Source organism: Hyla sarda, chromosome 3 (genome assembly GCF_029499605.1).
Source record: "Hyla sarda isolate aHylSar1 chromosome 3, aHylSar1.hap1, whole genome shotgun sequence".
Classification (NCBI taxonomy): Eukaryota; Metazoa; Chordata; class Amphibia; order Anura; family Hylidae; genus Hyla; species Hyla sarda.
The window spans coordinates 414,185,229-414,297,093 of record NC_079191.1 but is presented as its reverse complement, the minus strand read 5'-3'; the positions used below and the strand labels follow the sequence as shown (position 1 = coordinate 414,297,093).

At 45.8% G+C, this 111,865-nt stretch overlaps 1 protein-coding gene and 1 long non-coding RNA gene across 2 annotated transcripts in view; one reads left to right on the top strand and one right to left on the bottom strand.

Moving 5' to 3' along the window:
• The window catches only part of INTS7 (integrator complex subunit 7), a 63,202-nt gene extending 27,742 nt beyond the window's left edge, over positions 1-35,460 (top strand). Inside the window, exons 10-20 of the mRNA XM_056568255.1 lie at positions 2,104-2,201; positions 2,985-3,224; positions 4,487-4,624; positions 4,872-5,078; positions 8,852-9,046; positions 10,177-10,280; positions 11,920-11,988; positions 13,528-13,660; positions 20,742-20,840; positions 28,491-28,676; positions 34,669-35,460. Of these exons, the coding sequence (XP_056424230.1) occupies positions 2,104-2,201; positions 2,985-3,224; positions 4,487-4,624; positions 4,872-5,078; positions 8,852-9,046; positions 10,177-10,280; positions 11,920-11,988; positions 13,528-13,660; positions 20,742-20,840; positions 28,491-28,676; positions 34,669-34,959 (1,760 nt within the window). The 3' untranslated portion in view covers positions 34,960-35,460. The remainder of the gene's footprint in view (positions 1-2,103; positions 2,202-2,984; positions 3,225-4,486; positions 4,625-4,871; positions 5,079-8,851; positions 9,047-10,176; positions 10,281-11,919; positions 11,989-13,527; positions 13,661-20,741; positions 20,841-28,490; positions 28,677-34,668) is intronic.
• A 23,749-nt stretch (positions 35,461-59,209) lies between these two features.
• On the bottom strand, positions 59,210-105,099 carry LOC130363007 (uncharacterized). The gene is made up of 3 exons (XR_008891679.1): positions 105,010-105,099; positions 95,495-95,603; positions 59,210-61,193 (listed from the first exon to the last, which is right to left on the bottom strand). It is a non-coding gene; the product is annotated as an uncharacterized LOC130363007 (long non-coding RNA).
• Positions 105,100-111,865: the final 6,766 nt, after the last annotated feature.

The window sequence follows — 111,865 nt, the reverse complement described above, 5'->3', positions numbered from 1 at the left end:
AGCCGAAAACGCCACCCACCTTCTAGAATGTTCTTTCTGGAAAAACCTTATTTAAAAACAAGGCGAACATTGACAGACGTATACTTTTTTTTTAGGGTGAAAACGGATACAACCGGATTAAACCATACATCACGATTAAAACCGTATATGGTTTCAAACCGGATACAGGTTGATCTATGTGCACACCCTTTAATACGGTTGAGTCTGCTTTTTGCCTATCCGTTTTCTACAAAAAACCTGATACGGGAACTGGATAGCAAAAACGTGGTGTGCATGCACCCTTATTGGAAGGCGCCTTTTCCCAACAGCAATTTTAAGATTTCTCCACAGGTGTTCAATGGGATTTAGATCTGGACTCATTGCTGCCACTTCAGAACTCTCCAGTGTTTTGTTGCCATCCATTACTGGGGGCTTTTTGACATATGTTTGGGGTCATTGTCCTGCTGGAAGACCCAAGATCTCAGACACAAACCCAGCTTTCTCACACTGGGCTGTACAGTGCGACCCAAAATCAAAACAACCCCAAAACATCATTGACCTCCACCATATTTCACAGTAGGTGCTGTGTTCTTTTCTTTGTAGGCTTCATTCCGTTTTCGATAAACAGTAGAATGATGTGCTTTACCAAAAAGCTCTATCTTGGTCTCATCTGTCCACAAGACGTTTTCCCAGAAGGATTTTGGCTTACTCAAGTTAATTTTGGCAAAATGTAGTCTTGCTTTTTTATGTCTCTGTGTCAGCAGTGGGATCCTCCTGGGTCTCCTCCATATCGTTTCATTTCATATAAATGTCGACGGATAGTTCGCGCTGACATTGATGCTCCCTGAGCCTCCATGACAGCTTAAATATCTTCGGAACTTGTTTGGGGCTGCTTATCCACCTTTCATAAATTTTTCTCTTCCGTCTACGCCCAGGGAGATTAGCTACAGTGCCATGGGTTGCAAACTTCTTGATAATGTTGTGCACTGTGGACAAAGGCAAATCTAGATCTCTGAAGATGGACTTATAACCTTTAGATTGTTGATATTTTTCCACAATTTGTGTTCTCAAGTCCCCAGACAGTTCTCTTCTCCTCTTTCTGTTGTCCATGCTTAGTGTGGCACCCACAGACACACAATGCAAAGACTAAGTGAACTTCTCTCCTTTTTATCTGCTTTCAGGTGTGATTTTTATGTTGCCCACACCTGTTACTTGCCTCAGGTGAGTTTAAAGGAGCATCACATGCTTGAAACAATCTTATTTTTCCACAATTTTGAAAGGGTGCCAATAATTTTCTCCAGCCCATTTTTGGAGTTTGGTGACATTATGTCCAATTCGATTTTTCTCCTCCCTTTTTTGGGTTAGTTCCAATACACACAAAGGGAATAAACATGTGTATAGCAAAACGTGTTACTGCAATCCTTTTCTGTGAGAAATACTTCATTTTCTTGAAAAATTTCAGTGGTGCCAACATTTAGGGCCATGACTGTATTACAGATAGGTGGTCAGAGGTAATCTCAGAAACTATGGTATCCAAGGATTGAACCTCTTCCTTCAAGGAGCTTTGTTCTTGTTTCTAAGACAGTGTTTTCCAACCAGTGCGCCTCCTGCTGTTGCAAAACTACAACTCCCAGCATGCTCGGACAGCCAACGGCTATGGGGGTTTCCCAGCAATCGCCAAAACGCATATACAATGCTTCTGCATTTGCCAACATAGTTCCCTATCACAAAAACCTCTGTATACATTGATCATACTGATAGCGGACTGTTCCTTGTCACAGCAGGGGAGAGTCAGTACGATGGCGTGAGTGCAGGCGCGCACAGCAATGCATAAATTATAGGACCTCTGGCACAGGGATAAATCATGGGCAGGAAGGGGTTAAGAAGTGCCAATGCTGGCTGCCAACTGCATATGTATAAAATACCAATTGTAAAGGTCTCCCTAAGATAAGCATTTTATGTTGTCGTCTTCTGTTTAGTCTTAAAATCACCCGCGCTGGAGTCTTGGCACAACCCAGAAAACATAACAAATTATTTGCTATTTGACTTATTGATTTATGGAATTTGATTATAACGATCATACGTTTTCTAGACCACAATGCTCCTTTACAATTTGTCTTTCAGATCATTTGGCTCTGGAGAAGGATGCTATATTTGGCCTGGAATCTCTTCTCGTCCTGTGCAGTCAAGATAGCAGCACTGGTGCCCAGCAGGGTCTAAAGGTGTGATGATCTGGACAGGGGTTAAAGGGGTACTGCACTAAATGTTCTGAATGCTATTTTCCCGATGCAGGGGGTCGGCCGTGATTTCACAAGGGGTATGGCCGACCATCACATAAATAGCGTTCGGAACATTTCGTTCTGAACGCTGGCCAGTGGAGTACCCCTTTAAAGGGGTACTCCAGTGGAAATTTTGTTTTATTTTATTTTTTTAAATCAACTGCTGCCAGAAAGTTAAACAGATTTGTAAAATCTTTACCCTTCTAGTACTTAATAGCGGCTGTATGCTACAGAAGAAATTAATTTATTTTTGAATTTCTTTTTTGTCTTGTCCACAGTGCTCTCTGCTGACACCTGATGCCCGTATCAGGAACTGTCCAGAGCAGGAGAAAATCCCCATAGCAAACCTCTGCTGCTCTGGACAGTTCCTGACATGGACAGAGGTGTCAGCAGAGAGCACTGTGGACAAGACAAATAAGAAATTCAAAAAGAAAAGAATTTCCTCTGTAGCATACAGCTGCTAAAAAGTACTGGAATGGTAAAGATTTTTTAATAGAAGTAATTTACAAATCTGTTTGACTTTCTGGCACCCAGTTGATTTAAAAAAATGTTTTCCACCAGAGTACCCCTTTAAGGGGCATGAGAATAGAGCTTGGTATATTGTAGCAGCCTTAGAGTCCATCCGTTACTCTCTCGTGGTGGCAAAAAGGCTTCTGTGTGGAGGATTGTGCATACATTTATACTTTTTGTCAATATGACATTACATGTTTTTAATTTTCTTTTAAGACCGCTTTGTCCTGCATGGTGAAGCTGGCAAAGTGCCGCCCATATCTGAGCCAGTCGGTAGTGGAATCGCTTCTCCCTCAGATGCACAGCGCACAGGACTCTGCCAGGATATGTCTGTGTCATTGTCTGGCCTCTGTGGCCATGCAGCTGCCGGTGCTCGGGGATGGGATGTTAGGGGACCTGGTGGAACTGTACAAAGTCATTGGGCGATCGACCACAGACAAACAACAGGAGCTGTTGGTAAGTGACACAAAATACACTGTTTGTGATGGCCGTCACTTCTCTATGATCTATGATCACCAGGCAAAGCTCCTGCAGGCTACACATTTCCCCTGTAGGTATTATGCTGCATAACGTACTGGTCATTGAAATGAATAGCACACTGTGAGCCCCATGTCTCTTTATGAGACAACTTTAATGGGGTTATTCCAAGATATCCTTCTCCTCAAGATAGGTGATAACTAGCTGATTTGGTTTGACCGCAGTGACTCCTCATAATCACAATAATTGAGGTTAGTTGTGCAGCGACAGTGTGCATGCTGGGCCACTGCTCTATTCATTCTCCATGGAGCCTCTGAACATTCATGTGGCCGCTGCACTCAATCCGCTGATCGATTGGGGTCCTATTTGTCAGACCCCACTATTAAGTTAGTTGTTCCTCCCCTGGGGGTAGTCCAGCTCTTTTCTCCTTATTATTCCTTTGGATAGGGGATAAGTGTCTGATCACTGGGTGGTCTCACCAATGCAATCTCCTGCACGACACCCCCGACTCTCCTCGTGCACGGAACAGGGTCGACATGCCCGCTTCTCGGATCTCTATGGGAGAGTCTGAGATACACATGCACTGAACTCGCTTATCCCTGGATCTCTCAGAGATGCAAGAATGGGACGTTTAGACTGGGGCGCCCCACAGGAGATCTCAGGTTTTGTTGATTGGGGGGCAGGGATCCGTAGTGTCGGACATCCCTACAATCAGACACTTTTCTTCTATCCTTTTGGATAAGGTGATACAAATTAAAGAGCTGGGCAACCCCTTTAAAGGGGTACTCCGCTGCTCAGCGTTTGGAACAAACTGTTCCGAACGTTTGAGCCGGCGGTGGGAGCTCGTCACATCATAACCCCACCCCCTCATGACGTCACGCCCCGCCCCCTCAATGCAAGTCTATGGGAGGGGACGTGACGCCCCCGCCCATAGACTTGCATTGAGGGGGTGGGGTGTGACCTCATGAGGGGGCGGGGCCATGAGGTCACAAACTCCCGACTCCAGCATTCGGAACAGTTTGTTCCAAACGCTGAGCAGCGGAGTACCCCTTTAAGCGGACTTTTTTTTTAGGATTTTTGTTGTACTTGTGCAGTACATTTATTTTTACATTCAGTCCTATTGGCCTGAAGTTACAGAACCCAATCCCTATATAGCATTTATCTAACAGGTACTTCAGTTTCCTTTTTATTTACGGACCTACAGATTCCTAGTCTAGATCTGTTTTGTGTTTTTCTCTTAGGTTGCCCTTGCTACCGTTATTTTTGTGGCGAGCCAAAAGGCGCTGTCTCCCGAAGTGAAGACTGTAATAAAGCAACAGCTGGAGAACGTCTCTAATGGCTGGACTGTGTATAGAATAGCCAGACAAGCCTCTCGTATGGTGAGATCAATGATCATTGTTTTTTGTGGGCATCCTGTGTGCTGTAAAGATAGATATTGATTACTGCGTACAATGTGGCCGCGATAAGATCACACACTCCTGTATCTATACACGTATCACTTGTTTCCTCTCTCCCCTAAGTAAAGGTAAATAAAAGTTGAATTGGGGGTTCACCAGATTTGGATTGGTTCTGGTTTAAAAAAAATAATGGCTATAAAACAATAATTTGTCTTTTTTTGTATTTTAGGGGAACCATGACATGGCGCGGGAGCTGTACCAGAGTCTTCTCACACAGGTGGCTTCGGAACATTTTTTCTTTTGGCTGAATAGTTTGAAGGAGTTCTCTCTCGCTGAACAATGCCTGACGCAGCTGCAGGAAGACGACGTTGGCTTGGCCCTTTCAGCCATTGCTGATTCCCTGAAATCCTACCACAAAGGAATTGCCTCACTTACGGTCAGTGTATTTTCTTTAATAAAGCATTGGATTTTGTGCTTTATTCACCGTATGAATGGAATATAGATGCAGGACTAATATTTATCATGTACAGAGCAATGATGACCGTCAAACAAATGACCGTCAAAGAAAAAAGCACATACACTCAATTGAATGCAACAACTCTTCTTTCTTTTTATATATATATATATATATATATATATATATATATATGTGTGTGTGTGTATATGTATATATACACCCAAAGTGTGTCAGCAAAGTCCGCATGATGTTAAAAGGGAGACATAAATGGCTCTTCAAGTATTCATGTGCAGCCGCACTAGTATTCACTTATTAGGCCGTCTCCATTCACTGCAGGAAAGTTAGGAACGTCTGAAACGTTTAAGAGGCAACGCACTAGTATTGACTTATTCGTCCGTCTCCATTCACTGCAGGTAAGGTAGGAACGTCTGCAACGTTTCAGAGACGTTGCCTCTGAAACGTTGCAGACGTTCCTACTAGGGATGTCCCGATACCGATACTAGTATGGGCATCGAGGCCGATACCAGGTATTTGCATGGTATCAGGGACTCGTCTAATGTCCCAGATACCTAAGCCGATACCTGGTGGAGTGCACTCTTCCGCTCCGTTGCCCCGTTCTGCCGGCCGCATCATGGCGTCTTATGGCGGAGCATGTGACATACACGTCACTCCACTGCGCCCAGCGTAACGCTACGGAGGAAGCAGAGTGACGTGTATGTCACATGCTCCTCCATAGCACGCCATGATGCGGACGGCAGAACGGGACAGCGGCCTTTATGAGTATGGAGCTGTAGAGCGGCTACAGGTTCAAGTGAGAAACTACAAGGGGGTCCTGCTATCTACAAGGGGGGGGGGGGGTCCTGCTATCTACAAGGGGGGAGGGTCCTGCTATCTACAAGGGGGGGGGTGTCCTGCTATCTACAAGGGGGGTCCTGCTATCTACAAGGGGGATCCTGCTATCTACAAGAGGGGGTCCTGCTATCTATAAGGGGGGTCCGGCTATCTACAAGGGGGGGGGGCCCGGCTATCTACAAAGGGGGGGGGGGTCCGGCTATCTACAAGGAAGGGGGAGTCCTGCTATCTACAAGAGGGGTCCTGCTGGCTACAAGGGGGGGTCCTGCTGGCTACAAGGGGGAGGCCTGCTATCTACAAGGGGGTCCTGCTGGCTACAATGGGGGGGGGGCTTCGGTCTACAGGAGGGCTGCTACTAATGTCTGCACCTATCTATTCTCCCTACTATTAAAGGCAATCTTACAGCAGAGTCACCTGCACTAACTTTAATTCATAGGTAGATGGTGCAGGTGACCCGGTTTCTACCGCTGCTCACCATGTGAACATGGATCATAGGTCTCGCCACCAATGCAACTTCCTTGTTCTGCCCAATGGAGAAGAGAAATCTTGGCTCATACTACAGCAGCCGCCTCCATTGTACACAACAAAGAACCCCACATATCATACGGTAAGCTGCGCCAGAAACCGCATCATCCTGCTGTCAGATTCTCTTTAAAATAAAAGTACTCGTAATTGGTATCTGCGAGTACTAGAATGAAAGTATCGGTACTTGTACTCTGTCTTAAAAAAATGGTATCGGGACATCCCCAGTTCCTACCTTCCCTGCAGTGAATGGAGACGGCCGAATAAGTGAATACTAGTGCGGCTGCACCTGAATACTTGAAGAGCCGTTTATATCTCCCTTTTAACGCTGATTTTGCTGACACTCTTTGGGTGAATACTTTTAGAAATTTTGCACATTACTGAATTATATATAAAGAAAGAAGAGTTGTTGCATTCAATTGAGCGTATGTGCTTTTTTCTTTGATGGATATGATACTGGGCGTATAGAGCACCCAGCCACTACGCTCTCACCCAAATACCACGTGTCCCATATTGGTTTTTGTTAAACAAATAATGACTTAAAGGGGTACTGTACCTAAACAGTAGTCATAACTCACAGCTCTGGCCTAATGGAGCCGAAATAAAAAGGAGCGAGAACGGAGGAATCCTTCCCTGACTCCTACTGACTTGCATATTTATTTTTGCACTTTAACTGTATTTGTATAAAACCACAAAACCTCTTGTTTATGTTGGTGTCCCTGTCAATTAGAAAATGTATGACATGTGACAAAGTTATGTCAAAAGTTTTAATCGGTCAAGGTGCAGAGACCCTCACGATCATCAGAATGGGCCTCTTCCTGGCTCGCAGTGATCTTAGGCTCCATTCACACAGCAGAATTTCCGTGCAGAAATCCGCCGGAATATTCAGCTCTCAAATTTTGCAAAATGTACTGCACATTAATTTGAATTGGGAATTGGCTGTCCTATTCACTTGGCAGAATTTTTGCTGCGAAAATTCTGCTTTTAAGATTCTGCAAAAGACCTGTCTATAAAATTTTGCGGAATTCCGGTCAGAATCCCATTGAAATCTCTGGGCTTTGAATTTGGCTCAAATTCCACTGCAAGCTTTGCAGAACGGAATTTGAGCAGAATAGAAGACTTTCCACTGTGTGAACATAGCCTTAGTCTTCAGCTTCATTTGACCAATAAAGCTGAACGGAGATCACTGCACTGCACTGAGACCTTGACCGATCAAAACTTTTGGCATGTCAGCATTTATTTTTTATTTTTTTTAATGAAAGGGACACTTTAAAGTGTACCTGTTGCCTTAAAAGAAAAACTGTTGACATGTCCTTAAAGTGGTTATCCAGGAAAAAACTTATTTTTATTTATATATATATATATATATATCAACTGGCTCCAGAAAGTTAAACAGATTTGTAAATTACTTCTATTAAAAAATCTTAATCCTTTCAGTACTTATGAGCTTCTGAAATTAAGGTTGTTCTTTTCTGTCTCAGTGCTCTCTGATGACACCTGTCTCGGGAAACGCCCAGTTTAGAAGCAAATCCCCAAAGCAAACATCTTCTAAACTGGGCGTTTCCCGAGACACGTGTCATCAGAGAGAACTTGGACAGAAAAGAACAACCTTAACTTCAGAAGCTCATAAGTACTGAAAGGATTAAGATTTTTTAATAGAAGTAATTTACAAATCTGTTTAACTTTCTGGAGCCAGTTGAGATATATATATATATATATATATATATATATATATATTATATATATATAAAAATAAGTCTTTTCCTGGAATACCCCTTTAAGACACCACAAAAGTTTTGAACAGTCGGGGTCGGTGCTGGGAATTAAGACCATCTCAGGAGTCGGGAGAGAAGGCTCTTGGGTACGTTCCCACCTGGCGTATTTTGCTGCGTATTTGAAGTCAATGGGTAGGAAAATACGCAGCAGCAAATACGCAGCAAAATACGCCAGGTGGGAACGTACCCTTACCGTGCTCTGCTTCCTGCTCATTCTAGCGATCAGTCTGAGTCTAAGGGTATGTTCACACTCCGGAATTCCGCTAGTAGAATTTCGCGCAGTGAACATTACCATCAGTGTTAATGGGTCTTCCGCGGGACCCATTCACACTGAGGAATTCCGCCGCTGAAATTGTTCCGCACAAAAGAGAACATGTTCATTCTTTGTGCAGAATTCCGCGAGCACTGGTGCAATGGCGACAGCGCAGTGCCACGCGGTCCTGCCGCCTAAGTATTTTCAGCGGTGGCCGCCTGACGGAATCTCTGCTCGGGGAATGAGATTCTGCAGTGCGAACATACCCTTAACCTTCAGACTGATCAAAGCTTTAGACAACTAGTCACAGTAACAGCGCACATTTAAGTGATACCTTTCCCCCCTTTTAGGCGTCCAGCACACCTATGAATCCGTTGAGCTTCCAGTGTGAGTTTGTGAAGCTGAGGATCGATCTCCTTCAAGCTTTTTCCCAGCTCATCTGCACCTGTAACAGCCTAAAGACCAGCCCTCCTCCAGCCATCGCTGCAACCATTGCCATGACCTCTGGCAATGACCTCCAGCGCTGTGGCCGCATCTCCACCCAGGTGACTCCAGTATTTTATATATTCTTCTTTTTTTTTATTTTTATTTTTTTTAAGTTTTGTTTTAAATAAAGCAGATTTATGCTTGGAAAAAAAAAAATAATATATATATATATATATATATATATATATATATATATATATATATATATATAATGTATGTGTGTGTGTGTATATGGACTTATGCAGGAACTGAGAGATTACTTGAAGACCTTGGGCATGAAATGAACATTGCAGCCAGAACTTGCCTCAGTGTTTCCCAACCAGGGTGCCTTCTGCTGTTGCAAAACTACAACTCCCAGCATGAGTTGTAGTTTTGCAACAGCTGAAGGCACACTGGTTGGGAAATAGAGATGAGCGAACTTACAGTAAATTCGATTCGTCACGAACTTCTCGGCTCGGCAGTTGATGACTTATCCTGCGTAAATTAGTTCAGCTTTCAGGTGCTCCGGTGGGCTGGAAAAGGTGGATAAAGTCCTAGGAAAGAGTCTCCTAGGACTGTATCCACCTTTTCCAGCCCACGGGAGCACCTGAAAGCTGAACTAATTTATGCAGGAAAAGTCATCAACTGCCGAGCCGAGAAGTTTGTGACGAATCGAATTTACTCTAAGTTCTCTTATCTCTACAGAATATATATATATATATATATATATAGATAGATATATGTGTGTGTGTGTGTGTATATGGACTTATGCAGGAACTGAGAGATTACTTGAAGACCTTGGGCATGAAATGAACATTGCAGCCAGAACTTGCCTCAGTGTTTCCCAACCAGGGTGCCTCCTGCTGTTGCAAAACTACAACTCCCAGCATGCCCGGACAGCCAAAGGCTGTCCGGGCATGCTGAGAGTTGTAGTTTTGCAACAGCTGAAGGCACCCTAGTTGAGAAATAGTGACTTACCTTGTGTTGTACCTAGTGTAGAGACACAGAGTTATGTGTGATGGTGTTAGTAGATCTGTGTCATGCGCCAAACCAATTCGATCAGGCCCTGCACAGTTTATCAGTTTTCCTGGAAGGTTCCTATAATTTCCAAGAAATATGGCGTCCATCTGTAGTACTCATCCGGCAATATGCAACTCCTTAGAGCTTCATATGTCTTAAGTGATGTATCTTCTGTTTTGTTTTTTAACAGATGAAACAGTCTATGGAAGAGTTCAGGAATCTAGCCACGCGCTATGGGGATCTCTATCAGTCGTCTTTTGATGCTGATTCCGCAACACTCAAAAACATAGAACTGTATCCGGAACATTTTATTAAGAATTTTATTACATCTTATTACAAGCCCTGGTGGTCAGTAGAAATCACTGCTACTAGTCCACTCTAGAAACCCTCTTTGAAGCCTTCTCATAATCAGTCTATGTCTTCCCCTTTAGGGTCTCCCCTTTCACGTCCACAGCAGAACTGTCCAGAGCAGAAGAAAATCCCCATAACAAACCTCTCCTGCTCTGGACAGTTCCTGACATGGACAGAGGTGTCAGCAGAGAGCACTGTGGTCAGACAGAAAGGAAATAATAAAAGAAAAGAACTTCCTCTGGAGCGTACAGCAGCTGATAAGTACTGGAAGGATTATGATTTTTAAATAGAAGTCATTTTCAAATCTGTCGAACTTTCTGGCACCAATTGATTTAAATAAAAAAAAATTTAAAAAATTCCACCGGAGTACCCCTTTAAAAACCAAGCCAGAAATTTCTCTAGGAGAGAGTACCCATCTGCAGATAGCTGTTTCGAAGTGTTTCGCCCTGTTAGTACAGAGCACGGTGTACCGGCTTGGCTGGTGAGAGTCCAAAGAATTAAGGTTTCTTCTTGAGGAGATTTATAGGGCCATCCATGCTCCACTGGAACAGTACGTAAGGTTATTAATAGACTGGTATAAACATACTTCAGTCCTTATTAATAGTATGACCAATATAAATCAAAAACCTCTGACTGTCTCAACCTTTTGAAATATCCTTAAGAAAAGGTTTAAGGGGGAGATTTATCAAAACCTGTGCAGAGGAAAAGTTGCCCATAGCAACCAATCAGATCGCTGAAAGAAGCGATCTGATTGGTTGCTATGGGCAACTCAGCAACTTTTCCTCAGGGCGGGTTTTGATAAACCTCCCCCAAAAAGTATATCAGGTACCAGGGGTTACCCCATTATACCCATAGGAAGCCCATTTGTAGGTGATTTATTTAAAGGGGTATTCCAGGATTTTTTTTTTTTTTACTATGCGACAGGGGCTGTAAAGTTAGTGTAGTTCATAATATAGTGTCTGTACCTGTGTGTGACGGTTTTCTCACAATTCTTCTATGATTTTCACCCCAATATTTATTTTTACCAGCATACAAAATGACTGTTGTCTCAGATTTTTCCCAGGTTGCAATGCGGCTGAGACCTGACTCACTAGTCAGCTGATGACAGGGAGCCTGTCTGCTTCAATGGGGGGAGCGATCGCTTGGTGGGAGAGAGATCAACTGCAACTAATGCAACAGCTGTAGGCACCCTGATTGAAAACCACAGGTCTTTTGAATGGATGCAGCTCATTTATGTTTCAATGGGTGGGGTGGCTGATGTGTGGGAGGGAGGAAAATGGAATTATGGTATTTGTAGTCAAAAAAAGAAAAGTCAAAAAGGAAATACCAGTTCACAAAAAGCTAGCCACAGTGTTATGGTAATCTCACAACATAGCCATTTAGCCCCAAGACAAGTGCAGATCCTTCCTAACCATGTCCATTACTGCCTGCCAGGTACATACTAAAATCACCTTATGGTGGAGAACCCCTTTAACAGCTATGGACGTTGCGTGGCCACCCAGCAGTCACCAATAATATAACACTCTTTCTTGGTATCCATAAGTATTATCAGTTACTTACCTTAATTCTGAACCTCTACCAGACAACAGCAGAGCTGCCTTCTGATCTCTCACACCATTGAAGCTCTGATCTTGGATCCGGACTCATGCAGGTAAGAAAAATAAATGAATGGCACTTTCAACGCATGGTGGTGCAAAAGTAGGATCCCACCCCTTAGATTCATACAACAAAAAAAACGTATGAGTTTTATTTAGTCCGCAATCCAATACGAAGAGGTAACGTTTCGGTAAATCTTTGACCTTCCTTAGATCCAGATTGCTGTGGAGTAATGTAGAGGTACGGCCTCCCGGCGTGTGAAATGGCTATAATTGCGACCTGCGGTCGCAATTATAGCCATTTCACACGTCGTGAGGCCGTACCTCTACATTACTTTGCAGCAAACCGGATCTGGGTAAAAGTGTGGTCAATCTTCTCTATTGATGGATCCCCTTTAACCCCTAATGACACAGGACGTATATGTACGTCCTGGTGCCCTGGTACTTAACGCACCAGGACATACATTTACGTCCTGTAATGACCGGGAGCACAGGTCCCGGCTGTACATCAGCGATCGCGCTGATGTGCGCCATTAACCTCTCAGATGCCGTGATCAATACAGGTCACTGCGGCAGTGCGGTCGGTAAAATGGGTGATCGGCTCGCCCACTGCGCTGCCGCAGTGATCCAATCATCCATAATGGCGGTTGGAGGTCCCCTTACCTGCCTCCGTTTGTCTCCTTGGGTCTTCTGCTCTGGTCTGAGATAGAGCAGACCAGAACAGAAGATCGCCGATAACACTGATCAGTGCTATGATTTGCTATAAATAGTCCCCTATGGGGACTATTAAAGTGTAAAAAAAAAAATAATAATAATAATATGAAATGTTTTTTTTTTTTTTTTTTTTTAAATCCCCTCCCCCAGTAAAAATGTAAATAGTCCCTTTTTCCCATTTTACCCCGATAAAGTGTAAAAATGAATAAACATATTTGGTATTGCTGCGTGCTTAAATGACCGAACTATCAAAATATAATATTATTGATGGTGAACGGCGTTAACGTAAAAAAATAAAACTCCAAAATTGGTACATATTCCCAATTTTTTTTATTTTTTTTTAAAGTTACATATATGCAAATGTGGTATCAATAAAAAGTACAGATCACGGCGCAAAATATGAGCCCTCATACCGCAGCTTGTACGGAAAAAGTTATAGGTCGTCAAAATAGAGGGATAATTTGGTTAAAAAGTTTGAGATTTTTCTAAAGCGGTACCATAATAGAAAAGTATGTAATCATGGGTATCATTTTAATCGTATTGACCCACAGAATAAAGAAAAGGTGGTTTTAACCGTAAATTGTACAGCATGAAAACGAAACCTTCCAAAATTTGCAAAATTGCGGTTTTCTTTTCAATTTCCCCACACAAATAGCATTTCTATTTAATTTCGCCGTACATTTTATGGTAAATGAGTGATGTCATTACAAAGGACAACTGGTCGTGCAAAAATCAAGACCTCATACTAGTCTGTGGATGAAAATATAAAAGAGTTATCATTTTTAGAAGGTGACGAGAAAAAAACGAAAATGTAAAAATAAAATTGGCCTGGTCCTTACTTTCATATCCAAGTTTGTTTTTTATTTTCCTGCCGTTTCTAGTTTCCAGGAAAGCACTTTCAGCGGGTCTTTACAAGCTGACAGCGAGTACGAGCGCAGGATGATGTCTGTATTCAACCAGGTCCTGGAGGAGGTAGAACTCCTGAGCCGAAAGCATACACCCATCTCTCACCTGGTAAGAAGCGACTATGGGATTTCAGCACGGTACCAACCAAGTTTTAGTATTATTAACTAAGAAGTTGTTATCACCACCTATTAAATGGGCACTGCCACCATTAAAGGGTTACTCCAGTGGAAAACATTTATTTATTTATTTATTTATTTATTTTAATCAACTGGTGCCAGAAAGTTAACCCCTTAAGGATCAGGCCATTTTACCCCTTAGGACCAGAGCGTTTTTTGCACATCTGACCACCGTCACTTTAAGCGTTAATAACTCTAAGATGCTTTTACCGAATATTGTGATTCTGAGATTGCTTTTTTTCGTGACATATTCTACTTTATTTTGGTGGTAAATTTTTGGTATTACTTGCATCCTTTTTTTTGTGATAAATGCCAAAATTTCATGAAAATTTTGAAAATTTAGCATTTTTCTAACTTTGAAGCTCTCTGCTTGTAAGGAAAATGGATATTCCCAATACATTTTATTTTTCTTCACAAATACCATATGTCCACTTTATGTTGGCATCATAAAATGGACATATTTTTACCTTTTGAAAAAATTAGAGGGCTTCAAAGTAGAGCAGCAATATTCAAAAATGTCATGAAAATTGCTAAATCTGAAGGGACAGATGTTACAGAACTACAACTGCCTGGGCAGTCTAGGCATGCTGAGAGGTGTAGTTTGGCAACATCTGGAGGGCTACAGTTTGGGCACCACTGTAACAGTGGTCCCCAAACTGTGACCCTCCAGATGTTTCAATACTACAGCCTTTGGCTGTCTGGGCATGCTGGGAGTTGCAGTTCGGCCTTCCTAGTGGTTGCTACAGTAAAAATCACTTTACTTTCAGTTTCATTTCTCCCCCCCCCCCCCCCCCCCCCCACCATTGATTCCCTACCTGAGCCGGGATCTGCGATGATTGCCGGGCCCCACGAGTCTTCTCCTCCAGGTACCGGCCTCCATGTTCTCCCCCCGTTCTGCCTGACATCCAGGTGTGGGCAGAACGGGGGGTTTCCATGGCAACCCACCATCCTGCTCTGCCATTGGTCAGAATCAGTTCTGACCAATGGCAGGGGATGGGAGGAGATCGCAGCATTGCGATCTCACTCCTACCCTGCAAGATGCTGGGGCCTGTCACTGACAGGTCCGAGCATCCCTATTTTCCGGGTGATCGGGTCACCAGAGACCCGATCAGCCCGAAATAGGAGAAAATCGCATGTCAATTCATTTTCTGTGATCGCCGACATGCGGGGTTCCCGGGACCCCCCTAGGCATTTGCACGGCATGCCTGCTGAACACCATGACGTCCTGGGACATCATTGGTCCTTAAGGCCCAGGGTGCCTTGACGTCCCAGGACATCATTGGTCCTTAAGTGGTTAAACAGATTTATAAGAAAACATAAGAAGGACAGGAGTGCTTCTATGGGTAGGACCACCAAATCAAGGAGAGAAAAGAGAAGGTGAGTAGTACGCTCACCTTCTAGGGTTGTGCAGTAATGAGGCACAACGCTTGCAAGGCTTGTTAGGAATCGCACTGATTCCGGTGCTGGATGGCTGCTGCTGGTTTCCCACGCCGAACTGGCGTATAATGGATAATGGGTTCTCCCCAGAGGAGGCAACAGGATGCCTGATGAAAGGGCCATCCTGGCCCTGAAACGCGTTGCATGCTTCAATAAAGTTTGGATATATATACAGTTTTGGCTCCTACCTTATCCTCTGGGGAGAACCGGCAGCGCAGGATTATTTGCCAACCACCGCAGTGTGCTTGATCCATTATCCAAACAGATTTATAAATTACTTCTATTAAAAAATCTTTACCCTTCCAGTACTTTTTAGCAGCTGTATGCTACGGAGGAAATTCTTTTCTTTTTGAATTTCTTTTTTGTCTTGTCCACATTGCTCTCTGCTGACACCTCTGTCAGTGTCAGGAACTGTCCAGCGCAGCATAGGTTTGATATGGGGATTTTCTCTGCTCTGGTCAGTTCCTGATAAGTGCATCAGGTGTCAGCAGAGAGCACCGTGGACAAGACAAAAAATAAAAAAAATAAAATAAAAAAGAATTTCCTCTGTAGCATACAGCTGCTAACAGGTACTGGAAAGGTAAAGATTTTTTAATAGAAGTAATGTAGAAATCTGTTTAACTTTCTGGCACCAGTTGATTTAAAAAAAATATATATACAGTAGTCCCTCAAGGTACAATATTAATTGGTTCCAGGATAACCATTGTATGTTGAAATCATCGTATGTTGAGACCATAACTCTATGGAAACCTGACAATTGGTTCTGAAGCCACCAAAATGTCATCCAAAAATAGGAAAAAGTGAGGATTAAAGAAAAATAAGTAGATAACTAATATAGGTAAAGCAAATCCTTACATATAAAAGAAAGAAAGATCTGCTGGGAGCTGTAATCACTGTCTATTTCAGTGTTTCCCAAAGAGGGTGCCTCAAGCTGTTGCAAAACTACAACTCCCAGCATGCCCGGACAGCCTTCGGCTGTCCGGGCATGCTGGGAGTTGTAGTTTGGCAACAGCTGGAGGCACCCTCTTTGGGAAACACTGGTCTATGTAGAGGACAGGAGCTTCATCAGGGTCCTGTACAGTACACGCAATGTCCTAAAAAAAAGTAACATGGAGTCGCCCTCACCTGGTGTCCAAAGGAGAAGCTAACCCTGGGGCAGATAAAGAATGCAGAACATGTAATACCTCCCTGTACTGACTGGTGTCTGTACTACCAGACACCAGTCAGTGCATACACTTTAGGAATACAGGGGTTTTACCAGTGAAATATCCATTCTGATTGGTCGGTTCTTCCAGCCAATGACACGTTTTGCAGATTCCATAGTATTGTATGTTGAGTCTGGTTTCAAGTTACAATGGTCCAGAAAAGACCATTGTATGTTGAAACTATTGTATGTTGAGGCCATTGTAAGTTGAGGGATCACTGTGTGTGTGTGTGTATATATATATATATATATATATATATATATATATATATATATATAATGTGTGTGTGTGTGTGTTTTCCACCGGAGTACCCCTTTAACTACTTTTGAATTTTTTTAATAGATTATATAAAATTAGGCAATTAAATATTTTACCTTTTTTTTTTTTTTTTTTGAGGAAAAAGTTCTGACTACTGGGGGTCCCCATACCCCATGTACATTTCTGTTGTCCATTGTTTCTATCTCCTGACCAACTGTGGCAACCGTGCTGCACACATGAAGTGGGGGCTGACTTAGCACTGTTCACTATGCTCCTGGCCTGTCGATCACTGTGCAGACCACGGGATAGAGTGAGAGCAGCAGCCAATAACCAACTACAGAGACAGTAAACATCAGGCATACTGTATACTCCATTGTTTCCAAACTAGGGTGCCTCCAGCTGTTGCAAAACTACAACTCCCAGCATGCCCGGACAGCCTTTGGCTGTCCGGGCATGCTGGGATTTGCAGTTTTGCAACAGCTGGAGGCACCCATGTTGGAAAACACTGGTATACTCTATATAAGCACATACAGACAACCCTGCAGCCTCTCTTCATAACTGGTAAATACATGTTGGAGGTGGGGGAAGGCAGCCCCTGTTATTTTTCTCCATTCTTGTGACTGGTGGAGGTCTGAGCAGTATGCTTAGCAGATCATAATCTTTATTTCAATGGGAAGATGAATATAATCATCTGCAAAACTAAACAACACATACCTAATCCTGGTTTATGGGCAGGAGGCCCCTATACACAGATTGTCTGTATATAGAGTATACCAGTGTTTTCCAACATGGGTGCCTCCAGCTGTTGCAAAAACTGCAAATCCCAACTGCAAACTCCATGCTGGGAGTTGTAGTTTTGCAACAGCTGGAGGCACCCTTGTTGGGAAACAATGGAGTGTGTATACAGTATGCCTGATGTTTACTGTCTCTGTAGTTGGTTATTGTCATCACTTGGCCACTAGGTGGTGCAGTTCTCTTTTGGATTCTTTTTTTATTTTTTGCATAGTGGGATTTAATGACACCACGTAGAGCTGTTTGCAAAGGTTATCATTTTATTTAGCCCCAAATCCAAGACAGGAGGGGTGTAGTGAAAGAAATACATGGCACATTTAAAGGGGTTATCCACCATAAGGTGATTTTAGTACGTACCTAGCAGACAGTAATGGACATGCTTAGGAAGGATCTGCGCTTGTCTTGGGGATAAATGGCTATGTTGTGAGATTATCATAACACTGTGGCTAGCTTTTTGTGAACTGGTATTTCCTGTTTGAGTTTTCTTTTTTGCCTACAAATCCCAGAATTCCATCTCCCCTCCCCCTCCCACACATTGAAGCCACCCCACCCATTGAAACATAAATGAGCTGCATCCATTCAAAAGACCTGTGGTTTTCGATCAGGGTGCCTACAGCTGTTGCATTAGTTTCAGATTGATTGATCTCTCCTCCACCAACTACTCGCTCCACCCATTGAAGCAGACAGGCTCCCTGTCATCAGCTGACTAGTGATGTAATGTCTCGGCCGCATTGCAAGCTGGGAATAATCTGAGACAACAGTCATTTTGTATGCAGGTACAGGCACTATATTATGGACTACACTAACTTTACAGCCGCTGTAGCATAGTCAAATAAAAAAAAATCCTGGAATACCCCTTTTAATGGATGGGATTTAACCAGGTTAACAAATGGCTTTCATAATTCACATCAGATGATAGTGTTGCAAAGAGCTTATAGGTATAGAGGCACCACATAGTTGGGGGTGTAACTTCTGTCAACAGTGGGTAGCGACCACGTAGTCTCTCTTGGTCAGTCTGGTCGGGTGGAGTTGATCTGCAATATCAGACACAGCGAAGGGTTAAGAAGCAGCTCAGCTTGCAGTCCTGCGCTGTTTTCATAACTCTTTGTGAATTAGGGAAACAGCATTTTTTTTATGGGAAAAGGGGGGTGATTCAAACTTTTATTAGGGAAGGGGTTAAATGACCTTTATTAACACTTTTTTTTAAACTTTTTTTTTTGCAGTGTTATAGGTCCCATAGGGACCTATAACACTGCACACACTGATCTCCTATGCTGATCACTGGCATGTATTAACACGCCTGTGATCAGCATTATCGGCGCTTGACTGCTCCTGCCTGGATCTCAGGCACGGAGCAGTCATTCGTCGATCGGACACCGAGGAGGCAGGTAAGAGCCCTCCCAGTGTCCGATCAGCCCGACTGAGCAGCTGGGATACTTTCAGTTTCACTTTAGAAGCAGCGGTCAGCTTTGACCGCCGCTTCTAAAGGGTTAATACCGCACATTGCCGCGATCGGCGATGTGTGGTATTAGCCGCGGGTCCCGGCCGTTGATGAGCGCCGGGACCGAAGCGATATGATGCAGGATCGCGGCGCGATCCCGCTTCATATCGCGGGAGCCGGCGCAGGACGTAAATATACGTCCTGCGTCGTTAAGGGGTTAAGCAGGTGGAGCACAACCTATTCTTAGTGTGACCACTGGCATTTTGCTGCTGCCTTCACCAGACTTTTTAGTAGTTATTCTGAAAGCAATCCGGAGCGCCATTGCACATCAGACCATTTTCCTTCTTATACACACTTTTTATGCAATGAGAGATACTAAAACACACTGCCTCCCCAAAAAAATGCATGCACCCCAAACCCCTAGGACAGGGTTTCCAAACTAGGGTGCCTCCCAGCTGTTGCAAAACTACTACTCCCAGCATGCCCAGACAGTCTTTTTGGTTTCGCTTGAACACTTTTGGGTTTTGTCAAACAACAACAAAAAAATCAGATTGTCTCCTAACGTGATGTATTTAGCTCCTAAAATGAGGTTAAACAAACATTACTGCTTTCTTTCAGAAACAGCGCCACTTTTATTCACAGGCTGTGTTTGGTATTGCAGTTCAGCCCAAGTTAAAGGGGTACTCCACTTGAAAAAATTTTTGTTTTAAAGTTAAACAGATTTGTAAATTACTTCTATTAAAAAAAATCTTAAAGGGGTACTCCGCCCCTGGCATCTTAGATGTTAGATCGCTGCGGTCCCGCTGCTGGGGACCCCGGGGATCGCCGCTGCAGCACCCCACCATCATTACTGCACAGAGCGAGTTCGCTCTGTGCGTAATGACGGGCGATACAGGGGCCAGAGCAGTGTGACGTCATGGCTCCGCCCCTCGTGACATCACGGCCCGTCCCCTTAATGCAAGTCTATGGCAGGGGGCGTGACGACTGCCACGCCCCCTCCCATAGACTTGTATTGACAGGAGCGGGCCGTGACGTCACGAGGGGCGGAGCCATGACGTAACGATGCTCCGGCCCCTGTATCGCCCGTCATTACGCACAGAGCGAACTCGCTCTGTGCAGTAATGATGGTGGGGTGCTGCAGCAGCGGGACCGCGGCGATCTGACATCTTATCCCCTATCCTTTGGATAGGGGATAAGATGTCTAGGGGCAGAGCACCCCTTTAATCCTTTTGGTACTTATCAGCTGCTGTTATGATCCACAGGAAGTTCTTTTCTTTTTGAATTTCCTTTCTGTCTCTCTCTGCTGACACTTCTGTCCATTTTAGGAACTGTCCAGAGTAAGAGCAAATCCCCATAGAAAACCTCTCCTGCTCTCTGGACAGTTCCTAAAATGGACAGACAGAGGTGTCAGCAGAGAGCACTGTGGTCAGACAGAAAGGAAATTCAAAAAGAAAAGAACTTCCTGTGGATCATAACAGCAGCTGATAAGTACTGGAAGGATTAAGATTTTTTTTTTTTTATAGAAGTAATTTACAAATCTGTTTTAACTTTCTGGCACCAGTTAATAAAAAAAAATAAAAATAAAAAGTTTTCCAGTGGGGTACCCGTTTAAATAAATCAGACCAAGCATCTGTACCAGTGTTTTCCAACCGGGGTGTCTCCAGCTGTTGCAAAACTACAACTCCCAGCATGCCCGGACAGCCGAAGGCTGTCCGGGCATGCTGGGAGTTGTAGTTTTGCAACAGCTGGAGGCACCCTGGTTGGGAAACAGTGGTCATGTTTTTCTAACCTTTTTTTTTAAAGTTTACTCTCATTTGGATTACTTTGTATGTGAATGAGAACCTACATTTGTTTTTTCATGATTTCCTCTTGTTTTCCAGCACACCTCGTGCCTGTGTAACGCAGTCATCAGCCTCCTTAAAGTGCCTCTCTCCTTTCAGAGGTATTTCTTCCAGAAGCTGCAGTCTACAAGTATCAAGGTGAGCCCATTGCAGGTCCTCTGTATGCTGAGCGGTACCGCGGCAGGGAGGGGCCATCTCCCCCTTCTATATATATGTTAATGTCTCGTGGCGAGCTGCTTACACGTATTTTACATCGGCAATAACTACCTTATTCTTTATTTTGGAGAAGGAAAATGGTTCCTTTGATGAAAAGCCTTTTAAGCCTGGGCGCTTTATGTAAAAGGGGGGGGGGGGTCGCCTGAGATGATTAGATTTGTAGAACATTTGCCTGGTTTAGTTAATAGCCACCTTACATTAGTCAATGTGTTCTGTACAAGAGCAGGGGAGGGGGTGGGGGGGTGTCCGTACTGATTTCCCCGTGTCTGTCGGAGGAAGCCCCCACCACTTGGAGGAATATTTTAAGGACCGGGGAAGAATGAATGTGCATTAATAACCCACTTCTTACACTGTGTCAACCAGGTTCAATACAATTCAATAAAATGAGGTTTCCACCTTTTTTATTTATTACTTCATTAATAATAGCGCCACATATAAGGCTGTCATTTTGCTTTTTTATTCCCAACATGCTGCAGGTGAACACCTTATATTACAGCACTCTGACCCAAGCACCACTCAAAACTGTAGCCCCCACGTATTAAGAATGCCAGCTCTCCTGCCCAGAGGATGGAACCGATGTCACGAGCCAGGCACACACAAGTGCTGGGGCTGGTACCTAAGGGAAATTGCACATCGGCAAAGCAAAACTCCTCTGAAGGGCAAGGTTTTATCTGCCCTGAGGCGAGAGGAGTATCTCTCCTCAGGCAGAAGACTGCAGAGTCCCTGAGGGGCGGGATGTTCCATGGAGTGGTCATAGATCATACAGTTTAGCAATGTCTACACACCACTCCGTACTGTAATCCATGGCTCCATCCCCATGAGGCTGGGTTCACACTACATTTTTCAACTATGGTTCCCGCATACGTTTTCTATCAAAAACCGTATGGGGAAAAAAAAACGGATGGAACAGTATGGGAAGAAGTAAACCGTATGCGTTTGTAAACCGTATACTGTTTTTAAAAGTGCATACTGTTCCATCCGTTTTTATAGAAAAAAAACATACGTTTTTGAAAATGTTGTTCATTTTTAATGGGAGGGGTCTTGGGAGGGGACTTTAGGATTCAAATGCGCATGTGCAAACTAAAAATGTATACGTTTTTCCCGTATGGAACTGTATACATGTGCGTTTCCCATTGACGTCCATGTTAAAAAAATTAAAAAAACGTATGCGGTTGCAGTACGGTTTTTAACCGGAGACAGAATTGTGGTCAACCACGGTTTTGACTTTTGGGGTTTGGGGGGCTGGTTTAAAATGTTTGCTTCTAGTAGGGCTGGGCGGTATGGCCAAATATTATGTGTATCGCGGTATTTTTGTAACTTACGGCGGTTCCACGGTATATAACGGTATCCCCCCCCCCCCCTCAATTAATTATAAGCCCAGCGCTGTGCTGTCCCCATCGGGGTGCTGCTCTCCTCGTCCTCCTGTTTGTTGCGGCCGTCGGCGCTGACACTCTATACCAGTGGTCTTCAACCTCCAGATGTTTCAAAATTACAACTCCCAGCATGCAGCTGTCCGGGAATGCTGGGAGTTGTAGTTTTGCAACATCTGGAGGTCCGTAGGTTGAAGACCACTGCTCTATACTGTATCCCTATGCCCGGGCTGCAAAAGGTAAACAAAATAAACTTTAACTCACCTTCCTCGTCGGTCCGGACCTGCTTCTTGGAGACAGGAACGACGGACAGCCGTCAGCCTATCACCGGCCGCAATGACAGTGCGGGGACAGAGCAGCGCTGGGAGGATAATTAATTTGGGGGGGGGCAGAACAACGCTCGCGGGTCACATATGATTAGTTACCCGATGGGGACAGCGCAGCGCTGGGCTCATGATTCAGTCATTCCCGAGGGGGAGGGGCCAAACCGGTAGTATTGCGGTATGGGTTAAAATTCATATCGTGCAGCACAAAAATTTCGATATGAACCGCCCAAACCTAGCTCCTAGCTGTGAAAAAGCTAGAATTGACCCTGGAGGTAAGGTTTAGCTACTGGACTGAACTACCCTGGCCAGGGCCGATCGGCTTGTTGGCATCTGAGGCATAGCCCAAACTATGAATAACATGTTATCTTGCTCAATGCTGATATATTGGATGGCAGATTTTAGGGGGGGGTCTCCTCAGGGGTAACCTCTATTAGAATGTGGCCCTACCGAGGCAATGAGCTGACCACTTAGCGCCCCTGAGAAATGTACATTACATGGTGGCCATTCAGATAAATGACCATCTTTGTTATAGGAGGACAGCTTGAGTCAGCCTGAATGGGACCTGCCGTACAGAACTGCTGTTTCTTCTGGCTCTTAAAGAGGGCTATCCCCTGTTTGGTACCTAATTTAACAGTGTTTTCCAACCAGCGTACCTCCTGCTGTTGCAAAACTAGAACTTCCATCATGCCTGGACAGCCGTATTTATCTGCGTATAACACGCACTTTTAAATGGGCACTCTCATTAAAACTAATTTTTGCTATTGCACTCCTTATGGTAAATAAAAAATATTTCTAATATACTTTGTTTAAAAAAAAATGAAGTTTTCTATGTTTTATTTGTGCTTAAAAAAGCTCAAGAGCACATTTTCCCCCATCTCATACACAGACTTAGGACTGAGGTCCAAGTGCAGCCTGGAGTGCTGAGGGGGGTGTGTCCAACCAACAGCATATGGCAGTTAGGTGTGAGAGTAGCTATGATTGGATGAGGTTGGACACACCCCCCTCAGCACTCCAGGCTGAACTTCCTGTGTTTGGGCTTTGGTCCTAAGTCTGTGTATGAGATGGGGGAAAATGTGCTCTTGAGCTTTTTTAAGCACAAATAAAACATAGAAAACTTCTTTTTTTTTATTTTTAAACAAAGTATATTAGAAATATTTATTTACCATAAGGAGTGCAATAGCAAAAATGTATTTTAGAGAGTTACCCTTTAAAACTAAAATAGAAGACAAAACCCTACCGATAAATCTGCTGGTCACTGATCCAAAGTGGTCGCCAGCTGCTTGTTGAAGATCAGCAGCCCGGCCGCAGCTGCTGCAGGCCTGGACGCAATACCTGAATTGAGCAGTCCTTAGTTCAGGTGTTGCGTTTGGTCCCACAGCCGTCGCCGTTGGTCACTGTTCCTAAAGGGATACTCCGCTGCTCAGCTTAGAGCCGGCGCCAGGAGCTCGTGACGTTATAGCCCAGCCCCTCATGCCATCACTCCCCGCCCCCTCAATGCAAGTCTATGGGAAGGGGCGTGACAGACATCATGCCCCCTCCCATAGACTTGCATTGAGGGGGCGGGGCGTGAAATCATGAGGGGGCGGGGCTATAACGTCACGAGATCCCGATGCCGGCTCCAAGCATTCGGAACATTTTGTTCCAAATGCTGAGCAGCGGAGTATCCCTTTTAGCGTCCGGGCTGCTGATCTTCATACAAGCAGCCGGCACTGTGGCCATCAGCGGCTGCAGGGACTTACAAGTGATGTCCCTGACACCGCACAGAGGAGTCGGCAGAGGACACCATTCCTCAGGGCACTGAACCTGAGCCTGCGGAGTGCGCCTTCGGCTGTCTGGGCATGCTGGGAATTGTAGTTTTGCAACAGCTGGAGGCACACTGGTTGGAGAACACTGTTGTTTAACCTCCATGTACCCTATTAGAGCAGTATGGAATTCCTCTGTTTAGTTATAATTCATTGAGCAGTATACATAATGTCCATAGTCTGTACACACTGTACATACATGTGCTCTCCGTGTCTTTTAATATGCTATATGAAGGAAACAGAGACAAGGTTACTTTCCGGTCATTTCTTTACTGTAGCTGAATCCGCAGTGTTTGAAGTTAAAATATCCTGACTCTTCACAAACTTAGCCACCAGTGATGATCCCAGCAGGGGTTTGCCTTAGGGTAGCATGTCACATCATATACTGCAGACATTGGCTGCGGAGGGGGGGGCAGGGAACTGGAAAGACAAAACCTGACTCTCCTGGTGTAACCTGCCTAGTGCTCCATAGCAGGTGCTTGTCTCCACCGCTCACACAAGAGCATTCCACATTATGTCAGTAAGAAGGTTGTTTTAATTTTTTTTCATTTACATTTTTTTTAATAGTATTTACACACACACACAGACAGATAGATATATATATATATATATACCATATTTATCGGCATTTAACATGTACCCTCATTTTAACAGGGAAATTTGAGTTAAAAAAAATAAATGTAAAATAAAGAAATGACTTGATATCTTGATATCTCTGAGATTAATGCCTTATCATTCCCCCTTCCCCCCTCCCCTCAGTCTGATACCTCCACTCTGCCTCATCATTTCCCCCCTCTGATCCCCCCTGTGCCTTATCATTTCCCCCTGGGATCCCCCCTGTTCTGCATCATTTCCCCTCTGTTCCTCATCCTTTTCCCCCCTCTGATTCTCTCCCCCCCCCCCCCCCGTTTGCCTTATCATTTCCCTCCTCTGATCCCCCTGTGCCTCATCATTCCCCCCCTCTGTGCCTCATCATTCCCCCCCTCTGATCCCTCTGTGCCTCATCATCCCCCCCCCCTCTGATCCCTATGTGCCTCATCATTCCCCCCCCCCTCTGATCCCCCTGTTCCTCATCATTCCCCCCCCCCCCTCTGATCCCTCTGTGCCTCATCATTCCCCCCCCCTCTGATCCCCCTGTTCCTCATCATTCCCCCCCCCCTCTGATCCCCCTGTGCCTTATTTCCCCCTGGGATCCCCCCTGTTCTGCATCGTTTCCCCTCTGTGCCTTATCATTTCCCCCCTCTGATCCCCCTGTGCCTCATCATTTCCCCCCTCTGATCCCCCTGTGCCTCATCATTTCCCCCCTCTGATCCCCCTGTGCCTCATCATTTCTCCCCCCCCCCCCGATCCCCCTGGGATCCCCCCTGTTCTGCATCGTTTCCCCTCTGTGCCTCATCCTTTTACCCCCTCTGTTTCTCCCCCCCGCCCGTTTGCCTTATCATTTCCCCCCTCTGATCCCCTGTGCCTCATCATTTCCCCCCTCTGATCCCCCTGTGCCTCATCATTTCCCCTGTGTTCCCCTGCTCTGCCTGATCGTTTGCCCCTCTGTGCCTCATTATTACTCTCTGATCCCCCTTGTGCCTCATCATTTTCCTCTATCGCCCCCCCCCCCCCCCCTTAATGGCGTCCTCTGCCGGCTCCTCTGCGCAGCGTCAGGGTCATCACTTGTCAGTCCCTGCAGCCGCCATTGGTCACTGATTTAAAGTGGTTTCAGTGTCGGCTGCTTGTTCAATATCTGGACTGAGGACTGCTCAATGCAGGTATTGCCTCCGGGCCGGCAGAAACTGCAGCTGGCGACCACTTTAGATCAGTGACCAGTGGATCAGTGACACTAATTGGGGAAACACTGTTTGAGGGTATAAAGTATTATATATCTAACCATGGATATCACACCACATTCAGACGCACACCTTCAGTAAGCTGCTGGTGCATCTGCCAAATTGTCCACAGCCCTACGATTGAAAAAGGTGTCCACTTGGCCCCCACCCGGGGGATTTATATGTAAGTGTTCATTATATGCCAGTGCCTGACGTAGGCTACTGTACAACTATGCACTGGTCTAAGGCTACATGAGAAGTATATAATAATAAGGAAGTCAAGCAATACTCCTGATATGTATCTCTCCTGTATATAAGAAATACAGTGTGGACAGAGCCTTAAGGGGATATTCCGGGCAAAAAATTTTTTATCCTCTATCCAAAGGATAGGGGATAAGATGTCTGATCGCGGGGGTCCCGCTGCTGAGACCTCCCGCGATCTCCCTGCGAGTGCTGAATCTCCAGTTCCGCCCCCTCCCATAGACATAAATGGAGGGGGCGTGGCGTGACGTCACGTCCCCAGTCCCGGAAACCCGGAGGTTTCCGAAACTGGAGATTCAGCACCCGCAGGGAGATCGCGGGGGGTCTCAGCAGCAGGCCCCCCGCGATCAGACATCTTATCCCCTAAAATAAAATGTTTTTGCCTGGAATACCCCTTTAAAGAGGCTTAAAAAAAACTTTGCATAGATCAATAGTACAAGCAATTAAAGGAAATTTTGTAATATATCTTATTAAACAAAAATACTTCTATCTCCTGTTATCAATCCATCCCTGCTGCTCAAATCTTCTCTAAATATATCAGCTCAGCTCTGCAAGACAAGAAATACAATTCTATGTAGGGGGAGGAGTGAGCTCCAACCACCAGCTCTGGGAGAACTGCAAATTATAGATCAAGCCTGCAGAGCAGAAATCTGCTAATAAAATACCAAATACAAGTTATATAATGATCAGAAATAGTGCTGCTCCTCATGGTCACACAGGTCGGCTTATCCTAAAAGTCCTCTGAAATAATGGGTACGTTTGTGGATAGCAGAAGCTATGCATGAATTTATTTTACATATATTAGGGAATTGATCAATACAACTGTTGATGATAAATTCTCCGAAGTGTTTACAGGGAAACTGTCCCATTGATTATAAGCTCCAGTCTGCAGGCATAGTTACATAGTTCTTAATGTTGAAAAACAGACCAGAGTCCATAAAGTTCAACCTATATCCATTTTTTTGTCCCTACTGCGGTGATCCAGAATAAGTAAAAAAAAAAAATCCTATGAGATAAAATGTTCTAGATCAGTAAGGATGAGCAGATTGATATCTAGTTTTATCTATATTCAGTATAACATCATTTATTTTGCTTATTTTAGGCTTAGTAGTCATGTGGGCGGTCCTACTCATTGATTGACAACTATTTATTTAAAGGGGTTATCCAGGAAAAAAACCTTTTTTTTATATATCAACTGGCTCCAGAAAGTTAAACAGGTTTCTAAATTACTTCTATTAAAAAAATCTTAATCCTTTCAGTACTTATGAGCTTCTGAAGTTGAGGTGTTCTTTTCTGTCTAAGTGCTCTCTGATGACACGTGTCTCGGGAACCGCCCAGTTTAGAAGCAAATCCCCATAGCAAACCTCTTCTAAACTGTGCGGTTCCCGAGACACGTGTTATCAGAGAGCACTTAGACAGAAAAGAACAACCTTAACTTCAGAAGCTCATAAGTACTAAAAGGATTAAGATTTTTTAATAGAAGTAATTTACAAATCTGTTTATCTTTCTGGAGCCAGTATATATATATATATATATATATATATAAAATATATAAAATTTTTCCAGGATAACCCCTTTAAGTGTGCATATAGAGGGAGCAGTCAATCACTGAGTAGGACTGCCCACATGACTATTCAGCCCAGAATGATCTGAAATGACCTGGAAGTTATCCTGGAACTTTTCCCACAGTACTATATATCAGTGGTCTTTAACCTGCGGACCTCCAGATGTTACAAAACTACAACTCCCATCATGCCCGGACAGCCGTTGGCTGTCCGGGCATGATGGGAGTTGTAGTTTTGCAACATCGGGAGGTCCACAGGTTGAAGATCGCTGTTATATATGAATCTGCCCAGCTCCTCCTGATCTATGTCATGATGCCTGCAGATCGGGCTGCATTATCAATGTGACAGTTTCCCTTTAAATCCCTGTCATCTATGCAAAATACAAAACTGAGGGCATCTTTTTGTGTTTTTAATTTTTTTTTCTGAATTAGCTGGCACTGTCCCCATCACCGCGCAATCCTACAGAGCCTATAGCTGTACAGAGCAACCAGCAGATGGCACTAAAGGTGGAAGGGGTTGTTCAGCACGGCTCCAAACCGGGACTGTTCCGTAAGATCCAGTCTGTCTGCCTCAGCGTCTCCTCCACACTGCAGAGCAAACCAGGACAAGACTTTAAAGTAAGTTCTGACTATATTAGGTAAAGGGGGCTCCTTCATATTGCTGTCGGGCTTTCTTATACGTAGCTCCATCGCCAAGTCCATTGGAATGACCGGAGTTTAGTGGTGAAAAAAATTGTGCATGCACTTTTTTTTTTTTTTTTTCTCCGCTAAACTTTAGAAAATTACCAGACGCCAATTCAAGTCAATAGGATCTGTCGGAATCCGGTGGAGTTCATTTTTCTACCATTTGGAGCAAAAAAAGATCCGGACATGCCCTTAACGGGTGGGAGCACAACGGCAATGTGAACTTAGCCTAAAATGTTACATTTGGTGTTTTTTTTTTTTTATTCGTTTTATTGAAAAGTAAATAACGTTAGACCACAGACCCATTAAAGTGAACACGAAGCATATCTACGGTACATAGAAAAGGGTCATGAGACCATACATCAAGTTACAGAATGCAAGCGACAGGATACTCCAGGTTACATCACATGGTATACATCGAAGTCATAAAACACTACCTAACTGAGGTAGGTAAACTGAAAACAAAATAGAACAAGAAGGCGAACATTCGCCAAAATTAGCAATCGTATACCATCCCGCGAGGAGCACCAATACTATCACTAGTTAGTGGTACCATCAAATAACCCATGATAAATAACCCCGAAAGGCACCCACGCATCCGTTACATTTGGTGTTTCTTTGCTGTTTTTTTTTTTTTATTAAATTTTTTTGCCTTTGTGTTTAGTTAGTAGTTTTCAAGTCTAGGGAATTTAACTGGTCCAGGTCCAGGATATTTTAAAGGAGTAGTCCAGTGGTGACCCAGTGGTGAACAACTTATCCCCTATCCTAAGGATAGGGGATAAGTTGCAGATCGCGGGGGGTACGACCGCTGGGGCCCCCTGCGATCTCCTGTACGTAGACCCGACAGCCCGCGGGAAGGGGGCGTGTCGACCTCCGCACGAAGCGGCGGCCGACACGCCCCCTCAATACAACTCTATGGCAGAGCCGAAGCACTGCCTTCAGCAATCTCCGGCTCTGCCATAGAGATGTATTGAGGGGGCGTGTCAGCCGCCGCTTCATGCGGAGGTCGACGCCTGCTATCTGGCCGGAGAGCCTGGCCCCCGTACAGAGAGATCGCAGGGGGCCCCAGCGGTCGGACTCCCCGCGATCTCAAACTTATCCCCTATCCTTAGGATAGGGGATACGTTTTTCACCACTGGACTACCCCTTTAAAGAGTACCTGTCATCAAACCATATTTTCTAAACTAACTCCGATTATATTCCCTAACTAACACCCCTCCTACCTTCATCTGTCTGGGCAAGCTGGGAGTTGTAGTTTTTTGCAACAGCTGGAGAGCATCCTGTTTGGAGGAAAACTGCCCTGTCTATATGCCATCATTTTATGAGATGGAGATACCCCTTTACACTGTCATCATCAGTGTCACCTGCACTAACCTGTCAGTACAGACAAGTAGTGCAGGTGACACTGATGACAATGATACTTACCTGGTCCCGTTATGTCCAGCAATCTTCCGCTGTATCTTTCGTTCCGTCACCACTACTGTTTGCTAGCAGCAGGACCCAGCATAAAAGCAGCAGCGGTGACGTCACGAAGCTCTGCCCATGCTCCAAGTCGGCCCGTGAACGAAAGATACGGCAGGAGAACCAGAGCACGGAACGGGACCAGGTAAGTATGGTTGTCATCAGTGTCCCTGCAATACCTGCCTGTACCGATGGGTTAATGCAGCTGAAAATGATGACAGATTTCTTTTAAAGACACTCATCCCATGTCACTGCATGCGGAAAACCAATTGAATGACCGATGCAAGTAATACAGTATGTACATATGAGCTATGTCTAATCATACCCATAATCTGCAGTGTAGTAGATTTCTGTACACTATCGCTCTAGAACTATACAAAGGGCAAAGGTTTGAGTCAGATCAGAAATAATCAATAGAATCCAGCATAAAGCACACACACCTTATCTGTAATAGGTGTATAGATTTTCTTTTGACTATTACGTGTTTTACAATGTAAGTGCCCGTGTGTGAGAAATGTTATAAACTCTGAGCCTAGATGATGGACTGTACCTGGATTATATGTGATCAACATCATCAATCCCTGTATAATGTGTAACCTTAAAGGGGTACTCCAGTGGGGGAAAACATTTTTTTTAAATCAGCTAACACCAGAAAGTTATACAGATATGTAAATGATTTCTATTTAAAAATCTTAATCCTTTCAGTACTTATCAGCTGCTTTATACTACAGAGGAAGTTGTGTAGTTCTTTCCAGTCTGACCACAGTGTTCTCTGCTGACATCTTTCCGTGTCAGGAACTGTCTAGAGCCGGAGTAAATCCCCATAGCAAACCTCTCCTGCTAAATGTTGGCCAAATTTTGATGTAAAAACGACTGGGTCAGAGCATCTCCAGTACGGCTGTTCCTGGTGAAGGATGCCAAATGATCATTGATGTGTGTGGGGAGTTAAAGGGGTACTCCGACCCTGAGACATTTTATCCCCTATCCAAAGGCTAGGGGATAATATGTCTCACCACGGGGGTCCCGCCGCTGGGGACCACCGTAATCTTGTATTCGCCACCCACCTGTTTGAGCTGCATGCCGCGGTGCCAGCTCACAAACAGCCGGGTGGCGACCGTGGGATCGGAGAATCGTGACGTCACGACTCCGCCCCCGTGTGACGTTACCCCCCGCCCCGCTATGCAAATATATGGGAGGGGGCGTGACGGCCGTGATGTCACGATACTCCAGCCCCGTGGTCGCCACCCGGCTGTTTGTGAGCTGGCAACGCGGCGTGCAGCTCAAACAGGTGGGTGGTGAATACAAGATTGCGGGGGTCCCCAGCGGCGGGACCCCTGCAGTGAGACATCTTATCCCCTATCCTTTGGATAGGGGATAAGATGTCTCAGGGCCGGAGTACCCCTTTAAAGGAGTTCTGTAGTGAAACATAACTTATTTCCTATCTAAAGGATAGGGGATAAGTTATAGATTGCGGGGGGTGCGACCGCTGGGACCCCGCGATCTCCTGAACGGGGCCCCGGCAATTTGCTGGAAGGGGGCATGCTGACCCCCGCACGGAACGGCGGCCGACACACCCCCTCCATGTATCCCATAGAGATACATGGAGGGGCGGGGTCGGAACGGCCGCTTCCGGCAGACACTCGGGGCCCCGTTCAGGAGATTGTTGGGGTCCCAGCGGTCGGACCCCACAATCTATAACTTGGTTTTCTTTCCTTTGGATAGGGGATAAGTTATGTTTTACTGCAATTCTCCTTTAAAGGGGTACTCCCGTGGAAAACTTTTTTTTATTTTAAATAAACTGGTGCCAGAAAGTTAAACAGATTTGTAAATTACTTCTATTAAAAAAATCTTAATCCTTCCAGTACTTTTTAGGGGCTGTATACTACAGAGGAAATGCTTATCTTTTTAGATTTCTCTGATGTCATGACCACAGTGCTCTCTGCTGACCTCTGCTGTCCATTTTAGGAACTGTCCAGAGCAGGAGAAAATCCCCATAGCAAACATATGCTGCTCTGGACAGTTCCTAAAATGGACAGCAGAGGTCAGCAGAGAGCACTGTGGTCATGACATCAGAGAAATCTAAAAAGATAAGAATTTCCTCTGTAGTATACAGCCCCTAAAAAGTACTGGAAGGATTAAGATTTTTAATAAAAGTAATTTACAAATCTGTTTAACTTTCTGGCACCAGTTGATTTAAAATAAAAGTTTTCCACGGGAGTACCCCTTTAAGGCTAGCCCTTCTGGTCCGATTCTGCACAAATACATACACACGTTGAGTTATGTGTATATCTATCTATATAATATATAATTAATAATAATAATAATATTTATTATAACCTTTTTAATATTCAGAGTTGAACATATTCATATATTTATTTTTCCCCAGGCCTTCCCATCTCTAATTGCTAGTGTGCACTTCTCCTAATCTTCATCTAGCCGTAGCCAAGCCTATTGTATCTAAATCACATGTTACAAAAAAAAAAAAAAATCTAAAATAAATGTGGTCCAGATTTTTGTTACTTGCATAGTCTCTGTCCCCCCCCCCCCGCTGTGAAGAGTCATTTTGCATTCATGTATTTGGAAGGTCACAGATTACCGGCCTTTGTAGAAGCCTCGGAGAAAGACCTCACGAGGCAGCTTCATCCACCAAGCAGCACATTGCTGGCGGCCTCCCCGCACCCTGATGTCAAGTGACATGTCTGGGAGCGGTAGTAATTGGCAGGGCCTCGGTGCAGCCGTCACAGATTGTCAGCGCTGCCTCTAATTGATTCTTTCATAAAAACTGAACCTCGCCAGGATGGATGAAGGACTAGAAGAAGAAATGGAAAGATGTGATGATACTGGTTGGGCCCTGTTCACAGGCTATGGACATCCATTAAATATATTCCGTCCAGTGAAACATATCTTAGAGAAGACCACCCCCCTTACCCAGACCAGATTGTCAGTTTAGTATTTATTATGCATTCTTTGAGAAGACCACTGCCCTAGAAGACTTTTTTTTTAATTTATTTTTTTAGTGTAGTTTTGGTTGGTTGTCTCAGAGGTTTCCCAACCAGTGTGCCTCCAGCTGTTGCAATACTACAACTCCCAGCATGCAACTCTCAAGTTTATCTTCTATCCAGACCTTAGTGTCTCCATTGTTACAGACTACAAACATACCCTGTGTTGTCTGATCCTGAAGTCATGTGTTATTCCTTTCTATCTGTCCCTGAACATCAGTGTTTCCCAACCGGTGGGCCTCCAGCTGTTGCAAAACTACAACTCCCAGCATGAAACTCTCTGTTCATCTTCTATCCAGACCTTAGTGACTCCATGGTTACAGACTACAAACATACCCTGTGTAGTCTGATCCTGAAGTCATGTGTTGTTCTTTTCTATCTGTCCCTGAACATCAGTGTTTCCCAACCGGTGGGCCTCCAGCTGTTGCATAACTACAACACCCAGCATGCAACTCTCTGTAACCATGGAGACACACAGGTCTGCACAGAAGATGAACAGACTACAAACATACCCTGTGTAGTCTGATCCTGAAGTCATGTGTTATTCTTTTCTATCTGTCCCTGAACATCAGTGTTTCCCAACCGGGGTGCCTCCAGCTGTTGCAATACTACAACTCCCAGCATGCAACTCTCTGTAACCATGGAGACACATAGGTCTGCACAGAAAATGAACAGACTACAAACATACCCTGTGTAGTCTGATCCTCAAGTCTGATGTTCAGGGACAGATAGAAAAGAATAACACTTGACTTCAAGATCAGACTACACAGGGTATGTTTGTAGTCTGTAACCATGGAGACACACAGGTCTGCATAGAAGATGAGCAGAGAGTTGCATGTTGGGAGTTGTAGTTTTGCAACAGCTGGAGGCTCACTGGTTGGGAAACACTGATGTTCAGGGACAGATAGAAAAGAATAACACGTGTTTCCCAACCCGTGTGCCTCCAGCTGTTGCAAAACTACAACTCCCAGCATGCAACTCTCTGTTCATCTTCTATGCAGACCTGTGTGTCTCCATGGTTACAGACTACAAACATACCCTGTGTAGTCTGATCCTGAAGTCATGTTTTATTCTTTACTATCTGTCCCTGCACATCAGTGTTTCCCAACCAGTAAGCCTCCAGCTGTTGCAAAACTACAACTCCCAGCATGCCCGGACAGCCGCTGGCTGTCCGGGCATGCTGGGAGTTGTAGTTTTGCAACAGCTGGAGGCACACTGGGTGGGAAATGCTGCTTTAACTCAATGCCTGCATAATATGTTGGCGCCAAACCAGTGAGTAAAGCATATGCTCCTCCTGGCTATATCTTGAGATTGGTGAGGGTCTCTGTACTGAGCCCCAAACCGATCAAAAGTGTTAAACAAAACACTGTCCATTCTATTCTTTTATAATATTGTTCTTTTAAAGGGGCAGCACTGTAAAACCCAAAAATGCAGCTGACTCTGACAAGACTGTGTTTTGCTTTTAGTTGCCAGCGGAGGCGGTAAGGAGCGAAATCGAGCAGCGGGTGGAACCCCACAATGATTACTTCAGCACCCAGTTCCTGCTAAACCTGACCGTCCTGGGAACGCACCAGATCAACGTAGAAGCTTCGGTCGTGGACGCCAACGGCATCCTATGGAAGACCGGCCCGAAAACCACCATCTTCGTCAAGTCCCTGGAAGACCCTTACACTCAGCAAGTACGGCTACAGCAACAGCCGCAGGTCCAGCAGCCCCCGCAGCAGCCACCGCAGCGGAACGCATACTCAAGATTTTGAGTAGGATTCCAACAAATAGAGAAGGTTTTGTTACTGTTTCTTTTTATCTATCTCCTAACCAGGGGTCAAAAAAGTGTTGGAACTCACACAAGATTTCCACTTTAAGGGCTGGTCCTGCAGGACTCCTGCTAATGGGAACAGTGTTCCTGCTGTGGAAAAAGTGCAGGAACTCCATTCCCATGCATTCTGCAGTACTTGAGCCCTGCTCTTAACTGTAGGAAAACCATTTTCTATTAAATATTCTATTCTGTGTAATATACTGAAGCATTTTGTGCGTTGTTTTTAGTTTACAACCTGGCACTGCTAAATGCACTCCATCTCCGGCATTGTGCGTACAGTACGGAGAGATCGCTTCTGGTTCGGTCACCATTAATATCGCAGCAGCAATGGCTGCCTGTTCTATGGAGACATTAACAATGCAAGACGGTTTTGGTGCTCATCGAACATGGAGGTCAGTATAATGAAACCAAATGACTATGCTCTGTTGCCTTTGCATACATTAAATCAGTGTTTCGCATCCAGGGTGCCTCCAGCTGTTGCAAAACTACAACTTCCAGCATGGCCGGACAGCCAAAGGCTGTCCGGCCATGGTGGGAGTTGTAGTTTTGCAACAGCTGGAGGCACCCTGGTTGGAAAAAACTGTAAAAACTTGCCAAAATGCAACATGTGAAGACTTCAAATCCTGACAAAACAACTCAATTGTGACTATAGGAAATATTTCTCCTTAAAATGCACTTAAGAAAACACATCAAAACTGCACATAATGTGAGCGGACACCAACCCACGTATGAGTCTTAGCTGTTTAAGGGGTCTGGTTGCTGGAGTCTAGCCAGATGATTAGAACACAAGGTGCATTGATGAGACAACACACTCTTTTCTCTGCAAATCTATAGGATTTATGGGACATTTAGGCAGCATGAGAAAAATTCTTTGACCCAAGCCTGCCACTTCAGTTAAAACAAGTAAGCAGAAGGCATGCACAAGAGCCTTTACATTTGAATTTTTTTTAAATTAATAATAGCCTATGCTGCACTATAGAAGCAAAAACATTTCCAGGCTGCTTCTTTAACAGATTGTATTCATGTAAATGGATTAAACCACAGAACTGATTTGATATTGCATTACTGAAATATGATGTGCGTTTTGTACATTATGGCCTGGGTCACAAGGGGGGTGGGGGGGGTGGAGTGAGCTGCAATGTGTTTGTCGCTGCGGATGAGAAAAGAGACTGCACAGCATGCACCCGACTGCGGCTGGGTAGCTCTGAGTGTTCGCTCGTAGGGGCGTATTTCTACAGCCGGAAATGTGCCAATACAAGCGGACACACAGAGCTACCCAACATCGCCCGCCCCCCCCCGTGTGACCCTGCCTTAGTGGGAATTTGTTGTATTTTATGCTTTTAACCGGTGTACGTCATTTTGAGTGACACAGGTGTGTTAGGAAGGATGAAGTGTGGGTATTTGTGCATTAGTAGGCGTTAAAGGGGTACTCCGCTGCTAGACATGTTTTCCCCCTATACATAGGATCCGGCCGCTGGGGACCCCCGCAATCTCTGCCGTGGCACCCCAGTACACCAGTGCACAGAACAAACTGCGCTCCATGCTGCATGACTGGCGAACACCGCCGCACGCCCCCTCCATTCATGTCTATGGGAGGAGGCGTGGTGGCTATGTATTAGCCATCACGCCCCCTCTCAGATATAAATAGGGGGGTGGGCATAACGTGAAGTCACGAACATGTGTTCTGGACGAGACTCTACTTGCTCAGACATCGCTGGGCGTTTTACGGCCAAGTACCCCTTTAAGGGTACGTTCACACTGCGGAATTCCCGCTGAATTCCACGTGCGGAATTCCGCGGTGTGAACTTAACATTAGTGTGAATGGGTCTCCGCGAGACCCGTTCACACTGCGGAATGTCTGCGGCGGACAATTCTGCTGCTGAAATTGTTCGACGCAAAGAAAGAACATGTTCATTCTTTGCACGGATTCCTCGAGCACTGCATAGCCGTCAAAGGTGGCGGCTCAGTTCCCTAGCGCCGAAGTATTTTCGTCGGCGGCCGCCAGACGGAATCTCTGCTCGCTGAATTCAGCAAGCGGAGATTTCGCAGTGTGAACGCACCCTAAGACTAGCTGAAACCAGCAGGTTTCCTTTAAATACAGCTATGAAGATATGTAATACTGAGTGCTGGCCATGCGCCATTGTCTAAACTAACAGAAGTCTATAAGCTGTGCGCCATTAGCCAAGGTAAGCTGTATGTGTAAATTATACCCCTTCCACATCCACTCACACCATCACTGTTGCTAAACTGGCTGTATCAACAACAGCCTGTGCCAAATATCACTAGATTACATTTTTTTTTTTTATCAAGCTAAGATTATATGTATTTACACTGCCTGTTCATCCTTGTCTGGACTTTACGATCTGTACATAATTTTTCTAAGCTGAAGGCCCTGGGTCTCTGCTTTTGACTGACCATATCTTAGGCCAGGTTACCTCCAACCAATAATAAAGTGATGGCATACCCTAGCAACCGGTTTCCCAACCAGGGTGCCGCCAGCTGTTGCAAATCTAAAACTCCCAGCCAAAGGCTGTCCAGGCATGCTGGGAGTTGTAGTTTTGCACCTGGAGGCACTCTGGTTGGGAAACACTAGCCTATACAGAAACCATAAGCTCCCATTATATTTTTGATTGCATTTGGAGTAAAGCGCCTTCCACATTTAGAGTGTCGGGTTTTTTCTAGTGGGAAATGATGTTTCAGACTTGCAGGATTCCACCCTATTTACTATGGGGATCACAGATTTACAAGTCGGGAAAGTTTTCTGAGCAGCTTTTTCTAGGTGGACATTTCCAGCCATTTATTCACAGGATTTTCTGTGAATTCAATAGTAAAAAGGTCGGGGTTCTATAACCACGCCCCTTTTTGGGCCTGCCATGCCCCCTTCGTGACAGACCATGCCCCTTTTTCATCTTTTCACAATGGCAATGTTGGGTTAGTTGGATTTTCCTAATGCACGCTGTGCGAGACATGTCTCAGACACTGCGCACCAAAATAACTTGGAAAAACCCGACAAAAACGAGTGTGTTTTAGCTCAGTAAATGAGGGCCTGTGAGTATTACACATGACCTGTTCACTCTCCTGCCATGTCTTAGTATCTTAGAACTGTACCTCAGTTGTAACTCTTGGAAATGTGTGAGTTGTATTTTTGCAACAGCTGGAGGCACACTAGAAAGGAAGCACTGGTATAGAGAGACAAACCAGGTATGTCTGGACCCCCTTGTCACTGACAGCTTTCACATTCCCCTCCTATGTTAGGTTTAGCACAAGCCGGTGCCAATGTGACTCTATAGAAAAGGTGAGTCCGGGACACCGCCTACAGCCCAGACATGGCACTGACTTATTTTCATCTCTTTCTGAACATGCAGAAAAGTCCTTGAAGGCTTATGCTTCCAGTCTGATGGCAACGGAGGCCAAGAAGTCTGAGCAGGGAAAATAATTTTACCAGCAGCGATTTGATTCCTTGATATACTGCATGGACAGAAACCTCAGTCGAAAATGAGAAAAAATAGACTAAATGTGTCTAGATGGGTAAGGAAATTCCACGTGAATTTATTATATTAAAGGGGTATTTCAGTTTTTTATTTTTTTATTTGATTATGCTACAGTTAGTGTAGTTCATAATATAGTGTCTCTACTTGTGTTCAATGGCTGGTCTCGCAATTCTTCTGCGATTTTTGCCCCAATGTTCGTTTCTAGCAGCATACAAAATGAGTGTCGTCTCAGGTTTTCCCAGGTTGCAGTGCAGCCCGAGACTTTCCATCACAAGTCAGGTGTTCAAAGGGATCCTGTTTGTTTTCATGGATGGGCGAAAGATCATTCTAAAGGGATTTCTAGTTTTGCAACAGCTGGAGGCACCCTGGTTAAAAAACACTGGTCTGTTGTTTACAGCACAGCATGAAAGGCAGCTCAGGTGTGCTTTAATGGATGGGATGGCTGATGTGTGGGAGGAAGAAAAGGGACTTACAGACAAGAATGGATCCTTCCTAAGCATGTCTGGCAGGTAAGTACTAAAATAACCCCTTTTTAAGAAAAGAATAAAATGAATCATGTTTATTGACTGTCCGTTGTATATCACATCATACGGCTGCTTCCAACAGCAACATATAAAAAGAAAGAAAAAAGAATCTGTAAATTTGACACTATAATATTATAAAAGACAAATTAAAGTTGAAAATGATTGCAAACGCTCCCATATACACAATGGAAATTCCGCTCAGGTTTACAGTTTTCATTGGGATTCTGACGATAAAATTAACATGTTATATGCTGCTTGCCGCTAGGAGGCTGACACAAGGCAAAAAAAAAAAAAGTCTGCTCCTCCCAGCAGGATATACCCGCCTCCTGGCTCTGAGCAACTCAGTTTTAGCTTAGTGACAGCAGGAGTCAGACACAGGTCTGCAGCTCTCCAGACCTGACCTTATTTCTTTTGTATTTTTTTTCCCTAGTTTCAGCGTATTGTTAGATTTTTTCTGCTTTGTTATTTTTTCTAGCGTGACGCTGCCTGGTCCCCCACTTGCGAGCTAGGGGCACAGTGCATTGTTGAATGGACTGTTAACCCCTCCTCGCTGCCAACCAGCGCCTGGTGGTGTACCCTCGGTCCGGGTCCCCCAATTGTCCCTGTTTGCCAGGTCGGGCTTAAGGCAGGTGGCCCTAGCTGGTTTTCTTCCCCCCTTCTTCTACTACTATGGGGATGTAGAGTGTGCTCTGGGGGTCAGGGCTGTGACCACTCCTGGAGCTGCGCATGCTGTAGGGGTCAGCTGGCCCCTTCTCCTCTGCTACTGGCCCAGAGTGGACCTGGATACATACAGCCCAGCTCTGCTGCTAATCTCAGCGTCCCTGCCTTAGCGGGTGCTTCCTCCGGCGATTTGGCAGATTTAGCGCAACAAATCACTAATGTGGGGGACTACCTCTGCTCGGCTTCCTTAGAGTCGGCCCGCTGCACGACCTTTGTCTCAGGCAATCTAGTGGCTCAGGCCATCTTTCAAGGCTCACCCCTCCTGGAAGTCGGGGGTCCGTTCCAAGCGCCCCTCTTCCAAATCTGGGACTCGCAAGCCTCCCACTGCCTGAGGGTGCGCCCCCATCCGAGTCTTCCCCTCGGGTGGGGGGGTCGCCTGTTTCTCTTTCAGGATGTTTGGCTGGCGCAAGTTCAGGATGCTTGGGTTCGAGAGGTCGTATCCTCTTCTATTCCCTGGGATTGTTTTTTTTCCGGTCCCACCCTCCTCGATCTCTTGCTGCAGCTTTTCAGGTGGCCCTTCGCACCCTCCTGTCTTAGGACGTGATCGTGCCGGTCCCTCCTTGGGAACGGTTTTCAGGGTTCTACTCAAATGTTTTCGTAGTTCCCAAAAAGGGCGGCATGGTTCGCCCCATTCTTGATTTGAAAATCTTGAACAGTCATGTGCAACTTTGGCATTTCCGGATGGAATCCCTATGGTCAGTAGTCACCTCCATGGATCAGGGGGAGTTCTTCTTCTTCTCCGTGGACATTTGGGATGCCTACCTGCACATCGCTATCTTTCCGGCCCACTAGCTTTTTCTCAGGTTCGCTGTTCCTGCAGGTAATTTTCAACTTGTCGCTCTTCACTTCGGGCTGGCAACCGCACCCCGGGTATTCACCATGACGCTGGTGGCAGTGGTGGCTCTCCTCCACTCTAGGGGTGCATTAGTTCTTCCCTACCTGGATGACCTACTCATCAAGGCACCCTCTCTTGAACAGAATCGGGTCAGCCTCAACATCATGCTACAGTGATGTTGAGGCTCCAGTTTCGGCTGGATCATCAATCGCGCAAAATCCAACCTGTCTCTGTCCCGATCCCTGGTGTTTCTTGAGATCCACTTCGACACTGCTCTCTCTTCAGGAGGACAAGCTCCAGGAGCTCTTGTCAGGGATTCGCTTGCATCGGCAGCTGGGTCTAATTCCCGTCCGCACCTGTATGTCAGTTCTGGGCAAGATGGTGGCCTCCAAGGAGGCGGTTCCCTTTTCCCAATTTCAGTACAGTCCTCTCCAGTGGGCCATCTTTTCTCAGTGGGACATATCTCCTTTGTCTCTCCATCGCAGGATCCGGCTCTTACTCCGAGTTTGCCGCTCCCTCCTTTGGTGGCTTTGGACCCCTCTCCTCCAGGAGGGGCGCTCCTTCCTTCCTTTCCTTTGGCATATCCTGACCACGGATGCGAGTCTCCATGGCTGGGGAGGTGATTTTCGGGACCAAACTGTCCATGGCAGTTGGACTTCATCGAAGTCCGGTCTCCCCATCAATGTCCTGGCGCTCTGGCCGATCTTCCTGTGCCTTCTGCACTGGAGTCTCCTGCTTCGGGGCCTTCCAGTTTGGATGCAGAGGAACAACGCCACAGTCGTGGCATGCATCAATCGCCAAGACTGCACCCACAGCTCAGCAGCCATGAGGGAGGTGTCTAAGATCCCCTTTTGGGCGGAACTTCACGTTCCAGACATATCGGCAGTTCACATTCCCGGGATCGACAATTGGGGGGCGGGCTTCCTAAGTCGCTCCACCGCAGAGTGATCTCTTCACCCGGAGGTCTTCGATCAAATCTGTCACCGCTGGGGAACTCCAGACATGGATCTGTTCTGATCACTTTGTGTCCAGGTCACGGGATTCACTGATACTGGCGGTGAACACTCTCGTGGTCCCTTGGACCCCCTTCGCTCTCCCCTACCTCTTTCCTCCACTTCCGCTACTTCCCAGGGTTGTCCAGAAGCTAAAGGCAGAGGGCGTCTTGGTGATTCTGGTGGCTCCGGACTGGCCTCAACGAGTGTGGTACGCGGACGTGGTCAGTCTCGTGGCAGACATTCCCTTCCGTCTTCCAGATCGTCCCGACCTCCTCTCCCAAGGGCCCGTCTTCCACCCCAATTTACTTCCGCTGCATTTGACGGCGGCGCGGTTGGAACCGTGGTTTTGAGGGCTCAGGGTTTTTCTTCCCGGGTGATCCGGACTATGCTCCATGCCCGGAAACCCTCATCCGCCAGGATTTACCACCGTATCTGGCGGGCCTATTTCCGCTGGTGTGAAGCTCGTTCTGTCTCTCCCACCTCATTTTATTTCTGCCAAATCTCTTGTCTTTTTGCAATAGAGGCTGGAGACGTGCCTTACCCTCAGTTCCATCAATGGGCAGTTTTCGGTGCTTTCTGTCCTTTTCCAACGCCCTCTTGTATCTGACCTTCATGTTCGCACTTTTTTGCAGGGTGTGGCTCAAGAGGTCCCTCCATTCCAGTCCCCCACTGCGCCTTGGGACCTTAACCTTGTTTTGAATGCTCTTCAGGGCGCTCCGTTTGAGCCTCTGGGTCAGGTTTCCCTTTGTTTCCTTTCTTGGAAGGTGGTCTTCCTTGTAGCAGTCATGTCCATTCTACGTGTGTCAGAATTGGTTGCTCTCTCTTGCCGTTCCCCGTTTCTGGTGATCCACCAAGACCGGTGCCTACTTTTCAACCCCAGGTCGTGACTTTTGTATTGAACAAGGAGATCATATTGCCTTCTTTTTGCCCATCCCCTTCTCATCCACCGGAGCGTTAGCTTCACAAGCTGGACTTTGTTCGGGCAGTTCGGACCTATTTGTCGGTCAACTTCCTCCTTCCGGCGGTGTGACTCCCTGTTTGTGCTCCCCGATGGGCGGAGCAAGGGGCTCCCGGCCACCAAGGCTACTATCTCCTGGTGGATATGCTCGGAGGCATATCCTTGCAAGGGTCAGGTGCCCCCCTTTCGTGTGACGGCTCACTCTACCCGCACGGTGGTGGCCTCCTGGGCGGTCAGCTATGGGGCTTTGGCTCTACAGGTTTGCAAGACGGCAACTTCGTCGTCTCTGCATACTTTTGCCAAGTTTTACCGTGTTCATACCTTTGCATCCTCCGACGCAGGTTTGGGCCGCAGGGTCTTACAGGCAGCAGTTCAGATTCCCGCCTGAGTTCTTTTCTTGCTGGGATGGGTCTTCCCTCCCCAGCGACTGCTTTAGGCCGTCCCATGGTCCTGTGTCCCCCAATGAAGCGTTCCAGAAAAGTAGATTTTTGGACTTACCGTGAAATCTTTCTCTGAGCTTCTATTGAGGGACACAGCACCCACCCATTGGTTTGTTTGTGACCGGCCAGTTTCCTCCCTTTAGTTTAGTTCCAATACACACAAAGGGAATAAACATGTGTATAGCAAAACATGTGTTACGGCAATCCTTTTCTGTGAGAAATACTTCATTTTCTAGAAAAATTTCAGGAGTGCCAACATTTACGGCCATGACTGTATCTGTGTTTCTTGTTGTTACTTTGCACAGCTTTATATGGAGGCTCATAAAGGAGGAGACATGATAAAGTGCTGCATACCTAAGTTTGACCAATCTACAAGTAGTGGGTCAGATAAGCTATTAAAGAGGCCGCTTATCTTATCATTTATTCTACTTCACTTCTAGTACTATATAACACAATCTGAGCCTGGACTTTGGCCAGGGACAGAATTCTTATACAATAATACATAAAAAGATTGTACAGAGAACGTGAGCTTCATTCAGAATTACATAGTCCGTTTATTTTCGGTGAAGTTACAGGTACGCAGGCTATAGGGACCACGGCATCTAAGCAGTTACCAATCTGTGTGATCAACCTTAGTACTTCTAAGCTAGTACTAGTAAAGCAGACCTGTCGAAAATCTGTCTGTTAATATGTAAATAGGGATCAAGTCCAATGGCAAGAGCCCAGGGGTAGCGGGCCCTACTTCTCTTATGCATCAGGGAGGGTAGTAATAACCCTGGCCTCTTGCCATGCTGGGGAAGGCCTCTTAGGCACTTGAGCCTCATTTACATATTCACTAACAGGATGCTGTCAGGTCCCCATCTTTAACATGCCATCTTTATCTCAGCGTAAATTCCATAAAATCTAGCCAACTTACATAAAAAATGTTTAAACTGCGGACATTAAATTTTTTTCATTTTACCCTTCAAATTTATATTTTACCTCAATACATTTAAAAGTAAATTAAAAGGTGCCATGTTGAACCATGTTGCCATTTTTAACTATGCTACAGGGGCTGTAAAGTTAGTGTAGTTCTTAATATAGTGTCTGTACCTGTCTTTGATTGCTGGTCTCACAATTCTTATGTGGTCTTTGTCCAAGCTGTTCATCTTTTAGCAGCATACAAAATTTGTGTTGTCTTGGTCCTTTTTCAGGTTCTAGTGCAGCCTGAGACATTACATCACTAGTCAGGTGTTGAAAGGGAGCGTGTCTGTGCTTTAGTGGGTGAAGCGACCACTGGGTGGAAGAGAGATCACACAGGGCTGCAGGGAATTGTAATTTCAAGCACAGCACACATGGAAAGAAGCCTAGCTGTGCTGCAATGGGTGGGGTGATTGATGTGTAGGAGGGGGAAAAGTGACCTCCCACCTACAAACAAGGGATCCTGAAGATTTGTAATAAAAGGGAGGGAACACACACAGGGAAAAAAAAAATTCTAACAAAGGACATGGCCAGTTACCACCAACACAAGCATGGATACATAGTCAGCACATTTATTACTGGCTGACAGGTAATTAGTAAAGTCACCATATATTGGATAACCCCTTTTAAATACAAAAAAAAACCTCTTTGAGAATGTGAAGAAAGCAGAGATAAGCGCTGGACCATCTCTCATCACAGGCCACATAGCAGTAGCACGGTCTGTCTCTATAGCAGGTTTCCACTGGGAACTGTGTATACAGCCGAGTTGCCAGGCAAAGTGAAGCGTATAAACTATTCCTAGATGACATTGCATGTAAGAGGACAAAATGCAATGACATCGTACTAGACTAAAAAGCAGCGGCCTATCCCCAGGGTGACTACACAGCTAATTGATGGAAGGATTAAATGATACCATAGAAACTCCATAGAAATCGTCTTACATTTCACTTAGTTATGAAGAAATATTTTTTTTTTAAGTGAATGTTATGAATTGAGGCCTGAAAACTTCTGCTGTGTTTCCCTTAGATGAACGGAATATGTTAATAAGATATAAAAAGCAATACAGGTCAGAAGGTGGTCAAAAGGGAAATACTATTATAGAACATGGTGTTCACACCAAATTGTTTCATTACCAATGGTGGGTTATAAGAAAGGGCAGTGTTGCGAAAGGAGCATGGCCACCTGTGCTTATTGTCTAAAATGTGTTCTCCTGCCAATTCAGCACTTATCTGCAAAAAAGGGTACCACCCCTAGGAACCACTAATTGTTAGAATGTGGGCCCCCTGTCCCTGCCAACATGGAGGAGGTGTTTGAAGAGGTTATAGGTCTTGAGTGAGCCCCAAAGCCTAGGGTGCCCACAGGCCTTCCTTCTTCATCAAGGCCTTCAGTAAGATGTATAGCTACTGCCGTAGTAACCATAGTGGTTGCTAAGGGTCTTCAGTCTCAAGTAGGCCCGGAGGCAAGCTAGCCAGTATCAGGAGTTTGTATTTGACAGGGCTCTGAGAGGAAGGGGTGGTAAACAAATAAATGATTTAGGCTAGGATTCCACTGAGGTTTTTCCATGCAAAAACGGCGATAAAAACACCCATTTTGCCGCACAGCGTTTTTTCTGTGAAAGTAAATAGTGAACTGCAAAATGCCATTTCCACTTGGAGTTTTTCAGTTTGGTGTTTTTTGAATCCTTTGGGCGTTTTTAAGCTCTTTTTGGCTCCTTCGCAGTTTTTCAAAACCTCTTGTTGAGACTTTGGCGTTTTTTCAGGAAAATCTTGGCGTTTTTCTCCCATAGAAGTTTATGGGAGTAAAAAAACTCCAAGAAAAACGCCATGTGGGTTTTAAGTTTGGCGTTTTTGCTGGCGGTTTTTATCCTTTTTTGGACTTGGAGATACCTTTTTTTTATTTTATTTTTTTTTTATTTCGTAGGGTACCGTTAAAAAAAAAAAAAAAAAAGATATAGTAGTGATGGAAAAAATTTTATTTAACAAAATGTATCTTTTTTCTAACAATTTTTTAATTAATTTTTACACAGGGATCAATATATGTGGGAGGGCAGGGAACTAAAAAATGTAGCCGACAATAATAAAAATTTAGAAAGGGACCATTTAAATGTAAAATATTATATTTGTTAGAATTAATTTTGTTAAACTTTTTATTAATAATGTATTTTAATAATGTGTTGAATAAAGTGTGTGTGTGTGTGTGTTTTTAACTTCTTTAACTTTTTTTTTTTTTCATTTTTTTAGGTAGTAGTACTACTCCCAGCATGGAACACAATGTTCTATGATGGAAGTAGTAGTACATGTACTAATTGACAGATCACCCCAGGTGTCACTTCTGACACCCGTTGCGATCCTCCTGTATAATTTATAGATGCGGCTGGCCGGCTGCCCTTCTACTGTCCCCTGCACTGTCGTATATATACACCTGTTCATATTTCCCGCAGAGAGCTGTGATTGGCCGGATGGTTCCAGCCAATCACAACTCTCTGTGGGAAATATGAATAGGTGTATATATACGGCAGTGCAGGGGACCATAGAAGAGCGGCTGCCCGCCCGCATCTATATATTATACTGGAGGATCACAGCGGGTGTCAGGAGTGACTTTCACTGTGATCTTTCCTTAACTGCAGATTCTACTGCTCCCAACCTGGAGCACACTCTGCTCCATGCTGGGAGCTGTAGCACCTGCATTAATAGACAGATCGCAACAGGTGTCAGAAGTGACACTCGCTGCAATCTGTCTATTAATGCAGGTACTACAGCTCCCAGCATGGAGCAGTGTGCGCTCCATGTTGGGAGCAATAGTACATGCAGTAAGAGACGGATCACAGCAAGTGTCACTCCTGACACCCGCTGCGATCCTCCTGATGTGAATTTCTGGACCCAGCAGTGCTCAGAGAACAGCCGGGAGAACAGCTGATCTGTATATATATATATATGTGTATATATATATATATATATATCTACTGCCCAGCAAGAACTTATAGTGAGCCTGCAATGTGTATACAGTATACACGTTGCTGGCTCACTTAACCCCTTGCTGAGCTGTGCGCTATGCGCCAGCCCTGCAGGGAAAGGGTTAACTTACACTGCTGGATAGTGTAGGTTAACCCTCTGGGCTGTATACAGAATATATAGCTATCTATAGATAGCTGTTTATAGTGTATACAGCAGAGATTCCCTTACCTCCCTCGCTCCCTGTCCCTGCCGGGTCCATGTAGCTCTGCCCCCTAGTGATTACGTCATTAGGGGGCAGAACTACAGATGGGAGGCAGAGTGGTAAGTATGAGGCTCTGTTCACATTGTACGTTATGTATAATGTGAACAGACACTTCTGCCAGTGTCTTCCCAGACAGGGAGACTCCAGCAGTTACTAAACTACAACTCCAAGCATGCTCGGAGTATTAGTTTTACAACAATTGTAGGCTCTCTGTTTGGGAAGACATTGCATTTTGGGAGCTTCATAAATAAATAAAAAACGCATAGGGTTCCCCGTATTTTTATTCTCAGCCAGATGTCAACCAAGCAGCAACAGCCTGATGTTACCAGGGTGGGCGAGGACCATTGTTACTGGCCCTTCCCAGCCTAAATAACGCCAGCCTGTTGCCGCCTAGGCTCAGGAGCTCCATTTTTTACGCTCCGGGCCTGTTGGTACCGGCTCTTCCCAGTACCCATGTGGCAGAGGATACTGGAGTAATAAATGGGGGTTAGCGCTAGCTTTTTTTGGGGCTAACGCGAAGTCCCGGCTTAGTAATGGATTCCGTCAATAAGACGACTTCCACTACTAAACCTGAAAATTCAATTAAAAAAAATGACACATTGGAAATTTTTTTTTAAAGCACTCCCCCACAGCCCTCGTTAACCATTTTATTAAAAGAAAAAAAATCTAGTTCATCGCCGTAATCCACCGAATCTGCCGCAATGCTCTGCATACACGCATCTGAAATAAGAAGAAAAAAAGAGACACAAAAAATGGGTGAGGACATTTTTGGCGCTCTCCGCTGGGGAAAGCGCCCATAGTGCAATGTCTTCCCAAACAGAGAGCCTACAATTGTTGCAAAACTGTCTGGGCATGCTGGGAGTTGTAGTTTAGCAACAGCTGGGTTCCTCCCTGTCTGGGAAGACACTGGCAGAGAAGGGTCTGTTCACATTATACAAAATGTACAATGTGAACAGAGCCTCATACATACCACTTTGTCTCCCGTCTGTAGCTCTGCCCCCTTAATGACGTCATCACTAGGGGACGGAGCTACACAGACATGACAGGGAGTGAGGGAGGTAAGTGGACCTCGTGTTCTGTATACACTATATAAAGCTATCTATAGATAGCTGTATAACCTGTATACCGCCCAAAGGTCTGGTGACTGGATTCCCGCCTCCTGTATAGTATACACTGTTACACTATGCCCCCCTGAATACTATACGGCTGGGGGAGGTGAGTAGTGATGCTGTACATCACTCCTCATCTCCTTACACTCTCTGGACCGGGCGCTCCGCATCCGACCCACAGAGTGGTACCTGAAGACAGTGAGAAAACTGCCACAGGGTAGAAATTTGGCTGTTTCCACACACCAGGGAAAACACCAGAAAAAACTGCAAAAACACAGGAAAAAGCTGTGGCGGTTTTCGTGGCAGTTTTTCCTGGCATTTTTGCTGGTGGGAAAAAACCTCAGTGGAATCCTAGCCTTAGGGTCTTAATTTCTTATGGGGTCTGGTGTTTGATTTATTTAGGTGTTGTGTCTCAGCATCCCTGTCCCAGCTACAATATATCTGAAGTATCTGTGTATAGGGTACTGTGAATTGGCTAACATTACACTGACATAATAAACACTTAAAGGATAACTCCGGGATGTAACAACTTATCCCCTATCCTAAGCGTGCAATCGCGGGGAGTCCAACCTCTGGGGCCACCCATGATCTCCTGCATGGAGCCCCGACTCCCTGCATGAAACAAGCCTTTTCGACCACAGCACAAAGCTGCGGCCGATACGCCCCCTCCATGCAGTTCTATGGCACAGCCGGAGATTGCTGAAAGCAGCACTCCGGCTCTCCTATAAAGCTGCATGGAGGGGGCGTATCAGCCGCTGCTTCATGCGGTGGTCAACACGCCCCATTAATGCTGAGAACCGGGGCGTCGTTCGGGAGATCGTGGGAGGCCCCAGCGGTCAGACCCCCAACGATCTCACGCTTATCCTTAGGATAAGGGGATAGGTTGTTACATTCTGGAGTTATCCTTTAACCCCTTAAGGACATAGGGCGTATCCATACGCCCCCGTTTCCAAGTCCTTAAGGACCGAGGGCGTATGGATACGCCCTGAGCATTTCCGGCCCCCACCGCTAGCCGGATGGGAGCCGGATGCCTGCTGAAATCGTTCAGCAGGCATCCCGGCATATCGCCCAGGGGGGTCATTATGTCCCCCCATGTCGGCGATCTGCGGCGGATTCCGGGTCAATCGGGTCTCCAGTGACCCGATGACCCGGAATTACTGGCTGATCGGGGCCGTCAGAGTCTGCAGGAGTGAGGTGGCACTGGTGCCACCTCACGATCGCCCTGATTCGTCGGCCGGATTACCCCCGGTGCTGGGGACCCCGATCCCCGGCGTCAATGTTGGGATCGGGGCCCCAGGAGCAGCGGCGGCGGCGGAGACGACGAGGGACTGACCTGTGCGGCGAGGATCGTTGGAGGTGAGTGACAGCCTCCTGCTGTTGCTTAGCAACAGCTCCCAGCATGCAACAAGGGCATGCTGGGAGCTGTAGTTATGCAACAGCAGGAGGCAGACCACCACAACTCCCAGCATGCCCTTATGGGCATGCTGGGACTTGTAGTTTTGCAACAGCTGGAGGCACATTCTTTCTATGTAAAAGTGTACCTTCAGCTGTTGTGTAACTACAACTCCCAGCTTGCACAATCAGCTAAAGTGCATGCTGGGAGTTGTAGTGGTGCATCTGGTGGTTGCATAACTACAACTCCCAGCATGCCCGTTGGCTGTCGGTGACTGCTGAGAGTTGTAGTTTTGCAACAGCTGAAGGCACACTGGTTGCAAAACACTGAGTTTGTTACCAAACTCGGTGTTTCACAACCTGTGTGTCTCCAGCTGTTGCAAAACTACAACTCCCAGCATGCACTGATAGACCGTACATGCTGGGAGTTGTAGTTTTGCAACAGCTGGATGTTTCCCCCCCCCCCCCCCCCCAATGTGAATGTACAGGGTACACTCACATGGACGGAGGATTACAGTAAGTATCCGGCTGCAAGTTTGAGGTGCGGCAAAATTTCTGTCGCAGCTCAAACTGCCAGCGAGAAACTACTGTGAACCCCCCTCCCGTGCGACTGTACCCTAAAAACACTACACTACACTAACACACAATAAAATAAAAAGTAAAAAACACTACATATACACATACCCCTACACAGCCCCCCTCCCCAATAAAAATGAAAAACGTCTGGTACGTCACTGTTTCCAAAACGGAGCCTCCAGCGGTTGCAAAACTACAACTCCCAGCATGCACTGATAGACCGTACATGCTGGGAGTTGTAGTTTTGCAACAGCTGGATGTTCCTCCCCCCAATGTGAACGTACAGGGTACACTCACATGGGCGGAGGATTACAGTAAGTATCCGGCTGCAAGTTTGAGGTGCGGCAAATTTTCTGCCGCAGCTCAAACTGCCAGCGAGAAACTACTGTGAACCCCCGCCCGTGCGACTGTACCCTAAAAACACTACACTACACTAACACACAATAAAATAAAAAGTAAAAAACACTACATATACACATACCCCTACACAGCCCCCCTCCCCTCCCCAATAAAAATGAAAAACGTCTGGTACGCCACTGTTTCCAGAACGGAGCCTCCAGCTGTTGCAAAACAACTACTCCCAGTATTGCCAGATAGCCACTGACTGTCCAGGCATGCTGGGAGTTTTACAACAGCTGGAGGCCCCCTGTTTGGGAATCACTGGCGTAGAATACCCCTATGTCCACCCCTATGCAATCCCTAATTTCAGGCCTCAAATGCGCATGGCGCTCTCACTTTGGAGCCCTGTCGTATTTCAAGGCAACAGTTTAGGGTCACATATGGGGTATCGCTGTACTCGGGAGAAATTGGGCTTCAAATTTTGTGGGGTATTTTCTGCTATTGCCCTTTTTAAAAATGTAACATTTTTGGGAAAACAAGCATTTTAGGTAAAAAAAAAAATTTTTTTTTTACATATACAAAAGTCATGAAACACCTGTGGGGTATAAAGGTTCACTTAACCCCTTGTTACGTTCCCCGAGGGGTCTAGTTTCCAAAATGGTATGCCATGTGTTTTTTTTTTTGATGTCCTGGCACCATAGGGGCTTCCTAAATGCGGCATGCCCCCAGAGCAAAATTTGCTTTCAAAAAGCCAAATGTGACTCCTTCTCTTCTGAGACCTGTAGTGCGCCAGCAGAGCACTTTTCACCCCCATATGGGGTGTTTTCTGAATCGGGAGAAATTGGGCTTCAAATTTTGGGGGGTATTTTCTGCTATTACACATTTTAAAAATGTAAAATTTTGGGAAACCAAGCATTTTAGGTAAAAAAAAAAAAAAAATGTTCACATATGCAAAAGTCGTGAAACACCTGTGGGGTATTAAGGTTCACTTTACCCCTTGTTACGTTCCCTGACGAGTCTAGTTTCCAAAATGGTATGCCATGTGTGTTTTTTTGCTGTTCTGACACCATAGGGGCTTCCTAAATGTGGCATGCCCCCCAAAAACCATTTGATGCTCCTTCCCTTCTGAGCCCTCTACTGTGCCCGCTGAACAATTAACATAGACATATGAGGTATGTGCTTACTCGAGAGAAATTGGGTTTCAAATACAAGTAAAAATTTTCTCCTTTTTACCCCTTGCAAAAATTCAAAAATTGGGTCTACAAGAACATGCGAGTGTAAAAAATGAAGATTTTGAATTTTCTCCTTCACTTTGCTGCTATTCCTGTGAAACACCTAAAGGGTTAATACACTTATTGAATGTCATTTTGAATACTTTGGGGGGTGCAGTTTTTATAATGGGGTCATTTATGGGGTATTTCTAATATGAAGGCCCTTCAAATCCACTTCAAACGTGAACTGGTCCATGAAAAATAGCGAGTTTGAAAATTTTGTGAAAAATTCCAAAATATCTGCTGAACTTTGAAGCCCTCTGGTGTCTTCCAAAAGTAAAAACTCATAAATTTTATGATGCAAACATAAAGTAGACATATTGTATATGTGAACCCAAAAAAAAATATTTTGAATATCCATTTTCCTTACAAGCAGAGGGCTTCAAAGTTAGAAAAATGCCAAATTTTCATTTTTTTCATCAAATTTGGTGATTTTTCACCAAGAAAGGATGCAAGTTACCATAAAATTTTACCACTAAGTTAAAGTAGAATATGTCACGAAAAAACAATCTCGGAATCAGAATGATAACTAAAAGCATCTCAGAGTTATTAATGTTTAAAGTGACAGTGGTCAGAATTGCAAAAAACGCTCCGGTCCTTAAGGTGAAAAAGGGCTCGGTCCTTAAGGGGTTAAAGGCATACTCTGCTGCTAGACATCTTATCCCCTATGATCTCCCGCAGCACCCGGTGTTTGTTTAGAATTTTGCGTTCTGTCACGCCCCTCGTGACGTAACTCCACACCCCCTCCCTTAATGTCAATGGGAGAGGGCGTGGCGGCCGAGACACCTCCTTCCATAGACTTGAATGGAGGGGGGCGTGGCTGTGACATCACGACCATAGCTGCCCACTCCAAGTGTTCTGAACAAATTGTTCAGAACGCTGGGGCACCGTACCACTTGAAAGAGTACCTGTCATATTCCACGAAAAAAAAATTGTTGCTCAGTACCTAACCATGATCATACACATATATATATATAATTTTTAGACTCTAGCATCTATATTTTTCTCACAAATACCTTTTTTTGTTGCTTATTTGGTTTTTCATTTGTCCGACTCTTGCCCTCACTCTGCATAACTAATCTTCCTCCCTGAGTTTGCTGTACTGTGCTCTGTCTCTTCATCCAATCACTGCAGGCTGCTCTTTAGCCCCCTCTTGGTTGACACGTGGGTGAGCTGATAACCTCTATCTGAATTGACATAATAACATACGCTGAGGTGTTACAAGATTGCAGTCAGTGTTTCCCAAGCAGGGTGCCCACAGCTGTGGCAAAACTACAACTCCCATCGTGCCCGGACAGCCTTTGGCTGTCCGGGCATGCTGGGAGTCGTAGTTTTGCAGCAGCTGTGGGCACCCTGCTTGGGAAACACTGGTGCAAGGGTTAAGTATTTGCCTTTCTTGAATCAGATAAGTGAGTCATTGGTCAGGTGTCTGGAGTCATTATTCCTGCACTACACACTTCAAGGACAACTCCATTAGCATAAGATTGCTTGTCCTTACAGGGGAACATCAGATCTAGAGCCCATTAACCTCATCAACGCCACCAATAGCAGCGGGTCCCCGTCTGCCATTTACAGCAGCCATCTTAACCTGATGCGTTGCTCTGACGTAACGGGGAAAGATGGTTGCTGTAAACGGCAGCCAGGGAACCCGCTGCTAATGGTGTATACCTGATGTTATTAACCCTTTAAATGCTGTGATCAATACTGATCACGGCATCAAAAGTATCTGCAGTGCTTGGGGGGACTTATCAGACCACTCGCAGTGTGATTGTGGGGGTCCAATGAGTCAAAATGGAGAACTGAAGTCCCCAAGCCGCTCTGCGGTAAACCATCAGTATGGCATGCCTTCTGGCAGGCTGCACAAATGGATCACAGATATCACAGATCAGTGCTATGCCTATGCATATCACAAAACAATAATAACAATTAATAGATTGCTTAAAAAATGTTAAAAAAAAAGAAGAAAAAAATGTAATAGCCCATTCTTCCCATTTTATCAATGAAAAAAAAATAAACATATTTAGTGAGAGAGAGAGAGAGAGAGAGAGAGGTGTGTGTGTAGAGGTGTGTATATATATATATATATATATATATATATATATAGTGTCACATGTGTGTATTGTGTATCCTTTTGCTTTTAATTCAGAAGGATTATTCATCACCTGTGTAACTGCTGACTCTGTATAATCGGTAGGGAGGGTATTTATTCCCTGGTTCACAGATCAGCAGGTGTGGTCTTATGAAGCATGGTTCAAACGTGAAACTGCTGTTACCACGCATTGCTCCAGGCATCTGCTTGGATCCTTCCTGTGTATTGTACCGATGTAGCTGGAAAAAAAAAAAAACTTTATTTTTTATTTTTTGTTTACTACAACATTTATTACATTCTCTTTTTTAACTTTTCAAATTCAATAAAACTAAAATCAAATTTCCATTTAAGTCTGGAGAATAGATTAATCCGCAACCTTGTGTGAATTCCATTTGTAAACCAATATATGAAGGCTTTTACTTTTTCAGTCTAGTGATCTTAATATTTTATTTATTTTACTTTATTTATTCACTCATAACATGAAACATTCATTGGAAGGACAGCATTGTGTTATGGAGGTATATGGCTGTCGCTTTGTTTCGCCCTCGTACTCCCATCAGTCAGCGGCTGGATGGAGCTTATTGCCGGCCTATCCACTCAGGACAGTGTTTCCCAACCCGGATGCCTGCAGCTATAGCAAAACTACAACTCCCAGCATGCCCGGACAGCCAAAGGCTGTCCGGGCATGTTGGGAGTTGTAGTTTTGCAACAGCTGGAGGCACCCTGGTTGGGAAACAATGACTCAGAAATTTAAGAAAAACATCTGATGTTGTATTATTCATGAATAAATCCCATATTTCTCTCTTCAGTGCAGTAATAAATTTATCTCAGCGCACAATGTCGAAATCTATTAGGGTGAAAGATAAGGTCATTTCGAAATCTCATATCGAATTTTGTATCATTTGTTTCCGTCATGATCTTAAAAAGCATTACTGTCATAGGGACATGTTATTTAGGAGACAGATGTGCCGTACTGTGTAGGTGCAGTGAATGTCATCGAATGATGGAGGCCGGAGTCTACAGGAACCTTCATACTATACCAGTCCTGTTTATATAAATTCCCTGGGGTAGATGTTAATGAATTTATTTTACATTTATCGTATTGTCTTGTTAGATTACACTTTACTTGTAGTTATTGCTGTCACTTACTTGTTATGGGGTCACCCGGTATTCCTTTGATTCCTCCCAGAATGTCCACCTAATATGTCTGATGGTCACACATGCTCGGCACAGGTTTACCTCCAGCATCCTCTTGTACAGGGTGAATAGAGTGATTCCTGTTATTGTGTAGCCAGTCAATGAGAATCGAAGTACCTGGTGTCAATAAGGATCAAATCTGGTGTCGTATGCTCGCCGTGAAGTAATGTACTTGCCCAGGTATACCGGTTTAAAAATAAGAATCAAAGCACTAAAAGTGGCTTAGGCTCTATTCACTTCACAACAGAGCTATACATTGGAGGAATACATTGGAAGTATTGCATTCCCTGACATATGGCGATGTATGGACTAGGGGGTGGCCAAACTGCATCTTGCTATCGCAGCCGCCACTTTAAGAAAGCAGTGGCTGCTGGTAGCGAATGTGCTGCACGCAAGCATGTCTACTACAAGATGCTCAAGTGACGTTGCAGCCAACCTGTCCCTCCCTCTAGAGGAGCGGTGCAGGAGAGGAGGAAAGTTTGCCATCGCTGAACAATTCAGGACTGGTTGTGGTAAATCTGGTTGAGGGGCCTACTGCTATAAGGGGGTGGGATCAACAGCTATATTAGGCTGTTTGGAGGTAGGGGTCTACTGCTATATGGGGGACGCATGGAGGGTGGGGTCATACAGCTGTATGAGGCGGGGAAGAGGAGATTTGGAACTGGAAAAAATGGTGTGATTTAGAATTGTGTGGGTGGGTTGTATGGTTTCTTTTGTATGTATTTTAAAGGGGTACTCCAGGGAAACATTTTTTTTTTTTTTTTTTATCAACTGGTGCCAGAAAGTTATACAGATTTGTAAATGACTTCTATTTAAAAATGTTATTCCTTCCAGTACTTTATCAGCTGCTATATGATCCACAGGAAGTTTTTTTTCTTTTTGAATTTCTTTTCTGTCTGACCACAGTGCTCTCTGCTGACACCTCTGTCCATTTCAGGAACTGTCCAGAGCAGGAGCAAACCCCCCATAGCAAACCTCTTCGGTGCTGCACTGCGGGCAGCTAGTTTTCATAGCAAGTGCTCGCTCCGGGCCCCAGTGCACAGTGTAATGTTCTGCCTCTTGTGAGCGCTTGCTTTGAAAACTAGCTGCCCGCTGCGCCAGCACTGGATGCAGGAGAACGGGCACTGGTTTTTCTTATAAAGTTGAATGTTTGGAGTTTTTATTGAAACTAATAATATTTATATTATTTATGTATATAAAGTTGTGTGGTGTCCCAGCAGCAATAGCTGTCCGGTGGCTTTGGACTGCTTCGGCCAGCTTGGCAGCACAAGGTGTTGGGCCCACTAGAGACTTCTAGTTAAATTAATTATGTTCACACTTTATTGCAAAATAATATATTTTTCTAAATGAATTATATTGCTGTATATATATATATATATATATATATATATATATATATATATATGTTATTCTATGTTACTGTAACCTTAAGAGAGAGCACAGAACCTCATGTGACCCTGCCTTCCAATGAGAACCCCTAAATTCTCACCCTTATAGTGCAGTGGGGGGGAGGAGTTGCCCTAGTTCACAGAAGTGTGGCTCCTGAGCAACAGTGTGGTTCAAGTGTGTTGTGTGGAGAAGCCTCAAGGGAAGGCCCAAAATATTCAAGCTAGTCATTCTGCAAGGATTACTCACGTGGTGGAAGTTCATACCCCAGCGGAGAAGGCTTCAGTACCACCAGGATTCATATAACCGTCTTCAAGTCAGTATTAATCTGTTTGGTGAAAGCACCACAAGTCCCAGCAAAGCAACAGGGCTCCCAAGTGGTTATGCTGCATTCTCTCACCTAAAGCCAGCTGTCTGTGTATTACCATCTGCACCTAGCTCAGTAAAGACAGTTATCCGCAACCTGACGTCAGTGTGTTCATTTACGCCCCATGTCTGGCCCAGGAGAAGCTTTCTCCAACGTCGGACCGTATATAGGATAACAGTGCCCTGGCATCACAACGTGAAAAGGTATTTCTACTAACACCCCGTGGCTACCACAGTTGCATAAGCCATATGAATAAATACTGCTACCTACATGTATTTCTACATTTTAATGCATATGCATGTATTGTGGCTCTCAAACATCTGAAAGTCTATTAAATGTAGCTTGTATGTTGAGCAGGTTTGACCACCCCTGGTATAGACATAGGATAAAATAGTAAAACATGCTAAATAGGACTCTTATTTCAAATCAACCATCAATATTTGGCGGTTAGACAAATATAGACAAGTCTAAATGGGCAATGTCAGATCCAAAAACTTTTTATGTTGTTACTGATAAAAAATAAAAGACCTTGTTGTTGTTAAAAAAAAAATTCAATATTTAATTAAAAAATGCTCCTGAAAATCCTACCACTGGGGGTCCCCATACCTACTGGGACAATAACCAGTCTTGCAGCAGCATCAGGCTTGTCCACGAGTCATGGACAAGAGATGACTCATGGACAATGCTGCATGAGCAGGTGCTCCAATCACCTCCCACCACCACAAGGAGGGACACACCCCCCCCCACCATGCACCAATCACCTCCCACCACCACAAGGAGGGACACGCCCCCTCCCACCATGCACCAATCACCTCCCACCACCATGAGGGAGGGACATGCTCCCTTCCCCTGAGAGGAATTCTAACATTGTGAGCTAATGAAAAGAGGATTTTTATAGTAGATATAGTTGATAGAGGCAAAAACTGTAGATGTTCATGTTCAGGATTAGTTACTGAGTAACATGTTAATTTTTTTTGAGCTTTAAGCTGTTTACATCATGTTTCTTCTATACGTCAGAGGTCAGAAACACTTAAAACAGAAGGCTCCGATGTTTGCAATTTTATAACAATACAGTGGAAAACTATTACCATCTTTTTGCTATTCTGTCTTGTCTTGCCTATCAGTTTATTGTTTTTTTTTTTTTTTTTTTTTTTTTGGGGGGGGGGGGGGGGGGCGGATTACTATGTAACTGTTTCACAGCTCATTTACTGTTCTGGATCAGCTAATCTTGACTTCTAGACTTGGATTGTTTAGAGTGGGGTTTCTGATTGGTTAGCCTCTCTTTAAAAATCCACGGCTCTTGTAGTTCTGTGTGGATTATAGTGAATACTATAGTGTTAGTTTACATCTACTATCCCTTTTTCCCTGAAAATACCCATAATATAAGCTATAGCAGGATTTCTAAGCATTAGCATATTATAAGCCATACCCCCAAAAATAAGACAATGGTAGGCGTAACTAAGGGTACCGGCGCGGAGCGGGAAAGAAGACTGGAAGCCCTTCTCATCTGCCCCATTGTGAAAGCTGCTATCCCGGAGGTGACTGTAGAGGTGCCGGCAGACCCATCAACAAGGTCAGCTCCCCCTGTCAGGTCCTGGTCCTTCTGTTCGTGCTGCCAGCCACAGCATAGAGTGAGACAGAAGGTGAAAGTAAGGCTAGGTTCACACTACAGAATTTCCACCTGCAATTCTGCTTTGAAATTGAAGGCAGAAATTACGCTTACTAAAATGTATAGTATAGTGAACGGAAAATCCGCTTGAAAATTTCTGTCTGAAGAATGGCGTTGCTCATTCTTCAGGCGGAAATACTTGTGGAACACATTGCAGTCTATTGGAGACTGATTCAGTCGGCGCTGGCCGCACTCGGAATCTCTGGGCGGAAATTTTCTGCCCAGAGCTTCAGCAGTGTGAACCTAGCTTAAAAGTCTCCTCATTGAAGTGAGGAACAGAAAATTCGGCTTTGTGGGTCCTCACGGGGAAGAATAAAGCTGTGGCTGCCATTTTACTTAGCATTGTGGGTCTCTCTCACCCAGCACCAACCAACAACAGTCTGTGGGTCTCTGTATTGTTGTACCATACTCAATAAAAATAAGACATCCCCTGAAAATAGGCCAGAGTGTGTCTTCTTGAGGAAAAATAAATATAAGACTGTCTTATTTTTGGGGAAACACGGTATCTCTACAATACCTCCTTTTCTTCTTCTTCCTAGTTGTTCAGTGCATTATATTTTTATAAATATATTTTTATTAAACACATTTTCATAAAACAATAAACAAAACAGCTCAAATGTAAAAAATGTAGAAATAAAAAGGTAGAAACCACAGGATCTCGAGGAGAGCAATAAAGATCCCGACCAGGAACAAATTGCATACCCAGTACAACAGTCCCCCCTCGACTTAATAACAATCATATAATGTCCTCAAAGAAAAGGAGATGAAGTCCCAGGGAACGACGCTGGTGTCCACCAGTAAAAAGGCAGTCCGAGGCAAATAGTAGGGTCTAACGGCAAGCGGGAGCCATAACACCATCACATGTCCCCCATACATGGTAAACGGGCGCCGTTCCTTGTCCCAGAAACGGCAATCGAGCCCAACAACTGCTCCTCTGACTCCCAGGGGATCAAAATAAAACCAAAAGCAGCTATAGAGAGTAGTCATAGCGCATCAGGTATCAGGTAAACAACGCTCCTAAAGAACCTCCCAGAGATTCCATACCAGGCTGTGTATCTAAAAGGCCGGACAATTTCGGCGATCCCCTGAGAGTCAAAGTGAGTAACAATTAAAGATCTCCATTTCTGTAAAAAAAACTTTTGTGCCTGAGTCAGAGTGCCACTCTGCATCTAACCGGTCTACAGCTAGAAATAACTTCAATTGGGCTATCCGCACAGGCAAATTTGGAGTAGTGGGGTCCAACCATTTGGCGAAAAGACACCGAAGTGCCACTAAAACAACATAAAGAAACCATGGAAAGACGCCAGTAATCCGCTGAGTGGAGACACTCCCAGACCCCATGATGCATGTTAGTGAGCGGGGTTTTGTACTTAGGACAGTGAGTGATCCTATCTGTGAAAGAAGAAGAGGGCAAAATATTAAAACCGGTGTGAGCAACCTTGAATTATGTCTCTTTCCACCTCATTAACATGTTTCCTCCCAACCACGTAGTATACTGTCAGCAATGTCGGTGTCCCCAGTCCACCTTTCCCATGTACGGAAAACACGTTTGGAGTCATATTTAAGAAAGCGGCCCCGGAAAGCTACATACAAATCGGATATTGATAATCTCTGTGGCTCACTGCCTCTAACCTCTTCCAGAGTGTGAAATGGGGCTTCCTTCGATAGGTCCCGTAATCTATAGGAACAGAAGGCATGAACCTGGTTGGCATAGAGAGCGTGGGAAGGTCAAATGTCTGTTTCATCTCCCCCGGTGTGAGCAATCTGCGATAACCACTGTGAATAATTCGCCCCATCGTCCTAACCCCTTTTGAAATCCACAGTTCCATGGGGAGGACCTACCCTGCGGGAATTCTGTATGGTCAAGCAAGGGCATCCGTTTGGATAAAAGGAACGTTAGTCCAAAGGCTGGAAGCAGGAGTGGAGGGGGGCGTTGTTGCTCGGGAGTCCCCAAGTTGGGGCCCTTTACTGAGATAACGGTCCATGAAGTAGGAAAAAGTCACTGCCAATAGTAGTGTGGATGAAGATGAAGCAGGGACCCCAGACCCTCTCAGTGCCTATGAGTACTGTATGGTAATGCTGCAATCTGCCACTCAAGCAGTTATGAAGATAGATGTAGGGGCAGAACTTGAAGAGGTTGTGCAGGAGGCACTCCCGGTCCTCTATGTGGTGTGGTCAGAGTGGTAGTGTGCTAACCCGTAGCCCCTCATAAGCATTGCGGCTGCCAGTCACTGAGAGAGCGCTCCCCGTCTCCCATGAGTGTCTGCACCATCTGGTACCTCAGTGCTGTGTGACTGAACAGCGGCGCTCCTTGCACAGGCAGAAGATGGCGGCCCTAAGGGGGAAGCAGAGAGGGACTGTCGAGATGCTATCACTGTTGCCGCCGGCAGAATAAAGATACCGGTCCTTCCGACACACTCCTGGACCTCTGGCTGCAGGATGTGGAGGTCAGTATCCCTTGTGGCGGCTAATACGGTGCAGGAGCTCCGACTTTGCGCTCTTCACATGCCAGCGCTGGAACCAGAAGTCCTTCTCAGTTATTTTTTGTGTAAACTTGATTTTGGTATTTTGAAGTTGCTGCTGTTTTTCTCAATTTTCTGCTTTCCTGTTGTTTCTTCTAGGAAGAGTAATACCAGGGATCCTATAGGAACAGGGACAGTAATGTTAGTTTTTATGTGGCAGGTTAGAGTTCAGTGGAAGATCTAGGATAAGATTAGGGACAGCTAGCTATGGTCATTATATTCTGCTACATTCCTGACTACAATCATTCACTCCATCATCTCTGGTTTCTGTTGTGTATTTGTTGGAGTTACTAGTCTAATTCTTTTTACCTTTTCACACTGGGAGTACCCAATTTCTGGAAACCACAGTTGGGATCCAGAAAAGACGACTGCGTTTCTGTACACTACACACTTAGCTATCTATGGAGAGATGATCAGATACAATGGGGCACAGCACACAGCTGAGCACTTCTGCCCTTATATTTAGCAAGTGCGAGGGTATCTCCACTGATCCAAACATCTAACATGTTATAATGACATGTCAAAAGTTTAAAAAAATGGTTGCCTGTGTCAACACTAGGGGGAGCTCAGGAGAGCCTGCTGCATATTTTATTATTGAACGCATACATTTTATGCAGCAAGCTCCTGAGCTCCCTCTACAGGGGGCTGCAGGCAGCCAGGATGTTTTCATTTAACCTTATATTTTTGCAGGGTATTTAAAACTTTTGTATGAAAAAAAACAAAGCCCCAAATGAAATAAAGATATGTAATTTTGGATCAATTTCGGTTTAGTCCGGTGTACACAGAAAACAAGACATCACCTTTCCTAAGTCCTCATCTCTGAGACGCGTCACCAAGCAATGGCTGCAATTAAGACATATAGTTATGATTTTATATGTACTAAATATAGACATTTTCCAACACAGCATAAAACAATGCGAAGCAGCAGCGTGCGGTGTCATGGGAGATCGGAGATGACAGGTCACACTAGGAGTAAGCTGAATGGAAAATGTCTGATTATTGCAGCCTCATTCTTAGCAGTGATGTGACTGATTGAGAAGAACTCTGACCTCCCCGGCTTTATGATTCACACAGGAAATGAATTAATGAATTCCTGTTTACTCTGTAGTGAAATATTAAAGTTACCATGGCAGAAGCACAAGGGCAAACAAATTGCAATAGAAGGGGCACATAGTGTGACTGATGTGAGATGTGTAATAGTGACTACGTTGTCTGCAATGTCCCATTTATGAAAGTTTAAAAAGTTATTTTTTTAGATCATCTTCATCAGTGGTCCTCGACCTAGTCCTTAAGGCCCACCAACATTCTGGGTTTTTTCAAGTAACTCCATTGAAATAGCGCTTGACAAAAAAGAACAGGATCCAGCTCCCAAAAAAAGAGTTAAAAGTCCAAAATTTAATTCACATGTTTAAAAAAAATAGGTGAAAACCATAAATAGTGTAAAAGCATAGCAGATACGTCGACGCGTTTCGAACCATATGGTTCTTAATCATGTGCCATTAAGAACCATATGATTAAGAACCATATGGTTCAAAACGCATTGGCGTTTCTGCTATGCTTTTACCCTATTTTTGGTTTTCACCTATTTTTTAAACATGTGAATTAAATTTTGGACTTTTAACTCTCTTTTTTTCGGAGCTGGATCCTGTTCTTTTTTTGTCAAGCATTGTTCACTCCAAGTATGCGGTTGGACATCAAATCCATGCTTCCTTTAAACATCTGAAGTCTTTCCTTATACAAGTTTCCATATGGCGGTGAGCTGTTTTTTTCTATATTGACTTTTTTTGTTTCCATTGAAATAGAACAGGGAAAAATTTAAATCCTGGATTGTTGGTGGCCTTGCGGACTGGGTTGGCGACCTCTGACCTGCATGACTCTCCAAGCAGAGCTAACAAATGCTGCCAGATACTAAAGGGGCCCAATGCTAATGATAGCCCTACTGAAAACTTCTGAAATGTCTGTAACTATCGAAAAGAGGTCTAAAAACTTGCGCTCCCGTATCCTGCTGTATGCGGTCCCGTATGTAATTCATTTCAATGAGCCGACCGGAGTGAACCAGTCAGCTAATTTTTCCCCGTATGCGGTTTTCTACTGTACCTAAAACTGTAGTCAACCACGGTTTTAGGTCCGGTAGAAAACAGCATACGGGGAAAAATTAGCTGACCGGTTCACACCGGTCGGCTCATTGAAATGAATTACATACGGGACCGCATACAGCAGGATACGGGAGCGCAAGTTTTTAGCTCTCCCCTTCCGTATGCGCTCCTGTATGTTGAAAAACACGATGTGAACCCAGCCTTATAAAGGTATTCTTTCCACCGAGCACTGTACAGTAATCTTATGTGTGAAATCACACCTGTACCTCTGAATAAGAACAGCTTAGCTAAACATTTAGTTGTAAAGTTGATTTTGGTTTTTTGAAGTTGCTGCTGGTTGTAAAGTTTTTTCAGTAACAAACAGAAATATAAAGAGTACAGCTGTGCAGTATAGTAGACACTATAATTCAGGATCAGTACAGGATAAGTACACAGTGACTCCACCAGCAGAACAGTGAGTACAGATCTGGAGTATTAGTAGTAGTTAGTATGATTAAGGCTGGGTTCACACTACGTTTTTGCCATACTGTTTTCAATCCGTTTTTCTAAAGAAAACCGTATGGCAAAAAAACGGATGGAACACTATGGAAAAAAGTAAACCGTATGCGTTTTTAAACAGTATACTGTTTTTAAAAGTGCATACAGTTCCGTCAGTTTTTAAAGAAAAAAAACCCATAAGTTTTTGAAAATGTTGTCCATTTTTAATGGGAGGGGTCTTGGGTGGGGACTTTAGGATTCAAATGCGCATGTGCAAAGTAAAAACATATACGTTTTTCCCGTATGGAACCGTATACATGTGCGTTTCCCATTGACGTCCATGTTAAAAAAAACGTATGCGGTTGCAGTACGGTTTTTAAACCGGAGACAAAATTGTGGTCAACCACGGTTTTGACTCCGTTTTAAAAACCGTACTGCAACCGCATACGTTTTTTTTAACATGGACGTCAATGGGAAACACACATGTATACGGTCCCATACGGGAAAAACGTATACGTTTTTACTTTGCACATGCGCATTTGAATCCTAAAGTCCCCACCCAAGACCCCTCCCATTAAAAATGGACAAAATTTTCAAAAACTTATGGGGTTTTTTTCTATAAAAACTGACGGAACTGTATGCACTTTTAAAAACAGTATACTGTTTAAAAATGCATACGGTTTACTTTTTTCCATACTGCTCCATCCGTTTTTTTGCCATACGGTTTTCTTTAGAAAAACGGATTGAAAACAGTATGGCAAAAACGTAGTGTGAACCCAGCCTAAGAGAGGTTCTTCCGCCTGATAAATGTCACTGTCGGTGATGATCACAATAAAGACAAGTATATTTTTATATGAGTGCTGCACTGGATACAGTCTCAGAACATACAGCAAAATCCTGCACAGTCCCGCAAACTTCTGAAATACCTCAGGGGGGTCGATGAAATGTCTTAGCCTTCAAGAGAAGAGTATTTTTTCAGGAAAGAACCATTCTGCCTTTCACTGATCTATTTCGGTCCTACAGTCCGGTCAGTGTCAGCCTTTCTGCCAAGTCAGGGGGACTTCCCTTGATTCGCCATTCTGAGTGTTGTGTCACAAATTGCCACAAAGAGAGTAAGTAAAGTAGAATCCTTACACCACAGTTAAAGGGGTACTCCAGCCCCAAGACATCTTATCCCCTATCCAAAGGATAGGGGATAAGATGTCTGATCGTGGGGGTCCCGTCGCTGTGGACCCCCGCAATCTAGCATGCAGCACCCACCTGTAAGTACTGCCGAAAACGCTGGAGGCTCTCAGTCTTATGCCTCCCGACCACAGGGACGGAGTATCGTGATGTCACGCCCCCTCCCATAGACTTGCATTGAGGGGGCGGGGCATGATATCACACAGGTAGAGTCGTGACATCACGATACTCCATCCCCGTGGTTCGGGAGGCATAAGCCTGAGAGCCTCCAGTGCTTCCGGCAGTACTTACAGGTGGGTGCTGCATGCTAGATTGCAGGGGTCCCCAGTGGCGAGACCCCCGCAATCAGACATCTTATCCGCTATCCTTTAGATAGGGTATAAGATGTCTTGGAGCCGGAGTACCCCTTTAACCCCCTGTGAAGATCCTCATCCAGTAGTTTCAGTAATTTGGACTTGAGAACTTGTGAGCTAGACAACTAAAAATCTCTGCACATACAGTAGATCTGTGGTGACTAATGAGTGGCATGTTGCGTACACTATGGGTGTTGTGTCCGTGACTAGAGTTTGTGACGCCGGGAGTGTTAACCACCACACTATTAAGGATAAGCGCCACATAAAGAAATACCTCAAATGCCAGGTTAGGGAAACCACGTTACCTTTACTGAAGGAATTGCCAGTACAAACAAGAACAGTTCACTTTAGTGCAACATTCGCTGAAGGTTGCGATAGAGAACCACAATTGCTGCTTGGCATTATAGGACTTGTGGTCTTTCTTGACTTGAATTAAATTTAGACTGATCTGCACTTGACTTGGGCAGACTGATTTGCTGACTGGGACTTGACTGACTTAGGTTGACTTGACTTTAGAGCTGACAATCACTATCTCTGCAACTTCACTTGTGGAATCCAGTGAAAGGGCTTACTGTCAGGGTAGACTTGTATGGACTGGAGCTTGTATCCTCTTCTTTTTCTAATGGGGCCCATCGGCTCACTTGACTCTTCTACACACAGCGGACTTGTGTCTGAACTTGACTGGACAGACTTGAGTGATGGACGATCTGGTCAGTGGGATGCAGTGAAGGGAGGTGATGTCGTATAGGAACAAAGATGGTTGCAGCAACTGGTCCCACAGCAGAGGTCTGGACTTGACTTCCACCCATTCTTCTCTCTTCCTCACAACTGACTAACTCCTCCCCATCTAAACAGACCTGAGGGGAGCAGAGCAGGAGGCCTTGATTGGCCAAAGTAAGTGGTTCTCTTTGGGTCCTCCTGCACAGTGATATGGTAATTTTATATATGTGTATATAATACAAAATTGACTCTTTCTAATACAATGAGACGTATAGGTGTATTCAACAATGGAATTCACAGCATAACAAATTACAAAATATACTACATGTAAACCTGAGCAATGGGGCCAGAGCAGACACATTAAAGTGACATCCACCTGACAGGGTCGGTAGACAGGTGTGTTCCGCACCATGTCACCACACATAGGCAGAAGACATTTCTACATACACTTGCTAGAACACTTTAAGTTTCCTAGGTTCACACTGCCGTTGTGCTCTGACCCTTTTAGTTTCTGTTCATCTCGTTTTTTTTCGTGCTGACTGGATCCTGAACGGGTTGACACACAACTGGCATTAACGGGTCCCGGCAGATCTCATTTATTTAAATGGGATCTGTCATAGAAGTCAAGGGACGGTGATCAAATTTACATTTTCCTGACTCCTAAGCTGTACTAATCAAATGGGCATTGTCAGATACAAAAACTTTTTATATGTTGTACATCTTGACAAAGTATTAACCTTTTTAATACACTTCTTAAAAAAATGTATTTCCTTTTTATAGAAATCTCACCACTAGGGGTCCCCATACTATTTAGATCATAATCCTGTCCTGCTGCAACATCATCTCTGTCCCAGTTAAAGCACAGGCTGGGACAAAGTCCAGTAAGTGAGGGCAGGACTAGCACTCCTCTGTGCTCACTCCATTCTGTCTATCAGACTCCTGTCTGGAAACAGAGGGGAGAGGGTTACAGAGCAGCCTGCAGTGATTGCATGAAGAGACCCAGCACAGCAGACTCAGGGAGGAAGATGAGTCATGTAGAGTGAGGACACGCCCCTCCGGAGCAGAGGATGAAAAAAAGTAAGTAAGCAACAGAAAGAAGGTATTTGTGAGAGAACTATAGGTGTTAGACACATGAAAAGTATATGAACATGATTTGTTATTGATTATCTTATAACGTTTTTTTTTTGTGGGATATGACAGGTTCTCTTCAAAACTCTATTCAAGAAACTGCATTTTTCTGGAATTGAAAAAGGACTTTAGTAAATTTAACAAGCTTTTTCATAGAATCCTAATGTTAGAAGTCTCATTTCTGTGCTTTGCAGAGGTGAACAGTTTTATTGACAAAAAGAGCTGTGGGTCACAAAGGGACATTGGGTTAAAGGGGTAGTCCAGTGGTGAAAAACGTATCCCCTATCCTAAGGATAGGGGATAAGTTTGAGATCGCGGGGGGTCCGACCGCTGGGGCCCTCTGCGATCTCTCTGTACGGGGGCCAGGCTCTCCGGCCAGACAGCGGGTGTCGCCCCCTGCACGAAGCGGCGGCCAACACGCCCCCTCAATACATCTCAATGGCAGAGTAGGAGATTGTCGAAGGCAGCGTTTCGGCTCTGCCATGGAGTTGTATTGAGGGGGCGTGTCGGCCGCCGCTTCGTGCGGAGGTCGACACGCCCCCTTCCCGCGGGGCTCCGTACAGGAGATCGCAGGGGGCCCCAGCGCTCGGACCCCCCGCGATCTGCAACTTATCCCCTATCCTTAGGATAGGGGATAAGTTGTTCACCACTGGGTCGCCACTGGATAACTCCTTTAACATCACACTGCTACTTGACATTAACAGTCAGGGACTACTACACCCATCATAGCCAACATTCATTAGGCCAGTGTTTGCTATCCAGGGTGCCTCCAGCTGTTGCAAAACTACAACTCCCAGCATGCATACTGGGATTTGTGGTTTTGTAACACTGCATTAGGCAGCCAACTCTCAAACAAAATGTCTTACACTTAATTACTCCCCGTGTCCTTTACCCAGGAACAGAGAGCCATCATCTTGTGAGCTGTCAGCATCGCAGGGGATTATCCACAATCATATCAAAGGCTTGGAGAAAATAAGTGGAGGGGGGACCCACCCAGTTTTTCCTATTCCAAGCTGCCAGGCCCTTTTAAGCCTGTTTTAGACAAAACCTTAAGGGTGCGTTCCCACAGGGCGTATACGAAGCATATTTGATGCTGCGCAAAATTTATGTCAGCAGCGGGAAATGCGCTGCGTATCCCTTGCTCACTATACACACAGGGCTTTCCGGCGGCAGCCCTATGTGTGTAGTGAGTTTTGGAGGCGGGGCCGTGTGCCGGCGTGTCTGTGAAGCGCGCCTCCGCCTCCAAAACTCACTGCACACATAGGGCTGCCGCCGGAAAGCCCTGTGTGTATAGTGAGCAAGGAATACGCAGCGCATTTCCCGCTGCTGCCGTAAATTTTGCGCAGCGTCAAATACGCTGAGTATACGCCCTGTGGGAACGCACCCTAAAGGGGTACTCCGGTGGAAAACTTTTTTTTTTTTTTTAAATCAACTGGTGCCAGAAAGTTAAACAGATTTGTAAATGACTTCTATTTCAAAATCTTAACCCTTCCCGTACTTATCAGCTACTGTATGCTACAGAGGAAGTTCTTTTCTTTTTGAATTTCCTTTCTGTCTGACCACAGTGCTCTCTGCTGACACGTCTGTCCATTTTAGGAACTTGCTAGAGTAGAAGAAAATCCCCATAGCAAACCCTTTCTGTTCTGGACAGTTCCTGACACGGACAGAGGTGTCAGCAGAGAGCACTGTAGTCAGACAAAAAAGAAATTCAAATAGCATACAGCAGCTGATAAGTACTGGAAGGATTAAGATTTTTAAATAGTAGTAATTTCCAAATCTGTTTAACTTTCTGGCATCAGTATTTATAAAAAGTGTTTTCCATTGGAGTACCCCTTTAAAGCAGGTAAATATACTTTCCTTGCTACACAACCTCCCTGGCTGCTCTTTACAATGTATAAGGGCTTGTTCACACTGCATATTTTACGTGCATAATTTTTCTCAGAAATTACACTGCAGCAGCGTCCTAATTATTTCAATGGGATTCCGCTGCAGACTTCACGCTGTGGGGACTTCGGAACATGTTCTTTTGGCGGAATTATGTCCTTCAATCAGTACGGCAATGCAGTTCTGCCAGCATTTGCTGCATGCACAATATCTGCCCGGGATTTCCCTAGGCTGAGATTTGGTAGTGTGAATGGGCCCTAAGATAGGAACGTTGGTGAATTGTACACTTCTTCCACCACATTACCCTTGGTCCTGTCCCATGTCCTCCACCCACATTTCAACCTCGAAGGGGGTACACTTGGGGCCTTTAAAGGAGAACTGTAGGGGAATATAACTTATCCCCTACGGCCTACAACCCTGCTCCATGTAGACATTCGCCTCCTGCAGTGTCCCCCCCCCACATCTGTTTGTTGTAATTGTATATAATCCCTATGTTATATATGTAAGAGTGTTATATCTTTAAGACTATTTACTATGTGATTTGTCATGTGATTGTTACCCAGGAGGTATCAGTTACCAGGTGACCTAGGGGTGACCAATGAGACCCCACCAGAGCCTCCCCCATATAAGCCCTGGGTGGAGCCTCTGCTCTCTTAGTCTTTGCTGAGGTCCAGTCAAGTCGTGCCTAAGTGTGTGTCCAGAGTCAAAGGAGGCCTCAAGTCCAGTCTGCAGCCACAAACTACAAGTAAGCCACAGTCACAATCCTGTCAGTCACAAGTCAGTCAAGTCATCTGTCAAGTCAACGTGGCCTGCACTAAATTGTCCACCTCTACTACAAGTCCAAACAAGCCCTTAGGGTCTCTGAAGTCACTGGTCACCTCCATGGGCCCTGGCTGAACTGTATAGACTGTTACATCTGTGACTCAGTAAGTAAAGCTACCGTTATTCGTAACTTGGCGTCAGAGTCATTATTGCCCCCGTGCCTAGCCCAGGATCCAGCGGTATACCTTCGGGTGGTATTGAGGATAAACCATACCCTGGCGTCACGAATACAAGGGGTTAATGCCATCTGCCTCTAGGGTAATGCCATCTGCCCTGCATCACACCCCATACCACATTACACTATCTGGGAACATGGGGAGAGATTTATCAAAACCTGTGTAGAGAAAAAGTGGAGCAGGTGCCCATAGCAACCAATCAGATCGCTTCTTTCATTTTTAAAAGGCCTCTGAAAAATGAAAGAAGCAATCTGGTTGGCTGCTATGGGCAATCTACACAGGTTTTGATAAATCTCCACAATGGAGCCTGTTTTAGGTTCTGGAAGGCTTGCTCGGCTTCAATGGTCCATTTGACCATGAATGACTCTTTACCCTTTGTAAGGTTAGTTAAAGTGGTACTCCCAAAGAAAAAACGTTTTTAAATCAATTGGAGTCAGAAAGTTATACAGATTTGTAAATTACTTCTATATAAAATCTTTTTCCTTTCAGTACTGATCAGCTGCTGTTTGCCTATTCTTCTTCCTACTGCACATTTTTATTACATTAGCTGTCAACCCTGCTTCCCTGATAGAGTTTCGAACGGCTTGAACTTTGGCCAGATGACTGTCCCAATCTGGACTATGTATGATGACATCATCCAGATAGACAACTGCATATTTTCCACATGGTCTTAAAACTTGTCCATCAATCAACCTCTGGAATGTCACTGGGGCCCCATGCAAACTAAAACCACTTATTAAAAATCAGGATTGCTAAAGGCGGTGTTCTCTTTAATGGCACTTGCCGGTGACCTTTTGTAAGATCTGAGGTAGGGAAATATCTGGAATTACCTACTCAAAAAATCTCATCCACTCGAGAGATTGGTTAAATATCAAACGTTATTCAGTATTCAACCTTCTAAAATTGTTACAAAACCGTAAATTGCCATCTGGTTTTGGGATAAGGATTATAGGATCAGACAAGTCACTATGAGACTCCTCGCCCCGTTATAGCAATATTTGTCCCTTTTTTTTTTTTTTCTGTTTATTCTTTTATTTTATTTTATATAAACAGTAAAAAAAATATTATGTTAAACAACAAGGCAAAACTGAAGCAAACGTGAGTATCGCAATACCCACACAATTAAAGAATACACAATAAGAAAGTCAACAGGTCATGATGGATACATTTTGGGATGTAACGCAAACCAACTCCTCTGCAACAGAGGAGTCGATAGACTGGAACAGGAGGGCCTGGGGAGTCACGGGAACGCGGACGGTCCAGTATCTGGCAACGTAAGCTATAACAGTGCCCCAGAAGAGTTGCAACTTCGAACAGGTCCAGATACCGTGGTAGAAGTCCGGAAGTAAGCCTGTCCGGGAATGCAGGGGTGGCCAGGATATTAAAACCTAGGTAGCCAAAATGCATAATTTAAAAAGAAAATTTTCACGCCAGCGTTCGTTGATGATATTAGCCTGAACTTTTGCCCACCCCTCCAGTATGCGCTCACGTATATCAGAGACTTGGAAGACCGATTCCCATTTAGCAAAAAGGGTATGTTTGGAAACTTTTAGAACATGTTCATTAAAGCATCTATATAGAGTAGAGATGGACGCCTTCCTAGGTTGTGGTACCACCATGTCCTCAAAGGAGGAGGGAGATGCTTCAGGGGACGGGATACAGAGTCGGGAGGTACAGAAAGAGAGAAGTTGAGACACCTGGAGAAAACTGGAAGGCGGCAGAGAGAGGTTAGTCAATAATTCTCGCGGTGTAAGCCACTGCCCTTCCTCAACAGGCATTAGCTGCTTCACCACGTTGATTCCCTTGTGACGCCAGGCCTCAAATAATCTATTCTTCCTGCCCTTAGTAAATTCTGGGTGACCCCAGAGATTGAGACGCCCAGACAGCCGAAAAGGTAAACCATAAGCTTTACGGATGGCCTTTCACGTTAGGATGGTGTCCCTGATCACCAGTGAGCACTTTATATGGGTGGGAAAGCACAGAATGTGAGTGTGAAGGCAGGACACCAAATTCCGTGAGAAAGTGAAGTCAGCCTCTACTCATGGTGGCAGTCCAGGACATGAAAATGCAAGAAAGGTTGCAGCCTCGGAGATTGTGAAAGTCCACTCCTCCATCAGCCCGACACAACATCAATTTTTGTAAGGTGATTCGCGGGCATTTGCCTGTCCGTATAAAGCACATGAAAGCAGAATTGTGAGAGGTCACATCTTTATGTTTTATCAAAATAGGCAGGGTCTGTAAATGATATAAGAGTCGAGGAAAACTGATCATTTTGATCAGGTGGCATTTACCCAGGAAGGAGATCGGTAAATGACTCCATGTTCAATGTGTAAAGGGAAGAGGGGATCCTACCAATTTTAATCCCCAGGTAAGTAATAAAGGGTTTAAAAGGTCCCTGGGTACACCCAGAGCACTCCAGTAGGAAGCAGGTCTAGAGGACCCTAGCGGAAGGAGTTCACTTTTCTGTTGGTTTATTTTATTGCAAGAGAAGGTACCAAAATGGTCCAAAGTGTACATAAGAGGGGAACAATGGGCTCTCAGGTCGCCTAAGAAGATCAAAATATCATCCGCGAGAAGGGTCAGTTTAACCGTTTTGCGCTGGATAGCAATGCCTTGATATAAGTCTGAGTCTTCGAAATGGCGGGCTAAGGGTTCCAATGCCGGACATGCAAGGAGGTGACCGGACTTATTGCCATTACGGAACAATTCCGCATGGAATCTAGAGTAAGCAGCCAGACATTTACGCTTCAACCAAAGGTCAAAGTGTGGATGTCCAAGGTCGCTACACAGGCTAATAGATCCAGGGAAACTAGCTAGTAATCTATTTCACGGGTGTTAAACACAAGGCCCGCGGGCCGAATCCGTGGCCCTCGTCATGTGGCCCGCATAGCCGCCGCCGGCCACCAGCCTTCACCAGCGTCTGCCTCCTTCGGTCCTCCTGGTCCTCCGCCTCTATGGTTGTACGCACGGGACGTCAGTGACGTCCCGTGCGTACAACCATAGAGACGCGGGAGGACCAGGAGGACGCTCTCCAGCTGGGGCCTGGTAAGTGAACGGCGGCACGTTATCTTCTTCTCTTCAGCGTTCTGGTCACCGCTCGACGGGTCCTGGCACCTACTGCTATGGTCCATAGGTCATAGCAGTAGATTGTGACCCCGGGCCGGAGGAGTGGTGACCGGATCACAGTGGGGGCAGCACACAGACATACAGCCTCCAGCCATACACTGTATACGGCTGGAGGCTGTATGTCTGTGGGGAGGGAGGGAGGGGGGTGCTGCCAACCTAATGTGGGGGGAACTATACTGCCAACTAATGTGGGGGAACATGCTGCCTACCTAATGTGGGGGGAACTATACTGCCTACCAAATGTGGGGGAACTATACTGCCTACCTAATGTGGGGGGAACTATACTACCAACCTAATGTGGGGGAACATGCTGCCTACCTAATGTGGGGGGAACTATACTGCCTACCTAATGTGGGGGGAACTATACTGCCAACCTAATGTGGGGGAACATGCTGCCTACTAATGTGGGGGAACATGCTGCCTACCTAATGTGTGGGGAACTATACTGCCTACCTAATGTGGGGGGGAACTATACTGCCAACCTAATGTGGGGGGAACTATATTGCCAACCTAATGTGGAGCGAACTATACTGCCAACCTAATGTGGGGGAACATGCTGCCTACCTAATGTGGGGGGGAACTATACTGCCAACCTAATGTGGGGGAACATGCTGCCTACTAATGTGGGGGAACATGCTGCCTACCTAATGTGGGGGGAACTACAAGGTACTGTACATTGCGGTAGGAGGGGTAGTCTTATATGGCGAGTATATCCCAAACTCTACATTTTAACTGTAAAAGTTGGGGGTCGTCTTATACACCCAGTCGTCTTATACACCGGCATATACGGTATGTGGGGGGGGGGGGGGGGGGGAGTCCTATAGATACAACCGGCCCTTTGAGGGTGACCAAACTGCTGATGCGGCCTCCTGATGAATTTGAGTTTGACACCCCTGGGCTATGTGAAAAGTGCATATAATCTCTGCTATCTGGGTACATCAATCACCAAGGGTCTCTGAGGCCAGATGACTCCAGAAATGTGGAAAACACCTTGTCACTAGATCAAAAAAGTGTACAATCCGCAGACAAACTGTAAAGCCCGTCAAGACCTAGGAACTATGGCTCAATAGTGAGAGAGCAGAATAAGTAAGACAAAAGAGAAATGCAATACTGAACCCTACAATTAACAGGGACACTACATAGGTGTCCTACACCATGTTAGGGAGCTCTCTTTTTTCTACCAGCAGAAAGAACACAACCTCCCGGAAGGAAGCATGGTAGAAAGGCAATGTAGAGCCCCCCCAACATTTTTGGAAATAACCCCTATAAATTTTGGTGTCCCGGTACAGGACCTTGTCTTGTCCCTTGTCTAAAGACCCCTCAGCTAGAGTCCTTCCATTCATATAGGGCTCTCCTGCAGGGCTTGCCCTTGGTCGCCTCATGTACAGTGTGTTTATATTTATTTAATGTATAGAAAATATATGTAAAGGACCTTAGTGTTCACATGATGTACAATTGTGATGTATAAAATGTTCAAGAACCTTAGAGGTCATGTGATATACCCAGAGTTCACTGGGTCAGGACTTACAGGTTTGGTGACCAATGAGCCTAGTCCAGCTCCTTATTATATAAAGGGCTGTAGTCAATCAATTCTCTCTTAGTTCCTGCTCCTGTTCCTGCACTACAAAGCCAATGTCACGATTCGGCTGGCAGGAGGTGGATCCTCTGTGCCAGAGAGGGATTGGCGTGGACCGTGCTAGTGGACCGGTTCTAAGTTACTACTGGTATTCACCAGAGCCCGCCGCAAAGCGGGATGGTCTTGCAGCGGCGGTAGTAACCAGGTCGTATCCACTAGCAACGGCTCAACCTCTCTGACTGCTGAAGATAGGCGCGGTACAAGGAAGTAGACAAGAGCAAGGTCGGACGTAGCAGAAGGTCGGGGCAGGCAGCAAGGATCGTAGTCAGGGGCAACGGCAGGAGGTCTGGAACACAGGCTAGGAACACACAAGGAAACGCTTTCACTGGCACAATGGCAACAAGATCCGGCGAGGGAGTGCAGGGGAAGTGAGGTATACATAGGGAGTGCACAGGTGAACACACTAATTAGAACAACTGCGCCAATCAGTGGCGCAGTGGCCCTTTAAATCGCAGAGACCCGGCGCGCGCGCGCCCTAGGGAGCGGGGCCGCGCGCGCCGGGACAGGACCGACGGAGAGCGAGTCAGGTACGGGAGCCGGGGTGCGCATCGCGAGCGGGCGCCACCTGCATCGCGAATCGCATCCCGGCTGGAGGCGGTATCGCAGCGCACCCGGTCAGTGGATCTGACCGGGGCGCTGCAGTAGCGAGGATGTGGCGAGCGCTCCGGGGAGGAGCGGGGACCCGGAGCGCTCGGCGTAACAGCCAAGCACATCTCATCATCTCATCAGCATCAAATCAAGTCAGCTAGGCCAAAGCCTAAGCATCTGCAGCCACTAAACAGTGAGTTACCAAAAGCTCTATCTATCAAATCCTGTGTGACTACTACAAGCTCAAATATTATAATTAGTAGCACAGTGGCTAGCATCAAAGCTCCCGGTTCACTCTTAAGAGACTGTTATGTACAAAGACTGTTGCATAAAATCTTCAGGTAAAGTTCTTCAGTTTATTCATAAAGTCTGCTGTGGACATTCCGTTAATTTCCTTACCGTTTCTGGTCCGGTTTGCGGTAGAATCATTAACACTAAGGAAACCGCACCCTGGCATCACGACAACTAAGGGTTAATACCACAAGAACCTGCACCAACATTACCGCAACACCCCAGACACCATTACTCTCCTGGCTCACCACAAAATAACATAGGAACAACAGGAAACTAACCCTCCCCACCAAATAAGGAGTCCCCAGTAGTCCCGGGCCCTAAGAGCATCAGTAAGTAAGAGCAATTGTATCAGGGCAGTCCAACACTAATGTTCGAATAGATCAAGATGGAGTGACAGTCTGTCAGAAGGCACAATGGCGGTAGCATTTAGGGGGTAGGCGGCCAATGCCTCCACTGGTCGTCTAGTGAGGGACTGCAGGGTCGACAGCAAGTATTCAGAAGACCTCACGTTGGGGACCTGAATGTGGAGGTGAGATGCAAGGAGACTTATCTCGGGACTTATCTGTTCCCCCTCATGCAGCTGGATCCGGCAGGACAGCCGGGCTGTTGAAGACTGAAGAGGTGCCATCATCATGGAAAATGCGCAAGATAACAGGGTATTGGCGTTGAAACTTAGTCTTGCGCCGTAACAGTTCAGAACACACCCCACTAAAAGCCCTACGTTTTTTTGCCATAGGCACCGAGAAGTCCTCGAACAGTAAGATTTGGCAGTCTCGGATCACTAGAGGGGCGGAGCGTCGTCTGAAAGTCCGTAGTAATGCCTGGCGGTCATTATAATTCAAGAGTTTAAAGATGACTTGGCAGGGTCGGTTTAGTTGTGCAGATTGAGAAGATCGCGTGGTGTGATTGTGGATCCCAGGGTCTGGACCTAGTCTATGCGTCCATTCTACCTTGCAATAATGGTCGAGGCCCAGGGTGTCAGAAAGTTCCATTTCGCAAATACACTGAACTTAAAGGCCTGTATTTGTTCAGAGAGTCCCACTATGCGGAGGTTGTTCCACTTAGAGCGGTTTTCCAGGTCGTCCAATCTGGCCCAAAAGCTAGAGTTTTTCTGTTGGAGATCCGATATATAAGCAGACAAATCGGCATGATCCCTTTCAAGTGTTTTAACATCACTCTGAACCTCCGCCACCATAGTAGTGGTTTGTGCCAGCTCAGTCCGGAGCTTGTCAAAGGAAGCTTGTAATGTTGCTTCCAAAGTTCTCTGTAAGTTAGGCACTATCTGTCTGGGCCATTACTTGTGCAGCCAGCGTTTTAAAATCAAATAGAGGTTGTGCTGCCTTAGTAGATGGAGATGGGGCATCATCAGGCTGTCTCTCTAACAGGGGCTGGCTGGGTGGCACAACAAGTTGTAAAAGGACTTGTGGTTCCCCAGTATTGCTGGGAGACTGGAGAGTAGGGGTGTGCAGGGGCCCTCCCGCCGCCATCTTATTTCTGTTTGAGTCAGTGAGGAGCATGGAGGAGGTCATCCCTGGGGATACATCGCTCACCTGCAGGTGTGGAGAAACGGAGCGCGGTGCAAGAAGCCCCATGGGTGAGTCACTGAGCGATCCTGCAGCAGTCCGGTAGGCGTGGAGAGAGAGCTGGTGTTTTGTTTTCACAGCCGCAGGACCACGCGGCGCTGCAGCCGTGCGCTGTGAGGAGGCCGAGCAAGCTCCGTCTTGAGCCGGGGTTTTCTGATGGCTGCGGAGCAAATAACGCTCCATACAGACAGGCAGGTAATAGGAGCAGGTGGCCAGGTGGTAAGGCTGTCGGGGGAAGCAGTGTTACCAGATAGAGAGATGCGGTATGAGTCGGGAGGAGCGGGAGCTCTTTCATCCGCGTCCTTGCATGGTAGCGCTGGAACCAGAAGTCTATTTGTCCCTTTTTTTTGCAACTGCCTTATGCCTTAACTCAGGTACCCAGTTCACAAAACTACCATTAAAGTCAATTGGACATTGACACGTGTATTTATATTTGTGCTCCCTCTGTATGTACCTTTGTGTCCTTCCTTACCTTTTCCCTTGGCATAAGATATTCTGAAATGACCAGCTTTGAAAAAAGATTTTGTGAGTAATGCTAGTTTTTTTTTTTTTAGTTTTTTTTTTTTGCAAGCTGATAATATTGCGCCACTTCTGTTAGAGTATCTCATGGCAAAAGAAAAGGTAAGGAAGGACACCTATGTATAATATATACTCATTTAGCCTTTTCAGCAACTTAATTTGCCCCAGATAAATAGCTTTCTCATCTACCCCCGTAATGGGTAATATTCAGACTTGGTGCCCAGGGAAGCACAAGCTGTAAATACAGCCCTGTCTGTTCCCTTGGTGTTAAACTACAGGTCAGTTTCTGAGCACTTATCTGTGGTGGGGTGTAATACAATGGGGGGGGGGGAGTTATTACAGACCGGCACTTTACAGATTCAGATTTGGCCCTGGCACTCACTCCTCCCAGAGGCGGGATGTTTAAATCTGCCCTGTCTGAACACTTGTGCCTATAATATAGATTATTCCTGTCAATCCCATTCCTGTACACTGAGCCTAGTTATTGTTCTGACCTCTGGTGACCTGACCTTTGCCTGCTCCTTGACCATTCTTCTATCTGCTGATTTTGTTTTACATTGCTGTCAAGGTTTACCCAATTGCCTGTTTCTTGACTTTGTCTTCTGATTTTAGACCATGTTGCTCTCCTGCCTCTGCCTTTCTCTTGGGATTTTGTACTTTATTTGCCTGTGTGTTGCTGACCTGGTTTGTCTGACCAGTTTGGGGGGTGCTGTTAGGGCAGATCATCCAAGAAGATAGGGAAAGGGGTTTGGGGCAAGCATTGGTCTGCACTCCTCCCTACATCGGACTGGAAAAAAATTTGTTGGAGTAGGATGCCCCTAAGAAACATAGGTCTCTTGCCACAATCTACTCCAGCTTTTATGAGCAGTGTTACGCCGAGCGCTCCGGGTCCCTGCTCCTCCCCGGAGCGCTCGCGGCGTTCACCTTCTTGCAGCGCCCCGGTCAGACCCGCTGACCGGGAGTGCTGCATTAATGTTACCGGCGGGGATGCGACCCGCGTAGCGGCTCGCATCCCGGTCTCCTCACCCGTCCTGTTCCCCGACGGCTCTGTCCCGGCGCACGCGGCCCCGCTCCCTAGGGCGCGCGTGCGCCGGCTCTCTGCGATTTAAAGGGCCAGTGCGCCACTGATTGGCGCCTGGCCCAATTAGTGCTCACACCTGTGCCCTCTCTATATAACCTCACTTCCCCTTCCCAGCATTGCCGGATCTTGTTGCCTTGTGCCAGTGAAAGCGTTTCCTTGTATGTCCCAAGCCAGTGTTCCAGACCCTCTGCCGTTGCCCCTGACTACGATCCTTGCTGCCTGCCCTGACCTGACCTTCTGCTACGTCCGACCTTGCTCTTGCCCAATCCCTTGTACCGCGCCTGTCTCAGCCGTCAGTTGGGGTTGAGTCGCTATCAGGTGGAATGACCTGGGGGTTACCTGCCGCTGCAAGTCCATCCCGCTTTGTGGCGGGCTCTGGTGAAAACCAGTAACCCCTTAGACTCCGTTCCCTTGGTCATCACCCCACTGACACAGAGGATCCACCACCAGTATCCTCACAGTATCCGGATCCTGACAAGCAGCAATCAAGTTCTGCTATAATTCCTGAAAGTTTTTTGGTGTGAGTTATAGTAGATGTACCAGGCCCCTTTAGACAACTTCCCTCTGTTAGCAGTGCAAAAGTAAAATAAAAGAAGAATTGCAATTTTTTGTGCAAAACCAACTTTGCACAAAAGTTTGCAACTTTTATATGCCAGTTTTGTATACATGTATATCCCCCCCCCCCCCATAAAGTCTCCCATTCACCATTTCTGAAAGGGGTACTGAAAGACACTGAAAGGGGTACTCCGGCCCTAATACATCTTATCCCCTATCCAAAGCATAGGGGATAAGATGTCTGATCGCTGTGGACCCCGCAATCTGTCATTCTGCACCCACCTTTGCGAGCTCTCCGCAGCGCTGGAGGCTCCGAGTGTGCTGCGTGACGACCACAGGGCCGGAGTATGGTCACGACTCCGCCTCCCCCCGTGTGATGTCACGCCCCGCCCCCTCAATGCAAGTCTATAGGAGGGGCGGGACCCCCGCGATCAGACATCTTATCCCCTATCCTTTGGGATAAGATGTATTAGGGCTGGAGTACCCCTTGAACAAGCAGGGTCAGGAGTTATAGGTGAGCTTTGAGCTGTGACCTGTTTCTTCCAAAAGACTAGAATATGATTGTATCAAATGGCAGGTGGACTAACAGGATAAGAACATTTAATGGAATATCTTTAGGTCCCTGGTCAGCGATAATCCGGCTGTGATAATCCCCCCTACTTGTTTACACCAGCAAAGTGACTGGTACTGCAGCTCCGGCTCATTCACCTGGGACTAAGCTGCATTGCCAGGCATAGCTGCCCATGCAGAGAACCCCCTGTGCCATCTATAAAATATAAGGGTCCCTTCATTCTGTTGATCAGCAGGAATCCCGAAGGCCAGACCCCCATGAAACAAGCACAGATGGCCTATGCTGCAGATAGTTTACGTCTTGGAAGAACCCTCTGTTACCACTGGAGGCCTGGTAATGGATAACATATGGGAAATGTAATGGACGGCTTCATACTGCTATGTGGAGGATTTGGGATTTGAGTATAGACTTTCTTAAAGGATAATCCCATTCTTTACAATGTGCTGGAAAGTTCAACCATTGGGAATAAGCCTTGTGTCCCAACAACAACAACACATATACTATTCACAGTATATATAGGGGCAAAATGTATTAATGCTGGAGGACTAATTGTTGGGGCCCAACTCCCAGCATGCTGGGAGTTTTAGTTCAGCAACAGCTGAGGGGCCCACAGGTACAGTTGCCACCTATCGTGTAAAAAAAAAAAAAATACCAGCCCTGCTAATTTGCATAATTCATTATATATGCGTGACATCACAGGATACACATTTGCGGGGGAGATTTTGTCCTATTCTGACCCCTATTTTTTATTTCTCCTTACACGGGCCTGTATGAGGGCTAATTTTTTGCGCCCCAATCTGTAGTTTCTAAAAGTACTATTTTTGTTTTGATGTGACTTTTTGATCGCTTTTTATATATTTTTTTTTTTATTCGGGAGTTGCAGTTAGTTACTAACTACAACTCCCAGCATGGCTTGACACAGCCTGTGTCTCAGCAGCTGCGCCAAACAAAAAGTACAACTCCCAGCATGTTGGACTATATAGTAGTATATAGTATAGGTTAGTGTTTCCTATTCAGGGGTGCCTCCAGCTGTTGAAAAACTACAACTCCCAGCATGTTGGACTATATAGTAGTATATAGTATAGGTTAGTGTTTCCTATTTAGGGGTGCCTCCAGCTGTTGCAAAACTACAACTTCCATTATGTTGGACTATATAGTAGTATATATTATAGGTCAGTGTTTCCCAACCAGGGATGCCTCCAGCTGTTGCAAAACTACAACTTCCATTATGTTGGACTATATAGTAGTATATAGTATAGGTCAGTGTTTCCCAACCAGGGATGCCTCCAGCTGTTGCAAAACTACAACTTCCAGCATGCCCGGACAGCCGTCGGCTGTCCGGGCATGCTGGGAGTTGTAGTTTTGCAACAGCTGGAGGCGCTCTGGTTGGGAAACACTGGTATAGGATATGGTGCATTATTCCAGACGTTGGAGAATTGGTTGGATAAATACCGGCCAATGCATTGGCGGTATTTTTAATATAAAAATACCGTCAGGGTGGCCAAAATACCAGCTGTGCCGGTAAAATACCGGACAAGTGGCAACCCTACCCACAGGTTGGAGCCCACATGAGAGTTATTAGCAGACCTCTTAGCCAACAATATAGCGCTTGAAGATGTAAAGAGCTTTAGGATTTCATCTCTGAGCTTATATTGTTGTTATTGTAAAGGCCTTTTTTTTTTACCCTCCGCAGTAATGCTTTCAATAATTGAATGTATTTCTTAATGTTTTCTTGTATGTACACATTTATATGGAATGTCTTCATTTAAATGCTATGTTAATAATGCATGCGTGTATTTTTCAGGCAAAAAGGAAAAGAAACTTCCATTAAATTCCATTATATCACATAAAAGACTGGCAGCGCATGGTATAGTAGGAGGACAGCATCTAAAGTGTAGAACGCAGGGGCAGATGACTTGTCACTTCGCTGCCACTAAGAAAAATATAATATCATTATTGCTGGGAAAGCTGAGAATACAGCCTAATAATTTATGTAATACGTGTGATGGGCATCGAGATACAATAACAATCGCTGTTTAACCCCTTAAAGAAGGAGCTGTCAGGATCCGGACTGGTATGCGGAGAGGACACTGGAGGTGGATCCTCTGTGTCAGTGAGGTGATGACATGGGCCGTACCAGGGGAACGGAATCTAAGGGGTTTCTGGTTTTCACCAGAGCCCGCCGCAAAATGGGATGGACTTGCAGCGGCAGGTAACCCCCAGGTCGTTCCACCCGATAGCGACTCAACCCCACTGACAGCTGAGACAGGCGCGGTACACAGGGACAAGGCCAGAGCCAGGTCGGATGTAGCAGAAGGTCAGGGCAGGCAGCAGGAGTCGTAGTCAGGGGCAACAGCAGAAGGTCTGGGTACACAGGCTTGGGAACACACTAAAACGCTTTCTCAGGGCACTAAAGCAACAAGATCCGACAGGGACAGGAAGGGGAAGTGGGTTTTTATAACAATGGAAGTGATTGACACTGATTGGACCAGGCACCTATTAGTGGTGCACTGGCCCTTTAAATCTCAGAGAGCCGGCGCGCGCGCGCCCTAGATAGCGGGGCCGCGTGCGCCGGGACGTGACAGCCGGGAAACGGGACAGGTGAGTGTGTTGGGATGCGACCCACGGGCAGGCGCGTCCAGCTACGCGGATCGCATCCCCGCCGGCAGAGACAGTGCAGCGCTCCCGGTCTGCAGGTCTGACCGGGGCGCTGCAGAGAGGAGAACGCCGCGAGCGCTCCGGGGAGGAGCAGGGACCCGGAGCGCTCGGCGTAACAGGAGCCTAGGTTGATGCAAAAGAAGTATATCTTAATCTGCATACCATGAGCTGTAACCATTTTCCATATCATGTAGGTGTATACATTTTCCATATCATGTAGGTGCATGAATTTAATATGCTTTGGAGAAGCATGCTACTGAGGAAGAAGGCAAACATCTCCAAAACATGTTTAGCTATATCCCCACACAATGTATTATTTGTAAGAAGCTATGTGAACTGAGAAACAAAACACCACTAGCCGGTTGGGGACCGGAGCCGGATGCCTGCTGAAATCGTTCAGCAGGCATCACGGCATATCGCCCAGGGGGGTCATTATGCCCCCCCATGTTGGCGATTCCGGATCGATCGGGTCTCCAGTGACCCGGTGACCCGGAATTACTGGCTGATCGGGGCTGTCTCTGACGGCCCCGAACAGCCATAGCTAGCAGGGGTGAGGTGCCACCTCATGATCGCCCTGATTTGTCGGCCAGTTTACCGGCCGACCAATCAGAACACCTGCTGCGGGTGTCACTCCCGCAACCCGCTGCGCCCTTCTTCCGGAGGATGTGAGCGCGTGTGGGAAGTTGACCCCGGCAGCTGGGGACTCCGATCCCCGGCGTCCCTGTTGGGATCGGGGCCCCAGGAGCGGCGACGACGAGGGACTGACCTGTGTGCCGGCAGAAGTTGGAGGTGATTGACAGCCTCCTGCTGTTGCTTAGCAACAGCTCCCAGCATGCAAAAAGGGCATGCTGGGAGCTGTAGTTATGCAACAGCAGGAGGCAGACCACCACAACTCCCAGGATTCCCTTATGGGCATGCTGGGACTTATAGTTTTGCAACAGCTGGAGGCACATTTTTTCTATGGAAAAGTGTACCTTCAGCTGTTGTATAACTACAACTCCCAGCTTGCACAAACAGCTAAAGTGCATGCTGGGAGTTGTAGTGGTGCATCTGCTGGTTGCATAACTACAACTCCCAGCATGCCCATTGGCTGTCGGTGACTGCTGAGAGTTGTAGTTTTGCAACAGCTTAAGGCACACTGGTTGTGAAACTCAGAGTTTTTTTTTACCTAACTCAGTGTTTCACGACCAGTGTGCCTCCAGCTGTTGCAAACTACAACTCCCAGCATGCAGCGTACATGCTGGGAGTTGTAGTTTTGAAACAGCTGGAGGCACACTGGTTGTGAAACACTGAGTTAGGTCACAAACTCAGTGATACATAACCAGTGTGCCTACAGCTGTTGCAAAACTAAAACTCTCAGCATGTACAGTCTGTCAGCACATGCTGGGAGTTGTAGTTTTGCAACAGCTGGATGTTCTTCCCCTCCCCAATGTGAACGTACACTCACATGGGCGGAGGTTTACAGTAAGTATCCGGCTGCAAGTTTGAGCTGCGGCAAATTTTCTGCCGCAACTCAAACTGCCAGCGAGGAACTACTGTGAACCCCCGCCCCTGTGACTGTACCCTAAAAACACTACACTACACTACACTACACTAACACACAATAAAATAAAAAGTAAAAAACACTACATATACACATACCCCTACACAGCCCCCCTCCCCTCCCCAATAAAAATGAAAAAGGTCTGGTACGCCACTGTTTTCAAAACGGAGCCTCCAGCTGTTGCAAAACAAGTACTCCCAGTATTACCAGACAGCCACTTACTGTCCAAGCATGCTGACAGTTTTACAACAGCTGGAGGCACCCTGTTTGGGAATCACTGGCGTAGAATACCCCTATGTCCACCCCTATGCAAGTCCCTAATTTAGGCCTCAAATGGGCATGGCGCTCTTACTTTGGAGCCCTGTCGTATTTCAAGGCAACAGTTTAGGGTCACATATGGGGTATCGCCATACTCGGGAGAAATTGTGTTACAAATTTTGGGGGGGTATTTTCTGCTTTTACCCCTTTTGAAAATATAAAATTTTTGGGAAAACAAGCATTTTAGGTAAAAAAAAAAAAATTTTTTTACATATGCAAAAGTCGTGAAACACCTGTGGGGTATAAAGGTTCACTTAACCCCTTGTTACGTTCCCACGAGGGGTCTAGTTTCCAAAGTAGTATGCCATGTGGGTTTTTTTTTTTTTGCTGTCCTGGCACCATAGGGGCTTCCTAAATGCGGCATTCCCCCATAGCAAAATTTGCTTCCAAAAAGCCAAATGTGACTACTCCTCTTCTGAGACCTGTAGTGCGCCAGCAGAGCATTTTTCACCCCCATATGGGGTGTTTTCTGAATCTGGAGAAATTGGGCTTCAAATTTTGGGGGTATTTTCTGCTATTACCCTTGTTAAAAATGTAAAATTTTGGGGAAAACAAGCATTTTAGGTAAAAATTTTCTTTTTTTTTTTACATTTGCAAAAGTCATGAAACACCTGTGGAGTATTAAGGCTCACTTTATCCCATGTTACATTCCCCGAGGGGTCTAGTTTCCAAAATGGTATGCCATGTGTTTTTTTTTGCTGTTTTGACATGCTAAAGGTGACATGCCCCCCAAAAACCATTTCAGAAAATTTTTCTCTCCAAAATCCCCTTGTCGCTCCTTCCCTTCTGAGCCCTCTACTGCGCCCGCCGAACACTTTACATAGACATATGAGGTATGTCCTTACTCGAGAGAAATTGGGCTACAAATACAAGTAAAAATTTTCTCCTTTTACCACTTGCAAAAATTGGGTCTACAAGAACATGCGAGTGTAAAAAATGAAGATTGTGAATTTTCTCCTTCACTTTGCTGCTATTCCTGTGAAACACCTAAAGGGTTAACACACTTACTGAATGTCATTTTGAATACTTTGGGGGGTGTAGTTTTTATAATGGGGTCATTTATGGGGTATTTCTAATATGAAGACCCTTCAAATCCACTTCAAACCTGAACTGGTCCCTGAAAAATAGTGAGTTTGAAAATTTTGTGAAAAATTGGAAAATTGCTGCTGAACTTTGAAGCCCTCTGGTGTCTTCCAAAAGAAAAAACTAATCAATTTTATGATGCAAACATAAAGTAGACATATTGTATATGTGAATCCAAAAAAAAATTATTTTGAATATCCATTTTCCTTACAAGCAGAGAGTTTCAAAGTTAGAAAAATGCAAAATTTAAATTTTTTTCATCAAATTTTGGGATTTTTCACCAAGAAAGGATGCAAGTTACCATCAAATTTTACCACTATGTTAAAGTAGAATATGTCACGAAAAAACAATCTCGGAATCAGAATGATAACTAAAAGCATTCCAGAGTTATTAATGTTTAAAGTGACAGTGGTCAGAATTGCAAAAAACGGCCAAGTCCTTAAGGTGAAAAAGGGCTAAGTCCTTAAGGGGTTAATGCAAGTCTATGGCAGGGGGGTGATGACCGCCATGCCCCCTCCCATAGACTTGTATTGAGGGGGCGGACGGTGACGTCACGAGGGGCGTTGCCGTGACATAATGATGCTCCGGCCCCTGTATTGCCCGTCATTACGAGCAGAGCGAACTCACTCTGTGCAGTAATGATAGCACGGTGCCGCAGCGGCGATCCCGTGGGTCCCCAGTAGCGGTACCCCGTTGATCTGACATCTTATCCCCTATCCAAAGGATAGGGGATAAGATGTCTAGGGGCGGAGTACCCCTTTAACATCTGCTATGGTTCGGGAATGGGGCTCTTTTGTTGGGCTGATGCACTTGGTGGTGCACTTCCGTTATATGAGCTGCTGGGAGGAGGTTTTGAATACCTGTATTACGGTTCCTCAATGGAGGGCGATTTGGGAGAGGGCCTCTAAGATTTCAATTTGTACAGCTTTTAAGGAAACCCAGTTCAAGATGCTTATGGGTTGGTACCACACTCCTGAACTCCTCCACAGATTGAACCCATCCGTCCCTCCACAGTGCTGGCGTTGTGGGGTGGGAGTTGGGTCTATGTTTCATATCTTTTGATCCTGTCCGTTCATAGTTGGATTCTGGAGGGTAGTAGCCTCCAGAATTCACTCAGTTATGTAGGTTACGGTCCCACTTGACCCTCTTGTGTATCTTTTGCATTTGTCTCATAGGGCCTTGTCCAAAAAATTCTTTAAATTGTTTATTGTCTTGGCTGCAAAACGTTGATTGCTAAGTATTGGAAAAGAGCTGCTCCCCTGTCGGAGAGCGACCTATTGGCCCGTGAGATCCGATCCCTAGAGTCCCTGACTTCCTCACTGAATAATACTGTGCCGCAGCTTCTGTCTGTCTGGGATACGTGGGATCGCTTTACTGATCGTCAGCCTCCTTGAATGGTTTCCCCTTATTCCTTCCTAGCGATCTTCCCCCTTTTTTGTTGTCTTGTGTGTTTTTGTTGTGATGTCTTTTTGTTTGTTTTGTGTTTTTATTTTTTATGTTATTATGTTTTTTCTTGGTTTGCACTAGTAATCGCATTACCCTTTTACATTGGTTGAGCCCGGATATTGTATACTTCAATTGTTATATTTTTGGGATTTCCCGATTTGTGCTACTTTGCTTTTCACAATGCTGGCGTTGTCCTTGCTGTATTTTCCTTGTTTGATGAAAATCTTTAATAAAAATGACAGTAAAAAAAAATAAAAATGCCTTTAGTGCCCCCAGCGTAATATTGATGTCCCATTTAGTACACTGACCCCCCGACTTATGATGGCCCCGACATATGATCATTTCAACATATGATGGCCTCTGAGAGCCCATCGTATGTTGAAGGCAGCCTCGACATATGATGCTGCTGTGTGTCGGGGCCATCGTACAAACAGCTATCTGACAGCGCTGACAACTTCTGCAACTGACAGATAGTTGTTTAATGTCCCCGTGTGCCCCGTTCTGCCTCCTGTTACTCACATGCTGTCCTGCTAACTCACGCAGGCTTCCACTGTGAGCTCCGTGTAAGCCCCCCCCCCAGTGCAGCTATAGCCAATAGCCTGCAGCATCTTGCTGCAGGCATCCAATGAGCTGCTGGATGCCCTCCCCTTCCTTTCCTATAGAGCTGTAGTCGGCAGGATCGTAATGGAGGACATTCTGTCCCCCCTGAAGGTATTTAAAGAACTGTATAGTACTGTATGCGATGTCACACATCACATACAATACATATACACACACAATACACCCCATACATCAATGTTTCCCTATCAGTGTGCCTCCAGCTGTTGCAAAACTATAACTCCCAGCATGCCCAGACAGTAAATGGCTGTACATGCATGCTGGGAGTTGTAGTTGTGCAACAGCTTGAGGCACAATGGTTTGTTAAACACTCCCCATACACTCCACATACAATGGTCATCCCAGAACCAATTAGCAGTTTCCCATAGAGATATGTATTCAACATACAATGGTTCCAAGGCCCCAGAACCAATTACCATTTTTACATAGACATATGTACTCGACATATGATGGTTTCAACATATGATGGTTCTCCTGGAACCAATTAATATCATATGTTGAGGGACCACTGTATTTTTGCCTCCTTAATGTCCCTCACTGAGTATTGCTGCCCCCATTTAGTATTGCTTTCTTAGTCCTCCCTACACAAGAATAGAAGCCTTAAAAAAAAAAACTAACACTCACCTAGCCCTGTTTCTATGACAAACAAGGCTGTTCTGTCTCTTTAAAGGGTTATTCCAGGAAAACACTTTTTTTTATATATCAACTGGATCCAGAAAGTTAAATAGATTTGTAAATTACTTCTATTAAAAAATCCTAATCCTTCCAGCACTTTTCAGTTGCTGAAGTCGAGTTGTTCTTTTCTGTCTAACTGCTCTCTGATGACACCTGTCTCAGGAGCTGTCCAGAGTAGGAGTGAATCCGCATAGCAAACCTCTTATGCTCTGGACAGTTCATGAGACAGACAGAGGTGTCAGCAGAGAGCACTGTTGTCAGACAGAAAAGAACAACTCAACTTCAGTAGTGAATAACTATTGGAAGGATTAAGATTTTTTAATAGAAGTAATTTACAAATCTGTTTAACTTTCTGGAGCCAGTTGATCTAAAAAAAAAAAAAAAAAAGTTTTTTCCTGGAATACCCCTTTAAGTCTGCAGCCTATGAGACACTGAGAAAGCAGACAGGCACTGCATCGCTCTAGCCTGGAATCTCATAGGCTGCACACCGAAATTGGCTTGTAACCCATGACAGTCACTGGTAGGCCATATTCACATGGCAGAATTCCATGGAATAATTCTTCCGAAACTTAAAACCCATTATGTTTAATGGGATTCCGCTGTCCCATTAACACAGCAGAGTTTTTGCCATGGAAATTTTGCATTCCACAAAATTAAAATACCTGTCTTAAAGGGGTACTCCGCCCCTAGACATCTTATCCCCTATCCAAAGGAGTTCGCTTGGGGATCTGTCTCTATGAGGGTGATCTAACCTGCCCATTGATGTTATTATACACGACTGTATAGCTTGTTGATATAATGATGGGCCCCTCCTTTTAATTTTAATATTTACAAGATATCGCTCCAATATTTGTATGCTAGATTCCATATCCCCTGATGAAGTGCGGGGAATAACAATTTACATTGATTGCCCGCATGGAAACGCGTTGGGAATAGGGACTAAGTACTCTGTGTTTGTGAATAGCTAGCACTGCTTTAAACAGTCACCAACTTTCTACTGTGATGACAACTAGGAGCGTACTTATTTACTTTATACTATCTGTGTGGACACACGGCTATATTTACTGTTACCTAACAGGTTTTTTTCTTTTTCTTTCACCACTTTTGTGCACTATTATTTGTTGGTTATCATGAATTTTAATTAGTATCAGTAAAAGTTATGTTTTAACAAGGCGCCTCTGTCCGTAAGTGAACATTAGTCTTTTCTACAAGTCAGCTCAAGTAAGCTCAACATCTTCTTCATGTCATTTGTCAAGTCAAGTCTACTATATAGTCACCGTGGCCTGCACTAAAGTGTCTCTACATACTGCAAGTCCCAGCAAGCCTGCGAGATCTGCCCCGTGTTACTGGTCACCTCCTTGGGATATTGGCTGTACTGCATAGACTGTGTCATCTCTCTACCCTCAGTAAAGCTACCGTTGTCCGGAACTTGGCGTCGGTATTACCTTCGGGTGGTTAAGGGTAAACCATGCCCTGGCGTCACGACAAGAAGGGGTTAATAACATCTGCCCCTAGGGCTATAACAGCTACCCCGCTGACACCACACAAACAATACTCCAACTCCCGGAATGTTGCACCATATGCTATACCAGTGTTTTCCAACCAGAGCGCCTCCAGCTGTTGCAAAACTATAACTCCCAGCATGCCCGGACAGCCGCTGGCTGTCCGGGCATGCTGGGAGTTGTAATTTTGCAACAGCTGGAGACACCGATGATTGGGAAACACTGACCTATACTATATGCTAATATATAGTCCAACATGCTGGGAGTTGTAGTTTTCATTTGGGGCTGCTGCTGAGCCACAGGCTGTATCAGGGAATGCTGGGAGTTTTAGTTAGTAACTTACTGCAACTCACGAATTTAATAAAAAAAAAAAGCGATCAAAAAGTCACATCAAAACAAATATGGTAGTGTTAAAAACTACAGATTGGGTCGCAAAAAATGAGCCCACATACAGCCCCGTATAAGAAGAAATAAAAACGTTATAGGAGTCAAAATAGGACAAAATTTCCCCTGCATACGTGTATCCTGTGATGTCACACATATATAATTAATTATGCAAATTAGCATGGCTGGTATTTTTTGGCTAAAAAAGTGGCAACCCTATATGCCATCTGTAATAGTGTGTTCACAAAATAGAAAATGCATAATAAAGTGTCCCTGTGGTGTAAAAAAAGTAAATGTTTGATACCTCACAGAGATTTGCCAAAAGCTTTAATCAGGTTTTAACGCACTTTAAGTTTTGATCGTGTTCTGAACGCTGAGACCTCCATCAATCAGTAGAACGAGCGGGAAGAAGCAACTGATTGTGCGCTTCACTCCGCGGCTCACAGCGATTTCCGTTCTGCTTCACTAGATGGCTGTTACGCCGAGCGCTCCGGGTCCCTGCTCCTCCCCAGAACGCTCGCGGCGTTCCTCTCTGCAGCGCCCCGGTCAGACCCACTGACCGGGAGCGCTGCACTGACACTGCCGGCGGGGATGCGATTCGCATAGCGGGACGCGCCCACTCGCGAATCGCATCCCAAGTCACTCACCTGTCCCCGTCCCCGGCTGTCATGTCCTGGCGCGCGCGGCTCCGCTCCTTAGGGCGCGCGTGCGACAGCTCTCTAAGATTTAAAGGGCTAGTGCACCAATGATTGGTGCCTGGCCCAATCAGTCTGATTAGCTTCCACCTGTGCACCTGTCTATATAACCTCACTTCCCCTTCCCTTCCTGGCCGGATCTTGTTGCCCTTGTGCCTAGTGAAAGTGTTTACAGTGTTTGCCTTACCAGTGTTCCTGACCTTTTGCTATTGCTATTGACTACGAACCTTGCCGCCTGCTCCGACCTTCTGCTACGTCTGACCTTGCCTCTGCCTAGTCCTTCTGTCCCACGCCTTCTCAGCAGTCAGCGAGGTTGAGCCGTTGCCGGTGGATACGACCTGGTTGCTACCGCCGCAACAAGACCATCCCGCTTTGCAGCGGGCTCTGGTGAAAACCAGTAGCAACCTAGAACCGGTCCACCGACACGGTCCACGCCAATCCCTCGCTGACATAGAGGATCCACATCCAGCCTGCCGAATCCTAACAATGGCTTATAACAGGACAGTCTAGTGAAGCTGGGCGGAGACCGCAAAAAAGTGATCCTTCACCTACCATGTGCCATTAAGGCTAGTGTGGTATCCCGGTACCGTATTGCATACCGTACCTAGTGTAGAGGTCCCCAAAGTCAGAGTAACTACGTTCAGGTAGGGTTCCTCAGGTGGGACAGCCCCTAGTCCCCTCTCCTAAAGTCTATCTTTAATAATAATAAATGTATATATTTAATAATTATATATATTTTATAGGAATGTATAGTACTTACCTTGTTTAGCGTCGCAGGACCTTCGGTCATGTGACCATGCTAGTAACCTCTATGGTTTGTTGGAGGACCTTTGGAGGTCCTTGGGTCACGTGTTACCCACAGATCTCTGTAATGGAGATTGACATCAGTATGGACCAATTAGCATTAGTCCAGCCCCTGCCCATATAAGGGAGCTGCGTCCAATTATCGCTCTCTTGGGTTGCTGCTCTCGTGGATGCCGGACTAACAGGACGGTGTAACGCAACTTTCAAAGACACGCTAGGTCTCAAAAACCTGCCGGCCTCAGCGGAACCAAAACCGTGAGTTTACATCTAAATCCCCGCTAATGCTAGCGTGACTACTGGACCGCAACTAACCCCTAAATCCAGTGGAACAATGCATAGTACTAAAAGACTCTAAATGCTAAAGTCCCGACCTTTGTCAATCTCCAAGGAAAGCTGTTGTTATGCTGAGAGACTGTTGTATTATTGAAGCTTGCAGAAAACCTTCAGTAAAAGTTAATACTGTCTCATAAACTCTCCGGTTCTGGACAATCTATTCTTCTCATCTACCACCTCCCTATCGCTGTTGGGAAGGGTGGCGGTAGGAAAAGCGTTATTGAGGAACCCCCTAACCCTGGCGTCACGAATAGCAAGGGTTAACAAGCACCCTTTAATTACTGCACAGCTACACTCCCCATACCCTACATCCAGGCTATCACACTAGGTTCACGCTACGGAATTTCCAAGTGGAATTTATAAGCGGAATACCACTCGGAAATTCCAATGCAGCAGAATCCTATTGCTGGTGTGGTATGGGAGCTTGAGATGCAGGGCAGATGGAATTACCCACGGAGCAGATGGCATTAACCGCTTGTATTCGTGACGCCAGGGTGTGGTTTATCCTCAATACCACCCAAAGGTATACCGCTGGATCCTGGGCTAGGCGCGGGCCCACGGAGGTGACCAGTGACTTCAGAGACCTTAAGGGCTTGCTGGGACTTGCAGTGGTTTTGGACAATTTAGTGAAGGCCACGTTGACTTGACAATAGATGACAGTGACTGACTTGACTTGACTGGAGACAGACTAAGCTGTGACTTTACTTGTAGACATATCTTGTGGCTGCAGACTTGACTTGAGGCTCCTATGACTCCAGACTCTTAGGCTCGACTGCTCCTCAGCAAAGACTCAGGAACTAAGAGAGAAAAGAGAATCCTCCCAGGGCTTTTATGAGGGAGACTCTGGTGGGGTCCCATTGGTCACCCTTAAGTCACCTGGTCACTCATGCCTCCTGGGTAACAATCACATGACAACTGGTGATCACATGTTAACCTTTCTTAAAGATACAACATTCTTATATACATAACATAGGGAATAATATACAATTACAGAAGAACAGATGGAGGGGGGCCCAGGGGACACTGCAGGGAGGCTGCCTGACAGGGCAGAAAGGGTATGGGGGTAACAGCTCCCGTACTGGGCCACCACACTGGCAATGGGATTACACTGCACAGTGCACACTAAGGAATGTCAGCAGTGGATATATTTATACGGAATTCCCGCCATAGACATTGCCGTCTATAGGGACGGCAATGTCCGCGTGTTGTTAGAGCCGACATGCGCTGGGCACACTCAGAATAAATCCGGCTGGAAATTTTGCAGTGTGACCCTAGCTTAGTGTTTTCTGAGGGTATGTTCACACGGTGGAATTTGTGGAGAATGTCCGCACAAAATATTCCGCACGGAAATACTGCTGTACTATTCACATGGCAGAATTTCCTGCTGCGGAAATTCTGATTCTGGCGTCCGCACAACGAATAGACATGTCTTTTCTTTTTGCAGACTCCGCAAGGAAATAAATTGCCGTCTATGAGACGGTGCATTTCTGTGCGGTCCTAGCGCCCGCCGGATTGGGCAAATAGGAAGAATGTCTGCACGAGTTTTCTGTGTGGACTTTGAGGGAGATTTATCAAAACCTGTGTAGAGGAAAAGTTGCCCAGTTGCCCATAGCAACCAATCAGATCGCTTCTTTCATTTTTAACAAGGCCTCTGCAAAATGAAAGAAGCTATTTGATTGGTTGCTATGGGCAACTGGACAACTTGTGAACCCAGATTTTGAGTTTCCTCAAGAGCGAGGTGTGACTGCTACTTCTGCACCGCCTATAGTTGTGCCCCTGAATGTAGATTAATCAATTTGATTTCCTTTATTATTTAAATAGACAGGTAATGGAAGTGACAGTCACAGGTCAGATAAACTCAATGTTTGGCGGTATTCAACGTTAAGATTCTCAGTGATGGAAGGTAACATTATCTAGTTCTTGGAAAAACCAGGTAACCTGACATGGCTAGAAGCGCCGTGCTGTACCTGCTGTAAGTAATTCTAGATAACCAGTCTAAAGGCCTCCTGAGATGGAACGTCTGAGCCGCATTACACTATCCATGCCGATCAGTATCATCATCTGAAAGTAAATACCTTTAATCACCTTTACATGGGTCTGACATATGTACAGCGGTCCCTCAAGTTACAATATGAATCGGTTCCGGGACGGCCATTGTATGTTGAAACCATTGTATGTTGAGACCAGAACTCTATGGAAACCTGGTAATTGGTTCTAAAGGCACCAAAATGTCATCCAAAAAATAGGAAAAAGTGAGCATTAAAGAAAAATAAGTAGATAACTAATATAGATAAAGCAAATCCTTACATATAAAAGTAATAAAGAGCTGCTGGGAGCTGTAATCTCTGTCTATTTCAGTGTTTCCCAAGCAGGGTGCCCCCAGCTGTTGCAAAACTACAACTCCCAGCATGCCCGGACAGCCTTTGGCTGTCCGGGCTTGCTGGGAGTTGTAGTTTTGCAACAGCTGGGGGCACCCTGCTTGGGAAACACTGGTCTGTGTAGAGGACAGGAGCTTCTTCGGGGTCCTGTAGAGTACACGCAGTGTCCTAAAAAAGTAACATGGAGCCGCTCTCACCTGGTGTCCAAAGGAGCAGGTAACCCTGGTACAGGTAAAGTGTACAGAACAAGTAATACCTCCCTGTACTGTAGGGGGCGCTACCAGACATCAGTCAGTGCATGCACTTCAGTAATACAGGGGTTTTACCAGTCAATGCCCGTTCTGATTGGTCGGTTCTTCCAGCCATTGACACGTTTCACAGATCTGGACTGTCTGTAGCATTGTATGTTGAGTCTGGTTTCAACTTACAATGGTCCAGAAAAGACCATTGTATGTTGAAACTATTGTATGTCGAGGCCATTGTAAGTTGAGGGATCACTGTATCATGCAACACAATAGCAATACATCCATTACATCATTCCTTTAAGTAAAAATTTAAGGGGTACTCCAGTGGAAAACAAATGTTTTCAAATCAACTGGTGTCAGAAAGTTATACAGATGTGTAAATTACTTTATACTATAAAAAAAAATCTTAACCTTCCAGTACTTATCAGCTCCTGTATGCTCCAGAGGAAGTTGTGTAGCTCTTTCCAGTCTGACCACAGTGCTCTCTGCTGACACCTCTGTCCATGTCATGAACTGTTCAGAGCAGGATAGGTTTGCTATGGGGATTTGCTCCTACTCTGGACAATTCCTGACACGGACAGAGGTGTCAGCAGAGAGCCATGTGGTTATACTGGAAAGAACTACACAACTTCCTCTATAGTATACAGCAGCTAATAAGTACTGAAAGACTAAAGATTTTTAAATAGAAGTAATTTATAAATCTGTATATCTTTCTGGCACCGTTGATTTGAAAACATTTGTTTTCCACCAGAGTACCCCAGTAAGTGTTCCAGTTAAAGAAAAACAACTTTTTATAGGTCGGGGTCTCACTGTTCCCTCTTGTCTTTAGTCAGGATCTGAAAACCCTGAAGACCCCGAAAGAATAAAAATGTTGACATGTCCCTAGGTTTTATTTCTTGGTCACAGGTAAGCTTATGGCCATTTCGCAATGGGTAATGGCCATTTACCTATAGAAATGCTGGGTAGAGATGAATGCCAACCTCCGGGTCTTATATAGACTGTTAGGTCTCTGCAAGATAAAGGAGTTCTGCTGTGGTCATCCTTGGATTGCAGCCCCTATTATTGGGAAACAGTTCAAGAATTTTGTAGAAATGAAGACATTTTTGTAAAAATAGCACTTTTGCAATAGGTCTTAACCACTTTGCATCATTGGGTATAAATGTCCATATGCTTAAAGGGGTACTACCAGAAAGTTAAACAGATTTGTAAATCACTTCTATTAAAAAAATCTTAATCCTTCCACTACTTTTTAGGGGCTGTATACTAAAGAGAAATCCAAAAATAAATGCATTTCCTGTGATACAAATCTGAGGGGTCAGCTATAACATTTAAACAGTACAAGGAGCTTAATAAAATCTGTAAAAATGTAATAAAAACAGAAAAAATTCAAAATGAGAGACAGGTGGCCAAAGAAAGCAAAACAAATCCTAAATATTTGCCCTGTACGGGGCAAAAATGAGCCGACCGGACCGAACGTTTCACTCCGGCCGGCTCATTGAAATGAATTACATACGGGAGCGCATAGAAAGGCATACGGGAGCTCAAGTTTTTAGCTCCCCCCTGCCGTATGCGCTCCCGTATGGGAGCCCAGCCTTGAGATTATCCTCATAGAACCAGTCAAACAGCAGCAAAATAGCAATGGAAGTAACAGTGCTAACTATACAGCTATCGGGGGAGATTTATCCAAACCTGTGCAGAGGAAGAGTGGTGCAATTGCCCGTAGCAACCAGAGTGCTTTTTCATTTTTCAGAGGCCCAGAAGCAATCTGATTGGTTGCTATGGGCAAATGCACCACTTTCTCTACACAGGTATTGATAAATCTCCCCCATTGTCCGTGTCTATACAGATGGCTAACTACCAGCCACCCAACAAAGTAGACAACAAATGTGTGACTCACACAGTTTAAAATATCTTCTTTTGAGGCTGCAAACCTTTGGATTCAAACTCTCAGGTGCCTTATTGTCTCACTTGCAGACTGACTCTCAACTACTAGTAATGCCCAGTAAAGAGCTGTCTTCAGCACCTTTGCTGATCTGAGCTAGTCTGAAACCCTGTAGTATCCCAGGAAAGGGATAAGAGACCCACTACCTAAAATCTAGGGCCAATAACAGGACCAAAGTCCCTAGTGAGCTATGTCTTTCCAGGGCAGTTAACTCTTTCTGGATTTTCTATTTGTCACCCAACTTTCCTTGGATGAGATATGGAGGGAGATTTATCAAAACCTGTGCAAAGGAAAAGTTGCCCAGTTGCCCATAGCAACCAATCCGATTGCTTCTTTCATTTTGAGACCTTGTGTGGTAGCATGGGGGTGTAGGGTATATGGGGTGTAGCTGTGCGGTACTTTAATTGGGTCTGTTTAACCCTTTCTACTCGTGACACCAGGGTGAGGGCTATTCTCTATATGCTTGTCCTACCGCCACCCTTCCCAAGAGCAATAGGGAGATAGGAAATAATTGATTGTCCACAAGCGGAGATTTGCAGAAACTTGTCGGAACTTTTACTGAAGATTTTATGCAATAATGAACAGGAACAGTCCATATAACAAAGTCTATTAGAGCTTGACAAGTGGTTGGGACCTCGTGAGTCTATTGAGCTTAGGGGATTGAGAGTTTAACTCACGGTTTAGTTTCAGGCTGAGGCCGGCAGGCTTCTGGCCTAGCTTGTCTTTGTAAGTTGCGCAGATCCGTCCTGATAGTCTGGCATCCACGAGAGCAGCAACTCAAGAGAGCGATCATTGGCTACAGCTCCCTTATATGGGCAGGGGCTGGACTAAAGCTCACTGGTCCATACAACTGTCAATCTTCTGTACAAAGAGTTATGGGTAATCATGTGACCCAAGGACCTCCAAAGGTCCTCCAACATACCATAGAGGAATTAACACAGTCACATGACCGAAGGTCCTGCGACGCTACCAAGGTAAGTATACTATACATTATATTAAATTTATACATTTAAACATTACAAAAGAGGCGACTAGGGGCTGTCCCACCTGGAGGACCCTATCTGAACGTAGTAACTCTGACTTTGGGGACCACCATACAAGGTACGGTATGCAATACAGTACCGGGACATCACACTTGTTAAATATGAAAGAAGCGATCTGATTGGTTGCTATGGGCAACTCGGCAACTTTTCCTCTGGACAGGTTCTGATAAATCTCCCCCATGATCTTTCCTGATATTTACATACCGTGGGGTAATATAGCGCTCCCCGGCCATCATTACTGTGACTGTCTCTACCAGAGTCACAGATGCACCTTGTAGCCGCCGCTCATTGCCCTGGTTAATGGATGATGGACATGAATAGAGTAACCCCGCCCCCCTCAGAATTTCTTGGTTAGTGTAAATGTGTTTAGTGAAGGTTCACTATTTGCACAATCACGAGTCAGTTATGCACGTGTGGACATTGCAAGGATTGCTTCCCCATTCTTTTCAAAACTGTACAAGCTCAGTCAAGTTACATGGTGATTGTGAATGAACAACTATCAAGATTGCTTGGTGATCAGCTGTAACAGCCTTGGGAAACTCCATGCAGAATAAAGGTATGGATACATTGTGGATGTACTTTAATAAATGTACCGTCATGCTCTGGCTCATAGAGATGGGTTGTGATCAGGGAATGCGATCTGTGACCTTCCTATGCTCCTATACTCCGTCGCTAGACAAATTCAAAGGATAGGAAATAAGATGTGTGATTGTGGGGTCCGGCCACTGGGACCCCTGCGATCAGAATGCTGGCGTGATCTGGATGTCATGCCCTCCCTGTCTATGGGAGGAGGCATGAATAGGGGATAAGATGTCAAGCAATGGAGTACTCATTTAAAGGGTTACTCCGGCCCTAAGACATTTTATCCCCTATCCAAAGGATAGGAAAAAAGATGTCTGACCGCATTTGGCACCCACCTCTTTGAGCTGCACGCCGCTTTCAGCTCACAAACTGCCGGGTGCCGACCACAGGGCCGGAGTATCGTGACACCACGGCTCCGCCCCCGTGTGACGTCACGCACCGCCCCCACTATGCAAGTCTGTGGGAAACAAACGCTTTAAATTTTGCACCTAAAAATCCATATGATGGCTTATTTGTTGCGCCAACAATTCTTCTTTGTAATGACATCAGTCATTTTGCCCAAAAAATCTACGGCAAAACGGAAAACAAAAAAATCATTGTGCGACGAAATTGAAGAAAAAAATGCAATTTTGTAAGTTTTGGGGGCTTCCGTTTCTATGCAGTAGATTTTTCGGTAAAAATGACACCTTATCTTTATTCTGTAGGTCCATAAGATTAAAATGATCCCCTACTTATATAGGTTTGATTTTGTCGGACTTCTGGAAAAAATCATAACTACATGCAGGAAAATGTATAAGTTTAAAATATTCATTTTCTAACCCCTATAACTTTTTTATTTTTCCGCTCACGGGGTGGTATGAGGGCTCATATTTTGCACAGTGATCTGAAGTTTTTAGCGGTACCATTTTTGTATTGATGGGACTTTTTAATCGCTTTTTATTAATTTATTCATGATATAAAAAGTGACCAAAAATACGTTATTTTGGACTTTGGAATTTTTTTGCACGTAGCCATTGACCGTGATTTCCGCACGCGGCAATACCACATATGTTTATTTTTACATCACTGTTTATTTTTTTCAATGGGAAAAAGGGGGTGATTCAAACTTTTATTAGGGAAGGGGTTAAATTATCTTTATTAACTTTTTTTTTTTTCCAATGCGATAGCCACTATACTACACTGCACACACTGATCTTTTACACTGATCTTTGTTATCCCATAGTATAACATAGATCAATGATTCTGCTGCTTGACTGCTCATGCCTGGATCTCAGGCACTGAGCAGTCATTCAGCGATCGGACACCAGGAAGCCGGTAGGGGGACCCTCCTCGTGTCCTACAGCTGTTTGGGATGCTGCGGCGATCCCGAACAGCCCCCTGAGCTAACCGGCAGCAGTTTAGTTTCACTTTAGACGCGGCGATCAACTTTGAACGCCGCATCTAAAGCGATCAGTACCGCGTGCTATTAGCCACGGGTCCCGGCCCAGGGGCGGATCCAGAGTCTAGTCTCGGGAGGGGCACTATTAGAGTATTTTGTGTTGGCGACAGAAAATAAAGTGTTGCGTAAGGTACTTACAATATTATTAAATGTATCATACAGTCCTAATCTTGTTTAAGGGGGTACAAATTTGTAAATTACTTCTATTAAAAAATATTTATTCTTCCAGTACTTTTTAGCAGCTGTGTGCTACAGAGGAAATTATTTTCTTTTTGTAATTCTTTTTTGTCTTGTCCACAGTGCTCTCTGCTGACACCTGATGCCTGTATCAGGAACTGTCCAGAGCAGGAGAAAATCCCCATTGCAAACCTATGCTGCTCTGGACAGTTCCTGACAGGGACAGAGGTGTCAGCAGAGAGCACTGTGGTCAGAATTTCATCTGTAGCATACAGCTGCTAAAAAGTACTGGAAGGGTAAATATGTTTTAATAGAAATAATTTACAAATCTTTTTAACTTTCTGGCAGCAGACCATTTTCACCTTAAGGACCTGGCCATTTTTTGCACATCTGACCACTGTCACTTTAAGCATTAATAACTCTGGGATGCTTTTACCTTTCATTCTGATTCCGAGAATGTTTTTTCGTGACATATTCTACTTTATGTAAGTGGTAAAATTTCATCGATACTTGCATCATTTCTTGGTGAAAAATTCCAAAATTTGATGAAAAAAATTGAAAATTTTGAATTTTTTTACTTTGAAGCTCTCTGCTTGTAAGGAAAATGGATATTCCAAATAAATTATATATTGATTCACATATACAATATATCTACTTTATGTTTGCATCATAAAATGACATATTTTTACTTTTGGAAGACATCAGAGTTTTTGGAGACATCAGCAGCAATTTTTCACAAAATTTTCAAAATCGTAATTTTTCAGGGACCAGTTCAGTTTTGAAGTGGATTTGAAGGGCCTTCATATTAGAAATACCCCATAAATTACCACATTATAAAAACTGCACCCCTGAAAGTATTCAAAATGACATTGAAAAAGTTTGTTGACATTTAGGTGTTTCACAGGAATAGCAGCAAATTGAAGGAGAAAAATCAAAATTTTTTGCACTGGCATGTTCTTGTAGACCCAGTTTTTGAATTTTTACAAGGTGTAAAAGGAGAGAAATCTTCCTAAAATTTGTAACCCAATTTCTCTCGAGTAAGGAAATACCTCATATGTGCATGTCAAGTGTTCTGTGGGTGCACTAGAGGGCTCAGAAGGGAAGGAGCGACAATGGGATTTTGGAGAGTGAGTTTTTCTGAAATGGTTTTTGGGGGGCATGTCACATTTAAGAAGCCCCTATGGTGCCAGAACAGCACCCCCCCATGGCATACTGTTTTGGAAACTGCACCCCTCAAGGAACGTAACAAGAGGTACAGTGAGCCTTAACACCCCACAGGTGTTTGAAGAATTTTCGTTAAAGTTGGACGTGTAAATTACTATTTAAATTTTTTTCACAAAAATGCTAGTTTTCCCCAAAATTTTAAATTTTTACAAGTGGTAATAGGAGAAAATGCCCCCAAAATTAGTAATCCCATGTCTTCTGAGTATGTTAATACCCCATGTGTGGATGTCAAGTGCTCTGCTGGCACACTACAATGCTCAGAAGAGAAGGAGCCACATTTGGCTTTTGGAAAGCAAATTTTGCTGAAATGTTTTTTGGGGGGCATGTCGCATTTAGGAAGCCCCTATGGTGCCAGAACAGCAAAAAAAATAAAAATAAAATAAAAACACATGGCATACTATTTTGGAAACTACACCCCTCAAGGAATGTAGCAAGGGTTACAGTGAGACTTAACACCCCACAGTTGTTTGACAAATTTCCGCTAAAGTTGGACATGAAAATGAAAAATTTGTATTTTTTCACTAAAATGCTGGTGTTACCCCAAATTTTTCATTTTCACAAGGGGTAATGGGAGAAAAAGCCTCCCAAAATTTGTAACCCCATTTCTTCTGAGTATGGAAATACCCCATATGTGGATGTAAAGTGCTCTGCGGGTGAACTACAATGCTCAGAACAGAAGGAGCGCCATTGAACTTTTGGAAAGAGAATTTGATAGGAATGGAAGTCGGGGGCAATGTGCATTTACAAAGCCTCCCGTGGTGCCAGAACAGTGGACCCCCCCTCCACATGTGACCCCCATTTTGGAAACTACACCCCTCACAGAATTTAATAAGGGGTGCAGTGAACATTTACACCCCACTGGCGTTTAACAAATCTTTGGAACAGTGGGCTGTGCAAATGAAAAATTTTATTTTACCACTCACTATACCCCTTATTAAATTCTGTGAGGGGTGTAGTTTCCAAAATGGGGTCACATGTGGGGGGGGGCACTGTTCTGGCACTATGGGGGCTTTGTAAACACACATGGCCTTCAATTTTGGACACAGTCTCTCTCCAAAATCCCAATGGCGCGCCTTCTCTTCTGAGCATTATAGTGCGCCCGCAGAGCACTTTACATCCACATATGGGTATCTTCTTACTCAGAAGAATTTGAGTTACAAATGTTGTTTTTTTTTTTTCCTATTCTCCCTTGTGAAAATGAAAAATTTAGGGTAACACCAGCATTTTAGTGAAAATTTTTTTTTTTTTCGTTTTCACATCCAACTTTAACGAAAATTCGTCAAACACCTGTGGGGTGTTAAGGCTCACTATACCCCTTGTTATGTTCCGTGAGGGGTGTAGTTTCCAAAATGGGGTCACATGTGGGTATTTATTGTTTTGTGTTTATGTCAGAACCGCTGTAAAATCAGCCACCCCTGTGCAAATCACCAATTTAGACCTCAAATGTACATAGTGCACTCTCAATCCCGAGCCTTGTTGTGCGTCCGCAGAGCACTTTTCACCCACATGTGGGGCATTTCTGTACTCAGGAGAAATTGCGTTACAAATTTTAGGGGTCTTTTTTTCCTTTTACCGCTTGTGAAAATTAAAACTATGGGGCAACCCCAGCATGTTAGCGTAAAAAATGCAATTTATTTACACTAACATGCTGGTGTAGACCCCAACTTTACCTTTTCATAAGGGGTAAAAGGAGAAAAAGCCCCCCAAAATCTGTAAAGCAATTTCTTCCGAGTACGGAAATACCCCATATGTGGCCCTAAACTATTTCCTTGAAATACGACAGGGCTCCAAAGCGACAGAGCCCCATGCGCATTTGAGGCCTATTTTGGGGATTTGCATCCGCCACCAAAATACCCTGCGGCAGTGTTTTCCAAACAGGATGTCTCCAGCTGTTGCAAAACACCCAGCATGCCTTGATTGTCAGTGGCTGTCCGGCAATACTAGGAGTTGTTGTTTTTCAACAGCTGGAGGCTCAGTTTTGGAAACAGTTCCGTACAAGCTGTTGTTTTTTTTTTTATTGGGGGGGGGGGGGGGGGGGACTGTGTAGGGGTATATATATATATGTAGTGTTTTACTTTTTATTTTGTGTAGTGTAGTGTTTTTAGGGTACATTCACACGGACTGGTTTACAGTGAGTTTCTCGCTGGGAGTTTGAGCTGCGGCGGAAAATTTGCCGCATCTCAAACTTGCAGCAGAAAACTCGTTTTAAACCCACCTTGTGAATGTACCCTCCAGCTGTTGCAAAACTACAACTCCCAGCATGCACTGACAGACCATACATGTTGGGAGTTGTAGTTATGCAACAGCTGGAAGCACATTGATTGCGCAACACTGAGTTAGGACACAAACTCTGTTTCACAACCAAAGTGTCTCCAGATGTTGCAAAACTCAGCATGCATTGACAGTCGAAGGGCATGCTAAGAGTTGTAGTTTTGCAACAGCTAGAGGCACATTGTTACAACTCCCAGCATGCCCTTTGGTAGTCTGTGCATGCTGGGGGTTGTAGTAATGCAACAGCTGGATGCCCAATTTTTCATAGAAAAAATGTGACCTCCAGCTGTTGCATAACTACAACCTCCAGCATGCACAGACTACCAAAGGGCATGCTGGGAGTTGTATTTGTAACTCCAGCTGTTGCAAAACTACAACTCCCAGCATGGCTATGCATGCTGAGAGTTGTTGCTAAGCAACAGCAGAAGGTGAACAGGCCTCACCTCCTGCTGTATCCTGCTGCCGGCACCGCTGGGATTATCGCTGCTGCTGCCGCCGCTCCTGATAAGACCCCGCTGGACCAGGGAAAGGTAGGAGACCCCCGCTGGCCCCGATTGCCCCCAGCAGGACAGTGATTGATCGGTCGTTCCGACCGATCAATCACGTGATCGTGGGGTGGCATCCGTGCCACCTCACTCCTGCTGGGGAAGGGTGAATGGGGCTGTCTCGGGCAGCCCCATTCACCCTTTTTTTCTGGGTCACCAGAGACCCGATAGACCTAGAATCACCACAAATCGCCAGTCTGAATTGTGGCGATCGCCGACAGCAGGCATTTGCACGGGATGCCCGCTGATAGATATCAGCTGTAATCTCAGTCCGGTCCCTGCCCGGAGCGCGGCGGGGACTGAAATTCCCACGGGCGTACAGGTACGCCCTGGGTCCTTGAGTACCAGGAAGACAGGGCGTACCCATACGCCCTGGGTCCTTAAGGGGGTTAAGGGATATAGGCCCTGATTTTTTCTAGCATGTTGTGATGACCGCGCTGTAACATTTTTCAGAAAATTATTTCCAGTATAATAATCAAATATACCAGTTGCCACAGAATGGGAAAGTTTTTACCATTTAAAACTACAGCTCCCAGTATGACCTTAAGTATGTGGTAAGGTTATGCTGGGAGTTGTTGTTTCACCCATCATAACTGCAGAACTTACAAGTGACTCCAGCTCTGATAGGACGTAATGAGGAGAATACACAATAATATCAGTGACTACAGGTGACGTCTTCTCTATAGTGAGGAGAATACACAATGATATCAGTGATTACAGGTGACGTCTTCTCTATAGTGAGGAGAATACACAATGATATCAGTGATTACAGGTGACTTCTTCTCTATAATGAGGAGAATACACAATAATATCAGTGACTACAGGTGACGTTTTCTCTATAGTGAGGAGAATACACAATGATATCAGTGACTACAGGTGACGTCTTCTCTATAGTGAGGAGAATACACAATAATATCAGTGACTACAGGTGACGTCTTCTCTATAGTGAGGAGAATACACAATGATATCAGTGACTACAGGTGACGTCTTCTCTATAGTGAGGAGAATACACAATAATATCAGTGACTACAGGTGACGTCTTCTCTATAGTGAGGAGAATACACAATAATATCAGTGACTACAGGTGACGTCTTCTCTATAGTGAGGAGAATACGCAATGATATCAGTGATTACAGGTGACGTCTTCTCTATAGTGAGGAGAATACACAATAATATCAGTGATTACAGGTGACGTCTTCTCTATAGTCTTCTAATCTAATCTAATTCAGATGGTACATACCGCCAGGACTTGTTCCTGCTAAATGTTCACTCAGCAGAACTTGATGCCCAGATGGCTCCTCACTATGTCAGCGGATTCTGATCCTCTATATGAAAACAATTATTATTATAATACTACCAAACACTGTATACTTTGACTATAATACTGGCACATACCCTCTGAATATAATTCTGACACACTGTACACACTCTGAAAATACTACAACACACTGTACCCTCTGAATATAATACTGCCACACACCGTACCCTCTGTATATAAAACCCCCACACACCGTACCCTCTGTATATAAAACCACCACACACCTTAACCTCTGAATATAATACCGCCACACACTGTACCCTCTGAATATAATACTGCCACACACTGTACCCTCTCTATATAAAACCGCCATACACCGTACCCTCTGTATATAATACTACTACACACTGAACCCTCTGAATATATTACAACACACTGAACCCTCTGAACATAATACTACCACATACTGTGCTCTCTGAATATAATACTACCACATACTATGCTCTCTGAATACAACCTTGCCATGCACCCTCTGAATACAATAACGTAATGTATTGTGGCCCATAAAAACCATTGTACCCCAAAAATTCCTTATAATATACATTATGGCCAACATTTATCATTGTCTTTAGACTGTTTTTTGTGTCTAAAAAAGGTGCTAAAAAGGCGCAAGCAGGGTTTATTTGCGCCCTTTTTGCGCTTGAGTTGCAATCCACAGATTTTGGCAATATACATGATATGGAGGGGTTTTATGAACTGCGTCTTTTTGTTAAAAGGCGCAAAACCACTGAAAAGTCTCTAAAACTACACCAGCCCAGACTTAGCTTTTTGGTGTATGTGAAGAGAGAAATTTTAGAAAATGTGACCTGCACAAAATTTATCAAATGCTCTGCTACCTTTTAATACATTTGTTGCTCCTACACATTACAGCACAAAAAAGGTGTAGAAAAATACTTCACTTACACCTACAATGATAAATGCTTCACTTACACCTACAATGATAAATGCTTCTGTCACGATGCCGGCTGGCAGGTAGTGGATCCTCTGTGCCAGAGAGGGATTGGCGAGGACCGCGCTAGTGGACCGGTTCTAAGTCACTACTGGTTTTCACCAGAGCCCGCCGCAAAGCGGGATGGTCTTGCTGCGGCGGTAGTGACCAGGTCGTATCCACTAGCAACGGCTCACCTCTCTGACTGCTGATGATAGGCGAGGTACAAGGGAGTAGACAGAAGCACGGTCGGACGTAGCAGAAGGTCGGGGGCAGGCGGCAAGGTTCGTAGTCAGGGTGGATAGCAGAAGTACTGGTACACAGGCTTAGACACACAAAACGCTTTCACTAGGCACAAGGGCAACAAGATCCGGCAAGGGAGTGCATGGGAGGAGGTCAGATATAGTCAGGGACCAGGTGGAAGCCAATTAAGCTAATTGGGCCAGGCACCAATCATTGGTGCACTGGCCCTTTAAGTCTCAGGGAGCTGGCGCGCGCGCGCCCTAGAGAGCGGAGCCGCGCGCGCCAGCACATGACAGCAGGGGACGGGAACGGGTAAGTGACCTGGGATGCGATTCGCGAGCGGGCGCGTCCCGCTGTGCGAATCGCATCCCCAACGGCCATGACAGTGCAGCGCTCCCGGTCAGCGGGACTGACCGGGGAGCTGCAGGGAGAAAGACGCCGTGAGCGCTCCGGGGAGGAGCGGGGACCCGGAGCGCTAGGCGTAACAGTACCCCCTCCCTTAGGTCTCCCCTTTTTTTTGTCCGGTGACTGCCTCCCCTGGGATGAGGACACCGGGAAGGAATGGATGGTTTCCTCAATGGCAGGCAGTACAGCAGGAGTGGGAATGGGGAGGGAGGGCAGAGGGCGAGGCCTGGCACGGGGCAGTGTGACACCAGGACGAGGGCCATGAGGAGGCACCGAGGCTTGCCTGAGTGGACTGGGAGGGGGGGAGAGGCATTTTCTGTGGCAGGCAGAGTCCCTAACGACCTTAGGGGGACCGGATACAGGAGGAACCACAGGGTCACGGCAGGGAGTACTGGGAACCGGTTTAAGGCAGTCCTTGGAACAAGAGGGACCCCAACTCTTGATCTCCCCAGTGGACCAGTCCAGGGTTGGGGAATGGTGTAGAAGCCAGGGTAGTCCAAGGAGAATTTCGGAAGTGCAATTGGGAAGGACCAAAAATTCAATTTTCTCGTGATGAGGTCCGATGCACATTAGGAGGGGCTCCGTGCGGTAACGCACGGTGCAATCCAACCTGGCTCCGTTGACCGCGGAAATGTGGAGTGGCTTGACAAGACGGGTCACCGGAATGCGGAATTTATTCACCAAGGACTCCCGAATAAAATTCCCAGAGGCACCAGAGTCCAGGCAGGCCACGGCTGAGAGGGAAGAGCTGGCTGAAGTAGAAATCCGTACAGGCACCGTGAGACGTGGAGAAGCCGACTTAGCATCCAGAGACGCCACACCCACGAGAGCTGGGTGCGAGCGTGCGTTTCCCAGACGTGGAGGACGGATAGGGCAATCCACCAAAAAATGTTCGGTACTGGCACAGTACAGACAAAGATTCTCTTCCTTACGGCGATTCCTCTCTTCCAGGGTCAGGCGAGACCGATCCACTTGCATGGCTTCCTCGGCGGGAGGCCTAGGCGCAGATTGCAGTGGAGACTGTGGGAGAGGTGTCCAGAGATCTAAGTCTTTTTCCTGGCGGAGCTCTTGATGTCTCTCAGAAAAACGCATGTGTTACGCCTAGCGCTCCGGGTCCCCGCTCCTCCCCGGAGCGCTCACGGCGTCTTTCTCCCTGCAGCGCCCCGGTCAGTCCCGCTGACCGGGAGCGCTGCACTGTCATGGCCGTTGGGGATGCGATTCGCACAGCGGGACGCGCCCGCTCGCGAATCGCATCCCAGGTCACTTACCCGTCCCGGTCCCCTGCTGTCATGTGCTGGCGCGCGTGGCTCCGCTCTCTAGGGCGCGCGCGCGCCAGCTCTCTGAGACTTAAAGGGCCAGTGCACCAATGATTGGTGCCTGGCCCAATTAGCTTAATTGGCTTCCATCTGCTCCCTGCCTTTATCTGACCTCCTCCCATGCACTCCCTTGCCGGATCTTGTTGCCTTGTGCCAGTGAAAGCGTTTAGTGTGTCCAAAGCCTGTGTACCTGAACTTCTGCTACCCATCCTGACTACGAACCTTGCCGCCTGCCCCCGACCTTCTGCTACGTCTGACCTTGCCTCTGCCTAGTCCTTCTGTCCCACGCCTTCTCAGCAGTCAGCGAGGTAGAGCCGTTGCTAGTGGATACGACCTGGTTGCTACTGCCGCAGCAAGACCATCCCGCTTTGCGGCGGGCTCTGGTGAAAACCAGTAGCCTCTTAGAACCGGTCCACTAGCACGGTCCACGCCAATCCCTCGCTGACACAGAGGATCCACTACCTGGAAGCCGAATCGTGACAGTAGATCCGGCCATGGATCCCGCTGAGGTGCCGCTGCCAAGTCTCGCTGATCTTCCCACGGTGGTCGCTCAGCAATCGCAGCAGATTGCCCAACAAGGACAGCAGCTGTCGCAGTTGACCGCCATGTTACAGCAACTTCTTCCTTTGCTACAGCAGCAACCATCTCCTCCGCCAGCTCCTGCACCTCCTCCGCAGCGAGTGGCCGCTCCTAACCTCCGCTTGTCCCTGCCGGACAAATTTGATGGGGACTCTAAACTCTGCCGTGGATTTTTGTCTCAGTGTTCCCTGCATATGGAGATGTTGTCGGACTTGTTTCCTTCTGAACGGTCTAAGGTGGAGTGGGAATGGGGAGGGAGGGCAGAGGGCGAGGCCTGGCACGGGGCAGTGTGACACCAGGACGAGGGCCATGAGGAGGCACCGAGGCTTGCCTGAGTGGACTGGGAGGGGGGGAGAGGCATTTTCTGTGGCAGGCAGAGTCCCTAACGACCTTAGGGGGACCGGATACAGGAGGAACCACAGGGTCACGGCAGGGAGTACTGGGAACCGGTTTAAGGCAGTCCTTGGAACAAGAGGGACCCCAACTCTTGATCTCCCCAGTGGACCAGTCCAGGGTTGGGGAATGGTGTAGAAGCCAGGGTAGTCCAAGGAGAATTTCGGAAGTGCAATTGGGAAGGACCAAAAATTCAATTTTCTCGTGATGAGGTCCGATGCACATTAGGAGGGGCTCCGTGCGGTAACGCACGGTGCAATCCAACCTGGCTCCGTTGACCGCGGAAATGTGGAGTGGCTTGACAAGACGGGTCACCGGAATGCGGAATTTATTCACCAAGGACTCCCGAATAAAATTCCCAGAGGCACCAGAGTCCAGGCAGGCCACGGCTGAGAGGGAAGAGCTGGCTGAAGTAGAAATCCGTACAGGCACCGTGAGACGTGGAGAAGCCGACTTAGCATCCAGAGACGCCACACCCACGAGAGCTGGGTGCGAGCGTGCGTTTCCCAGACGTGGAGGACGGATAGGGCAATCCACCAAAAAATGTTCGGTACTGGCACAGTACAGACAAAGATTCTCTTCCTTACGGCGATTCCTCTCTTCCAGGGTCAGGCGAGACCGATCCACTTGCATGGCTTCCTCGGCGGGAGGCCTAGGCGCAGATTGCAGTGGAGACTGTGGGAGAGGTGTCCAGAGATCTAAGTCTTTTTCCTGGCGGAGCTCTTGATGTCTCTCAGAAAAACGCATGTGTTACGCCTAGCGCTCCGGGTCCCCGCTCCTCCCCGGAGCGCTCACGGCGTCTTTCTCCCTGCAGCGCCCCGGTCAGTCCCGCTGACCGGGAGCGCTGCACTGTCATGGCCGTTGGGGATGCGATTCGCACAGCGGGACGCGCCCGCTCGCGAATCGCATCCCAGGTCACTTACCCGTCCCGGTCCCCTGCTGTCATGTGCTGGCGCGCGTGGCTCCGCTCTCTAGGGCGCGCGCGCGCCAGCTCTCTGAGACTTAAAGGGCCAGTGCACCAATGATTGGTGCCTGGCCCAATTAGCTTAATTGGCTTCCATCTGCTCCCTGCCTTTATCTGACCTCCTCCCATGCACTCCCTTGCCGGATCTTGTTGCCTTGTGCCAGTGAAAGCGTTTAGTGTGTCCAAAGCCTGTGTACCTGAACTTCTGCTACCCATCCTGACTACGAACCTTGCCGCCTGCCCCCGACCTTCTGCTACGTCTGACCTTGCCTCTGCCTAGTCCTTCTGTCCCACGCCTTCTCAGCAGTCAGCGAGGTAGAGCCGTTGCTAGTGGATACGACCTGGTTGCTACTGCCGCAGCAAGACCATCCCGCTTTGCGGCGGGCTCTGGTGAAAACCAGTAGCCTCTTAGAACCGGTCCACTAGCACGGTCCACGCCAATCCCTCGCTGACACAGAGGATCCACTACCTGGAAGCCGAATCGTGACAGTAGATCCGGCCATGGATCCCGCTGAGGTGCCGCTGCCAAGTCTCGCTGATCTTCCCACGGTGGTCGCTCAGCAATCGCAGCAGATTGCCCAACAAGGACAGCAGCTGTCGCAGTTGACCGCCATGTTACAGCAACTTCTTCCTTTGCTACAGCAGCAACCATCTCCTCCGCCAGCTCCTGCACCTCCTCCGCAGCGAGTGGCCGCTCCTAACCTCCGCTTGTCCCTGCCGGACAAATTTGATGGGGACTCTAAACTCTGCCGTGGATTTTTGTCTCAGTGTTCCCTGCATATGGAGATGTTGTCGGACTTGTTTCCTTCTGAACGGTCTAAGGTGGCGTTCGTAGTAAGCCTTCTTTCAGGAAAGGCCTTGTCTTGGGCCACACCGCTCTGGGACCGCAATGATCCTGCCACAGCCACAGTCCAGGCCTTCTTCGCTGAACTCCGGAGTGTCTTCGAGGAGCCAGCCCGAGCTTCTTCTGCCGAGACTGCCCTGTTGAACCTGGTCCAGGGTAATTCTTCAGTGGGCGAGTACGCCATCCAATTTCGTACTCTTGCTTCCGAGTTATCATGGAATAACGAGGCTCTCTGCGCGACCTTTAAAAAAGGCCTATCCAGTCGCATCAAGGATGTGCTGGCCGCACGAGAGATTCCTGCCAATCTGCAAGAACTCATCCATCTAGCTACCCGCATTGACATGCGTTTTTCTGAGCGACACCAAGAGCTCCGCCAGGAAAAAGACTTAGATCTCTGGGCACCTCTCCCACAGTATCCGTTGCAATCTACGCCTGGGCCTCCCGCCGAGGAGGCCATGCAAGTGGATAAGTCTCGCCTGACCCAGGAAGAGAGGAATCGCCGTAGGGAAGAAAATCTCTGTCTTTACTGTGCCAGTACCGAGCATTTCTTGGTGGATTGCCCTATCCGTCCTCCACGCCTGGGAAACGCACGCACGCACCCAGCTCACGTGGGTGTGGCGTCTCTTGGTTCCAAGTCTGCTCCTCCACGTCTCACGCTACCCGTGCGGATTTCTTCTTCAGGCAACTCCTCCCTCTCAGCCGTGGCCTGCTTGGACTCCGGTGCCTCTGGAAATTTTATTTTGGAGTCGTTTGTTAATAAATTCAGCATCCCGGTGACCCGTCTCGTCAAGCCGCTCTACATTTCCGCGGTCAACGGAGCCAGATTGGACTGCACCGTGCGTTACCGCACAGAGCCCCTCCTCATGTCTATTGGACCCCACCTTGAGAGGATTGAGTTCTTCATTCTCCCCAACTGTACCTCTGAGGTCCTCCTCGGTCTGCCTTGGCTCCGGCTTCATTCCCCCACCATTGATTGGACCACCGGGGAGATCAGGAACTGGGACTCTGCCTGCCACAGGAAGTGCCTCTCCCCCCCTCCCAGTCCCGTCAGGCAAGCCTCTGTGCCTCCCCATGGCCCCCGTCCTGGTGTCACACTGCCCCGTGCC